Raw genomic sequence first — 144,179 nt, forward strand, 5'->3', positions numbered from 1 at the left:
GACGAGACAAGAATTGAAGGAGGTCAGACGAATGAATGGATGCACATTTGTGAAAGGGTTGGGGTTAATAGTTGGCATAGGCAGTTACATAATATGAACTAGAGCGACAATAGAAACATGTGCTTAATGTTGAAACACATTTTTCTGTGCCAACAACACAAGCCAACTCTGTCCTAATTAGGGTATATGTTGCAAAATGTATAGCTGCTATTTTCCCAGGGTTTCTTTAATTACATGTACTTGTGACTCTTGTCATGTGTTGCGCATTAGTTTTTGGTAAATAACCAATTATGAAACGAGTAGCCTTCTTTGCATAAATCGGAATGAAATATCGTTTGAACTTCATACCTTTTTTTACAATTATCACCTGTTTAATTTAACGTTGCAGTTCAATTGCAATGAGTATTGCAATTCTGTATTGTCCAATGCGGATGCCTAAAATATATGCAAGATTATATTATTTAAAATTATTTTTGCATTAATATTGAGAAAGCAGCTATGTGGCAAGAGCAATAAAGTTTAATTACATAATGTCCTGTGTAGTTTAAAATTATGGAGACTGAGGCCATAGCATATGTTTAAACCACATACTGCATATTCTGTTATTATGCATTTTCTGGTTGAATCGAGGAAGTCGATACAAATTTCACCAAACTGCATTTTTGCCCGGTTTTAAGCGCACGAGGCAATTTTGAAGTTACACACATTTCACTGTGTGCAGTATCAGGTGTGTGAAATGTGATGAAAGCTGGCACCGGAAGGCAAGCCCGGCAGGAGGCTCTTTTCATATTAAATCTCTTTTGGATCTATCCATGCAAAGATGCCATAATATTACAAGCATCTGTGAAGCCTGGCAGATGACGGATACATTATTTACATATTGTTGCACTGCGTTCATGTATATATCTCAACAGACATTTCTAGAGAAGTGTTAACAAAAAATTCCAGGGGCCTTGGCGGTTCCCTAAAATTCGCACCCAAAGCCCCAACCATTTACTTGCGCAGCCACCGAACATTGATATATTCATGACTGAACAAGTCAGTTCACACCGGTTTCGCTCGCAAGACAATCAGATGCTTCTTCAAACGGTGCTCTCCACAGTGCTAACAAACATTTACTGCCCCCCCACTCACCCACTTACCAGCCGGTCACATTCCTATTAAAATAACTGACACTGGCAGCTTCAACTCAATTAAAGCTGCTGTGAAACGTTACGGTGAGCGGTCCTTAATTGCTGGGGCACGCACAGCACGTTAACCGTGCATGATTAATCTCCGAAGCGGGTTTGTCCGTGACCGTGGCTGAGAGGGTGGACAGAGAGGGTGAGAGAGGGGACGTGGGGCTGTACAAGTCGAAGTGTAGTAAGCAACAACAACAAAAAGCCCTGCTACCCACTACCACCACCACCCACCCACCCACGTCTTAACCCGCCTTCGCCCTTCCCCTTGACCTAGCCTCCCTCTCTCAGCATCCTCCCCCCCCCACCACTGGCACGGCAACCCCACGGCTTTCTCCCATCAATCGCTCGGGCAGCAAACTCTCGGTGCCGGCTTGCTTGCAACAACCACAACCACTACCCTCACTCTGGACTCTTTGCGCTCTCCGTCCCATCCATCGTGGGCTCAGTGGGGGGAGGAGGGGGGGGGTCTTGCCTTGTCCACCACAAGCTCTGCTCGTGTTTGTCTCTCCGTGTCAGTGGCAACTTCGGCTGAGCCGTCATCGTTCATCTCCGACTCCGACTCCTCCCGCGTGCAATTAATTTTTACGCAAATACGCGCACGCACGCGCGCGCTTTACATTACTACGAATACGTACTAATTGTGATAATAATAATAATTATAAAAGACAATAACAGCTAGTACGTGTTCGTCGCCTGGCTCGCTGGCTGAGTGGGGTGGAGGGGGGGAGTGGTGCTTGTTAGTTTTGGATGCCAGAGGAGCTGGAGAAGAGGAGAAATCAAGCGCAGCGCACTTAAAAACCTGCCCGGCTCCGCAAACACGCGCGTGTGGGACCTGAGCGCTCCTCCGTGCGTTCCCTCTCGTCCCCGGGAGCAAGACGCCGACTCCAGCACACACACAGACAAACAGGCAGCCCTCCAACCCCTCCGCCCGACCACTCGTCTCCTTCTCGGCCCGTAGCCGCGCTTCTCTGCACCCCTTGAACATTATGTACGCCGGACGTAAGAGGAGAAAGCCCGTCCAACGAAGGTACGGTGGTGGGTTTGGGTTATCATCATCGTCGTCGTCATCATCATCATCCCAGTTCACTTTCGAATGCACAACACTTCGTTATCCTCGCAGCGTTTCACGCAATGGAATGTGACGGCTCGCGTTGCAAACGCGTACACACACACGCACATGTACACACACATGTACACACACATGCACACACACATGCACACACATGCACATGTACACACACATGTACACACACATGCACATGTACACACACATGCACATGTACACACACATGCACATGTACACACACATGCACACACACATGTACACACACGGACATGTACACACACATGCACACACACGCACATGTACACACACATGCACACACACGCACATGCACGTACATGTACACACACACACGCACATGCACACACACATGTACACACATGCACACACACGCACATGTGCACACGCATGTACACACACGCACATGTATACACACGCACATATACACACACACGCACATGTACACACACATGTACACACACACACATGTACACACACATGTACACACACACACGCACATGTACACACACACACATGTACACACACACACGCACATGTGCACACGCATGTACACACACGCACGTGTACACATACGCACATGTACACACACACATGTACACACACACACATGTACACACACACATGTACACACACATGTACACACACACACGCACATGTGCACACGCGTACACACGCACATGTACACACACGCACATGTACACACGGACATGTGCACACACACGCACATGTACACACACGCACATGTACACACACACACATGTACACACGCGCACATGTACACACACATGCACACACACGCACATGTACACACGCACATGTACACACACACATGCACATGTACACACACATGCACACACACGCACATGTACACACACGCACATGTACACACGCGCGCACTTAACATACGTGGTGATTTAACATGCATGCGATGTGCCGTGCCCGTAATAGATTCAGCTGTGCATGTTTTAACATGAGCGGAGCCTCATCCTCCTCCTCCTGCTGCTGTTGTTGTTTACTTTACAGCACTTGCTGCTGTTAGTCTCACGTGCTGTTTGTTGCGGTCTCGAGGTGCCATGCGTGGCAGCAGCAGCACCTTCAGCCGACGCCGCGTGGCCGACGTTTCGGTGACGGTGTCTCGTCGAGGTGGCTCGGTGCACTGTTGATATCGCTGCTGTTGTAGTGCAGTAAGGAGCGTGATATGGTCACGCCCGTGAGAACAGGGCTCTCGTTGTAGGTATTGAATTGCAAAAATACATTGACCGCTCGCTCCTAGGCAGGAAAGCTATTTTCATGCGCCGTTATATTTGTACGCGCAAATAACGTGAACGTATTGTTTGCTCAAATTGTATTGCTCTCTTGTTTTAGGCATAACGTCAAACATTTGAAATGCAGTATGTAAACATGCGAAACACTGATTGCACATGTGCATTTATATTCATACAATGCATACATCATGCACTTGTGCAATGCGGTCAATATGCGAATACAATAATTGTTGAAACAGTACGTGACATGTTTGACTCATTAACAAATGGTTGTTGCACCATCTAAACGATTATACAAGTATTCACATAATCCACAAATGTGTAGAGTTTACATATACTGCTGCTGGTTAGCAATCACGACTTGGTGAACAGTCGAATGAGGGCCACCGCAGCCCTGAAGGTTGGTTTTCTGCAGGTTGACACACCAACGCCATGTGAAACGTTCCCAATCGCGGTCATGCTCAACCACATTCGGCACATTTATCCCTAATTATTGACCACGGTTCCAAGTAGCACAAACATTGTGATGCTGCGTTGGCAGCGGTGTCACAAGCACATCTTAAAAGAGCTCAACATGAGGAAATATAACGTAATCGGCAACGTTTTGGGCAATGACCTGTTATGAAGTGTACATATTTTCACCCAATTTGTATTGTGTCTCTTTGAGGATATATTTATATCTGCTTTTTGTACATTGTAGGCCGCCCATGGGAATGTGGAATTTCCACCTCATTGGCTCAGAGCCATTAGTGGTAATGAACACTGCCCCGTTGGTTTAAGTAAGCAGGGACTTTGATTTGACCTTTGGTATGTTTTTATGTGAGGATTGGGTTAGTTTTTTTTTATGGAGACACCTTTGACAACAATCAATAACATCTGATGGTTTTTTAAAAAGAAGTTTTGCAAAACAACTTTCTCCTGAGGTCATGGAATGGAATATACAAAAGTTAGCAGCTACATAGACTATGTTGTACTGTCAATAACATTAACCTATTATCGGGACCGGCTTATATGTGAGGAGTGGTAGCTCATTTATAACTTCACAATTACCTCGACATTTTATCCTTGGTCAAATGAAATAAAAAAGTTATATATTTTTATTGAAACTCGGTGTTATAAGGGACTTGGGTTATTTAACTAAAATCGTATTGAGTATGTGGGGGATTTAATCAGCATGCCCAGACAAATAAAAACTATCCATACGGATAGGTCAAAATTCTATTTTGTGTGGCCTTCAATAGGCCACATCATATGTCCACTGGCCACAGTGTACATAGTTAATTATTTACATTTGTAGAGATATCAATTCAACGAAGTGTAGAGATATGCTTGCTAGCAATTACACAAATGAAGACATGCTTTAGGGAACAAACACAGGTCAGGTACATCATCTTGACAAATAAGAAAAGTGAATAAGCTTGGGCAGAACGCACCACTAGATGGGATAATGGCCGATGTACGAGCCAAAGGAGAAAACGTGCCCAAGAGGAAGACCGCTGTGGAGATGGAGCTATGAGATCAGTTCATGTGCAAGAAGATGGATGGTAAAATAATTAGATCGTGAGCATTGGCTACAGTGTGGCGAGGCCAGTGGAGAGACAGTGGCTGATGATAATGACGATAACCACTCATTCTCCAACTTGAACGCCACAGTCCTGAAGGGTGGATGTCACTCACGCCGCTGCTTATTCCGCCACAACCTCCTGCTCCTCCAAAGTTAGCGGATTTCACAGGGCATGTGCCACTGTGCTTCAGCATTGCCTCTGCGTGTGCGTTACACGGCCATCGTCCTGAGCCAGCCTTTGCCGGGTTCGTGTGCCCGCAGCACCAAGCTGGTGCCGGTGGAAGGAGCCAAGTCTAACCCATCCAAGCGGCATCGTGAGCGCCTGAATGCAGAGCTGGAACGGCTGGCGGGGTTGCTGCCCTTCCAACAGGACGTCATCTCCCGGCTGGACAAGCTGTCCATCCTCCGCCTCAGTGTCAGCTTCCTTCGTGCCAAGAGCTTCTTCCACGGTAATAACTTTTACACGCGCGTGCGCGCACACGTACATCGTTTTTTGGTGGTAAAGCGTGTTCACGCACGCAGACACAGGCATTCCAAGATGCAGACACGCACTCGCACGTCGTTTCTTCAGGGTAAAGCCCGCACACACTCATGGATCTTCTTGGGCGGAACGTATAGACACATCACGCACGCACACGCGTGGATGTCCACGCACACATGTAAAGTCTTCCAGGCTAAAGCCTGGACACTTGCAGAACGTCTTCCAGGTTTAAAACTGTCTATAGACACATGAAAGCATGGTTGCACCCATACACACTGTGTCCATTCATCCACCCAACCTGATCAGCAACATCCGCAAGCAAGAATACAATGAACAAAAAAACGAATATATCAGTTTCTGTCATAATGTAACGAAAACCTTTAACATCGTAAAGTATTTCACTGACTAAAGCCCACGTTAGTTAACACATTAGTACAGTATTTTTGTCACATCATATGCTAGTGGTGTGAAATGTAGAGTTTTTATAGATACAAAGCAACACCATTCCTTGACAATGTACACATTGTAATTTTATTCGATGTTGCGCTGAAAAAAACAAGGAAAACAACTGTCGGTTTAAAAAATATTTTTCTAAATGAACATTTTCGAATCAAGCACTACAATCACAAACTGCTTTTGCACATTGGCATTTTAAATCATGTCCTCTCTGGTAAGGATTTTATTTTCCATCTGATATTAATAATGATTATCATTTAAATAACATATTAAAATAAAGATATGTTTATCCCTTAGAAATGAATGCTATTTATACAGTAATAACATTTTATTTCTTCATGATGCAACACTGACATCTTTGTATGTGTAATATTACTTCCATTGGCCAGTTGAACAAACTTAAAATATTTCCTTTGGCAGAATTTCAATTCAACAAAAAAAACATTAAGCAGGAAAATACGCTATGTCAATGTTTGTAGGTCAACAGAGGCCTTGCTTTCGTGGGATATTAATCTGTGGCCTAGATTTAAATGACAGTTAAAACCACATTCTAAAAATTGTAAAAGGCCGAAATGGCCACACAGTAACAAAGCGTAAACCAAGTGCTTTAGATATTGATTCAAAGTGCGCATGAACTGAGTGGAAATATTGCGTGACCTCTGTGCTATAACGTGTCTAAGTTAAAGCACCCAAGCTTTCCTGGATAGTGCCTCTGCCTGTCAACCCAGCGTGTGAGAGATGCCAGAGGGATATGTACAGTCTAATGCTGTATTGCACTTTCTAAATCAGACGTATTTGACCTCTTTTTACATAAGGCCGTGCATTGTAGCATCACTTTGCATAATGGTGTTTATCTCAATATTTTTGTTGTTATATTAGGGTCATATGATATCAGGTACACATTTGCTCATGAATTAATGCAATACACATCTGGAACAGTTTGAATTAACACTTTGTTTTGTGGGATTTGTGCCTTTATTTGGGGCGGCGGAGGGGAATAATCATCCAAGATTAAGGAATGTTATATGTGTCGTATGTACAGTCATGTACTGGTAGGATCCTCCTGGTTACACCAGCCCACAGGGGATTATTGTGTCCGTCCGTCGTGCAGAGAGAGGCTGGGTGGGGAGGGTGGGGAGGGGCTGGTCACCCCGTGGTGCCCTTATAAAACTCAACGTTTAACCTACTCACGCCGGCTTGTGCCCGCCCTCACAGTCGGCCATATTTGCGGAATACACCACGCCGCCGTTGACCCTGGCCATTGACCGAGCAACCCAATGTTCCTACCAGCTCCCTCCGCAGGAATGTGTTATAATAGGTGCTACGGGTGTGATGGTTGGCAGAGTGGGTTGGAAACCCCAGAGGTCGCTGGTTCGAATTCGATCTCGTAACGCCACGTTTGAAACAATCAAGTTATTTTTGTTTGTTTGTATCTCTTTGCCTCTGTCCACCCAGCAGTGTAAATGAGCAACAACATCACAGTGGCCCAGACAGTATGAGAATCATTGCTAATATTTTAAGGTTACATTTTTTATATATTTTCTTCATTGTATTTGTTATTTAGTTTTTTTTTTAATGTGCGCTCTTAAATATTTGTAGTTTATGTTATAGCGACAAGACAAGAAATATCGACAGTCTGTACTCTTCAGTTTCCTGGGTGAAATGGGGCTCCGGCCTTGACCAATCCAGACCAGCTCGCTCAAGAAGCTCAGTAAAGAGTTTACCGATCGGCTTAGTTCTAAGACATTTGGCCAGTGTGAAAAAGTAGGCCGAGTATCCACTTGACACTTGTAGAGGTCCTTCTGCCAGCAGTGGCATGTGCAAGATATTGCAGGGCTGAACCTATACTTTTCTAAATATATGACTTGAACCCAAGCATGTCTTCTTTGAAAGTATCCCAGGGTTATAATGCCAGAAAGGGCTTATGTGAACTACTTATTGGACATAGCTTATCTCAAAACCATTAATATCAGCTGTTGAAAGCCTTGCATTTATTGCTGCCTAACGTGAAAACACTATGCAATTAATTAGGTGAAGAGTGCCATAATTACTTATTGATCTTGCGGCATACCGAATTATTATCAGCACTGCGCGGAATCTGCCACACTTGATATGTGTGCATGTTTTTTTTTAATATCAAGTCTTTTTACATACTACAGTACTCTACACTGCCGCTCAGATGACATGTCACAGTGCTTTCACCATTCTCTTAGTTTACATTAATGTAATAGTCCTTGCAATTACCACCAACATAATAACCCTCTCTCCAACATAATAAGCTCTTTCTTTAGCCGTAAGCCTCATTATCACATTAATACATAATCCACAACATTTTTATGAAAGCTACAAAAACATTGTCCAGAAGAAAAATATCGACGGGACAAATTCTTATACTCCAATGCTTTGGTTGAACTTTACCATCTTGTGATGTTTACATCTGCCGCTATACATTATTTACATTTGTGTACAATGCACACTTCAATAGTAGATATTACTTGATATATATTCAGTACAGTATTATATATTTTCACGCGAGCAATTTGACGAGGGCTGAGAATAAATATGTTTTACACATATGCCAATCTCAATTCAACACTGTAGGACACCACGTATATCATCATCATCATCACAGTGCTGCATGCAATGTTACGGTGCGATACTCAACAATGTATTTCCAGATGTTCACTATAATATATACGATGCATTTGTGTATCTTTATGCACCCGTGTGGGTTGCGTGTTTGCCTGTGTGCTTTGTGAGTAAGTGGGAGTTACTTAAATTGTGTTAAGAGGCAGTTTATTTATAAGTCCAACAATTATATGCAAAATAATCAGCGTGATTGTGGAGATTATACAAAACAAATCCAAAAAAGCAGACTATACACGACTCCTTCCCATATATGTCCCCCTGAATAATAACACAAATCTTTTCTACACATCCCATCAACCCCACAACATTTTGGAAGTTATTTTTGTCAGCAGGATTGGTTTAATACAAGCATACTCACATTCAATATCTGGTCAACACACTCACAGCTTGCCTAAACAAATGCTGGTGAACTGCCAGACGATTTTTGGCCAGGACTCTCTATCTTAGATATGCGTCCTAAGTCTATGCAAAAAACTACTGTGTATGTATAATGCATAACACTAAATCATAACTTGCGTCATTGTGAAGAATATATCAGTGACAAAATAAGCAGATAACATTACCTCCGTCACATGCCTGTCCATCCAAAAAAAACAAGTTCAAGTGTGTTTTACATATCCCGTCAGCCATGTGGCCTTCTGGGTAGGAGTGATTGTGTAAAAAGGATGGGATGTTTAAAATATATATATACTTTACGTCTAATTTGTATGCGCAGGGATAAATCTGGAACGGAGGTTTGTATCATTTGCTATTTAAAACAAGCATTATCATTTTTTACGACGTTAATGAAATGAAGATTTGCTTTCAAATGCGGACTTCATTTCGCAATGTTTTCATCGACAACATCTGCGCTGCGTTAAAATAAGATTAACCTTTTGCCGTTAAAATCTCGGCAGCGTTTAAAGAAGAAAAAAAAACACCCCTAAAATTCTCCTAAGATGCATTGTGGCGTTGCGTCTCCCGGAATAAGTTTTGCACGATCGCACCGCTGCTACGCAGCACGCCAGGGTGGAATAAAAAGGGTCAAGAACGATAAAGGGGGCAGAGGGGGGGGGTGCTGAAAATCGCTTAACTGAAAGATTTATTTGGGAGGAACGGCCGGTAGCGTTTGTCTTCGCGAAGAAGGTGTGTCGACGAACCACGTCCAAAGTACTTTGCTCCGAGACGCTTAATGCGAGACGCTTGATTCCAAATAGACCATCACATTACACTGGACTGTATAAGCCTAGTAATTATTGGTGCACGTGTGCACTGTAATGAGGTCATCGCGCTCGGTTGCTTTTTGCAAATACTGTACAGATGGGTGGCAGGAAAACTACACTGTGAGTGTGCGTGGTTTATGTAAACAAAAACACAACGGAGTTCGTTGAATGACTTTTAGGATCATCATTGTTGAGTGATATTTACTCAACAATTTGTCATCCCCATGCGGAACTCGATTAAATTGTTACACATTTCGCAGCGGTTGTAATCAAGTTAGAAACAATTGGATGCATCCTGTATGCCAGGAACGTGTGATATAGAAGCGGTGGGTGTAAATTATGCCAGGAGTCTCGCTATAACCAGTCTGGCAGACACAAATATAAAAATAGAGTTCCATCGTTTACCCCCCCCCCTGTCCACGTAAATGTGTATTCAGATGCTTCTCAGTTCGGGTAATTTTTTGATAAAGGTCGCAGCTTAAATGTTTACAAAAATCAGTAGAGAGTGGTGGTCCAATTGAAAGCATTATGGTTTGCAATGTCACACTGGAGGGGGGGACTGGGTGATGGGGGTGGGGAAGTGTGGGTGACAGCATGGTAGAGAGAGCGAGAGCACGGCATGTGTGCACAAGCAGCGCTGTGGGAAAATGAATTTTTCATTCCTTTTGGAATGAAATGCCTTCTGACAGCTGTCACTAAATAATGCAGCGAGTCTGACTTGTCCGCGGAGAACGGGGCACTTTGTGTGCATCGCGGGGCCCCTGTCTGCTGTGCGTCAACCCGGTGCTAGAAATGTCCTCATTAATACAAGAGATCTCTACAAGCCGGGCCTCATTGTGCGCTGCTTTGTTTTCTCAATAATTAGTGGGGTGTGGTTGGGAATTAGCTTGGCTCCACAGTTGGAGATTTCTTTCTTTCTGGCGCGTAGTATTTTTTTTTCTTTCTCCGTGCTTGCAAATGCCAAAACGTGAAGGCCGCGCGCATTGTCGAAGTCCATTCATGGAACTGTCTACAGCATTCATCATAAAATAAGCACAAGTGTTTTTTTTAGCACATCGCTTTGGTGAGTGGGTTCTTTAAGACCACTATATTTTTTTCTCGCACATGGAGAAGTCCTTGTGAATTTACTAAATCCCCAAAATGTTGAATTCCTTGGTGTAAACAAAGGGTTAATGTTTACATAGGTTGAATGAAATAGCTGGACAAGCCACTGTATAAAACGCTCAAGTTGCAGAGGCTGTGTAATTAAGCCATTAGTGGCACAGGCGTGCTTGAGTAAACCTCCACAGAGTGATGGGGCACAGGTCAAGGGCTCCAGCACCAACATTCCCTTTGGGGTTCCCTGATAATAACATTCCTGAGGGCATTCCCCTGAGAAGAATATCCGAGTGGTTAACTTACAAGACTCAACCTTTTGAGGATCCCCTGAAACGAAGGGCTGAGGGCAAGTGTCTTCCTTGTCTGCGCCTTAATTGATGACTAAATCATGTCACTGATGCAGTTCTAATACTCTTAAGTCTGTGGTTCTTCTTAACCTGGGATGTACGCACCCTCTGGGGATGCGAGATGCCCTTTCTGGGGGTGCGAGACGTGGCCAGATTTTTTTAGAAAGTCAATAATCGAAACACAAATGAAGCACGGGCACCTAAGTACAACTTACTTTGTTTCATCAAACCCTATTTGTTGAATAACATACATGTTTTTAACGATTGAGACCCAGAGGGGTGCAAGGCTGCAGTAAAGGTTAAGAAGCACTGCTCTAAGTGTTACGTGTCAACCGGTCTAACCAGCAAAAATCATCAACAATTTGCACTTCTCATAGCCCAGATGAAATTATAAAAAAAAATCGAAGTAGGAAAAACGTGGATCTGTTGTCTATTAATCTTATATACTTGCCATTTAACATATATGCGGGAGTAAATAACAGAAAATGAAATACTACATAGCATGGCGATTGTCTTAATGAGATACATTGCCATTGTAGTGCTTTTCCACCAATTTGACAGAAGATTGACAATGTTTTATATTTGCAGAGGTATATGCTCATTACGTATATGCTTTGTAAGAGCACTTTATTTTAATGGTTCAAATCGTCTCTTACCGTTACAATTGTCTGTTAACACATGGATGAATTGTTTACCCTGTATGCATCATCTGGGTTACTCAAAAGAATCATACCACCCAAGCCACGGTCAAAAACGTATGGACAGAGGCAAGTGTTTGTATGCAAGAGAGCCAGATAACAAGGGCTGGTCAAATACGCCACGTGAAGTGTGAACGCAATGGGTGAGCCCCTCTACAGAGTTGAATTTCCAAGTTTGTAGTGGCTCTAAAAGCTCCAAATTCTACCTTAAAGGAATCTTAACGATCGAACAAAAGCCTACAAATCTGAGGCGTGGTCTGTGCATTGACACTTTCCTTTACTTTAAAGTGCTTTAGTTTGTCCCTGAGCTGGATGGATTTCCACTAAATCTGAAAAAATTCTAGGAATGTGTTACCACTGCCTGCTTTGTATAATGCAACTGTCTATAGACATGGTAATGGCGAATGGTGCCTCCTAAGAAAATGGTTATTTAGCGGGAGTACATTAAACCTTAAGGTGCAGCATCAACAATTGCTAACAAAGCATAAAAAATAACAGTCCGCATCTTACAAAAGGCAAAGGTGAGCAACGTGTTTCTTGCAAATTGAATGATCCAAATTAATAGGTCTCCTGTTCACGTGGCTTAAAATGCTTCTAAAAACACGTCAAATACAATCTCTGCTTGCATTACCCAGTACTGTAACAATTGATAAATAATATTAAATATTAATACAATTTCTAATTAAAATTTTAGACAGTGCAGCAACCTTTACCTGTCTGCCTTCTCTTCACTGTATGTTCAGAAATGTTAACAATGTTTTCTGGATGTTTTCCAGAAGAATATACTCCATGCCAAATATGGAATGTCTGTTTTAAAGCAGTAGTCAACTGCCAAACTCACGTCTCTGGTGACTTTAAATATTGAGGTCAAGGAAGTTTTTTGGGACTATTAGAGACATCACAAAATTGCAGTGGTTGAGAATAAATTTTATTCATTCTGTCACTTGGCTGGTCCTCCCAAATAAATATTTCAGTCAAGCGATTTGCAGCATCCACCCCTGCCCCCTTTATTGTTCTTGACCCTTTTTACTGCACGGTAGCGTGCACGCAGCGGTGCGATCGTGCAAAACTTATTCCGGGAGACGCAACGCCACAATGTATCTTAGCAGAATTTATTGTGTTTTTCTTTTTTAAATGCTGCCGAGATTCTAACGGCAAAAGTTTATCTCATTTTAACGCAGCGCAGATTTTGTCGATGAAAACATTTGCAAATAGTATTGAGGATTGTGTGGTATTAGTTAGAGCTTGGCAGAGAGAAAAAACAAACTAGCTGTAATTTCACCTGCAGTGCCATAAACAATGGGGAATGTAAGCTTTATATAAAGTTGGATTTGTGTGGCAGGGATTTTAGATTTGCGCTCATTATGAAGGCCATGGATTACTCCAAAGTCAAGGGAAGCTCAGCTGAAATGATTGGCAGGGACTCACATGACCATCGTACCATAGAAAATATGCCACACGCTGTGGAAAAGCCATCTCACCGTGTTTAGTTAAATGCATATGTTGTGATTCATACACTCTATAAATGTAACTTGCCATCATCATGGCCGGCCATGATCAATTCACTTCTGGATGAAGGCCTCACCAAAGCATCGCCATCTCTCATGTTTTTAAGATGTAGCTGCCATAATAGAAACGGAATTTTTATTTTTATTTTATTTGAATATGTTTCCATGCTGTAGTTAATGTGCAAATATGGTCAAATGAAAATAAGTACGTCATCTAAACAAATGTAAATGAACTATTTTAATACATTCTGTATATTTAGTCTTTAAATAATCTTGGTTCTATAGTGCTTACTCAAAATAAGTCAGTTTTGTTTAGACATTTTCAAGAGTATATTTGTGAGTAATTTTCGGCTGTAGAATTGGTGCTGTCGATACTGAAACTGTGTAAATTGTAATGATGTTCATGATAAATCTATCTTCAAATTATGCACCTAATTGTTGATGCAATTGTCTTCGTAAAATGTTTATACACATTCATATTCGGAGATTGTCTCGTTTAAGACACGATCAGTACAATGGTGTTACGTTACTGCGGTTGAGTGAGATGAGTTTGCGCTAAAAGTAAAACAACTGATGTGATGTGCTCTTCCTTTGTGGTGTCACGATTTGTAACAATTACCGCTCCTTTAAGATAGCACCTGTGCATTTTCAGTGCAGGATAGTTTCTTTTTCACAATCAATCTTTATTTAGACTGGAGACATCCGATGAACTATAACGTTTTTTTTCTTTCACAGATGTCCAGGCAGCATTGTCGTACATTCACTTTGGTTCGTGTACATGCTAATACTCGATATAGTTGATGGCAAAGCTCAATACCCTAAACCAGGGGTCGGCAACCAAAATAACAAGAAGAGCCATTTCTTTCCAATTCGGTACAAAATTCAGTATTTCAAGAGCCGCAATGCATCTATGTACATACTGTACATACGTACATATCGTCAAGAAGCAGCCCGTAAAGAGCCGCATGCGGCTCCGGAGCCGTAGGTTGCCGACCCCTGCCCTAAACAAATAAATATAATACTTAATGTGGCTGGAATGCAATTAAATTAACCTTTTTTATGCTGATGTTAATTGAACTCGGGATTCTAATTTACATAATTACAATAAAGTGTTAACATAACCATTGTCAATGGTGTCCGTTTGACATTTTATATACAATCCAACCCTTGCAGCTACTGTCAAGGCTCTGTTAATGCCCCTGTAAAATATTATTCTCAAAATTCATCTGCACGTGCCTCAGAGTGTTTCCTGTGCGCTGTACTCGTAGCTAATTGGCATGTTGTGTTTACGTGACAAACCTTACTAATTGGCTGTGTCGGGTGGTAACGAACATTTTATATTTATGCGATCTAACCCAGAAAAACCCGTATTATGAATGAAGATGAATGATGAAATTAATTGCCTCACCGTTAACCCATGAGAAGATTAGTGGTGATATAGCTGTAAGACAGCCACACTTCCGATTGCATACACGTACGAACGGAATCGGAAGTAAAAGGGCATGCGGGAGTGCGCATGCCACAGTTTGGTGCCAGCTATCATAGAGTGCGGTCGTGTCGCTACAGTTCTCTGCGGTGAGTACAATGTCTTTACAAACAGCGGCGCTACGCCTCTCTAAATAAAATAAAGGCTAACCGCTTTGCGCGTTCCGAGATTCAGCGGTGAACTGGGCCCACCCTACAAATTGCAGACGTTTCGAAACGGGAAAGGGTTAATATTTCCGTTTCAATTGTCAATGGGCTAAAGCTCCCTCTCGTGGAGTTCCTTCTGCCAGCAGGGCTGCTACCGTTACCTTTTCTTCTATGAAACAAATGTGAGACTCTCAAATGATTGTATCTAAGTTCCAAAAAAGTAACAAAAATTTCGTCAAATTCCGTGATCAACGTCACTGAATACAATTAGCTATGATAGTAATTCTAATAAATAGACAGCCAAAAACAAAAACAAAACACTTATCTTGTCTCGGAGAACGAGAAGCAGTCACCACCACACGAGCTGGTAACTGCATCTAATTAGGCCCAGGAGCGATCTGTGTGGCAGCAACAACAAAAAGTGGACGGCCCAACCAACACTTGCCCATTCGTTTTTACCCCGAGATAGGGAGGTGACTGGGAAATGAGGCTGTCGACCTGTCCCTTTCGATCACTGAGTGAAAAACTACATGAATGAACGAACCCTCACGGAAACACCAGTAATGTAGCTAAGTGCACTTTTATAGTGAGTTTCATTTAGACCGGCCAAAATGGCATTACCCGGGCCTCATTACAAATGCTCAAGGCATTCTATGAAAGTGCCATTAATGTCTTCGAAGCCAGCATGCCATTAAATGAGAAAACATTTGTCCTCGAGTTACATTTGTGTGGCATTATCTTTCACACACACACCATTCGATGCAGCTGTGTCTATCTGCAGTTCAGGTCTGGCTTTTTTTCTTCTTCTGTGATTTACTTGACCGTTGGAGGACTTGCCCCTGTAAAAACCTCAGCTTTCAACTGCACTTTACATTATACAGTAGTTGTGTTTGGTTTAAACATAAATCTACTGTCCAAGAGTTAATGTTCTAGTTTTATTTCATGTAAACTTCTACAGCTTCTGAAACTGGAGACGTGTAACGACAAATTAACCTGCCACACTAACACGAAAACTTACTTTTATTCACTGCGCATAGAAATTTTTTAAAGTTGAAAGTGGTACAGCCACTCACGCCCCCATATACGTATGTGGAAATGGTGAATTTAAAAAGCCCTGGCCAGATCTCGGAGCTTATCCTCACATTTGACATCCAGTTCCTACCGCTTGCAGTTAATTAAGCTGAGCTGTCGAAATGACCGGCTAGCCTTGTGGCGTGAGAGCACGTGTTAAGTGATGACGGGTGAGGCATCTAGGGATGTGGTTCTTGGAGCTCATTGGGAAAGCCCATTAACTCCTGATGATGAAAGAATATCTTAATCTTCTTTCATGTGGTGGTGCATTCTGCTCATTTATTATTTACGTCAAGCGTTTGAATGGAACTCTTTACGAGTGGGTGGAGAAGTAGTCTAACAGTTCCATAGCTGCAGCTCCATAAACACATTTTGTGGTCCCGGGTCACAGAAGCCTTCAAAGAAAACCTTGCTGGAGATTCAGGTGTATGCACTATGTGAAAGCAGTGTTGCTATAGCGGCTTTAGCCTAATGTGTTTTAGATATAAATCTCATTTTTTCTTCCCGAGGACAGATGTGACAAATGTTAATCGAGCATTTGGTCTTTATTCAATCTTCCATCCCTTTTCGAGAAGCCAATAAGCAAGCGGTTGTGCTCTAGAATAGGAATGTGGAATATCGGCCCACCATTTCAGGGCTTCAAACAGGAGATGTGTACTTTCTGTTCCCGCATGTGAGCGATAAACCACTGCCCATGTTTATGCTTGTGTCTTTATAACTATTCGTCATGCTGTGTTGGCCTATAATACCTGCTACAATATACAATAGTGATACTTAGACATGATAAAGTTATTTATATTCATTTAGGTAAATGTTCTTGGCATGCATGTCAAATTCAGCTGCATTATGCAGTGAAATATGTTAGATGTGTAAACAAAACCTCATGCATTCTTTCCTTTCTTTGATGATAGCACTGTACTGCAAATATTGTTCATACAATCTATAGATGCTTTAAATTCATAATAAAATCACCAATGATTATAAATACTGTTGCTGTGCTCATCACTTGAACTTCCAAAGGGAATCATGGGATACAATTTCTCGGTGGATAAAAATACCTCAGTGAAATCTATAGTATACTGGTTAAACGGTGGACATGTAGACCATACTGAATTTTATTCAGTTGATTTATTGCAAAAAATTTAGTTACAAAGCAGAATTTTGTGAAGAGCAAATATTATTTATTTTGCAATTAAAACTATGGCACGTAATTAAAATTGCACGTAAAAATCATGCTACGTTGTGATTTTTGGAAACACTGCATTTTATTAAAATAACTTATATCCTTCTTGTTTGATTAACATTAAAAAACTGCTCTTATCCACATCTGAGGTTAAAATCAAAATATGAAACATGTCATTCCCAGAGTCAGCTCAATGTTTATTGACCATAATGACCAAGCAACCAAGTGTAACAGCAATCTTGCACTTGATGGCAGTGCTATTTTTTCACTCGTCTAATTATAGCTTTATTTCCATGCTTGTATGCAACAGCTGAGGGAGGGGGGCGGTTAACAGCTTGTGGAGGAGGATCATGTCTCCCACGATTGCCCCGACATTGGTGGGGGGGGGGGGTCTTGGTCTTATTCACGACAAAACTGCCACAACCAAACCGTGAGAGAATCCGCTGTTGGGGCTTGAAAATTGCCACGCTAAGTTGTTTCGTAGCTGGTTGTGGCGTCTGCCAAAGTTCACTTGCTCAGCCCAATTACTTCCCCACTCACCCACCCGCCCCTCCTGATTGATCCTCCCACAAACAGAAGTCTTACGAGGCGGTCAAGCTGGTGGACTCTGTTGCGTTTGTTTGTTGGCTTGCCCTGTTGTGTGTGTTTTATGTTCATAAGCATCCAACGACATAAAACAAACTTGGCCTACGTTCACATAACCATGAATTAATGTTCTTCTTTGAACTCCCTACGAGTGTTGATCTGGAATCAATCAAGACCCCTTAAGTTTATTTTTGACTTGATTACTTTCAACTATATAGGTTTCATGATTATTTCCATGAATTGTTTGTGAAAGTTTTAATTTGAGATAACACAATATAATCTACATTTTTAATATATGTTGTGTTTTTGCCAAACCTTCATATATATTTAGTGTGCATATTTTTAAATAGGTACACAATGCTATTTGGAATTAGCATTTTCTCATGTTTTCACTGATTTCCATTGAATACTGTGTTGAAGTTTACATAGGGTCAAGCATAAACACATCAATGGGCTCTAAAAATATAGGAGAGGGTGTGAGAATGTGGGAGGTAGCACTGTGTGTCTAATTTTAGCAAATACTTAAACACAAAAATACACCCACTTGAAGTCACTTAAAAGCCATTACTGTTGTATTCATCATCATCATCACGGTCCACGGGCAGATAGCCCGTAGGTATCTACTTGACATTTCATCATTTGTTTCCACTTTCCTCTGTCTTGCGCCAATATGCTCAAGTACTGCCACATATGTCAGGCACCAATTTCTGATCTCGTTGTGAAGCCGTTCTCTGCTAGGTTTTCCTCTCTTTCCAGTTCCCTCCATTTTTCAAAACATCACACTTTTGATGTTCCTGTTCTTGCCCATCATACATGTGTGTTCAAATAGTGACAGTGTCCTTCTCATTACTGCCTGCATCAGTTCACTTGAGCCATTTTCCAGGGTGGCGAGCCAGGAAGGCAGTGATGGTAAAATTGTGAAATACGAGAGGGTTGATCTGCTCTACAGGATTTAGTATGGGAGCCCTCAGCAGTCAGAATCAGAATCTTTATTTAGACTGGAGAAATCCGATTAGCTATGAAGCTCTTTTTCACATCTATCCAGTGGGGGAAAGTCAGAAAGTTACATCAACAAACAATACAAAAAAACATATGACCGTAAGATAGAGTAAGCAAGTCGCTATAAATGTAAATAGAGTTTGGAAGTACAAATTGCACAAGTACACGTACTTGCTGATTCGTCAACACCAATTGATTCGGCCAATATATTCGTCTTCATTGACAAGGTGATAACAACATTTATATACATTATAAGCACTACATTTCTGAAGTTATTTACCACAATTCATGCATTTTGTAAGTTTATTTTATTTATATTTTTTATTCTTTCCCATAATGCAACATTTTATACCAGTAATTTCTCATTTATGAAGTATATTTATTTTTGCAAAAGTGCTCTCACAGAGGCAGGTTGTAAAACAGTATGTTATAAATGTGTTATAAATCACAATATCCAGAAATTCTTTAAACTTTTTTTTGTTATTATCGGTCCTGGCCCACGAATTTTGCTTCGGAGCCAGTATTTGTTTCACACACTGCCAAGTATATATAAGTGGTCACTTATTTGCAGTGAAGTAAGTGTATTTTTTTTAGAAAACCTTGTGAGGACCCAAGAGACCATGATGGTTTCATTAGCAAATTGACGAAAAAAACCCTGATACAATCAAATAAAGTACAAAAACTAAGCAAATATAAATCGGAGCAAAATAAAACATATATATATACTGCACGAACGTTCATCAATGTTAAAATCAAACAAACTTTGTTTGGCTCATGTGTGCTTGGACTAAGCACTATTAAACCCGTTCATCGCACAATTTGGATACAGAAACACGAGCAGATTCAGCGCTTCGTGCGCTAACGTGTAAAAAAGGCAGTACAATGGCAAGTTGCTCTGTATTGTTTTTGTTTATCGTACATAATCTACAGTTTTATCATTAAACCGTGATGCTGGTGAGCTGGGAGCTCGTACGACCGACGCGCGGCGATTAGTATGCGAGGAGGAGGAGGGGCCGCAGCTGTGTGATCACGGACATGCCCTGCGGGCCAGCATAAATTCATGTTGTGAGTTGACAAGTCGACAAGGCACCCTAATAGACCACCCACCACTGGCTCATGGCCTTTATAGGCTTAAGCCTGCTGTGAGGCACAAGCGGCATGCTGCCACTCTTACGCACAATTCCCCAAATGTAAACAAATGTACACAATGCCTGGCGGTGCAGTAATGTCACATGTAGATTCTGTCCTCTGACCCCGGCGTTGTTTTGAATGGCTAATGCGTCATTCCATTCAAGGTCATTGCTGTGCTAAATAGTCTATACTGTGCCTTAATCATGACAAATATTTCAATAATCAGCTGCTTGCAAATGGGTTAACCATGTTTTTTTATACTACAGACAATTGCTTTATGTGATAATGCTGTGACATGTACAGCACCGATACACATTTGTTTAATTTAAACATTTGAAAGAAATCCCAATTTTATTTTAGTGCAACCATGGAAAACTGGTCTAGGAAGGAGACATTTCAATAAATGTAATTTATTCAATCAGGGCGAGAAGACTATGGGATTCGATCATTTTGAGGGGGAAAAGGTGACATTAAGATCACAGTCGTCATGCCTCTGTGATAGACTGTGAAAATGCACGTGATAAAAGCCAGTTTGTTGGTTTAAAATGTTCTTCTCTTGGTGTTCATGAACCAACTGTCCTCGTAAATACAACAAGCAGCAACACTTTGTTTTATAGGGGAATACAAAATAAATCTAAAATTCCATAAGCAATATTCCTGCATGGGTATATATTGCTTGGCGGTGAGTGATGACACAGTGGTTAGTTCTCTGCACGATGAACCTACTCACCTGAGTTCAATTCCCAGCCATGGCTAACATCAGTGAAGCTTGAAATTTGGACCGTTTCACCCCCAAACTCCGTCAAATTGTCCGGACCAGCGTGGTCACAAAACCCCCGTGAATGTCTTGGCATGGGGATGCCTTTACCCAGTGTATATATCCATCATGCATAGTTTTCCTGTCTCTTACGTGCCCACATTGTACAGTATTTTCATGGAGATAGCAATTGAAAATGAGAAACAGGCCTCTATTTTACCATCGCTGTGCATGTGCTTGCATTCACTTGCTTGGATTTTTTTTTATCACACAGTCACAATTATATACTAGCACAGCCGTTACCCCACAGCATTGCTTATGCACATGTGCTCTGCATACTTTTAAACAATACCACAACATGGTCGGGCATTTGTGTCAAATAGTTTTAGCCAAACCAGAAATGTCTTTGCCAGTTGCAAGTGAAATGTTTATTTTGTTGTTGTTGTACCTCGTGATCTTCTGCTGCTGCTGTATCACAGAATCCACTTGCTTTCCAGCATGTAACTGCTATAAATTCTCCACTATCCACAAACAGTGTGGTCATTGTGCTATATCCAGTTAGGTTAGCTCCTATGACTTTACACTTTCATAAATGGGAGTCTTGTGAGCATTGCGACGATTAAGTACATTTCTTAACGAATAAAGTGGCATGTGTTCACTTCCACCATTCACCAGACTGTAGCTCTGAAAGAGCCTTAGCAAAGGGACAATCCCAATGTAGGTGGTGGCTGTAGCTGAATTGACAATGCCTTCACTGTGCATCATGATGGTTGGTCGGCCAAGTCCACATGGATTGCCTTAGGCTGGGCTCATTGTGGCTGCCGATAGTGCAATCTTCTGCGCTGTGCCAGTAATGTCTGGATGCGCCTGTCCAGCGGCGCAACATTTGCTTGGCATTCACTAGTATGCTGGATCTCATACACAATAGGGAGACAAATTACATACCGGTGATTATGTTAACAGTGCATACCACACACAACACTCTGGCCTGTACATCATTTCCTTCCCAATACTGTAATGAAATATTGACTTGTGTGTGTCACACATCATGCTTGTATATCATCGGTGGAGCGGTGGCGCAGTGGTTTGTGCACTGCACTACAAACCCAGCGAACTGAGTTAGATTCCTGGCCACGGCTAAGATCATTGGCGATTATAATCGTCATTGACGATTATTTGAACCTTTCCTAGGCCTCCTCTAGGTCGACTCAGCTTCAAATGAGAAATTGAAACAGTGTGTAAACATCTGCACTGAGGGAACAAAGGCAGATTGGAGTGATGTTGGCTATACCAACCCCTTTGTGTGCCGTGCTGACTTTCATAGGTGCTCGCTAACAGCTTATTCCCCGACAGCCTGTTAAAAGTCCATTCAGGCGGTATTTGTTTTTGTATGATGACTGAGCTCAAAGACACTGCACACTATCCAGCTGCCTGTAACATATTTTTTTCTGAGAACTATAATGACATCTTTATTTCATTTGTTTGTGTACGATTCAAAGTAGGAGATATAAAATATTAACACATATACTTTGGAATTCCTGTTGCTTTTAAGTATTTGTATAAATAGAGAACATTGTTTTAATGTGGTTTATGTACAGAAGTTAAACATTTTATTCTACGATGCTATTACAGAATGTTTTCAAGTTGATTTCTATTCTTCAGATTATTCATTAAAAAATATGAAAACTTTTGATTTGTAATACGATACCCTGGGAAAACATTAAAAAGAGTAGAAATATAATCAATATCCATTCAATACGTCTACATTTTATAACGGTGAAGCTGTTGTGTGAGCACATGTCACCGTCTCTTATATCAGCGAAAATAAGGATGATTCCCAATAAAGGTGGTATAAAATTTGGGAAAAGTTTTTTCAGCCACCTTTCCTGAGTCACCGTCTTGAGTGAAATAGATATGCTGTGGTTAAAAGAGTAAAGGTTTCTGTTGGACTATGTGTGGGGGTTAGTCCCTTCTCTTGCATTGCATCGCTGGTACAGTGTGAGTGGATGGATTATTTAATTCACCTTTCCTGTGTGAGATCGGTTGATAGATGCCCTTCACAAGCAAAGGCCCCTTCCCCATGCAGTGGGGCAGAGCTGACTTCGGCAATCTTTTTTGAATGGGTGAGCCAATTTGTGAACGGCTGGAAAAATTGGCATATTTAAAAAAAAAACGTATCTTTGTTTTGCACGTTGGGATAAACATTCTAAAATAAATGTCAACCACATGTTAAAACAGCGCTGTATAGCAATTAAATCATTAAAAAGACTTGCATATCAAATACAATTTGCTGGGCTTTTATCAGTGATTAAAGGGCATTTGAATAATTTGAAACTGAAGTAGTCATCCAAGCTCACACAAACGGAGGGAAATAAATATATATCGAGATTACCAACACCATTTGCAAGGGTCAACTTCTACATTGGAGTGGTAAAGTACAAGGCGAAAGAGCATCCAGTGTCCTTGTCACCAAGGTTACTTCAAGCAACATTATAAGATATATTCTGAAACATTTGTTTGAAAAAAAAAGAATCCTTAAATATAAACGTGGAAGATTTTAGCCATTGCAGATTATGATGATGACTGTTGTTAATGATGAGGATAATAAAAATAAGTAAAAATACTTACAATGAATTTTTTTAAAGTTGCTATCTCAGTCAACATTTTTTTATGACATCAGCATATTCTTTAAACTTCCAAACAGTGTAAGATGTAGCTGCATTATGGATCCACATTTTCCATTAAAACCTATAAGATTGTACTTTGGAAAGGTTGGTAATTCTTCATCTACAAATCATTGCCACCAAAACTAGAAAAAAATATGTAAAGCATAAACCATACAAATAATGGCGATTTTAATGCGTATTAAATCCACTGTTTCCAAACAATTGTTAACAAGATTGTGCCAATTCGCACGTCGCGTGAAAACATTCATGTTGCCAGTATTATCTTTGCAAGTTTGCCTTGCATGGCTGATCTATGCCAAACGGTGCCAGAGATTGATTATTAATAAAAAAAGATGTGACTAATCATCATGTGCATCATAATTTACGATATTAGGAAGCCACTGGAGCAATGCACTTTCAAATCTCGAACCGCTTTTTGTGTTTAAGCTTCATGTCCTGCACCTACGATGCGCACGGTCGGCTACGTAGGCTGTGAAAGAAGTTCAAGCATACGCCATGCAAGGTATAACTTCAGTACAAGTGGTGTGTCTTTCACCACAGTGCAGGTATTTGTGTTTTTATTCCAGGATGGGGCAGGGTTACAGTGGTCACGGCTGCTTTGTGAGCGGAGCGGGGTGGGTTGGATATCATGCAGCCACCAGCAGTGTTGGAGATTAAACAAAGGGCATCATTGTGCATGTACAGTAATGCTGCAGCCTGCACGGCTGGGGAGGGGGGCTACCCCCACACTGCTGCCATTCATACCCTGGGCACAGTGCCACAGACTTCCGGGAATAAAAGAGTCCCCAATTTATAAATAGCTTCCTCCTCCTGAACTTTAAATGTGTTTTCTCTCTCTCTCCCTCCCTCCCTTCATCTACGTCAGTTACTGTTGTTTACTTATGTGATTTATATACATATGCAGTGTTCGTATGTTAAGGAACACATGCTGGAAACTGAAACAAAAAAAAGGACAACGTTAAAATTGAACAGGCTCACGTCAGCAAAAATGTACACAATGTGAATTTGCCTTCAATTACATTTAAACAAGTGAATGCATAAACATAAAAATGACACAGAAAAAAACTTAATAGACTCCAGCAGTAACATGAATACAATAAAATACTCCTAACCTTTAAAAAAAATACATATTAAGCTAAAATAAGTGGATATTATATTATGGATTATATAAAAACTGGAATTCTTAACGCAAAAATATAAAGATGTAGCCTTGCAATTGCTTGCTAATGTCACTGCTAGAGGTAGGGCCTCCACAAGAGCGTCTTTCACGCTGGCCAGAAGACTTGGCAGAAGCGGGAGTAGACCGAGACTAAACCCCACCACATGCAATCTGTCCACGGTTTAAATGTGTCCGACCCATTTAAATATACTCCGCACCTCGGATTAGCATGGTTGGCTACGTACGGCGCGAAATAAGTTCAACGTGCTGCACATACATGGAGTCGGACAAAATGCAATTCTTCAGGAGACGTTCATGGGTTTTTTGTACAATGCACAAAGGCCGAGTGCTTTTTTGTCCACAGTTTGCGTGTTGTTTGAAACTCGTTGCAGCACGGGCAGCATCCCCCCCCCTATCAACAGCAGCAATCATCGTTTAAACAATAACGCTGCTGTAACTTGACAGAGCCACGTGCCAGCAAAACACATGACTTCACCTGCCTAAGGGGACCTCGCCATTGTTCCCATCGACAAGTAGATCCGTCGGGTCTCGATGCGGAGGAAGCGTGACTGGGGAGCCTTTTTTGATTAATGGCAAGTCCCCTGGCTCTGTGAAGGGTGCACCCAGAGGAGCAAGGTCAATGTGGGCGTGATGGGCGGGCGGAGGATGCATTTCAAGTGGCGTGGGGGGTAGGGAGGCACAGAGGGGCCTTGGGAGGTGAGAAGAGGTCCTGATGTAGCCCAGGCGAGCACTTTGGTGACCTTCACACTGAGCTCTAGCCTGTGATGAATGTGATTTGCCACCATCGGGGGAGCTGTCAGGAAGTGCTGCGAGATGACATGAAAACCCTTTTTGTGTACTTTGAAAATCGCCCCAAAAGCAGAGGCAAAGAGAAAGATCAGAGAGGAAGCACTGCTGGCAAAATACTCCCTGAATTATGGCCCTCTACACCCACCTCTCCAACCAATGCGCCATTCAAACTAACGCTCCATTCGTAGCTTTCATCAGCGTTGGCTTACAAAATGTGTCAACGGTTCATTAATGTAGAGTTTATGAAAATGTAAGTGTAAGGTCAAAAAAGTGTTCTTAGGCTGCACTGCTGCATCGCCAAAGATGAGACGTGAAAATCCAATCCAGATGTTTCTCAACTAACTCTGCAGTACCAAAGATCAGCTTCTTTTGTTCTTTCATCGTGGTGGCTGACAGTGTTTTGTCTTTTTTACTTTTTCCACCAAAAATAAAAAAAATTGAATTCCTTAGCCAAAGATGTATTTTTTTCTACATATGCTTTAACATTCAAACAGTACAGTGTAAAGTATGTTGTCTTGTAGAATGCAACTTATAAAGAAACGTTTTAATTATTTTACATTCAATCGTAACTACAGTTAAATTAAACCTATATATTTTTAGAACATATAAAGCATTCCCTATCATTTTAAAAGATGGCCTGTTCACCCTTGTAGACGATGAGGGTTCGAATACTGTTGAGCACAACATTTAGGCACGTACATTTATTCACGCATAAATAATGTCATACTATATGTGTCCCTCTCCAACCCTTCCCATGAATGTCGAAATAAAAACAAATTCATTCTCAGTTTCGTCAATGTGACGGGATCTCATATTTACCATCCAGTTGTAGCACTATTCGCAAAGTTAAATACATAGTTATAATCCTGTACGAGGCTTGTGCGCATAACCAATTTATATATATATAAAGGTAGAGCTAATCATTGCATTGTGGGAATTGTAATCAATATGATTCATGCACTGGAATTTATTTCTGGGTCAGATTCGGTAAATAAAATGTGTGTGCAAACCCTGGTCCAACCAACACGGCCAATTAATTAAGTTGCCACGTGAACAAGCGTGCCAATTTATAACTGCTTCTGCACACTGGTGTGTTGGAGAGCAATCTCACAATATTTTAATGGGTACGACATTTCTCTGATGGAGTAATTCCAACCAGCATCATCAAGCAGTAGCCAGCATTGTGGAAATTGTGGGCCTTACATATGGGGTGTGACATCATCAATGTGCGTCCACAACCACTATGTTTACATTTGGAATTAATCTACTTTATTTCTAAAACATCCCTTTTGAGTGATGCTAGAGCTAAAGCATAGTAATCTTAGCATTTAAATACAGAGGAAGCATTTCAAATGGCATTTGCAGTGGTGTTAATTTGTTGACTCTTCTCTCTTACTTTGTGCAAATATACACTGTGGATATAAATCAATGTAATACTTACTCATTCCAAGCGGCTTCCATTGATTTCATTGAGCCAAGCAATGGAAAGCACTTTTATCTTCACGTGTATAAATGAAAGGAGTCACAAATGTAGCCACAGATGAACATAATGTTACGGTACAATCTGGGCACATTTTAACTTTGACCTTGACACCAAAATCTCTGGATATTGGTATGAAGATGCGTCTGTCTGACACAACACTTCATACAGTGAGGACCCTAGTGATCCACTCCACATCTGGACACCATATGGGACACCTCTAAGCTTTCCCTTTGGAGCATCAGTGGGCTGAAACACTGCCAACGTGATGATGTCTCACGTTAAATATATCACACTGCGCTATCAATACAATGTTGTCGTGGTTGGTGCAAAATCACCTTCAATGGCACGATCCTGATTTGAATAAATCCACCCACAGTGACATTGTATTTCCCTAACTGTCATTTATGAAATTATAGAGATTAGAAATGTCCAAATGTATATGTTTGTATTAAAGATTACAGGAGACAATATAATGCACACACACCACAAATGCATTTCATTGACACATATATACAGTACGATTTACATGTATACACTACATGTACGGTATTTAATTTTATATCCACAAACACTGATTATAATCTGTGCACCCATCTGTGCAAATATCCAATCGTCATATTGCTGCACAGTGGCTTTGGATGTGGTTGCATTTAAGCACACCTACAGATCCAATTATATTGTAGTGCACACACACACACACGCACTTAATTTCCTATGGATTTGGGGTGCTTAAAATGAATTGAAGGGACCTTACCGGCAAACTGAAATATGATTGCAACAGGAGTAGATTTATCTACAACACTAATTTAGTTGTGAACTCAATAGCGGGACACCCTTCCGCTATTCCGGATGGCGTTCTCAATGTTAGAAGTGTTTAATTTAGTTGTTTTGCATTCATGCTGTAAACGTCTATGTTTGTTCTGCGATGTGCAAAAGCTCTACTTCAGATGTGCATTTGTGCGTGAATTTTGTTTGATGATTTACAAAAGCAGAACGTGTACATGGGCCAAATAAGTCAGGGTAATGCAAGACTTCATATTGGTGAATTGCCAAGAAGATGTAGGTTTGTGCACTTATGCTTTCTCCGTTGCCAAAAATGATGGAAATCTTGGAGATAATTGCGTGCTATCAACATTTTTCATGCCCGGTATGTTATCAGGGCAGTGGTCTAAGGTGGGCATTGAAGGCAGCGGTCCTTCATATAAGGAATGAAGTGTGTGTGTGGTCTCTAACCTGAGCTGGGTGCCGTTCTCTCAATGGGAGCACTTAGACATTATTCCAGGGATCCTAACCACCCAGGACATCACGTGAAAAACAAAACGGACTCATTTTGTTGAAGGGAAATGCTACCCTGATTGTTTTACGATATCGAGATAGGCTGTTCGGGGAGGGTAACGTCACACGGGTGAGCCGACCAGGTTTTTGAGGTGCCTGCTGTAGACCACCCCATGCCAAGTCAGCTCTAGCGACCGGCTAAAGCTTGAAGTCATCGATATGTTGTGGTCATGTTTGTAGATCATTTGAGCTTAACAAAAGATTACGTTTAATTCAGAGAGTCGTTCACCTTATTTAATCCGAAGTGACCCCTTGGATGTCTGATTGTCACGATAATCTGCAGACGTTAGTCTGTGTCTTGAAGTACGTTCCCAAAACGAATCACAATATTAACACACCTTCAGCATAATAAGCGAAGAGTACAACTGTTAAGCTTCAGTTTATTGATATGTTACTCAATCATGATTTTCATATTAAGGATAATAGTGAAGGAGTTTGTGAAAACTGCTACATGTAGTCAATGTGTTCATGATTAGCCAGATGTGGGCAGTTTTGAAATTATGATGGAGACTGCTTGTACTGGCTACTGTCTGTTAGAAATGGGCAATTTATTACGATTCCGAGCCTATAATTTCCCAGATTTGCCATTCTGGAAACCGACAATTCTGAAGGCGAAAATAGCCGATGTTTAGCTCAGTGCCGGATTAAGTTAGTGCGGGGCCTGTAGCATATGTTATAAAGGGGCCCTAAAAAAAAAAAAACACGCATAAATATTAAATCACACATTTTTTACTTGCATAGTAAAGTAATTGTATTTTTTCATTTGCTATACAGCTAAATAATACGACAAATCGCTAACCTTAAACACAAAGTCGTTCATGAAAGTTGAAGGCAGTATAGTACTATAGTAATAGAGCAAGTGCAGAATCACTGAACCGGAATTGATAGCTTGAACGCATTTAGCGCGGGGCCCTTGAAAGTGCGGGGCCTGCAGCATATCCTACTTTTGCTACTAGGATAATCCGGCACTGGCTTAGCAATGCTAGACTCTAATTCATGGGGAGACCTACACAGAGAATCTCCCAGAGAAGAATCGTGATTCCTGCAACAATAATCCAGGGTAGAACTAGAATAATCTAATTCTTCCTGCAGGTCAAACGCTACTGTTTAGTGCAGAAATTAATTTTCCATTCTGACTGTAAACATGTCACAGTGGTTAATGTAGTAGCACAGTGCAATTCTGAAATGTTAACATTGAATAAAGTACATAATTAAATATGACATTTTAGGTATTTTTTTTCCACGTTTGTATAATAAAGACATCGGTGACCTTATCCCCACCATGTTTTTTGTATAAAGAAGATCTGTGGCACTGCTCAGAGAATGGGCCTCGACGTTGCAGGGTCCTTTAAAGGCCCTCTCCTTGGCAGCCGGCTCATAATTCTTGTGGTCATGAAGTAGTAAGGGTTCTACGGTAGCCCTGCTTTCCGAACAGAGTTGCCCTTAATTAAACAGCATGTGCTTCCAGCTCTGCATCTCACTGCTGGGCCTGCCCTGCGTTGGGTAAAGAGGTGGGTTCCCCCACCTCTGAAAAAACGTATGACCCACCTAGAATATTAGACCAAATATATATATCAGCCCAAATACCCTGTGGGTGAAACTCCATCCTTCAGCAGTGGTGTGAGAGAGCAAGCAATTGTAGGGCTGCACCTCTACCTTTTCATCTCTTGTGTTAGAAAAAAATCCCAACTCAAAAGCTGCTGTAACTTTGAGTCAGGGCATTCCTCATTCATTAACATTTCAAATTCCCAGAAAAACACCGCCCGCTGATCGCAGGTCTACTATGTTGACCTATGAGTGTTTCATTCAAGTCCTTGCCAACTCATATTTTATCACACTGCAAACGGAGCATAGGCATGTTATTGACATGTGGTTTCGCTTTTGTTGTTGAATTTGTTTTGAAGAAATGTTCGTCGTATTCGCAATTATATTGTTGGTTACTTGAGTGGTTCCGTGGAAATTGCAAAGTTTCCTGGGTCATGGACAAGGGTCAAAGTAATTTCCAGGCTTGCCTGTCTGACTCCAGCCTGGATTCTTCAGTGTTAATAGGAGGTGTAACTAATTTAGTCATCGTGTGGCATATGTGAGTGGACCCTGTGTTAATTAAAAATGCCAAATTTTATATTTTGAAAAGTCTGGTTCGCACACATGGGCACCATAAAGTGAATGTTAGGTTAAACACTGCTGTGGTTGCAGGTCAAAATCAAATACAAATGTTGGTTCTCAGAATATTTAGACATTTGGTACGGCCAGGCACATGCATCGCACACAAATGTGTGGACAATATTGACAATGGAGATTTGCGCATCGTTCTCAAAGGCGATGGTTACTTCTAACTCTCGTATGTCATAAATATGTATACTCATTCAATACACTTTCCCTCAAGAGGAAAATATAAGACTGTGAGTGTGTTGTAGAGAATAGCAGAGTCAATGTGAAAGTGTTTTACACATTCATAAGTTGTGTACGGTTACACACATGTGCTTCTTAAATGTAAATATTTCGCTCGGGTGACTCATGGTAGTTTGTTGTCCTTCGCTCGCACCTCTGATTAGCATGGTTGGCTACGTACGGTTCAAAAGAAGTTCAACATACACACACACAGGGGATAATTTTAAACGGTAGTGAATCTTACGTAATAAAATAACGTGAAATTGAGAGTGCAAACTATACAATGTAATGCAATGCTTCCTGGTAACACTTATGGTTCTGATGGTAATTCGGATCGTTGGAAAGGTGCAGGTCATGATTCTAAGAGCATGTGAACTGGAACGTACTGAGTGTGGATGCATTCGGAGTCCCTTGTGAGAGTGTGAGCGTGCATATTTGCGTGTGTGTGTGTTTGTGTACAGTGGGGAATGGGATAAGTACTGATTAGCGCACTCGACTACAAACCCAATGTCCTGGGTGTTTATTATGGCCATGGATAAGAGTGTTGACAAGTGATATGAAAACCTGTCACGGGCCTTCCATATTTCAACTCAGCTGAAAATGTATAACTGGTGCCGTTTGTAAACATCGGTGCTGAGGAGACAAAGGCAGCGAGGTATGTTCCTGGCCACATGATTCATTAATGCATGCATCATTCTCGTCTTAATTGGTGCACACTAACAGTGTTTTTCTCAAGTTTGTATTGCTATATGGGGATCTTATATTATTATATTTCCATGTGCTCACTCACAACACTCTATGCTGTATATAGGGTTATATATATGAAGATCGTTGTCTTTGCGTGTACACCTCCGTGCACACGTGGGTTTTTTTCATTCATACCAACATTACCAAAGACTGCAACGTTTAACCACATACGCATCTGTGCTTTGGTGGTCATATATTCATCTTCTTGGTTCTTTCGGTAAAGTAACGTAGAAGGGAAATAATAAAATAATAAAAATTAAAACATAATAAAATCATTCTCACGACGTTTCGGCGTCTGAATGACGCCGTCTTCCCGACAGACCTGTTCTTCACCTGAGGACGGCTGCTTGCGTTGTGGCCGAAACGTCGTGAGAATTGTATTTATTATGTTTTATTTTTATTATTTTTAATTATTTCCCTTCTACGTGACTTTTCCGAAAGAACCGAGAAGATGCAGTCACGAAAGCTTTAAATCGAAATTTGGTCATATATTGTCACGTTAAAGAAGGTCATCTGTAACGTCACCAATTCCCAAACGCTGGGAGAAAAACCTTGTAAAGTTCACCGAGCCGTTACTAAAACTCCATTCACAGTTCACTCGGACCAAAGTTTATGTTTCTAACATCCCAGTCACTACGACCGGGCTGCGATCGATGAAGGTCATCGTGTGCAATAGATGGCACTTTACAGCAGAAGACTCTTAACTCTGTCGTTCAAGTTTATACGGAAAGTATTAAACCGGAATAATCCAATAGGCTTGCAACTCCTATACGGTCAAAGTTTTTCCTTTGCTATGGTAACTCTGAAACTCTTTGATGGAAGTAATAGCAACTCAGATGACGATCAAGCTTTGCTCATATGTGCAATATCAAGAAAGTGCTCAACTTTGTACGTACTATTTATTTGAATGTTAGATTTTAGCACGATTACAAAACAAAGCCTTGGTCCATAATACAGTTTTTTTTTTAGATCGCGTCAATATGAATGCGTCATTAAACCCGCCACCACCCAACACAGCTAATTAGTAAGGTTTGTCAGTAAACAGAACATGCCAATTCGTTACTAGTACAGCACACTGGTGTTTTGGAGAGCAAATCCACAACATTTACAATCTGAGTGCGACGTTTCGCCAATAATTACTACTGGAATTATTTCGTGCAGATATATAGTCTCGGTGTTGACACTTTTCTTAACTCAAACCATAAGCATTCCACACAGTGTAATGTTTTATAGATGAGTTAATGTATGCACACCGATATTCAAATATAAAAAAGGAAAAAAGTTCGGGCTTTTGTAATGCCAAAATAATGTTTTTTTAAAAAACAAATACCATTAATAGCCACGTTGTCTTGTGAGTGAGTGATATTGTGTATGGTTTGGTACTTTGGTGTACAAAATATGATTACTTCAGTATCAATTAGGATTTTATCTTCACAGAATTGTTCGTGTATATGGAGTGTCTGGACACAGGGAGACATCCTGGGGGGAAAATATGCAAACACATGTTGGGTTATACATTCACGCGTACAAACAACACGTGTGCCCAGCGATTAACTAAACTTTGAAACTGAAGTTACAGCTTCAAAATGTGAGGTTATACTGGCCCCAGTGTCTTTCAACACTGGACCACGTATACGTTTCTATATTTTTTTGCAAAATGGTGCAATAAATAAACATCCTATGAGCACAATCAGACTTACAAACACATATCGACATGTACTCAAAAGTCTGTCGTCAATTATTTGTGTTTTAGAGCAAATCAATACAGTAGAACATGGAGCAATGCTGCGCTAAATTGACAAAATATCCACAGATTTTTAAAACGTGCATCAAAAGTTGGTGTGACATTATACTGTCGAGATAAACATTTGACAAAACCTCATCAATGTTTACTCACTGCTTGCATTGAGGTGGCTGTTGCAAAAATCCCAGGCAATGGACCTTCAAGTTATATTGGAGTCATAACAATCAGTGGCACTGAAGTGGACACAAAGACAAATACAAAGATCCTCCACTAAGCCTTTTTAAACTTTTGGAGCAATTGTTGTTTTTAGTGAACACCTAGTAAGGTCAGCACTGCAGATGAGGGAGTGGTGTGGCCAGAACCTTGCTTTATGCCTTTGTTTCTCCAACGCTGATATTTCCGCACACTGCACCAGGTCGTAATGTATGGCTGAGTTAACCTTGGGTTTAGATAATTAGCCACTGATGTTGACTGCGAGTATGAATCTCACAGTGCAGTGACCACTAAGCTACAGCTCCCCCAACACACACACACAAAGACAAAAGATACGGTGGTCACCGCAAGTGCTTATATCCCTTTGCTAGTTTCACTTAGTGGTGAAAACAAATCACACGCCATGGAATCACACAATTGGGATATGTTATGGACTGCTTGAGGGCAGTGTCCCTCCAGTAAGGCAACTTTGACTGACACCTGGGTTGCGTGAGTGGGCCGTGTGAACCCTTGACCATTCCCTTCCCAGTGGGCTGCTTATGAATGCCTTGTGCCGTCTGCTGCCAATGCTTCGCCCCAAGAGACTCCTGCCTTGGATTCTGGGGAGGGCTTGAGAAAGGTTGGGCCTTTGGCATATCACTCACCCGCTACCTCCCAAGGCTGTAGTGCTTTACAATCAGTGCGCTTTGATTACATTTAGTTTTTATGACTTTAATTTATGTTTCCTGGGAACTATGATGACCTGTTGAATCCAAAATGTTAGTGTTGAAATTTTGGTCAGTCTCCAATGTAAATCCAGGATACGTAATATTTTGTAGACTGTTTTTTCTTCTTAAAAGTTCATCCTTTCCAGATATGCATGGGTTTACCAAGTTAAAGATAACAATGTAGATGAACTGCAGGCAATAGTTTGGGTCTTCAATTGTTAGTTGAATCCGTACATGTCTCTCTTACAGATATATTTTCTAGAACTAGAGTATCAACGAAAAACATTTGACCTGTGAAATTGCTGACTTCCTGCTGTTGGTAATGAGCCAAACTGATAATGAAAGTCAAAAATTGGTGTAAACAACCTAGCCTTTGTATTAAAAAAAACATGCAGCCTGATATTAACATTATTTTGTTACATGATTTCTATACTAAAGTATCCGCTTGCAAGGTAATACTATGTTTTCTATTCTGATGTTCTGGATATAATGAGGTATTAAATAATGAGCGGTGGTGTTATGATAGGAACGTTTTCAATGACGTTTAATAAAAATATTTTTATACCATTTTCACAGTATTGATACAAGTTTAAACCACACAAAGGTTTTAACAAAGCATTCTATGAGTTAAAATGGCCACATCTTTACCACGCTTTCATATTTTGGACACTACATGTCGATATTATGACGTTTCGATCGCAACACAAGCAATCGTCATCAGGCGAAAAAATATAGTGGGAGAGCTGCTGAGGCAGGAAAAAATATAGTGGGAGAGTTATTGAGGCAGGATGTTATAAAGGTTTGAGATGGGTGTAGCCCAAGGGTCATAAGCGCAGTGGGCGGGGCTAGAGATGAAATTTGCATGTCAATGTAAGATCAGAGAGCTGGGCTACCTCCACGACGACGAAGCTGTGGAGATGGCCATTGTATTGTCAGAGATTAGCATGTCAATGTCAGAAAAACGAAGAACAAGAAAACCACCGCCACATCGAGGAAAACGAGCAGCGGTGGCAGTGTTAGTGAGACATTTAGCGTGTTAATGTAGAGACATTTAATCTGGTAATGTAACTCAGATAGTCGAAAATAACTGCTAACATCGGCAGGTAGGATGGCAACATCGCAGCCAGTTATGACTTAAACTGGTTAATAACGTCCTTCCGATGATTGCTCAGTGTATACCCATCTTCTCGGTTGAAATTGTGTCTGTGTTTATATATCTGGATGGCTTCATGAACGAATCTTTTGCTGATAGCTAGTGGGTTTGCAGAGTACCTTCGTCTTGGCCGTGGCTGATCATTGTTTTAACGCTGTGGGCACACACGAAGTAGTTTTTTTACAAAACGAAGGTACTCTGAGCTGAATGAATTGCAAATATATTTTTTTACTACTTTAGCTATCAGTGAGTGGGCATATTGTGCACGACAGAACATGTCTATTCACTGAGCGAGCTTGCTTGCCCTTTCACTGCTTTTGGTGAAGCATGCTGAAAACTAGTCTCTTGTGTTCTCGGTCAGGCTCACTGTCCAGTTCAATCCATTGCACAGCTGAATGGAACCTTTGTTGTGTGAGGCTGTTCAATGTCTAGCAAGGTGTACTGCCTTACAAAGATAAAACCACTACAGGCTTTGTCATGATCAAGTTACTGAACGCATCTTATCCACGGTGATATGGGGAACCAATATCAGGGATCCTATCATCCGTGGAGTTATCCGCGATTGTGGTTGTCTTACCCGTGGGGTAGAAATTTGCGGATAACCCATGGACGTGCATTAGGATTAATTTGCTGTGCGACTGCTCTTATCTGCGGGAAATTCAAGAGTATTAGGAAGCTGCTTCACCACGCATTATGGAACAATTTGTGGATAACTGTGGATAATAGGAAGAAATTTGGCCATGGGTGAGAGGAGTTGTCCTGCACATTCTGGAGTAGGTGTGTGACCTAGCAATGGGCAGATTTGTAATAGGTGTCACAAAAAGATATGAATTATTTTATATTCTTTATCATACCCTTCTGTTATGGGGTGTGCACAGTTTTCTCAATTTTTTTTACAAACATAAAAAAATCCAGCGTCAAAATTAAATATTTAACATCATATCCCATGCTTCAGTTCGAAGAGGTTATGTCTGTGGGTTGATTGTAACTGTGCAAAGCTTTGAGTATTTATCCACTTGCACATACCAAATATCCCAATGCAGGACTTGCCTGACACACATTCTAGAGACTCCTGGGTAAATAACCGACATTACCGATAATCCATAAGTTAAGTAACATTTATAATTTCCAACCCATTGTCAATCCAATGCTGGATTAAGGGCTCTCTACACGTTGTTGTTTGGCCATGTTTTCACCGTACTTCATCATGCTTATCAGTCCGGGTTGGTGAAGAAGGGCAGGACCACTCACTGCTCAGACTAAGAATCAGAATATGTATTCATCCTCGAGGAATCCGATTAGCTATGAACCTCTTTTTTTACAAATGGCCAGAAATAAAACTCAGGCCACTTGGGTTCATAGTACAGTATGCTGCCTACTGTGCCACCATATTTTTTTATTGTTATTAATTCATTCAACAGCACATGCTGCATTATAATTGCACCTCAAATTAAAATGATCATCCTATATTTAAAGTTGTAGAGATGGAAGATCTGGTGACAGTATTCCTGAGCGCAAGACAATTATTCCAGTAGTAGGTTTTTACCCTTTTAAACTGGTACAAAACTGACACCTTTATTCAAGGCATCATGTTTGCAATAACCACAACACAAGTAGTCAAAAAAGCAAACAAAAAGAAGCAACTCTGATAATGATAATAATATGCACTGTCCCTGAAGTTGATTGGTCCACACCCGAGATGGCTTTCTTTAGAGCCTAGTCCCCATTGGTGTTGGACCAGATGACACCAGAAGGCGTACAACTCAAACACAGTGCAATATCAGAGTATTGAGAGCTCGGGGTAAGCATTTACACTATGAGATCTCTTTTACCAGTGGCAAAATATAGTAGTAGGTTTTTACCCTTTTAAACTGGTACAAAACTGACACATTTATTCAAGGCATCATGTGCATATTATTATCATTATCAGAGTTGCTTCTTTTTGTTTGCTTTTTTGACTACTTGTGTTGTGGTTATTGCAAACATGATGCCTTGAATAAAGGTGTCAGTTTTGTACCAGTTTAAAAGGGTAAAAACCTACTACTATATTTTGCCACTGGTAAAAGAGATCTCATAGTGTAAACAATTATTCCAGTTCCATTCTAAATTTGTTTCAACAGCGACCAGATTTGTTCAGTCAATTAAAAAGCCCCCGGGCCAATAACGTGTCTACGCAACAAATGGGCGTAGACGTTACCGAATATAAATACCTTCGGTGATGATGAGATGCCAATGCAAGGTACATAGAGTGGACATATTTGTTGGTGCTTTAGAACATGCCCCGTATGTACTGTAAATTGCCTTCAAATCAATTGCACGTTTTACACAGTGCGGCAATTTGCATTCTTTCCATTTACTCGGCCTTCATGTAAGTGGATTTTACTTTCTGCAGAGGTGGTTGGCATCATTGAGCGGTCCTCCAGTGTGTTTTCGGTTTTCTTCAGCAACTGAATTCCACTTCTGAAAAAGTTCACGACACGTGGAGCGAAACGTCAGACGTCGTGCCAAACAACGTGCAGCACAGCCCGAAAACACATCGCAGAGCGGTACAGCACAACCACGACAACCTAAGCAATGGGTGTTATTGAGCAGCGGCATTCCCAACGTTCATTCAGCTCTCCATCGTAGCCATCCAGATCCTATTAGAGCCGTGGCAGTGGTGGGAAGCCACCCACACAGGCACCCCCCACTGTGACAATACAATACTTACAAGTGTTGCACCCCGTGATCCCACTGCTCTGCTAATGCCTGCACATAATGGAGCTCGAGTTCATTCAGAGATGGAACCCCTTGACCCACTTTAACCCCTCACTGCCAACAAAAACTCCCCTCGGGATTAATTGTCACTCATGTTGGGTCTCAGCTGTTGCGACATTCTGAGATAGATAAAAAGGATATATCTCTGAAAACAATACATAAACTTCTTGGTTATTTCGGTAAAGTCACGTAGAAGGGAAATAATAAAATAATAAAAATAAAACAATAAAATAATTCTCACGACGTTTCGGCCACAACGCAAGCAGCCGTCCAGGCTTGGTGGTGCCCATTCAGACGCTGTCTTTCCGACAGACCTGCTCTTCACCTGAGGACGGCTGCTTGTGTTGTGGCCGAAACGTCGTGAGAATTATTTTATTATGTTTTATTTTTATTATTTTATTATTTTCCTTCTACGTGACTTTACCGAAAGAACCAAGAAGATGAATCCCTGCAGTCACGAAAGCTTTAAATCGAAATTTAATACATAACTAACTAAATCTTGCCTTTGGTGCAGTATATCATCATCAGCAGCCTTCATCTGTCCACTGCTGGATGAAAGCCTCCCCAAACTGTCATCTCTCATGCTCCTGTCACACAAACCATCTGGCACCTTTACACGAGCTGATTGATGTAGTACTGAACTGTACGCGACCTCTGTTAATTGCTTTGTTATATTTAATGCAACCCTAACAGCCTCTTAATATTACACGACGTATGTATGAGCCGACACTTTCAATACAAGGCAAACTGATACATATAAGTTTTTGTTTTCCCTAAAGCTTCAACAACAACAAAAAGTTGATTACATTCGAATCATGAGAGACGGTGAACACTTTCAGCAGTGGATTTATAATATCTGATGATGATTACATTAATCTATTACAATACATTTTCTTCTTATTATTTAGACTTCCGTTAAGGGCCAGGAGACCTGATTACTAAGCAGTACATCTTGTAAAGGGTGGCTAAGTATCATAGCTCCATGCAACAGTGGCTGGGTTTATAAATGGCAACAACTTCTCCACAGACAGGCATCAGTTAAATCTCAGGAGTTTCCTGGGACCCTCTGGAAGATTGATGATGATTGCGCCAAAGGTTGACAGATAACAGCGGTGAAGATGACAGGCTGGAACAATAAAAATAGAGACTTAGAAATGCTTTTGAAAATTATAATGCGGCGTTGAACGACACGACAGCTGTGGGAATAGTTGCAGATGGGCACGTGGGTAGGAGCTGCAGATTTAAATGTCGCACAACAGCTGCAGACCCCACTGTCACGTGCCACTGGACTGAAAGTGAAGAGGCCTTGGCGCAGCTGGCTCTAACCTTGATTTCTTTTTGAGAAAACTCACTTTGCAACATTTACATTTGTGTCGTAGTCATCCTCGTAATCATAATAATAATTAGCCGTGGTCAATCCACCACTGGATGAAAGCCTCCCTGCAAGCTGCCTGCACATTCATTGATTTCATCACTCCGTCTCCCCCAGGGGAGGTGCACTGAGAAGATACAGTGTATCTCTATGTACAGTGGTTGTTTTTATGAAAAGTAAGAATGGGTTTTACCCTTTCTGGCAATAAAACGGGTACTTTTGGTGAACATGCAAACAAACATGCACTGATAATAGACGCATTGTTTTTGAAACTGATTGGCCTACACCAGAGACAGCCTTCTTTAGGGCCTAACCTCAAAAGTGTCAGACCAGAGAACGCCAAAAGACGGACAGTACAAAGGCAATGCACTATCAGAGCATTCATAGCTCGGGGTGAGCAGCTGTTTCATGGGACGTATTGGTCACGTGTGGTTCATGCAGCCTTGATGCCTTGCAAAAGGTATCTATTTAGTGTTTGAACATCTTAACACCAGGGTAAAACCTATTGTTATTTTTCGTACTTTGCTACTGGCAAAAAGGTCCCATTATAGTGTTTATTTTCCTACAAATTTGTATTAGAATATTGGTTTCCCAATAATCTCACCACGGGCCCAGGGCTGCTACTAGAGCACCAATGCTCATTTAATTTAGAATATGTTGACTTTGCCATTTTCATTTTGTATTATTACATAAACACTATGTATACAAAAAAATGTAAACTTTATTCATCGTCATCTGAGATCAATCCACTGCTGGATAAAGGCCTCCCCAAGCCATCCCCATATCTCAATATGCTTCGATGTAATAACCACATATAATTTTAATGTAGTACTTAAATAATTAATAATAACGGAACAATATATCCATCAATATTGTCAAAAGCATTCCTCACTGTTATCCAAAGCATCTCCCTTACACCTGTAATCCTTACTAATACCCACCGTTCTCCAGCCTTTCTCTCGCTCAACCCTGCCCCTCTCCTGCCTTAAAGTCCACGCCTGCCCTGTTTAGCCCATCTCCAAGAACAGTGTATGAGTGGCAGCTTTTCTGGGCCCCGCAGACTCAACAATATTCATTTAAACTGCATAAGCTTTCGCAAAGTCAAATGAAAGGAAGAGACATGTAACAAACACGCGTGCACACAAACAAACAGCTATACAAGTTGAATAGGATATATTATATGACATCTTGTATGTCCTTTCCTTAAGTAAAATATATCACTTGTGTGCAAAATAGAGATCCTTTGCAGATACCCATGAACATAATTATTTCCGAAATAAATATGTAAAGACAATGTGCATGTGCTTCTGGATTTAAAAGGCAGTGTGTACGATGCTTACCCTTGGAAAAAATCCTTTTGCGTAAATTTTCACTCAAAGAAGCTGCAGTGCAATAACAGCAGCAGCACGCTTGTTGAATCCTTCAACAATTTAAATTGTAATGAAGGCGCTATCTCAGAGGGAAGCGTTACGCAATGTTCGAGGTGGCCGGCACTGAACGTGGATTTAGTGTGCATGAAAGGCGTAATGTTACGTAATGGGGCCCCGAACATACTGACCGTGCTCTGACCTGGGTCGCTAGATGCTGTAGGCTGGATTGGGGAATTGTAATCAACAATTACCGGAAAAGAAGACGGAACATTACCAAATATTTGGTTTCTGTTATGGAAGTGTTGGTATACATTTTTTTTTCCAATTGTCTCACAGTTGTCTGCGATAGGATCGGCTAAAGTGTTGGATATCGAATGTGGCAGAAATGGTGACCTTTGCATATGCTCATTGACTTATTTTTTGCATTTGATAATAAATCAATGGTTACACCGAAGCAATATTTCTCAGCACACTGGGCAATGAATGGAGCTCATCAAATATGAAGAACGTATGAGGTGCAATCAGCTCGTTTAGAAAATAGGTGCCCAAGTATTTGGGGCACTGCTGGTCACTCTTGAAAATTTTATTATAATGGTCTCTTGAGTTTTGTAATAGAGGTTTTTTGGGTTAGATCGCGTTAATATATGAATGTGTCATTCTTTGGTTCTTTTCGGTTAAGTCACGTCTAAAAATAAAATAATAAATTAAAATAACTTATTTATTATTTTATTTTTAGACGTGACTTAACCGAAAAGAACCAAAGAATAATTCCTGCAGTCACGAAAGCTCCTAAATTAAGATATGAATGTGTCGTTAAAACCCGCCAGCACCCGACACAGCCAACTAGTAAGGGTTGTCACGTAAACGGAACGTGGCCAATTCGTCACTAATACAGCACGCCGGTGTGTTGGAGAGCCAAGAGCTCTGGTTAAACAAAATAAACTTGAATGGATAATCGATAATCATTGGTCACAGAATGTATGCCACATAGATGGTAAAGACCATACTTCCGTACCTTCTGTATTGACATGTGGAAAAAGGGCTTGTAATTGAATAAATTCAGTACCAGTTTAACACAATATTACAAGTTATCACTCTTTTATGTAAAATGAGTCACAGTATACAATCACCAAGTCAACCTCAATTATGGTAATACTGTTTTTAACCATACTTCACTATTTAAAGCTTTCGTGACTGCAGGGATTCATCTTCTTGGTTCTTTCGGTAAAGTCACGTAGAAGGGAAGTAATAAAATAATAAAAATAAAATATAATAAAATTATTCTCACGACGTTTCGGCCACAACGCAAGCAGCCGTCCTCAGGTCGCCTCGACAGATCTGGTTTTCACCTGAGGACGGCTACTTGCGTTGTGGCCGAAACGTCGTGAGAATAATTTTATTATATTGTATTTTTATTATTTTATTACTTCCCTTCTACGTGACTTTACCGAAAGAACCAAGAAGATTCTTCACTATGTTGTTCAGTGCAGGCTGGTGAAGAGGTGGAAGGCAGGATCAGTTCTGATATAACGTGGCCGGGTATTGAACTCGGGTTGTAGGGCTCATCCACTCCTCCACTAATCCACCTTACTGTAATCACCATCAATTCGTATAATTTGACGTAAATTAGATTTGACTCGACAGTACAGTAAGGTATGGAAATGCAGCGTATGTTTTCGCTGTTTTTGACCGCATCTCTGCGCATTGTAATCACAAACTATGTTCTTTGGAAAGGTCTGGCTATTCCATTGGATGTTATTCATTAAAATAAATCTAACGTAATTCCCCAATGATGGCTGGCAGAGAAACTTTCCCCATCTGTGCAATGCATGGGGCCACCACATGCACAAGTTCTGGGGGTAAATATGTAATGCCGAGAGATGTTGATGGGAAGTGTTGTGTGTGAAGGGTCCTGGAAGCTGAATTGGATTCATCCAAAATATACCGAATTCTATTATATGCACTGCATAGTGGTAGGATGGGCGACTACCATGTACAGCAGGTTAGAATGTTTGTTGAACTTTTTTCGCACCCTACGTAGCCAACCGTGTTAATAGGAGGTGCGTGGGAAGGACAACGAACTAAATACAAAAATCGGTTCTAAAGAGATCAGTATTCAATCTAGATTGTGTTGCGATCGAAACGTCGTATTTTTTGTTATTTTCTTTGATGTGAGTAAAATGCACAGACAATACATATATGTCCTGTATATTCAAATGCACCAGGTTTGGTGTTTTCTGCAGTTATTTCAGTTGGACATAACATTCAAAGGCGTCCATGGAAACCTATACACGTGTTTAATCCACAGATAAAGCACTTGAATATGCATCTTGGTTTCAGTCATTTACACAACGCATAGTAGGTGCGGTTTAAAACAAGTAAAAACACATTTTGGATCTCTCTGAGATGTCATTTTTTGACAAGCAAATTTATTTGACGAGACAAATATAAGACGATTGAGATCGTGGCATTTCAGGCTCTGATTGCAAGCAGTTGTAAAATATAAATCCTGGTGTTTGTAGAATGGCAAGAGCTGTGTAAAAGACACAACATAACCTTTGTTATACAATATTCACAGCGAAACGAACTGCATGTAATTGCTGCAGGCAGCCAAGTGAAGTTGTCTCTGTAAGCGAATGTTAAAACTGACTGCAAAGGCCAGAAACCCTATACTATTACAAGCACACCCTGGCTTCTTTTTTGTCAAGGACAAGTCGTTTAAATAACACTCATTCTAAATCGTCTAAACTGCTGAATGTTTGTGCAAGAAACGGCCAGCATACTTAAAGTAACACGGTCCTTCCTGAGTGGGAAGCTTCAATTGGCTAGGCTTGCCATGATTAAGAATGCCAGAAGGAATTTCCTGAAACTTAGACAATATTGTGCCATGCACAATTCTCGCAAGTTTGATCTCATGGGTGCGGTATTAGAATATGCACAGAATCATTGCCAGACCCAGCTAAACATTGGGGAGGGCACACATCTCGGAGGGGATAATAATTGTGGGAAACAATATATGTCATGTGAATTACGGTTTCAATCTTGTCTAGTCTCGTGCCATCTTCTTTCCCAAAGGACTGCTGGTAGTGTGCATCGTATAATCTCTCCGTCTTCCATCAGTCTCATTGCATTGCTGATCTGCATTCCGCATTTTTTTTAAAGTAACATAATAATGCATATTTAAAATTTCACGTTCGTAACGTAACGGCCATATCAATATTTTTGGGGGCGGTGGGGGACGACTGCCCCTTTTTTCTCCCCGTGGTATTTTTTTTTTAACCGTTCGCAAAACGCCCCGTGCTATCAGCGTTGTGTGGGTATGTTATTAAAATGAGATAATACAATTCTAGATTTGAAGCTTTCGTGACTGCAAGGAATCATCTTCTTAGGTTTTTTCGGTAAAGTCACGTAGAAAGTAAAATAAAAACAAAAATCACGACGTTTCGGAGGCAACACAAGTCTCCGTCATCAGGTGGGACCGTCACAGCCAGATTAGCTGCCAGCTATTTTATTTTACTTTCTACGTGACTTTACCGAAAAAACCTAAGAAGATGAGATAATACAGTTATTGATTCTCACAGCACCAAAAAGCAAAGAGGGACGCGGCCTCTGTTGTGGTACACATCCTCTTGCTTCCCGTGTGATAATTGAAATTGACAGCCAAATGTCGAATCCCATGTGCTTCTCCCGTACCATCCCACCCGCGCCTATTGTCTCACTCATCGGGTAGACTCAGCTGTGTGTAGGAAGTGTTTCACTCGAGCTGGACGTGAGATGATGAAGTTTTGCCTGCCGCTGCCGCGACCAGCTGGCTGCATCATGTGGTGCGTTTTGTGCCGACACTTGTAGCGGCAAATAACAGCTGTTTATTAAGTCAAATTTTTTTTCAATAGGTGCATGCACAAAGTGAAATAGCGTGCTCTGCGTCTCATGTATTCATATTAGGTGGCGTGTATTTGCATATTACTGTATATGTGTAACTTCACACAGATGGAATGATTATCCTTTGAATAGGTGTTTCAGTGTTAAGGCTAGGTCAGATATAGGTCATAGCAAATGAGTGAGGCGTCTTAATTTGTATATACAGTATATTTCAGCATCAAGCAGACTGGTCTTTTAAATTGAGTATTTACTGCAACTTTTGGTTGTAGCACATGGAGTTTAAAAAATTTGGGTTTACACATAAATCTGCTGTGGTACGAAGTGGCACCAAAATAAGTCAGGGAATGGATCATGAATAATAACAGGCCCCACGCCTGCAGATTATATTCTGTGTTATGAAATGTGCTTAGTGGAAGATGGGGCGGGGGGGGGTTGTGCGCGTGTGGGATTCAAGTATATATAGCCACGGCTTACACGGTGATTCTCCATGAGAATACATATCTTACTGCAGCCTTGGCTCGTTTGGCAATTGGCTAACGTTCCTTTTGTTAACACTATCCCACGGCGAAGTCTTCTCTTTGAAAAATATAAAACATTCAACACGTTTAAATATTCTTGAAATATATTATTTGTTTTATCGGAGCAGTCTCCAACTGTTAGTCACCCAAATGATCTGGCCTCACTTTAGCTCTCAAAGAACGGCCATTGCCCAATACACCACGTATTGCCGTGTCTTTTTCTTTTAGGGCAGTGCTATTGACATTTGTGTTGAATTTGTGTTATTAACACAGTATCACACGTTTTTTTTCCTTTTTTCAAACATGTATTTAACGGATGAGCAATGGCTGCAATTTAACTAGATTTGGCATCAATATTGTTGCATTGGAATTCTCACGATGGCAATTCAGTCCTTTTGTTGATTTTAATCAACATTATTTTGATTTGGTTGCACAATGTGTTGATCTTAATACAAATATTGTGGTTGTTTTTTTATTACCAGTAATATTCAGTGGGAGAGAGGCAAATAATGCATAAAATCCAAAAGAATTATTCAAAGAGAGAGAGATAATAAAGTTACTCAGCGTGAGTGAAAAAGATTCCTCGATTAAAACATGCGTGGAGCGCTGGCTGTCACGAGGTCTGTTCTGTAAACTAATATTTTGACATGAAAGCTGCAATAAAAGCTACGCGTGTGTGGCTCTGGTTTGTCGATCTTAGTGGGAGTGGAGCTTGGAACACAAAGCAGATGTCTTGTGAGTCGTAGGGGTTGGCCCTCGTGATGAACAGGCTTAGCACCGTGACTTCACCAGGCCTTGTGTCACCCCTATAATCAGCACACCCAGCACAAGAGATACACACATGCCACGCGTCATCCCGACAGGTTAAATATGACAGCACCGCACAAGAAATCTCAGTGAAGTAGATCCATCTTCTAAGTCAAAGTCAAAACGTGCTTGCGTCCCCATGCTGAATCAGGTGTTCTCATAGTAATTGGAAGTCCTCGGCCATTCGTGGGATTTCCACACTTCTATGGCGGGAACCAGTCTCTACAAAACAACCACTGTTAAATGTTCTCCAAAGTGGTACTCGTTATCGCAACCTCTATCACATTATGGCATTACTTTGATTGTGATGCTTAGTAGGGTTACAACATCTGATGTACAAAAAAACCTGAGGCAAATCAAGGGAAAAAGACTATTCCACAGTATTAGAATAGGGGTGAACTACATGACAATGATTTAAAGCTTTCGTGACTGCAGGGATTCATCTTATTGGTTCTTTCGGTAAAGTCACGTAGAATGGAAATAATAAAATAATAAAAATAAAACATAATAAAATAATTCTCACGACGTTTCATAAATATGCTAAATTCCTCTTGATATGCAAATTATTTTGTCAAGGCGCTCTTCGCCCCTCCATCCCAGCTTAAATAGTCGCTCCAAGCCTGGGGTGTGTCATTCAGACTCTGTCTTCTCGACAGACCTGTTCTCCACCTGAGGACGGCTGCTTGCGTTGTGGCCGAAACGTCGTGAGAATTATTTTATTATGTTTTATTTTTATTATTTTATTATTTCCATTCTACGTGACTTTACCGAAAGAACCAAGAAGATACATGACAATGCATTGTCTTGAGTGGGTTATTATTATTATTATCCAACTGACAAGAACAAGGAATTTTAGTGTCCGGTGAAGACCGACAGATTTCCCCAGGGCAGCTACTACCTCAACACGTGGGCGTCCTGGGAAAAAAAAATACAGGACGAGCGGCGAGCCTCGTGCTCAGGCACAGCACTGCAAGGGAAGGCTACATCTGTCCTATAGTGCGGAAATGATCCCAATAACGTAATATGATTTCATTACAAGTTGTGTATCTATAGGGCTGTCTCAGTGAGGGAAGCCAATTCTTCATGGACGTGGTAATGAGCCAACATTTTCTTAAATATCAGTGATGACGCACACATAGCAGTTTGTGTGTGTGTGTGTTTATGTACACTGTAAATAAACATGATTGTATTTCAAATGGTAGGTGGTTAGGTTTTGAGAATCAGTTATATTTGCTGCTTGTGAAGCCCCATGTGCACTTATTCAACTTTTATGCAAAGCGAATACTTTTGTACAATGCGTGTTTTGCTGCCGAGAATAATGCGTATTTACTTATAAGAGCAAGCTTTTGTGCAATGTCAATTTTCTATTCTCAAAACGTTGTATCTATTGCAAGTGTTTCAACAAAAGAAATATATTTATCAGATAATTTCTTTAACATCGCAGAATTTTAATCTGTTGGCATCTGATGGAAAAAGTGGCACCATATTAAATAATGATTTTTCTTATTCATCTTCTTTATAGCGGGCACTTTTGTGTTGTTTTCAGGACAGAAATAAAAAAAAGAGTCGGCCATCAGAAAATGTGGATAACCAGAGGTTTAAATACTGGCCAAGAAGCCGAGTTCTCAGATTGACCCTCTGTCTGTCTCTGACATTTCTTTAATTAATTAATGAGATTTCTGGTAAGAGCATTAGAGCTTTAATAGAATGTCCTCCAGAAGCCTGGGGAATGTCAGTAGTGGCAGAAAGTAATTAGAGCTGTCTGTGCCTCTAATCCAGAGCTCGGTCGAGGTGCACTGTTCACCATATCCCTCGTTACAGAATTGTACAACCATTTCTGGGAAATGCCTGTGGAAACCGCCTTTCTGATTGACGCCCAATCTTTGATGAACTCGGCAACAATTTGGCCATGAGCTCTTTTTGAACGAGCGCGGATGCTACAAAAAAAAAACAATATCTGCTAAAAGCGGAAAAGGGACACGTGGTCGTGGGTGAGAACCGAGGGTAACCCTGTTCTGGGAAAGCAAAAGGAAGCTGAGGACCATCTAAATCCGGAGCGATGCAACTCCCGGGAGAGGCGTGGGACGTTTCCTTTCCCAAAAGAGACGGTGCTGCCGTTGCCTCCATAAAGGTCCCGCCGGCTGCCTCCAACGAGGACGCGGAAGCTCGCTGTTGCTTCATTAGCGGCAGTGCTTGTGCTGGTGGGAGAAACAACGTTGTCAGCTCGAAAACACAACAGCTGGTGCCCATGTGGATTTATACAAACAGGATTTACAGCGCGGAGAGTCTTTAACGGTAATGACCGTTCACCACAGTGGTCGTGTTAGTTGCAGGCACAAAGGCTGTGGTCAGGACGACAGAAGTTTAGCTTTCTTTCGCTATCTATATATTTCTGATGTTTGAAAATGTTATTTAGCTTCTTTATTGTAAGTGTGACTTTTCGTGACAAAACCCAAAACACACCAGATTAATATATGTGGCGAAACAGAGTGAACTTTAACAAATTATGTGTACAAATGTTATGCTATGTTTTTCTTAAAACTCAGTTTCACTTTTAATAAAATAATTTTTGCGAATACTGAAAAGTTTGTTCTTTTAGTTGTATTCTAAATATAGATTTCAGCAAAGCTGCACACAACTGCACTTTCCCTCGAGATTAATACAATGTCGTGACACCTCGAGTCGGTGACATGTGTAACATGCATCAGACAACCCGAGGCTTACACATACCTCTTCCAATATATCTGTCCAGAGTGGAAGAGAACCCAAATACCATCCAGAGGGACTCTCTAGTGCTTCGTCTAGTGGGAATTCTTTCACCATCAGTGATGTAAGTAAGATATTGTTGAGCTGCACCTTTGCCTTCTCCTTAGTCACAAGCCAGATGAGTTTTTCTTCAGTTTCGCTTACATACATGCTACGATATTCGATGTACGATACATTTTCAAAATCGTCAATGCCACATTTCAACCAATGGGCTGCAAGGAAGAATGACAGAGTACCAGTGAATACACATCGACTCTATTGCCATGGGGGCCATGGGAAACCCATGACACATAATTGTGCTTAACCGACTCGTGGCTTAGATCTTTGCCAGTAATGGGGGAGCAAGTATTTTTTTTGCACTCCAGAGTGCTTTAGATTCTGGCATTGTGCAATTGTCACTGACTTTTATATTTTGTTTCAAATCAAGATCTTGAAAAATAAAGAGAGAAAAATGCACACAAATGCGAAATGCATATGAGAGGTTTTTAAATATATAATTTCAAGAGCATTGCAACACTAAGGTTACATCATGTTTCTATTTAATTTACTCAATACTCACTTTTTTAAAGATATTAAAAACTTGGCAGTAATGCCGAATATTTTTATGTGGACAAAGTGATTTCGGAATATTAGCTTTGGCACACTGGACTGCACATTCGACGTTGTGTATAAATTGGCCTAAAAATCTATAGATCTAGGTGCACATATGACACATAATATAACTGCGGAATGGAGACACTGGCTGGAGGGATGGATGAGCAGGGGGGCTCGGCTGGGCAGGCCATGTGGCTTGCATTGCATCCTCATCGCAGCGATTAAAACAAATCCAGATCAGCTGTGGCCACTACACTGACCTTCCGTTTCAACCAATCGGATTTAGATGCACAGCTGACTGGCAGGGAGGGCTGCAAGGAGTTATGCAATGCCATGCACAAAGTAGGCGGCATAAAGTGCACGCCCTATGGTTTTTTTTATATAATGTTCTTATTAATTGAATGGAAAACAAATACAATTGCTCCTCAAACCTCCATGAATAAGTGTTGCAGATTAATTCACATTCAAATGTGAAGGATCGTTCCACCTTATGGAAATATTGGCGTCAATCAACATTAATGTGTTTTAGTTTAGGAAGATATGGATACCGTGGCTATGAAAGACCAGACCATGGGCCGTATGATTTTGCACTCCCCCAAAATATTAATATAATATTTAAAATATATATTAAAAAAAATCTAAATAAAACTAATATTGTTTAAATATATAAAATAGATAATTAGTTAAATATATAATTATGCATAATTTTGGTATAAACAATAAAAATAAGAATATCAATAATATAAAATATATATGAAGAAGGCGGTGTGTCTGCAATTCACCAACTCTCAGACAAAGCATTTGAATGGCTAAACCACTTAGAACGGAATCTATCATAGTTGCTTCTCATTTAAGAACCATCATCAACTTTTTTCTAGTGTTTATGTCCATCGTGCAGTGAGCACAACCCTTCCATTATAGCAAATAGAACTTGCCAATACATCCCCACTTTACTGATACAGCATAAGAGCATTGCAGAAAATACCGTTTGTGTTGGAAAATGTTACGATTCCCACTGAATAGATCTGTAAATGTATGCAACATTTTTTTACTACATTGGAGGGACATTGCAGAGAAAGCTTAATTACATAAGCCAATGTGTAAAATATATCACACACAAACTCTTTTCTCTCAATGTGTTGTCATGTATACTACGGAGAGAAGATATTTTCTTCTTAGTTACACTCACACAGACATCATAACATTACTCTCAGTATTACTTAGATCGTGGTAGGGCATCAAATAAAATAGAAATTTGAAGATGATAATCCTTAATCGGAAACAAATGTTATTCAATTGATACACTGACAAATGCGTTTGGGTTTTTTGTTAATTGCATGGGGGAGTGAGTGCCTCTCACACAAACCAATGCACATGCACAGAGTGGGAGAGTCAGCTTACTCCTCCAAAAAAAACAGAAAAAAAACATCCCAAGACTGGAGCCGTGCACAGAGATGGTGTAACAATCTCACACTAGCCACGCTGCATCAACATATATTCATTTTCTTTGAGAAACAAAAATCTATCCCAATTGTGCTATCGGCTTCATCGTAAGATGAATAATCTCTCCGGATCTCTTGCAAAGGCAGTGCAGTAATTTTTGTTAGAGAACGGCCCACGGAAGCGGATATGACAGAGCAACCCTGGAGATATCTTCAGTCGGAAGCAGAACTTTCCCACCCGTTCTAATTGCTATTTATGTTTTTTACATTAAACGTTACTCCTGTCGATTCCAAAAATTTGATATGGCATGTACACTAAACACGGGGAATGGCTTTAAAAGTTGTATAATCTCCTGTAGATGTAGATGCCACTGGTTTTTCATGTTTTGCAGTTAAACTTAGGCCTCTTGGTCCGAACAGGCAACTGGACATACGGATCGGTATTTTGCATCTCTGAAAGTTCGTAAGTCGAATGTTCGTAAGTAGAAGAGTTCCTGTATTTTTATTTTACCAGATAAAGGCCCGCTGATCTATAGCTCTTTTAAAGAAGTAACCTGGCCACAAATGATAGCTCAACAAAGTTGCTTATCACGTAGAAAATCATAGCAGCCAAATGCTGTAAATGTGGAGGGAAAAACTGGAGGTCCCGGAGAAATATCCACGCGTCCACGAGGAGAACATGCAAACTCCAAATATACAGCAGCAGGCGTCAGGGTCAGGATCAAACCCACGACCTCCTGAATACCAGACGAGGTAGACATCATCTTGCCACCGTGGAGCCCCTTAGCTTAACTTGGTCCAATAATAATAATAGGATGAATAACAAAGAAAAATATATAACAGATTTTTTCAGATTTTTTTGTTAATTCAATACAGTAGTTAGTTACTTTAGTAAGTTTCTGCCCAGTAATTGTACAAATATTAACACAACACAGATTACACGTCTTCAAGGTGGTGCTTTGCAGCTGTGATTTCTGCTGCCTCAGCTATTCTTCGGCCTGTTTTATTAGCTTTTTCTAGTTTACGAGTCGTGGCACTCACACGTGAATGTGTAGACCTGGGATGAGTTAAAAGGCATTTTTTACAGTTAAAGCAAGCTCCCAAAATAAAGAGGCAGTCGCTGATGCTTCTGGCTGGAAAACCTGATGCTGTTCATTTTACTTTGTGAGAGTTTCCTTTTGAATGTCCCATTAGATGAAAGTGTGTGTGGAATTCCATTCTTTGACAGGCTGTGGTTGTATACAGTATGTGAAGGTTGCATACTGGCCAAGTAGGCCCTGCCTTTCAGATGGTGCCGATATGGGCAGACAGACCCTCCTTGGTCCAACTTACATCTATAAAAATGACTCTGTGACTGATGTGTAGGGAGCACGTGCATGTGTGGGTGCACGTGTAGGTGCATGTATGCAAGTACGTGTGGGTGCATGTGTGGGTGCATGTATGGGTGCATGTGTGGGTGCACGTGTGAGTGCATGTATGCAAGTACGTGTGGGTGCATGTGCATGTGTGGGTGCATGTATGGGTGCATGTGTGGGTGCACGTGTGAGTGCATGTATGCAAGTACGTGTGGGTGCATGTGCATGTGTGGGTGCATGTATGGGTGCATGTGTGGGTGCATGTGTAGTGGTGTATTCACACGGACATTTTTAGCTTTTCTCCTGTGTCACTTTATTACCTCGCATCCCTTATGGATGATCCTCACACTAACACAACGGTCCCTTGCTCCGAACTCCCTCTCTCTAGACTCTGCTCGCCTGTCACTCTATACTCCGTTAGCCTGTCACTCAACACTCCGTTAGCCTGTCACTCTTGTCTCACACCTCCACCCTCGTCCTTGCCCCCTGCGGGGGATCAGCCAACACCACTGGGGAGGACGAGGTGTGGAGGACGAGGTCCCAGGCTTCTTCTCCCCGGCTCTTGTCCTATTCGTTCCTTCAGCTCCAACCAACAACCACCCCGTGTTGCTCCGCACACACACCTTATATCCCCCTCCTCATTAAGGGTTCCCAGTTACCCCCCATTCAGCTGGCACCTCAGCGACGCCTGCTGCACGTGCTCTCTCTCTTATCATCTCCATCTTCCGCCTCTCCGGCGTCTACCCCGTGTTCCCACGCTCGCACCTGCCCGTCCCCAAATGCACCCGCTTTATCACTGCTTCTCCCCCTAATTGCTCGCCACTCTCTGGCTGCTACTCCACGTCTTGACGCTTGCACCTGCTCGCCCTCAAATGCACCCGCTGTTTGACAACCCCGTGCGTTACGCCACTACACATGTAAGCACGTGTGGATGCGTGTGTGGGTGTATGTGTGGGTTAATGTGTGGGTGCATGTGTGGGTTCATGTGTGGGTTAATGTGTGGGTGCATGTGTGGGTTCATGGGTTGGTGCCTCTGTGGGTTCATGTGTGGGTCCATGTGTGGGTGCACGTGTGGGTTTATGCGCACAGCTAGTATCTGGGTGGTGCCAAATTGCTTATGCACGTCAGTTGATGGTGGGACACGTGTCGTTTTAGTTGGCGGTGCAGCCACCACCCCCACTTGCAATTTCTGAAATGCATGATATAGTTTGGTGTTTCACGTTATGTTTTGACAAGTCACTGTGCTGTAATCATAACAGTGTAAAAAGAAGTCTGTGTTTAGCAGCACTATTTAGCCACTGCACTTCCATAATTGTGCACGGTTCATTTCGGTTCGAGCTGTGATGTGAATTATAAAGGTGGAAAGGAATCGGTGGCAATGAAAGACAGACGAATTGTGATAAATTCCTATTCCGAGCATTTATTTTGTGGAAGCAGCCGCTTCATAAAAAGAGTTTCACTGGGACAAAGTGACAAAAGCTGTTTGCATTATTCTGTTTAAACCTTTGTATCGTACCTGGGTCTCTCGTCTGTTAGGTCTATGCAGAACATCTGTGTCTCAGATGGCAGAAATTCAATTGACATTGACTTGCACCTGCACTTTTGAAATGGAAGACAGAGGAAACGAGGTCAGTGCCTGTGGTCTGAAATGTGAAATTACTGCACTGTGCGTAAATCTAACAGACTAAATTGTTAAGATCATGTTTTACCATGTGGTCTAAACTGCTGCTCACAACTTCTTCATCCTGTAAAAAAGGATAATGTGTTTTTGGTTTAATTTCAAAACGACTTGTATTCAGTACATAAGCTGCATTTTCACCCTTGTAACATATGCCTCCTTCACATGATGCCTCAGTCACGCTAAGAATCAGTTAAAACACTTTAGCTGTCTGAATTATAACAGTGTTGCCCCACACCAGCTGCAATGAATACCATAATGTCTATAATTCAACCACATGTTAGTTGGCACACACTCTCGTGTATTATGGAACATTTATTCTATCCAGCTAGTGCCACAGTGATGACAAAGCCATTGCACCTTCACATTCGTACGTCATGAGCCTTGTTTGCATATGCATGCTTGTACTATATATGGTACATGTGATGCACCTGACATTTTCTGCAGGGTGAATTCAGACACATTTTAAAGGGATCAGAATTGATATAATGAAGGGTGTATTTTTTTTTACCACAGATCCTATTTTATGTGGTATACATTTTATTGACCTCAGAGGGATGATAGACAAAGTGAAGGAGGTTTGGTGACTTTAGAATGCATTCACTAGTTATATCCAAAAGTTGAGATTTTATGTGCAGATTCTTAAATGTGTCTTTACACAGAGACCACACATCCTGAACAAATAATATATTGGGTAGTAGAAGTGGAAAAATGCTTATTCACTCTTTGACTGATATGCAATACGGGGTTATGACATGATCATGAGCACATACAAACTAGGCTTCAAGGCAAGTTGCACATCAATCACGGCTATGTTGTATGTGTTATACTGTACAATAACTAGCTGAGCTTGCTAGGATGACCAGAGCTGTATTCATATCAGGGAACTCTACATTGAGCATAGAACTGTCCAGGGATAGAACGTTGAGTATATTTGTTACGTCCCATATTAATAAAATAATAAAACCCGATACAACTCGATAACATGCAATTTGGATTTGTATCGCGTTTAAATGTAACTGCACCTCACGAGGTATTTTTTTATTGTGCTTTTTTTCTGTTGCATATGGAATTAATGTTTTAATGGAATAATTGTTAGAAGTCGTTTGTTTAAATTGATACATCTAAAATTCGAGTCATCAAGCTTCAATAAGTAATACTGTAAGATGAGAACAATAATTAATTATTGTAATACTATATTCATAATATACCTTGGTGTCACATGCCTTGGCCTCAAGTAGGAGTGGAAGTGATGATGGCTGTGAAAGTGATTTGACCGCCCATTGTTCATAGTTGACTCTATCGCATTTTTTTGGCCAGTAAGAAGGAGTCACGACTTCCCCATTGAAAGTCACGGTCCGGAAACAACAGAAATGTCCTACTTCGGTCATGTAATGAGAAAGTGAAGGGCAGGAGAGAAAAAGGTCTGTGCTCTGGAATCTGAGAAGGCAGTCACCAGAGGTGGGACAAAGTCATTGTTATGCAAGTCCAAGTCGAGTCGCAAGTCATCAAATTCATGACTCGAGTCTGACTCGAGTCCAAGTCACATGACTCGAGTCCACATCTCATAGGTGGGACAAAGTCATTGTTATGCAAGTCCAAGTCGAGTCGCAAGTCATCAAATTCATGACTCGAGTCTGACTCGAGTCCAAGTCACATGACTCGAGTCCACATCTCATAGGTGGGACAAAGTCATTGTTATGCAAGTCCAAGTCGAGTCGCAAGTCATCAAATTCATGACTCGAGTCTGACTCGAGTCTAAGTCACATGACTCGAGTCCACACCTCTGGCAGTCACAGAAGGGACAGACCGTGGTCGAGGTTGCTGGCGAAGAAGAACGTTACAGGTTCGACTCTTCCCCAACTACCAAGAGGCAGTGAGGGCTAGAAGTAGAAGGGGGTGGAAGGTGCTGGGATCATGGATGGGTGTCCAGTGGGTCGTACTCGACCTGATTATGGTACAAGGTTACCAGGTGAAGCAATCGCTCAGCAGGCCACATTCCTCGTTGGTGAGACTCAGTGAATCTTGACTTGAAGCTTTCGTTACAGTAGAAGTTCATTTTCTTGGGTCTTTCGGTAAAGTCACGTAGATAGGTTCAAGAATTACAGAAAACGGTCGTCTTTTTCCTGAAGACGAGTGCTTGCGTTGCGATCGAAAGTTGTAGTTTTCTGGTTTTTAAAATTATTTTCTTTGAACCTATCTACGCGACTTTACCGAAAGACCCAACAAAATGAGACTCAGTGAAGTTAAATCTGTGATGACCTTGTTTGTAACTGGGCGACGGTCATCAGGAAAGTCCACAGGCTTTTAAAACATAATTTGACATACTCCCTTGTCTACTTATTTGGTGAATTTAAAGGCGCATTAATTCCCATACAGAACAAATATCTATTTATTTTAAATACAATTTTAAAACATATTAACGCGTTAAATATATAGACAATACGTTTATATTTGCAAAATATTCTCAATATATGTGAAATTAATATATCATATTCAGGCCAAAATTTATTGAAAATGCTATCTTTTATCTTTTATTTAAAAAAATATGTTTAAAAACATTAGTAATTCACTTTCTATGAATGGCTGTAAAAATAATCATCATGTATGTTTGTATATTTATGTAACATTTTCTTGAACTGAAATGTAGGCAAAATGTATCATGATATTATTTCAGCAATTTACTTTAAAATATTTTAGTTTCCCATAGGAGACTATCATAGGCTCATGACTTTCTGTTATAAAATGAGCCTTATATATGTAGTCGATGAATTACACTTCAGCGCTGACGTAACTTTTAAATTCATTTTGCCAGTAATTAATATATTTGACTGAAGGTGCAGTGGTCTGGATATAGCTATTTTGATGTTTATACATGTATAGTGGGTTCTACGGAGGCATACACTTGAACTTGGAGGCAACGCGTTTATTAGACTACAACGGGGTAACTACATAACCAGGTCAGTCAGTAACACACTGCCTGACCCCCGATGCCGAGCGTAAAGACCGAAGACTGAGGACCGAGGATCGAAGAGACGTAGCACCGACGGGTTTATTCCAGAAGACAGCCTCCATCGGCACTCGGGACCTCTCTTTTATGCCCCTGAGCGTGGCCTGGCTCCGCCCTCAGCCACGCCCCCTTCTAGATCCTACTAGAAGGTTTTTGGCTATACATCACGTGTCCTTCTCGCCACCTTTTGGCCCCCCTCATTAAACTGTCCTGGTCACATGCCCTCTCGGGTTCACCTAGAATGTCACGTCCTCAACTGCCCTCTCCCTGACTGTCACCAGAACCATGCCCCCTAGGGCCCCCTTCCATGCCATACATACTCTGGTGCCAGAGAGAGGCTCTAACACGCACAGTTGCACTATTCTTTCAGTAGCTGGCGCTAAACGCCATAGTGACCCAATATACGTCACTATACATGTGCACAAAGAGTCCATTTGAAACCACAACATGGAAAGATGCCGCATATTTAAATCATAAAAGAGCCAGCGGTGGGTGCAGTGTAAGTGCGCTAGCAGTGCTAAGCATGCGTGAGCGTCCTATCACAGCGTATATCGGTCATTGTCACGAGGCTAAACCACACATGCATGAAATAATTACTTCTGTTCTTTAGGCAATGCATTATTTGAACTGCATGGCTTTGTATGTATAAATATATGTTGAACTTCTTTCGCACCATATTTAGCCAACCCGTGCTCATGTTATTTGTTAAAATAGTTCGCCTGGAAAATATCTCGAGATGGAACACCGTTGTTTGCAAAGGTGCCCAAGGTGTTAATTGCAACAACAAGGACAAACACCATTTACCAATAAGTGGTGGGCGATCACTACGGCGCTTGTGCCAGGCTAGGTGCACCTTGAGGCCATGTGGAGTGTCGAAGACTCGTTGACAGGAGGTCACAATACAGACCAATGTGTTATTGGTTTTGGCTGCCCGGCCTCTGCTCGTTGTGAGCGTCGCACACATGCCCTCCGCTGTTGTTGGAGGGCGGCTGCCTCCAACTGCCCAGTAGCAGCGTCCTTCACGAGCCTCCTCCACAGAGACCAATCTTGACACCACTTGAACCGGTCATTCGCAAGTCCATTCAGCTTTACATCCTCTTGTACCACATCAGCCCTTTTTTGTTCTCTAGCCCAAGCCGTGTCCATTTAGCCCCTTCTCTCCGGCCAAACAGAAGCTGCTTGGGCATGCAGTTGCTTGGTATGTGGGCTACATGACCCAGCCAATGCAGCATCACTTTCGAGAAGAGCTCACTGATGAGACTGTCTAGATCTTTAAAGGATCCCACAAAATCCAGTCTGGTTAAACTCAAGATGGATCGTTGGCACGTATACAAACATATTAAATGTATAACTTTTACAGTAATTATTTATACAATTTAGCAATGTTTTAGCATTTGTCTGCCTTGTTTTTTGGAAATAGGAGTATTATAATCTAGATTTAATAGGAGTATTATAATGATACATAGGATGCATTCATATAACGGTACACAATGTCTTTGATAACAGTGGACGATTGTGGCTTCAAAGTTATTTTGAAATATATATTTTAATCCCAGACTGCTTTCAATAATATCCCTATGTATACATACTCTGAAGTTGTGTCCATTTGTATACCTCAAGAGTATAACCTCTATGCCAACTTGCATGAATTGGTATCGAATCAGAATTTGTATTTAGACTGGAGGGATCCTATGAGCTATGAAGCTCTTCATCACAGATGCCAAGTGTAGAGAGTTATGTATATATGACCTATGCACTAGTACATTCGGTGCAACGTGCCTTGTAGCATCATTCAAATGTTCGCATTTCACACCCTTGACAATTGGTCTCAGATGCCTAAAGAATAATTTCCAAAAGCCAGATGAACAATTACATTGCCTTTAACAATGTGCAGACATGTACAGGAAAACAATTGCAAACACATGTAGGGTTTATAACATATTTATCTGCTGAATGTTGTATATTATCTCACTTCTCATAGTCTCCAAAGAGACTAAATCATACGTTATCATTTTACGATGGCAAAGCAGTAACCATAACATATATCAACTATTCCTATCTAATTATATTTACTTATTTTAAGATACCTTGATGTGCTGCTTTGTAGACAACTCATGAATGTTTCAGCATTTATTTGCATACTTCGAGAAAATGGAAGGATTGTAATTATACATGGGCTGCATGCATATAACACCTATAAGCATTATGCCCATGAAAACAATTGACCATTTTTGTGAATGGAAAATGTAGGATTTTCATTTCTACTCATGATTTACCTGAGCAACGAGAGCAAGTTATGACAGATGTGTCCAGCAAAAAAACCGAGGTTTTCCTCTAAGTTGGAAACAATTACAACATTTGAGCGTGAGCTGTTTTTTATGTCCAACGTGCCGCAGATTAAATATGATAATCAGATTACCGTCAGAAACGGGTTCTTTATTTGCGCTGAGTAAAAACGATCAGCTCCATGCTGCGCTTGCATAATCAAAGACGCATATGTGTACAGATGGATGGCCATGGATGCATGTAACGCGAGCACGCATGCGCATATGCGTAACCATGATATGGCCGTAAGTGTACGCAACACGTAAGATCATTCCATACCATACCTGTAAACCCATACGGTTTACCTCTATTCTTAGACAGGGAAATTGAGTTTTCAGGTCCATACGGCATACAGCCGTTTCAATACGGGCTGAACATGTTTTTGTCTATTTGTGCGTGTTTCTCCAATGTGATGGTACTTTATAGCATGAACGTTGATATTTATAAGGGCACGGGGTGACCAATTAGGTCTGAATTGGTTTGTAATAAGGTAGGCACTGATGAGGGGTTGACAGGTATGCCATATTCAGATTCAGACTCGATTGTGTTGTCTACAAGAGTACTGTAATGGCTGATTTGTGTCTTCTCGTAACCGCTGGGAATATATAGTTGTACCTAGCTCTGCGATCTTACATTTACTTGCAAATTTCATCTCTAGCCCCGCCCACTTACCCTTGGGTTGTACCCATCTCAAACGTATATAACCTTTGGCTGCAGTAGCTCTCTAGCTATATTTCTTCATGCCTTAGCAGTCCGCCTGCTGTATTTTTTCACCTGAAGACGATTGCTTGTGTTGCGATCGGCGCGCGGTGTAACGACATCGCGGACACCACAATGGTGTGGGTGTAACACCGGACCTAGAGGAGCTCGGTGAGCGCTGATTGATAGCGCTAGACGGCACCACGTTTGGCGTGCAGTGCCAGCCCTACAGGACAGGGTGTGGGAGTGCCGGCCGTAGGAATGAAGTTACTAAAGGCCATGGCACTCTGGTTGACCCGAGAAGACACGTGACCAGTTCAGTCTACAAAAGGGCCCCAAGTGGGGGCTAGGGGTGGTCACGTGGTTAGGGTCCAGATCCTGCTCGAGGATTCTGGAAGGTGGGCGTGGCCAAGGCGGAGCCGGCCACGCCGCAGAGAATATAAGCCGGGTCCCCCAGAGGGACCGGCGGTTATTGTTCACCCTGAAGAAACCTTCGTCTACACTCTACGTTCTCCGATCAACGAGTCTCCAACACATGGATCCAGACCCAAGCTGTTGGTCCCGGTCTGTAGTAGCAGTTACGTTGTAACTAGTGTAGTTAGCCTGGTGGTCACCACCATAGGTTGTTATTCTTTTAGGGGAAGTTACCCCTTTGTGTTGGAGTTAAATAAATGTGTTGCCTCCAAGTATACGTCTGTGACTCAGTTGAACCCACTACACATGCAAAGACATGCATGCTTTTCGCCATGCTCTCCATTTGTCTGAGGCTGCAGCAATTTTATGCGACCTTGTCGAAGTTGATTATTAACCTGGATGAGCCTATCTCTATTGAGCCTTCATGCACAGTTGATATTGACCTGGAATTTATTTCTAGTAATTAGATAAATTTCCACATTGCTTTATTTATTCTAATGATTTATGACAGGTATTCCTCATAATGAAATACTATGGTAAATATAGCCTGAGGGTGTTGGCTGATTGCTTTTTTTATTGAGGGACTGTAAGGGCATTAGTTCACATTGCGGGTAAACAGATGGGACATTGTGACTAACACTGTCCGCTGTTGGCATGCTGGCCCCCAAAAGACGCGGACAGTTCAAAAGCTTTCTGCCAAATATGTGGCATTTCATAACAACCACGACGCTGTGCACAGGGAAGAGCAATAGCTTATAGACAAATCATATTTCTTCAGGTCAAACTAGTGATGGGCGATCACATTAGGTCAGCCTATTAAACTACGACTGAGCTGTGTTGCTCTTTTTCAGAAGTGATCTGGCCACAAAAAATATAGCTCAACGAATTGGCTCATTGTGTGGAAATGTATCGCAGCCAAATACTCTCAACGCACGTTGATTCTAATTGTGGAGGGAAAAACCAGAGGACTCGGAGCAAAATCCACGCGACAATGGGGAGAACATGCAAACTCCAAATATACAGGCGTCAGATTCTGAATAAAACCCACGACCTCCTGCATACCAGGCGAGGGAGATAACATCTTGCCACTGTGGCGAATCAGAGACATCGTGTGCTCTTGACCCCATCACCGCTTGAACCCAATGCATGCACATCGACTGAATTTTTTGGAAGACTTTGCTGTTTTTTCCTGGATGTTTCTGTTGCGCATAGGCACTTTAAGATGTTCTTTGTTCATGTTTGCACCCAAGTCAAGAGCCGCATGGCTCACAGCGCTATACCTAATAAATGAAACTGAAATGTGGTATTTTACCTTGCCATTAGTTTAGTGAGTTCATTGCATTTACGCTCCATTCCCTCTTTATAATCAGCAAATAAATAAATACGTGAACAAATATAAAAAAGCATGTTTCGTAACAAAACATTCTAAAATTTAACGCTGCATCTCTTCTGTGTGATGTCAAAGTGGTTAATTAGTTTAATATTCATAAAAATAGATTTCTAGGATAATTGAAACAGCTTTGTTTGTGGCATTGAAAGGTAAATGCAGAATGTACGATTTAAAAAGAGATGATCTTTCTAATAGTGAGCTCTATTCTGGCTATAAATAACGTCCATAGATGCAGTGTGTATGTAAGATAAGACGACATATTTGCTAAAATAAAGAACAATAAAGTCTCTCGTGCCTTTTCGGGTTGTACTTCCAGCAAGTGGAGGGGAACGTTGCACACCTGGTGCAATAAAAATAAACTCCCAGCGATTAGCCATTCCAGTTCAATATACACTTTTTACTGGTAGGAACCTCCTGGTTACACCAGCCCACAGGGGATTATTGTGTCCGTCCGTCCGTCGTGCAGGGAGGGGCTGGGTGGGGAAGGGGCTGGTCACCCCGTGGTGCCCTTATAAAACTCAACGTTTAACCTACTCACGCCGGCTTGTGCCCGCCCTCACAGTCGGGCATATTTGCGGAATACACCACGCCGCCGTTGACCCTGGCCATTGACCGAGCAACCCAACGTCCCTACCAGCTCCCTCCGCAGGAGTCCTGGTCATATGTTGACATTGAGTTCTTGTCCACTTAAAGGTTGGCTGCTTGCTCTTGTCTGTCTGTCTATGAGACGTTCTGCACGGATTTGTCAATTTACTTGTGAAGGGACATGCTGCTCGTGAACATTTTTCTGGGCAAATTATTTTACGTCCGTTTAAATTATGCATTTTTGTTGTGCTGAATCACTTCTTGTTGTGGCGTTGTTTCTCTCTCTCTCTCTCTTAAATTAGCCCTGAAAAGCAACAGTGGTGACCGGATCAAGGATGCCTCGGGGACAAGCGACATGGTCCTACCCGAGGGTGAACTCCTTTTGCAGGTGGGTACACAGTGGCGAGATAATAACTACTTTGCCTGGTCTACAGGAGGTCGTGGCTTCGATCCCGACCCTGACGCCTGCTGTATATTTGGAGTTTGCATGTTCTGTCTGTGGTCGCGTGGATTTTCCTCCCGGTCCTCCAGTTTTTTCCTCCACATTTAGAATCAACATGCGTTTAGAGTATTAGGCTGCTATAAATTTCCACGTGATAAGCTGCTTCGTTGAGCTATCATTTGAAAAACCGCAATATAGCTCAGTGGGCCTTACCTGGCAAAATAAAAATAGTTAATAGTATAAAATGAATGATGTTGGACATCATCATTATCATCATCATCACAATAATCGTCTTCATCATTATCATCATCACCAACATTGTTTTTAAGTAGCGCTCTAATTCTGTTCCTCAGTTGGGTCTCGCTGCATAGATTTTCACGGTTGTGCAGCGTACCTCTCCGATGTGTTGTCGGGTTGCACCGAGCGTGTTGTTCGGCATGGTGTCCGACGTTTCGCTCCACGTGCTGGAAGCTTTTTCATGAACTCGGTTCCACTTACTCTCTAGGTGATAGATTCAATATATTTTGTATGCATGTCATTACCTGTTCGCTATGTGTCTATCAATTGACAGCCAGGCCACTCTTGTTAGCAAGGTATTCTATCTCAAGGGTTTTTTCAGTCGAAATGAAATGTTAAAAAACTACCGTAAGAAAGTGTACTGGTAGCTTCTGTAAAAGCAAAACATTTGCCAAATAACATGTGGTAAAACCGTAGAATTATTGTTATGCTTGTTTACCCAAGAAACCCTCACTGAGGCTGAAGACTCTTTTTTCAGGAGGGTACTGCTGAGTTTTCACAGCAGGGAGTGATGTTTGCGATGTGTATTGTCATGGCAACTGATTTATTTGCAGGTAAAGATGTTTTGTCAACACCAGTTACATTGTTTTTTGTGTGTTTTTGTTATTTGAAAGTGACGATTATCTGAACTGGGTTTCTCATAGGTTGACTGAGCCTCAAATGAGTACCTTTCACAATGTATAAACATTGCCACTAGGGAGACATAGGCGGTCGGGCGTGTTTTGCTGGTCACCCACTGCCTCGTCTGCCGTGCCGGCCTTCATAGGCGTTACTCGCTAATAGCACTTGATCCGAAAGTCTATTAAGGCTATACTGGGGATCTTTGTTTTTGTGATTTGGACGAGGCCTGAGTGGTTGGCTCTGTCCGTCAATGGGGCAAGATATTGATGTCAGCACCACGACCCTGATTCCCATCGGCACTCCCCCAGCCACTGATTGGCTTTGGGTTTTTAGTGTGGAAAGGGATTCTACTGATTTTTCACAGAAAAGGCATGCCATAAAACTGCTGCAGGAATCAGTCAGAGTCGCTGTTGCGGAATTTTTTGTTAACATTGGTATTCAACCAAAAAACACTTCATGAATTGGGCCTCAAAAGTCTGCGTGTTACTTGCCTAGGTCTCCCAGAGCAAGCAAAATAAATATCCTTTGCTGGCAAATGTGTGTGTCCCTTCATCACGCCTTGCGCACTGTCCATGGAAGGCTGGCCCTTCATTGACGTGATCCACTCTGACAAGTGTTCTGTAATGAACAAATGGGGAAATTCCATTATGCGGCTACAGTATTTACATCGCCCAAGGCCTGAAGCTCTGCTATAACAGCCACGGGACAGCACACCGCTTGCCTATGCGCATGGGGGAAATAACTTCAATGGGTTGTCGGGTTATGGATAAGAACCATCCCTCTCCAAGCCGCTCGCTGTCAAGTTTCTCAACATCGAGTAAGCCACTGTGGACTCTGTTTGAGTGTGTAATGTATGTGTGCTAATGCATATCATACGAGGCTTGTTGTGGGACTCCTTAACAGAGAACGTTTACCATTCCACCGTGCCTTGAAAGTGCACCGGGCTTGGCCATGGTAACATGCCGCGGTAATATCACTTGCCACTGAGTGGCACATGATGGCCGTTGTATTGGAGAATGAGTGGATGCTTTGGGCTTCAGCTCTATAGAGGTTAAGTTCATCATCTGGATAATTTGTTTTGGCGTCATGGAAGCAAATGGATATTGCTTTATTGGAGTATATTTCTGTTATAACTTTCCACATGATAAGCCATTTCATCGGCTATCATTTGTGGCCAGGTGGCTTCTGAAAAAAGTTATATAGCTCAGTGGGCCTTACATGGTAAAATAAAATAAAAATGTTTATAGTTGTTGTATAGCTTACTGTGGTCACTGGCTTTGTTCATTGCAGTGCCACTGATGAGTCAGTTGAGTTTACTCCAAGATAGCTTCTCAAGTTCAGCATTCTGTAATTTTGAGCATTCGTAAATATTATGACTGGTTCCATCTTGTTTCATATAAATACAGCAATGCATGAAACTTGGACTGTGTTTAAATATTGCCAATTTAATAGCTTGGTATACTGAACATCTGTAAGTTCATCAATTGATTATATTATCAGGATGAAAAATTAAGAACTACATTATTGTTGTTCCCGATTAAAAACTTGACATGCACATTTATTTTGTATTTGATGTACAGATTTTACACTATATATAGACCTAGCTATTTAAGAACCTTATCAAATGTGTTATCTGAATTATATATGTAATGACAGTTCCACACAGAGTTTAATGAAAGTAGTAGTAGTGGGAAAGTATGCGCACTCTCACTCAGGTGATCATTCACAGTAACATTCGAAGATGTTTTCTGAAAATTGTATTCGAGAACTCAATGTTCATTAATGGAGAGAACACTTGCCACATCAGAGTTGCTGACAACAGTTATGATTAAAAAAATCTATGAAAATTAACTCAAGGAAATTATTGAATAACTCAGCCGTTGTTCATGGTACCTTGAATGTACGAAAGTTTTGGCTGGTGAGAAGTATTTTTTTTCCATCACAACTTACCCATGCAAATAACGATCAATTAATGCTGCTATACTGCTAGCAAAATGAAAATGTACGCTTTTGAGATGTGGTCCTGATGAATATTGTTGCACATCTCCTGCATGGAGACGTAGATGAACGCTTGCCTAAGAAATATTGGCGAGATGCAGACCCTACTGTAAAAAATCTAAAGGTGCAACTTTGTGTAATTTTTGGTATGTGAAAAATATGGGACGTAACCTCGAGAAAACCTTCCTTGAAGGAAGGGTTGCAAGTCATCGTACGAGTGGAGATGGATAGATGGCACGCATAAGATCATTGGGAGATCGGCTATTGGATTCTCGAATCTAGCAACGGATCAAGAAGTCTTCCAAAAATGTTGCTAAAACGTCACAACATTTCACACTTGAATAAATTGATTCACGTAATAAATATTTATTGAAGACACATGTTCACGTTCATAGACTCACTTGCGTTTTGTTTTAGGAACAGCAAGTCTGTGTTTCTGGATCGTATGTTATTTTACTGATAAACACTCACAATATAGTGATAACCTATACGTATGTAACTTCTTATGTAAGCTTCTAATTGCCCAGTATTGGCCATACATTTTATGACCTTCGCATATTGGCACTGTGTACCGCATGCAAACACTGTCCAAGTACAACTTTAACGGATGGATGCAAAATATGTGAAGGATGATGAACGGTGAAGTCCCTGACAGATGTTTTCTTTTTTATTGGGAACAGTCTAAGGCTGTGCATCAGGCAATTGTTTGTTTAGCCAGCTTACCCTACACCATCTGTCGGCTGAACTACTGGTCAACTGGATGTATGTATCAGGAGCTTTCTGCTTAGTTCTAATCTCATAACCGAATCTCTGATATCGCCGAGCCATCGGCCCCCTGGTGTGAACCACTTACTTGTGTACGTGGACGTTAGGAAGTGTAATTAAAACGCACCGCCATTTTCCACGAGGCACTGTTTGTAGTGGGACGGGACATGCACTATTATTGTAGATGTAATTTATTGGAGTGGTCCGTGACAAAGCAGCATTGTTTGTGGCATAAAAAGGGGAAGGTATGATAGGGTTTGTCATAGCTGGGGTGGTGGGAGGGTAATTGTGAAAGGCGGTGACAGCTTATGGAGACCTTCATCCAGCAGTAGATTGATCATGGCTGGTGATGAATGAGACGGTCTGGCAGATCTCCCTTAAATAACACACATTCATTCATATTATTGGTTCTTTCGGTAAATTCACGTAGAAGGGAAATAATAAAATAATAAAACACATTCATTCGTTTTTGGAGAACAAAGGGGGGGAAAAAACTCAATCATATATCAAATATGTACTACAGTATATGGTGGCATGGATACTATCTATATTTAATGATGATTTTTTTTTTTGTAATACATTGTAGGACAAAATATAATTAGTTCTTCTGAAGAACGCAACACGTTGTGGAATAGTCGCGGAAGCCCTTTGGGATAGACTTATCCTATAACTGGTTACGAGTTGATTAATGCTGAAAAGTATACAAAGGTAAAGGGGCAGCCCTGAAATTGCCTGCTCATGCCACTGCTGGCAAATAGTGGACCCCACTAGAGAGACCCTCTCGAGAGGCACATTTAGACAGTATTTTGTCCAACTCATCTAAAGCGGGCCAGACATCTTGAATGAAGAGGGAGTTCCCACATTTTACCCACATCCCTCGTGACCCGTATGCTCAAGTAACTGTGGTGTATCCATTTATACTGTTAGGTAGATAGAGGTGGAGAGAGTGAAGGAACCTGCCCGATGCGGCAACTACCACGCCGGGAGATTGAACCAGTGACCTCCAGGAATCCATTGTGGTCACCTCTACACAACGGTGCCTGCCCCTAATTGGACAGATATGGCTAGAACATATCTAAATCCTTTTGGCCAGTGAGTTTCTGTTTCGCACTCCATTATGAAGGCGAAGGGCTTGGAGATGCAGTGGACTGAGCTCTCTACAGCACTGACCTTTACCATTCATCATGAGAAGAGAATGTGAAGTGCAGTTTCGGTTGACGACTGATGGAATGCAGTTTTAACTATTTCCCATACTTGCATGCTGCTGTTGGATTTATTTAGTTCAGATCGATACCACACATTTTGTGAATAGAGTGGTATTAATATCTCTGTCGGGACTCTATAGTGCTCCCAATAGCTGAGGCCTTTCCACCAGGAGTGGCATGAGCAAGAAATGGCATGGTTGCACATTTATCTATTATCATTATTTAAATTTCACAGCGGCTTTTGGCTAACCATTGAACAAAAATGGCCATTGCATTGCGCGCTTTCAGATGCGCTTCTGCGACCGTCTGGAACGCTCTTCCTTCCGATATTAGGAAGCCACTGGAGCTATGCACTTTTAAATCTAGATTGAAAACTAATTTCTTTAGAACTGCTTTTTGGTGTTTAGTTTGTTGTCCTTCCCCCGCGCCTCCGATTATATATCACGGTTGACTATATATAGTACGAAGGAAGTTGACATACATACATACATACAATCCGGCACTGTCTGGTAATTGAATTTGCTATGGTAAGTGGGGGGTGGTGGCACATGCTAAATTGTGCATTTATGGCTGTCCTTGCTTAGGGTTATTCCTCATCGTCATGGAACAGCAACGGACATGCTTGGTAAAAAAAAGGACAAACATACATCATTAAATGTTACAGATGTGCATGCAGTGGTACTAGCTGTGGCTCAGGGCAGTATCTCGTGCTGCTGTGGAGCAAAAATAATGTTGTCAACGAAATTTGTAACACATGACCTAAGAGAAAAATTCTCAAATCGCAAAGCAAAACGTTGGCAGCAATTGCAGATTTTAACTTTTAAATCTCTTTTGAGACTTAGCGATAATGCATCATGTTATAATACCGTGCATGTGTGCTACTCTGTGGTTTTTGGAAGTGCGCATTGGTCATTCTCCCATGCGCTTCTTGGTAAAAAAATAATTAAAGAAACAAAATGGGATACATACCAGAAATATGCTAATTTAAAAGAAAAACACAATTATTTAACGATGAATGCTAATGTATTCCTCTGCGGCGTCCGCCACTGTGCTGTTGAGTCCTGTGTTGTGGCCGAGCTGCACCTGAACTAAACCCCCCCACCCACCCACGGCTGTCTGCGTGCGTTCGCGTGACGAGTGCCAGTGTCTACCGTAATGGCCACGTGGCCTGGTACTGTGGAGGTGTCAAAATGGAGGCGGCACACCCCCACGTGCACTCGCGCAAGCGGCCATGAACGACCACGTCACAATCAGAATCTCTAGTTAGACTGCACGAGGAATCCGATGAGCTGTAAAGCTCTTTTTCCACAGATGTCCAGTATAGGTGGGTGAGCAGGTTACATGTGCTTGCGACTTAGCACATGGTTTCTCTATCTTAAAAATATTTTTATTTATTTTCAATGACGTTATTATTTAACATACCCAGAAGTCAAATTTTTGAATGATTTTTGTTTCCCTCTTGTTCATGATCGCCGTCATCATCAGCCATCTGCGATGAAAGAGCTTCATAGCTTATTGGATTTCTCCAGGATAAATAAAGATTCTGATTCTGATCATCAATCCACCGCTGGACGAAGGCCTTTCAAAGCCATCCCCATCTCTCTCACGGTCCTGCTGTATATTAATGTTCGACATTTGTGTTTAATTTTAATACAGAGAACATTTCTGATGTGCGGTTCATAAATAAAACAGCAAAACACATTACAGCGATGTATGTTTGTCATTGGCTACAGTGCATCAAAAAAACAGGATGTTGAATGTCTGAGCCATTCTTGTACGTCTTGTTTTTAAAACAAAATAGAAATGCAGTGACATCATCCTGTTAAACTTATCTCATGAATGTGTTCACATGCACAGGCAACATTGAGTCCGTTGGTTGCACGTGTTAATGAAAAGCCATTAAATTGTTAAATTGAAATTATTTAAAGTACATTCATGCCTAATCGTACAGTTTTTTCAAATAATGACACAATTAAATTGCACATGTTCATACATAACCAATGATCCGATGAATACAACTTGTCAAATGTTCACTATTAACAAGGGAATGGTAAACAAAGTATCAGCTTCATCAGGGTACTGTACATGTAAGTTGCTGAAGGGTTGTTTCCATGGATGAATAGTCATGCGTTTTACATTTCAGACCCCATTGAACACGTAAAATGATAATTATACCATTTCTGATCTCATAATGAAATGAATTTACCATTGTTGTTTTGTAAACAAAACAACGAAAACCCCTCCATTGAATGTTTTTTGTAATAGAAAATGTGTGATTTGTTCAACGTTTTTTTACCTCGGCACATCGGATCCTTGGGTGAGTTCCAAAAAGGTAATTTGTACATTCCAATAGTCTGAAAACATAACGATGCCTGAAACAATGAAATCCTTACTCCATCAGGAATTGCCAAGCATCTATAGCAACTCTAAGCACAGCACATCAAATTCAAATTTTTCAGATGAACTTATGACCTGTGGAACCAAGCTGAAAAGAACCTCTTCTTCTCATGGAATTGAACCCATTTCGGGTGGTTAGCATCGGCCATGACATTTTCACACTTTGGCCTTCGTGGTGTGGACAGCCATGGTACTTTTCATGTCTTCACGCGGGGATTTTATTTAAGTTTGTGCTGCGGTAAAGTGCGGAGACTTTAATCATATTGCAGGTGTAACTGGCTCGCCCTGTACCTCTCCGTCCGTGATTGTAACGAGGGGACAGGCCGGTTAATGAAGACAACAGTAACAGACGATTTCAGAGGCGACGAGTGGATGCTCTGCGCTGTGTTCTGCCCTTCTCTTGAGCGACTCCACCACCGATGGACACCAGAGGGTTGTGGAACTGCAACTCTTTATTTCAAAGTGTTCTGCGGAGCATTCGTGCATCTGTTATTTTGACCAGATGCACACCAATCGACCGTACGTTACACATTCATCTCACTTGCTCACAGTGGCGGCTCCTGCAAAATCTCTCAGGGGGGGCAAATGTCTGGATGATTTATAAGGATAAGGTCCACCCATGCAAAGGATAAATTAACAGCTTAAGCATGTAAAGGCAACTTCACTTCTTTAATATTAATGAAAAATAAAGTGACTCTTACAATACATCTTGTTTGTTTCTATACTCACTATTAATACAATCCACTCAAGTTTCTTTTATTAAAGATTCCACTAGGTGGCGACAAATAATATTGTTGGATGCAACGTGCTTACGTATGATGACGTAAGCACGTTAGTGCGAGCCCTCCCGGAAGCCATAGAGAATGCATTGCAGCGCCCCCCGTTCGAAAAAAAACATCTTTGAATGTAAGTCTATGGGAACACTCGGGGCGATTCTCAGCCGGAGTGAAATCGCCCAAAAAGAGGCGGTACTCCACAGAACGTGGCATGACGCTGATTGGACTATATCCAGAGGCACAGTGACGGCTAGCGTGACTTTGTGGTTGAATGACATTGGTGGTGCGTCGCCCAATCGCCCTAATGAAGAAACCTCCCCTGCTTGCTCAATCTCCGTACTGAATTTGATGCCATGTACCCTCAATTGATTACTCTACTAATGGCCGTGGCCTACAATGCAGTCACGTGAGTCTATGGGTCCAATTCATGGTCATTATTAACTCCATTGATAATTATTATACGTGTCATTACATTAAGCCCATATCGGCTACGCAGGCTCTGGTGACCCTCATACTTGGAAACTAATACTGGTAGGAATCCACTGGTTCCACCAGCCCACAGGAGATTATTGTGTCCGTCCGTCGTGCATCAAAAAATGGGAGGGGTGGGGCTGTGTGGAGAGGGGAGGGTGGGGAGGTGCTGGGTGGGGAGGGTGGGGAGGAGCTGGGTGGGGAGGGGCTGGGTGGGGAGGGTGGGGCTGGGTGGGGGGTGGGAGGGGTGGGGCTGGGTGGGGAGGGGCTGGTCACCCCGTGGTGCCCTTATAAAACTCAACGTTTAACCTACTCACGCCGGCTTGTGCCCACCCTCACAGTCGGGCATATTTGCGGAATACACCACGCCGCCGTTGACTCTGGCCATTGAGCGAGCAACCCAACGTTCCTACCAGCTCCCTCCGCAGGAATGTGTTTTTCATGGGTTAAGAAACTTTACTAATTCTGCATCCGTCATACGAAAGAAGTCTCGAATCTAAAGTGCGTTTGCACTGATGATAATCGATAATGTATCTAGAGGGAGCATAAACAATTCTGGATAAAAGGGTAACAAAACTACGAAAAGGGGAACACGTCGTATTGAACCATGTAAATCTCAAAGTTCATTGAAATGCACCTCCAGAATATTAGGTTTCCGAACAGTTATGAAACCATAAGATATTTTTGCCACTTTCATCGATTACAGTGAGACAGCTACACTGTATCTGTTGTAGTGTCGGTGGCAACATTAACAAAAGCCCACCATGTGCACATATTTATATGAAATAGTTTTTTCATCACAGCATGGTTTATACACAGTGATCTGAAACTAATCTGTTTCACATTTGTAAGTCGATAAAATCAAAAGAGCTGCGTTTTCCAAGCCAAGGGATCTGTAGATAATTTTTCAAGGGTTTTTTGCTGTCTGTTTATTAATGCGAATTTTATGTTTTAAGTCCACAACTGCCCTAAAATCAGCACGTGAAACTCGACCATAATCAACTTAGCTGAGCAGTGCATATTTGGTAGAAGAGTTGTAGCCCCTTTTAACTTTATCATCTGTTTAGATTTAACTTCTGTAGGGAAAGCCTTACTTCAGCAGTTAAGCGAAGCCCAAAATTAATTATGTAAGCTAAAAGAGCAATTGCGTGACTTATCAGGGTCTGGCTTGGTAGAACTGTAAGAAATTTTTTTTTTTGCCGAAGGAGTAATGTTATCAAAACACATAGTGTTTGCCTTTGTGTTGGCCGGATCAGCGTTTGGACAAAAAACCCCCAAAGTTGCCTAATGTTCCCCGCTGCCACTCAACAGCACTCCTGTAAAAATAACCGCTTTCCGTTCCCACTGACTGCAAATCGTGATTTGGCTGCCATACTCCGATGAGATTGTGCCTTTTGTTGGCGGTGTATTGGTACATTGCATCCGGAGCAATTGGCTACAAGGTGTTGCTGTGCATGTATCCTGCGTTGGCTTCCTCAGGCAATGCCAGTGACTGACCAGGCCCAGGAGTGGTGGTGCGCGTACGCTGCTCGTTGCAGATGATTACCGCGTGCCGTCTGGCACACAGTGGACGTCGAAGATCCCCCTGACGTCGGTCGCAAGAGGAGGCCACTGTGTGTGCGGAGTCCAAATTTGATAAATTTCCTGCAAATTGTCCAATTGGGATTTTACATAGCAGTCATCGCCCCCTACTTACAGACTAATGCCCCTGGTCACCCTTGCATATCAGAATCGGAATATTTATTGATACTGGAGAAATCCGATGCGCTTTAAAGATTTTTTTCACAGATGTCTTTTGAGTTCTCACCTGGCTCAACAAAATAAACTTGAATGCCATTGCACATTACTCTGCCCTATATAAATGTAGAGCTGCATGAGGCTACAATTACCAAGTGATGAAAAGAGCATTACAGAAACCATGTGGAGGTGGCTGATTAGTTAAAAAAAAGCTTTATTTTCATGGCCTGAAGTGTAACAGTTTGTAACCTGGCTTGAAGTTATGTTTGCCTTCCTACGAATGTCCTGCAGTCATAAATCACCCAGTAAATCAATTGTGCATATTTAGTACTCCCCTTCAGAGCAAATGGTCCATCTCCGAGCAAATGGTCCGAAACATATTTAGAATAGCGCATTTACGCATGTAAATGCATGTCTAAATAACCAGTGAGCAGCATTCAGATCCAGAGTTCGATTCCTAGCAACTCTAATGTCCGAGGTGAATTATATGTGAATCGGTCCTGGTTTCTCTCCCTTCACCAACCCACACTGGCTAGCATTGTGAAGTCTGGTCAAACAACCTCCATGACCGACAACAGCTTGGGGGGGAAGCCTTTATCAAGCAGTGGATTGACATCGGGCTGTACATTGGTTTTATATAACCATTGGGATGGCAAGGTGATACGTATCAACATTGCAGCTCTTCCTCGAAGTGGTCAGCGATTTTGTTGAGTGTGTTTGTGCAGCAGAACAACGATCATCGCAGGCTCTTGGACACGTCATTTTATTCGCGAATCCCATGAACAATTAGCGGCAAATATCACCAACTTCCTCACTGCAGCTCCGGCCCCAGCCTCTCGGAAAACTCCACGATTAACACCCTCATAGGTCCATGGCAATCTCATAGGAATCTGTTATAACCCTCCACCCCTCTCTTAATTCTCAACCACCCCACATAGGTGCAGTTTAACCTCTATATTTGGGGGGGGGGGGGGTGCAATTAATTAAAGTTTCCAGCTTGAGAGGGGTATTGCCCCCCCGTGTCCCCCCTCTCAAACTCTGCCCATGTCCCCCCCCCCCCCCCAACTTAGATCCCCTCTCCCCAGTCAGTAATTCCCGATTATCCTACACTCCCCATGCGAAATTTAAAATCACATTGATCGACCTTTTTTATTACAATGATTATGTAATCCGGTTGTTAAACAGCCACCGGTGACTGGTGATTATTCGTCTTATTAGACTTACCAGTGCGAAAAGTCAGGAAGTGGTGGAATGTTCGGAGTGAACGCACCAATTGGCACGCGCGAGCGCGCAAACGGCATGGCGCGTGCGACTCTGAGTTACCCAACGGCAGCGGCCTTCTCACACCGATGACCTTCGCCGTGCCTTCGTTTTTAATGAAGGGCGAAGAGGTACGGAGGCGACGGTGCAGCCCCGCTAACGCTTGCTCCACGCTGCTGCTGGCAGAAGGCTGCCCCACCTCGTGTGGCTGATCCAAGTGGTCAAGCCACGATAACCGCGTCCAGGTTGCAGCGGAGCGAAATCGCCGTGATGTCTCCTTCGTATTCGTGGATCGGGCATCGTCCACTAGAGTAAGCTCTAAAGGGAATCTGTTCAACTCTCCGACACTGGCTGGACATATTGGAAGACGTGGGGGTACCCAAACTTTAGTCCACCACATGTGACTTGCCGATTGATTAACTGTGGGGTCATCATTACGCTGCTTGGTGGGCAGGGCATTTAATAAGCTTTCCCTTGTTTCAACGGCTGCGGCGGGAGACCGGATCAAACCACTGCTACAACGTACCTCTGGATTGTGGGATTACCAGTATTGCAAAAAAAAACTACAATTTTAACAACCCTATTTTGTAACCATGAGATGGTGCTGGCTGGATGGGTGCGCAAGTAGACACGTGCACACATGAGTCAAAACACTCAGCGTGAGTGTTGGGCTAGTGGTAGAACTGCTGTATGGCTGTTTGTCACGTATATAAGGAATTAAACAGGTGGACTTCTCCACAAATCTGGCTGTCGCCTGATGAAGCTAGTTGTAATTACTGGCGAAACGTCGTACTCAGATTGTAAATGTTGTGGCTTGGCTCTCCAACACACCGGTTAGTGCTGTACTAGTACACTTTACACTACACTATATACTACACTATATACTACACTACACACTAGTGCTGTACTCGTGACGAATTGGCCACGTTCTGTTTACGTGACAACCCTTACTAGTTGGCTGTGTAGGGTGGTGGCGGGTGTAACGACACATTTATATATTAACACGATCTACCCAAAAAAAACCCTCTATTTTCTGTATGGCTGTCAGGAACGATTGTTTCTGTATGATGTTATGGTGTAGGCTGCTGTTTTTGTGTATTTTGCGAGAAGGGGGAAATGGGGGGGTTGAGAGCTGTATGCTCATGTGGAAAACTGCGTCATTCTATTAATTACGAGCATGCAAGTTCAATTAAGCCATGCCCGTTTAGACAGTATACACACATTTGTTTTTGAGAGGCTTTTGTTCATGGCGTATAGTTGGATGCTCACTTGTTGCAATGCTTGTCAAATAAAGTGACCGATGGCGTGGACTGAACGTTCCAAAGAGCCTCGCCAATACTTCGCAGACCCAGCACCTGCTATTTTGTTTAGGAAGTGGAAAATTATTTCGGTTGAATTAGCAGCTGGTTCTTTTGGTCGTTTCTAAAGTCTATGGGTTTGCAGCCATTTTAAATGCTCTATTTAAGCGCTGTATTTTGGCAAAGAAAAGACAGGAGGCAAGCGGTGGGGAGTTATGTTGGTATCTTCCAGTATTTCATATATATATAAATAAAATCAAGAATTATATTAAAACTTAGTGGATTGGTATTTGTGGTTGTGCTGTGGAGCGATCCAATGTTTTTGGGTTGTACCGTGAGTTTATTGGCACGATGTCACATACTGGGAGCTTCTTCAGGAACTGTATGTATCTTGAACTTCTTTCGCACCGTACGTAGCTAACCGTGCTTATCGGAGGTGCGAAATTCAGCTCCTGGAGCAGATCGCAGCGTGTGGAGCAAAACGTTGGACATCATTCTGAACAACATGGTATACAAACCCGAAAACACATCATCAGACATTACTATATAGAAATGCTCCACACTCAGTAATTCTTTATCTGACCAAAATGTTTCTGAGAGAGATGTAAGTATTACATATTGTCAAATTATAATATCACTTTACTGTGTTCAGCAACGGTACATAATAATAATAATTTACATTTATATGTCAGGCGCCTTCCACTAATGTCTCAAGGCGCTTTGTAAGAATAAGGTTAAGGAAAGGCCAAGAGAGAAGGAGAGCTAAATAGAATAAACGGACTTAGTAAAATGTGTTTTTAGACGCGACTTCAAAGTACCCACATTGTCGGTTAAACAAATTTCCAACGGTAGAGAATTCCACAACCAAGGCGCAGACACAGCGAGCCGCCCGCTCACCCCAGGAACGCAGCCGGGATCGAGGGACGCACAGAAGGGCAGAGTCTGCAGATCTTAACGACCTTGAGGGGGTTTACGGATGGATTATCTCGTGAATATATGGTGGAGGTGTTAGCTTTAATACTAGTTGAAGGCTCTTAAACTCTACTCGGCCAGTGAGCATGATTTACAGCCATGTGTCGATCCACTTGCTGGATAAAGGCCTACCCAAGTCATGTCGGTTGTGGAGAATATTCGAACGTACGGGTTGGTGAATGCAGTGCCAAAGTCCGTGTTCTGGCATCACTCAACCATGTTTAACTGTGGTCAGGAACTGAACTTCAGCCACCTGGTTCGTAGCCCAATGCACTCACCAATGGGGATGGGAGGGGGTGAACATCTGTAAAATGTTGTTCGTACAAAGCGATCCAGGAACAATTGTAAAACTGCCACACTGTGCAGATAATGACATTTTAACGGTTAAAAAGTGCGCAATGACAACAGCATTTAAATATTGTTCTCCATAGAGATCACTTCTAATGTTCTGGCCGAGGGAAACCCGAATTTTGTCTGGATATGACAGCGTTATTTTCTGACATTGACAGAAATGCGCATCGTGATTTTCCAGCAGTCCATAAAGTCCGGCTTGCATTTTCAAGCATGCATGATGCCTGAATGGCTGTCTGAAGCCGAAACATTTTTTGGTAATAGGCTCGGCAATTAATTTTCATGGGAAAAAACACTTAGTTCAGCTCTCATAGCACCATGGCGTCCGTTGAGATTCCCTGATTGTGGTTGTGAGTATTGTATTTCCTTATTCTAGAATCCTTCCTGTGCAATGCACTTTTGATCGGTTATGCTCAAAGACATTATTTTCCTCGCTTTCTTCACAGAAGTGTAAACAGCTGCTACTCTGGTCACAATATGCAGCACTGGCCACACTTACATTGTATCCTGGGGCTTCTCATTCAAAATTGTGCAAACCAAATTGTAAAAGAGGACATGTGACCAGAATGCAACGTAAAAATAAATATTTTTGCCATTTCAGGAGTTTGCTAGATTTTCTGAAATGTGTATTGCAAGAAATATCTGATGCAGTGAAAGAAAATGAGAGACTGTGAATTTGAACTATAATTGTCCTACCAAATGAGTGATTGCAATGTGGTCATTTTAACGCAAGTACATGTGGGTGATCTTAGGAACTTGATTTTTAATCTACACAGTTCGTTGTAATGGAAGGCATTTTAAGAAGTGTATTTGATTTGTGAACGTCTGTCGTGATTGATCTGACCATACTTTTTGGTTTTTTCGGTAAAGTCGCGTAGGTAAAAAATTTAAATAAATTAAATCACGCTCACCTTAGCGGTTGTGCTTTCGCTACGTTGTCCCCACCTGATGAAGGATGCTTGTGTTGCGCCCGAAACGTCGTGATTTAACTTATTATAATTTTTTACCTACGTGACTTTAACGAAAAAACAAAGAGTATGACTCCTTGCAGTCACGAAAACTTCAAATCTAGAATGATCTGACAATGTCTCGGGTCATAGTCTCAACACGAATACCACGGGATCAGTATGATCTGTAACCAACCACGTAATGCCGGTAGCACAAGAGCAAGACACGGGATGCTGGCACATGATGCATTTAAGTGTTCCCTTTCAGCTGCTGTACAAGATTCGATGTGCACACCGCTTGAAAACAGTTAAGTGTTCATCTTCATAAGTAATTAGATATCCTTTTCGATCCTAATCAGAGAGTACTCAATGTTTACAGTATTATGCCTCTAACTAATTGGATTCATGGCTTTGTTAGATCCAGTTAGGCTGTGCTTGCCTGTGACCTGGATGCTTTGGTTGCTTAAGCACCTCAGTGTGTAATCTTGACTTAAAGCTTTCGTGACTGCAGGAATTCATATTCTTTGGGTCTTTCGGTAAAGTCACGTAGATAGGTTCAAAGAAAATAACAAAAAACTACGACGTTTCGATCGCAACACAAGCGATCGTCATCAGGAGGAAAAAGAGGACGACCGCTTGTGTTGTGATCGAAACGTCGTCGTTTTTTGTTTTTTTCTTTGAACCTATCCACGTGACTTTACCGAAAGACCCAAAGAATATGAACATCTCCGTGTATTGAACTGTATTCCCCGAGCAGTCGAAGCCGTCGCTCTAGGGATGGTGGTCGGTGGTGGAGACTCATGATTCAGTGGCAGCCAAAGGAGGGAATATGCCCATGAGGATGTTTACCTACTCTCAGGTTTTTTCGGTAAAGTCACGTAGGGAAAAAATAAATGATAAAAATAAATAATGTGTTATTTATTTTTATTATTTGTTCGCTACGTAGATGGTTATTTACTTTTATTATTTCTTTTTTTTACCTACGTGACTTTACCGAAAAAACCTTAGAGTATGAATTCTTGCAGTCACGAAAGCTTCAAATCTAGAATGTTTGCCATGGAGATGAAGCGAGGAAATTAGCTCATGTATGCTGGAGGAGTTAGAACGATCGTCACATTGCGAGATGGTGAGAGATGGGGGGGGGGCTTGTGGATGCCTTCATCCAGCAGTGGATAGATCTTTCCTGATGATTATTTTTTTGGGATCTTTACGTGAATTCGAGTAGGGTTAGGAATTATTCCAAAGTTGAGTAGACTTATACACACTTAGCAGTGTACAAGTACAGAAAATCAGAATCAACATTACTCGGTTAACTCTAAACATAAATGACAGTGCACTACAAGATTACTGTCCCCACACATGTTACATGAGTGAACATTTGCCACAAAACCTTGTGAGAATACATCAACTGCCTCGGGACATTTTAAATGACAAGCATAAATGCACACGCACATGAGAATGTATGTTTTGGTGTGAGCATGGCTTGCTGAATATTGTTCGTTATGTGTATGGTTATGCACACGCACATGAGAATGTATGTTTTGGTGTGAGCATGGCTTGCTGAATGTTGTTCGTTACGTAGATGGTTATGCGATGCACCGCGATGAAATGTAACCTGGCAGTTGCATGCTTTGCCGTCGTCCCCTTCATACTCACAACACGTGCCATCTGTGTGCCAAGTGTGTTGCCAAGTTCACACTTAACAGGTCGTCAGTCACAATGTGATTTGCTGACATTTCAGCTTGTTATTATTGAGTACGTGGGCACAGGCTCAGCCCCATTGTGTGAGTACCTTCACGGCAATTCAACAGCCAAACAAAATGATTGTATTGCTGGGAAAAAAAACATTATTTATTGACTTCAGGTAAGCGGGGCATGGACATGACTCATTGCTAGAATAATAACAGTGGCTCTAAAGAAATGAAATTCATCCGTGAGGTTGTTTAAGCTAGGAGATGGAGCTGTAAAATCAATTGTACAGGAACTAGGTGGATTATTCCCATTTCAGAATCACGAGAGATGGTGGCGGCGAGGAGAGGACATGAACCAGCAGTGGCTGATGATGATAGACTGATCCATTTATGAACTTGGGTTAAGCAGTGCTCTCTATACAATGTGGGGACAAATTCAGCACAGCCTAAGAGCAACAGCAAAAAGCTACATTATAATGGCGGCAGTCGCCAATGATGGCATTTCTATACTGATGAGGCCTAATCATGGTGGAGCCCGTTGCCTTTTGCTTAAGTTAAAACTTCTGCAATCTCAGATTGTGTTCACCTGGTGGCCATCAGATAGCAGTGCGAAGTATACACACAAGGATGGTGAAGTCATCTTGACATGTAAAGCATTCTAGGAAACATGTTACATGGTTATTGTTGAGGTTACCTTATTGCATTCAAATTATTAATACCTCCACTAAGTTTATGATACACTGAATATGTGACGTTGCTGGAAGATTAATTGCACGGTGTATGAATACCAATCCACATATTAAGGAAAAACAGAGATGATTGATGAATGTCACGTGTGAGTAGCACAGACACAGTTTACCCAGTTTTAGTTTATGGTAGTTAAGGGCGAAATAAATTAGCATATTTCTGCAATTGGAGCGTATTTACTAGAGAAACAATTCAGTTATGGAGATTGCATCAATATCTAACCTTAAATTAAAGTCCTTAAAAAACGTCACTTAGAACGGGCTTGTCACATGTGATACTCGTAAAACTAAAATTAAATTGATTAAATGAGAGGCAGGGTGTCGTAGTGGTAACATCTGTGCCTCGCAGCAAGAAGGGCCTCGGTTCGATTCTCGACTCTGATGCCTTTTCACGTGGAGTTTGTATGTTCTCCGCGTGTTCTGCATGGGTTTCCCCCATGTTCTCTGGTTTCCTCCCATAGCAAAAAAACCATACAAACATCTCAATGCTGAAAAAAAACCCATTAGCAATTACGCACAGCAACTTCGCTTTCGACTACGAAAACTTGGCGGGACCCTCCTGACAAAGAATCACGAGACTCAGCTAAGCTTTCTTGTGTAAAAAATAAATAAAAGCATGATTAAATAAATAAAGGATGTGCCGCTCATAACCAGCCAAGGTCTGTGATGTGGGATTTGGAGCAGATTAGTCACAACAAGCCTGATCTGAAAATGAAATAGAAGATGATCATGAGCTTTGGCAGCGCATGTGCTTGTTGCATCTCTGGCTGGCTAACAGCCATGAAATCTGTGGTTTCCTTTTGTGAGGATGGTAATTAGAAAGGATTTGCCTTGATTCCTGCAGGGCTCATTAGTGAGGTGATGACAAGAGCCTCGGCAGTAAATGCAGTTCCAAACTCGATGGCCTCTGTAGGTTAACAAATAACGACCGCGCTTGCTGATGATGGTAATAATACATACGGAATTTATTGCAACGTGAGTTATCGTCCAACGGAATTAATTCAATTGCCGTCAGTTTTGAGATGTAGTTCTGTCGTGAGATGAGTCAATGCTATAGTGGAGATTTCAGCTGGGTGTGCGGCATAATGGCTCCATCTCACCACTGCACAAGTTTTCGTGAAGGAAGTAAATACATTTTCTGTGGACAACGACCAATCTGGGCAACATTGCGGTACATTCAGATTTCTTTGCAGGAAAGTGGAATTTTCCTCCACCGCTTACTGTTGTCACAGCCAGAATCCAACACGTACAATTCGCCTCAATTAAATATCCGAGGCCATCGGTTCGTGGCCCTCGCATGGTACACTATGAAACCTCCTTTACCAGTGGCAAAATATAGTAATAGGTTTTTACCCTTTCAACTGGTACAAAACTGACACCTTTATACAAGGGATCATGTTTGCAATAACCACAACACAAGCAGTCAAAATGCAAACAAAAAAAACAACTCTGATAATGATAATGATATGCACTGTCCTTGAAGTTGATTGGTCCACACCCGAGACAGCTTTTCTTAGAGCCTAGTCTCCATTGGTGTTGGACCAAATGACGCCAAAAGGCGTACAACTCAAAAACAGTGCACTATCAGAGTATTGAGAGCTCGGGGTAAGCGTTAACACTATGAGACCTCCTTAACCAGTGGCAAAATATAGTAATAGGTTTTTACCCTTTCAACTGGTACAAAACTGACACCTTTATACAAGGGATCATGTTTGCAATAACCACGACACAAGCAGTCAAAATGCAAAGAAAAAGAAACAACTATGATAATGATATGCACTCGCCTGGCAGTTGAAACAATGGGGCTTGTATCCTTGAATCCTCCTTCCCACGTCCACCATTCGGTGTGAATGGGTTACACCACAGTTCGTCGTGTGTGTAGTGGCGTCAACTGTGGGTAAACCCACCTCTTCCAAGACGTCTTAGCCAGTGTGGAAGGGAAAGTCAACAAACCCTACAGAGGGGATTTCTAGAGGTCCCTCTAGTGGAGACCCATCCACCAGCAGTGGCGTGGGCAAGCAATTTGCAGGGCTGCACCTTGTACCCTTTAAAAAAAGTTGTTTATTTTGTACACAAGCTGTATTGGTTGGTAATAATTACCACTGGATCTCAACTTTCGTAGCTGATGAGAATCGACTTAATGTTCTGGCAATGCTCCGTAGAAAGCTATGCCTTTAAGAGCCTCGATGACTCGCACTGACTTTGAATTACAGTCTCCAGTGTGATCCTGTAAACATCTGCAGGCCTCAGCAGCCGGACACAGGTCACCTCTCTATTAGAGGTTCATCGACAGATGCGTGCGATGCTTTGTTTTGCAACCCACAAGCAAATGGAGACGTTCGCTAAACACAGAACCGTGTGCCTTTGTAGTTTTTGCGTAAAGACTTTTGATTGTTCGGCATCGTTAATACCAAGGGCGTTTCGTGTTTGGAATAAATACACGCGTCCTTTTGCCATGGCATTTTAGCCCGGGCTCATGCGTTTTACGAGTCCGATGCGCTCCCAGTCCCTTTCAGAGACAGCCACTGAGGAAGGGGTCGTGCGACTGAGTAAGTGAGCCGCTGTTGGTTTACAGGATGTGTGAAGACCTTTGATGTGCCGCTGCCATTCACTTCGTGTTTGTTCAGCAAAAACCACACTCGCCCTAAGGTGACAATATTGCCCACATTAAACTGATTTATGGCATCCCCGGCACACAACAAGGCCACATCGGTTCACTGAAAGCAAACAGAAACGCGAGGCAAGAGAGAATTGCACATATATCAGCACTTTGGGTTTTACTTCGCTGCATGCACGGAGGGGACAGAGAAACAAATACTCGTTGATAGCATTCACTTGATGTGTTGTTGATTATCAACTTCGCAATGAATTGCTAAATAAAAAAATAAACGTTTTTTTGGCAGTGGAAACTAAACCTTTATGTTTTGATGTTATTTATATATTATGATAATAATACACGGTCTTGTCAGAATGACATAGACCACAGTGCCAAATGCCAGAGGTGTGGACTCGAGTCATGTGACTTGGACTCGAGTCAGACTCGAGTCATGAATTTGATGACTTGCGACTCGACTTGGACTTGCATAACAATGACTTTGTCCCACCTATGAGATGTGGACTCGAGTCATGTGACTTGGACTCGAGTCAGACTCGAGTCATGAATTTGATGACTTGCGACTCGACTTGGACTTGCATAACAATGACTTTGTCCCACCTCTGCCAAATGCAGTGATTTGTAAGTTGATATATCGGGGGAATTATCCATCCTTTGCGCACTGAAGTTTTGGTACCAGACTCATCTAATAGAAAAAAAATTGGAAACGGAAATCCATTTAACTTAACACGTTTTTAAAGCGGTAGTTTAAATTCATATGGCTATGTTAAAATGTACTCTTGTCAGATGTTCCTGTTTCCTAGAAAGTCATTCAGCAGGCATATGATATCTTAAGTGTATGAAAGTGCATTTTCCTTGAAAGTGCTTAAAGTGCAAAGACATCTGATGAAGCCAACGCGATTTTCGAGTATGTATGTGTGTATGTTGAACTTATTTCGAACCGTACGTAGCCAGCCATGCTAACAGGAGGTGCGGGGGATGGACAACAAACTAAACACAAGATGCAGTTAAAAATTTATTATTTTTCGATAAAGACTTCCTCATGAAGCTCAAAGCATTTTGAGGGAAATGTCGTTATATGTTGGTATTTAATTCAGTCGTGAAAATGTTTAAGCCATTGATCAGAATTTGATTAACACAGTGAGCCACGTATAAATAGTATTTTTATAAACCTGACAATCTTGCTGGGTGGTGGAGGGTTTTGGCATGAAAACTGCCAGGTTTCCAAACAAAAAAAAACACGTCTTTAAGTGCATTATTTTTATTATTAATAATATGTTGAGATCTTTAGTTAATTATGTATTCTATGCATTATGGATAAATATATATGCCGGATAGAAACAATAATTACAAGGAATTATTATTTAATCATACAGATCAAGTGTATGAAAGTACCTTATTTAAATTCTTGTCACGATATCAATTTCTAAAGTGTATTGTTAATTATGTAAATAGAGAATGTAGTTTTGCTTAATGTGTGTGTGAGTTACTATGCTTCACAACCATGCGTAATGAATTTGTTGTGTCCATTACTGAATTACCATATAGAGCGTGGAGAATATCCGCACTCAAAAGAACTGAATTGATTTTTTTTTCGTGAATAGAAGCGCGGCACTCAAGCGTGGTGACTTTTTATTTTCCAGGCCCTCAACGGCTTCGTGTTGGTTGTCACATCGGAGGGCCTCGTATTTTACTCATCACACACCATTCAGGACTACCTTGGCTTTCACCAGGTGGGTCCAGCCATGAGCACTGGACTCACGCTCTGCACGTCGGTACATTTCAGTCATTAAGTGTGATATTGTACCGGTAAATCGACTCACGTGTTGGAAGTGTGTCAGCGAAGCAGAGTTTGATCATCGATACAAATGAAATGTATTTTTTTTCCCCCACACGTTGCTTGTCAATAATCGTAGAACCCCTGTTGCCCGGCTGATTTTTATGCCGTTTCCAGTCCGATGTCATCAACCAGAGTGTGTTCGAGCTCATTCACACCGAGGACCGCAGCGAGTTCCAACGCCAACTGCACTGGGCGTTCAACCCACCGGGCGGACAGGAGAGCGCGACGGACACTCACGGTCTTGCAAAACCATCCGTTCACATCGGCCTAGCACGCGCGTAGCACTTGCGCGAGCAGCACATGTACATGCGCGTATCCAGGCACGCACCTGCATACACACAGCGTCATAAGCTCACCGTGCATACAAATACATGCAAGCACGCGTACAGGAATGGGCTTGCTTGCTTGCTTGCATGCATGCACACCTGCACAGATACCTACATGCGCACGTGTGCATACATGAGAAGCTATGCAAACATTTGCACACACACACACACTCTCTCGCTAATGATCAATGATCAAGTGAGCTAAAATTGTTTTCTTTGCAGCAGATGTTCATACCTTGCAAAACCATTCAGAAATTGTGATTTTTATTCAGTGGTTTCTTGAGTAGTTCTTCATCATTAAATTACATTTATAATTTTTGCAATATGATTTGTTACGTAACATTTTATACAAAGTTCCTGATGTGCCAACTGATGTCCATTGCGGCACTTATTCTGAATTGTGAAACGGGTGACTTGCATGTTTGAGCAAAAATATTGGTAATTACTTCATTGCTCATACTTCAACTTTGCAACAACAACAGAAAATTGGGTTATTAATTCCAAGCCAGGTGCCAAGCAGAGTACCTTGAACCTCTTAAGTTCCCTCAAGATTTATATAATCTACTCTAGTGGTTTCAGAACGTTCGTATCTCTTCATTGATGGTCACCCGGTATTCCAATTTCTTCCTTTATATAAACGCTCTCAGAATGTAGTGAGAGCCAAATGAAGAATCTCTGTCTTTGTGTGTGCTTGTGTGAATCTCCGCTACGTTCTCAGCAGAGACTCCGTCCTGCTCGTTCCTGGTGACGTATAACCCCGAGCAGCTGCCACCTGAAAATTCTTCTTTCCTGGAGCGCAACTTTGTAGCGCGATTCCGCTGCCTCTTGGACAACTCCTCTGGATTCATGGTAAATGAGTTTTGTGTCTGCAATGTGGCGCTGATGAGAGGCCTTAGATATTCCTACTCAACACCTGGTTTTCGGTGGAAATTAAATTTGAACGTACTGTACGAGCATGCATAGTGTGCTTTGGCAAAACAGTTTTAAGGAGATTGTGTTCTGCATTGATTTTATTTTCAAAATCATATGAGGCGTTACATGTCCTGGCTTGTGACTTGATTTTTGTGCCAAATCTGAGCTTTTTTTTTTTAACTTTTATTGTTCGAAAGCCAAGGACAGCATTAGGAGGACCTCGAGTTGTGTATAATCAGCTGCACTATTATTTAATTTCAATGTGTGTTGCATGGCCGGTTTGCTGCGAGTGCATTGCAAAACCATACGATTAATTGTTCACAAATGTATCTTAAAATAATTATACAACTTTAAATGAATCTGCAACGCGGATGGGTAACTAGATTGGGTATCCCAGGTTGTCTTAACAAGAGATTCAAGATGAGTTAACGGGATGACAGATGTTACATTCATGGCCGGGAACTTCACTGAGATAATTGCGCTGATCTTGTACGAGGGTGTATGGGTGTGATGTCACAGAGGGTTCAATAGTGTCATAACGACGTATTTAACAGTGACTTCAATTTACGTTTTTATTCGTGAAGCTTTAAGCTTGTGTTACAGCCAAGTACATATCTACAAGAGTCATTTGTTACTTGGGTCGTTTTTTATCTTGTGGAGTACATGAAATCACTCATTGTACATCTTGACAAAAGATTATTCAGATACTGTAATTGCTCATTTTTATTACAAAAATAATACTATGTTTATATATACACACACACACAAGTTAATGAATAATAACCTAAAACCTTAAATACATTTAAGTGGGTTTTAAAGTTTGTAATATTATACGCCACCTCGTGTGATGACTATAAACGTGTATTTGATATTGTATTAAAACACTTTCAATGCATAAACAGCACATATTCATGCACAGCAATGGTGACATGATGGCATTCAGCCCTTCCCACTGACCTTCAGTGCACCAGCAGGAACGAGAAGGTTAGCCATCCATCCCTTAGCAAGGTTACTGCATGCTGGGAAGAGGATTGAAGAGGGGAGGTGGGGGTAGAGTATGCCTTGGCGAAGCTTTGCCTTCCGCTGAGAAGGCTTTGCACGCCGCGTTCAACCGGCGTGACGGATCAAAAGTGACAACCCCCTCTCCTGGTATGGCTCTCTCCGCGATGCATCCGCCATGAAAGTTATTTTTATTTCTGGCACGCCGCATACAGAGGCTTTTGAGAGGCATTTGGCCTGCCCGTGTGCTGCAGAGTGGGGCGACAGGATTATTCCCGGGGGCAGTTAGGTTGTCGCCTTGTGTGGGCTCCACTCGTGCTAGTAGCAGTGGCGAGAGTGCCCGTGCGCATGTTTACCTAGCAAAACGTAGCACCAGAGGCCTGGCATTGCCCAAGAGGGGGGGGGGGAGTGCATAACCCCTGAGATGTGGGCCTCAACTAAGATGCCAGAGGCAATATCTTTGTATGGAGTTGTTGGGGTTGTTGTTTTATTGGCTGTGCAGTGAGATAAGGGGCGAAGCCAGGCGAAAATGATGGAGATAAACGAGTGATGAATTCAACCGTGACACCTTATGAAATCTACGTAATTAAATTACTGATTATATAAATATGTAACGCTTATATTCAACGAAGTACATTTTTGTTAAATGCCTGTTTGCCAAGATATTAAACACATTTTATTTCTGAAAACTGGACAGGCAAAATGCTATTACCATTTTATTCATTTTCTGCATTTGTGTATGCTCATAGGTGGTAAAAATAAAGAAAAAGTTCCAACATCATAAAATACATTGCTTTGTGGACACACATATTTGGCAGTCGGTAGTCATCATCACACCTGATGATTTTCTAAAGTAAAAAAACACGTAATCGATTAATCATTTCATGACTATGTATGTATGTATGTTTACCTTCTTTCACACTGTACGTAGCCATCCGGAGGTGCGGGGAAAGGACTAATATTAAATATATTAACAAAATTAACACAGATGCTGCAAGAGTAGGCCATTGTGTATCCCAGCGTCACGGTTCAAAATTGCCAAATTTTAAATTGTCTCCGATCAGTCATTTTAACTGCAAAAAAACACTTGGCAGATGCCACCTGCAAAAGAGTCATGAGTCATATAAGAGACTTTCCAAGTATAAACAGACGTAACAATAAATAATAATAAGCCTTCATGAGATCAGTGCGGAGTTTGTTACTGGATGCAGCGGACAGCGACACTATTGGACAGTGGTCCTTGATACCGTTCCTCCTTCAAATTGGGTTCCGCACCGGCTGCACCGTGGCTTCCCAGCCGCACCGACGAGCTTCCCTTGCTGCACCGTGTGCGGGCCCACGCAGGCGCTGCACTTCCAGGGCCGCCTCAAGTTCCTGCACGGGCAGAACCGCAAGGCGGCCGACGGTACCCAGGTGCCGTCCCAGCTGGCGCTGTTCGCAGTCGCCACGCCGCTTCAGCCGCCCGCCATCCTGGAGATCCGCACCAAGAACATGATCTTCCGCACCAAGCACAAACTGGACTTCACTCCCCTCGGCTGCGATGCCAAGTATGCCATCGGCCGTCCGGCGATGGTGCTGCGGCGCGCGATGATGCCTCCGGGTGTTAAAAAAAAACTATTGAGCTGTTACAGCTGATTTCTGTGTCCGAGCGTGCATTTCATTAAGTTCATGAATGTTGATGGTTGCGGAAGGTTTCTGGAATAACTCAGCATGGATGGGGCTTAGTGGTTGAGCAGGCTCATACCATTTCATACCGGTGAGCCAGCGTTGCTGAGATCGCAATGGATAACAGTGTGGTCACAGGAAGCAGCCATGAATTAACTGGATTCTCTCAACTGTGGCAAGTTGATCGACAAAAAAACAATCATGGGACATATATCTTTCTCTTCCAGTTTATTCCATCTCTGAGAATGACAAATGTTGATACAATTAACATTAGCAAACCCTGTTTGTAGGACATATAAAAGGTGTCCCTGAGTGCAAATAAAAATGTCCATTGTAGTGACTTTAGAACTAGTCCTGGAACATCCTGTTATGGGGCAATCTTCCAACACAGGACAATGCACTGCTACATTTGAGGGTTTGGAATGGAAGGTTCATCATGAAGATGCTGATAGCACACTTTTTTTTTTTTAGTACATAAAATATCTCAGCAGCGTGACAGCTTTCCAGACACGTTGGCACTAGTTTTGCTCTTGACATCGACTGTGTACAGCGTAAGGTTCCATTCATGAGTGTGAAGGGCAGCAGCTTGAGCAAGGTCAATTATGCAGATGCAGCGAAGCCTTCCTGCAGATCGTCTTGACTGATGCCTCTTCCTTGTCGCTGGTTGTTGGTGATGCTTGCAGGGGCCGTGTGGTGTTGGGCTACACAGAGATCGAGCTGTGCATGCGGGGCACTGGGTACCAGTTCATCCACGCTGCTGACATGCTGCACTGCGCAGAGAATCACGTGCGGAGTAAGGCTAACCGGCTTGTCGGGTCTGGTCCAACTTTCATAGATATCTTTGAAATATTGAATTGTGATGCATTGTTTAAGCGACGGGGGGTTGGTAGATTGCCTTCATAGCGTCATATGTGTGATACGTGCACAATTAGAATTGCAAGATGGGCTGTTGACACACTATACAGCAGTAGGCTTCAGACGATACGTGTGGTAAACATGACTGAAGTGGTTGTGGTGGCTAAAGATGAATCCCTGCAATTTCTTGCTCGTGCCACTGGTAGTGGAAAGGCCTCGACTAGAGGGGTCTCTAGAGAGCCCTTCTCGAGGGAATTTGACCTCTGCTTCCAGACATCTCGGAATAGACGGGAGCACCCACAATTTACCCCACTACACACAACCTGTCTCTCGACTACCAATTTAAAATTCTGGGTTGACAGAGCAAGGGATGATTTAAGAAACTTGTTCATTAGTTCAACTGCTGGACCAGTAGAAGATCGAGTCAAACCAACGGCCTCTGGATTGTAATTCCTGCGTGCTAATCATGCAACATCCGTGGCAGCATCCCACGTGATTGTAGGACATGTGCGAAAGAACTCTGCGCCCCTGTGTTCGTGCAGTGATGAGGACAGGAGAAAGTGGCCTCACGGTGTTCAGACTTCTCACCAAGGACAAAGGCTGGACCTGGGTCCAGGCAAACGCTCGGCTTGTGTACAAGAACGGGAGGCCTGACTACATCATTGCAACTCAGCGGCCACTTTCGTGAGCACATCGCAGTGAACATGTATTTTACACAACAGCTACAGAGGCTACCAGGTGTGGTGCTGACCACCCACCACCCTCGTGTTCCATGCAAGTCTTCGCAGTATGCTCGCTCACAGCGCTTGCCGCAACAGTCTGCCAATGGCTATTGGGGGGATCGTTGCCTTTGTGCGTGCTTCCCCAGGGACGAGGAGGGAGCAGAGCAGCTGCGCAAGCGCTCGTTGCACCTGCCCTTCACGTACGCCACGGGCGAGGCAGTGCTCTACGAGTGCAGCTTCGCGCTGCCCCCATCGCTCGACCCCATGCAGCCGAAGGGGCACGGCGGCGGTGGCCGTGGGAAAAAGGGCTTGGGCTCAAAAGGGGCAGCCGGGGGGTCGGGTGCTCGGGGCTCGCTGGATCCCGATTCTTTGCTGGGCGCGATGCTCCGGCAGGACGAGTCGGTGTACGTGTGTCCGCCCGACCCCGTTCCCAAGTTCTCTTTCTCCAAGAGCTACTTCTCGGAGCTGGGCGGCATGGGAAGCTTGGACATTGCGGACCAGCTGTCGAGGGGCCGTGCGGTCGACAGGGCCACCATCACAGAGGACTCCTCTGTAGGTTGAATGCTGTTGCGGCTGCATATGCAGAGGTTTCTGACGATGTGTGCATGGTGATATCCAGCGTGTCATTTTTTATTGTTATATTTCATTGTTAAGCCAATGGGTCTTCAAAGGCAGTGTTTATCTTCGGCAATCATACAACATTACAGATTCAAACGATTAGCGTGTCCTTGACACGTCCGGTAATCCATATAGCTGCATGAATGTTAAAGAAAATATTTATCTCTCTAATTACGTAACACCCTACAATTAATGATGCAATATTCTGCTTATGGATGTATGTACGTAGAACTTCTTTCGCACTGAACGTAGCCAGCCGCGCTCATCGGAGGTTGCGGGCTCTCACGTAATATCCCCGTACGAAAACACATAAAGTTTTAGGGGCGTGCGACTGTAAGCATCAGAGGTGGGACAAAGTCATTGTTATGCAAGTCCAAGTCGAGTCGCAAGTCATCAAATTCATGACTCGAGTCTGACTCGAGTCCAAGTCACATGACTCGAGTCCACATCTCATAGGTGGGACAAAGTCATTGTTATGCAAGTCCAAGTCGAGTCGCAAGTCATCAAATTCATGACTCGAGTCTGACTCGAGTCCAAGTCACATGACTCGAGTCCACACCTCTGGTAAGCATTGCCGTCGACCAAAGTTGTGTCGTTTTCACAGGCCGACATGAAGCCGGATATTAACACGGCCCTCATGCTCACACACGAGCTGCCTGACTTTGGGCAGCAGAGCTGCTCCACGATGGCCGGCCCCGGCCTCGTCCTCGGCGGCGAGGGCGACAGCGACGACGGGGCCGGTGGCGACCTCCTCAGCGCCCTGCAGTGCTTCGGCATCAGCGTGGACGAGCTGGATGTGTTCGAGCAGGACGAGCGGCTCGTGATGCTGGAGCTCGACTCGCTGTCGGCGCAGCTCAACGAGACCATCTCCAACATGGACATCCTCGACTACGTCGACGACTCGCTGAGCCGCCGCACGGGCCAGTTCTCCCAGGGGGAGCTCCTGGCCAAGCCTGAGAGCTCCCTTTCCTGTCCGACCTCATCACAGAGTCTTGCTTACATGCAGCCGCAAGTGACTAATCAGCAGCAGCCGCAGCAGCAGCAGCAGCCACATCCACAGCCGCAGCAGCAGCAGCAGCAGCCGCCTGCCAAGCAAGCACAGCAGCAAATGTTTTACCAGCCGAAGATAAACAGGAGATACACCAGCTGGGATGAGCAACAGCAACACGCAGCAATGCAGCAGCATCCCCAGACGTCACACCAGCGCCAGCGTCAGAGATTGCAATTAATGCAGCACCAAGCAGGGGCCCCGATCGTCAATGGGCAAATTCAGCAGCACACACAGCAGCAGCAAGCGATGCAGTCTTACCAATTCACTCCTCTGGATGACGGTGGTGAGCAGTATAACGTGGAAGCTGCTACTGCCGCTAGTTACACCCAGAGCTTTCCAGCCTGTCAGCAAATGCAGCTGAACAGCAGGGTTGCGGTCGACAGCAGCAGCTACAGCCGCCTGGGCTTCAGCAGCAGCAGCAACGGGGCGGCCCAGGCAGGAGAAGGGCAGTGCAGGACAGCTGCAGCCGGAAGCTCCATTTGTGGCTATGCCACTCAGCTGCAGCAGTTCGTACCCTCGAAGATGCCGGCTGCTCAAAGCTTCATGCTCAAGCAGAACTTTAACCTGCTGTCCTCTTGCCAGTACCAGAGCCAACAGTGCCCAGCTACTGTCATGAAAGAGCAGCTCACCGGCGAGGTATCTGAGCGGCAGCAGCAGCAGCTGCAGCAACTGCAGCAGCAGCAGCAGGAGGAGGACCTCATGATGTCTTGTTCAGGCATCTCATGCACAGTGGAACAGGAAAGGCAGTACAAGGTGAATATATTTACGTATCTACTATAAACTCATTCATTTAAGTGTTTTGGCCCTAGACTGGTCCGAGGCACTATCTACTCCATGTTTCTCTGACTTCCGCTGCTCTTTTCAACTCTCCGTACGTCCTTGTTAGCATCACCTAGCATCTCCATTATTTCCCTTTCTCTTGATCTTTTGAGAAATAATATTTCATCGATGACCTTCAGCAGTGCGTTCCCTCTCGCGACGTGCCAAATCCAGCACCGTATACATGCATGCATAATATGTGCAGGATGGTGCGATGGTTTGCACGTTTCTCACCGAGCTATTTTAGGACGCTTGATTCTTGTGGACACTCGAAAATGTGGCAGAGCATTATCTGGCCACATGATATGCTTGTAGGTGAAAGGTATTGAAAGGTGTCATGGCATTATTTAATTGTTTTGCAGTGCGATTATTATTGAAAATACCCGCGAAAAAAATTCATAATTTTGCTTGCGAATGCGACAATACGTCTCAAACCTGCACTAACATGGTCAAATAAAATATCGCCGCGATCTTTAAACGATTCTGTTCTTTCCCAGCTCCCCATGGACCGCAACATCGGAAATGGCAACGTGCTCTACGAAGGCGTCAACTGCGAGCAGCTGAGCAGTTTTCCTGACGGGGAAACCCTTCCAGTCCACCCTGGCATGAGCCAGCCCATGCCTGATGCCATGCAGTACTTTCTGGACTCGTGAATAAGGGTGGCAAAGGAAAACCCCATCTGTGCCCTCTTCCAAGCTAGACACTAAAGTGTTACCAGCAAAATGATGCAGTGTTATTGCCATAGAGTAAGTGTGCCACAAAGTTTTGAAAGCTCTTGTTTTGTTTTTAATTTAATATGTATACATGTTTTTGTGATCCTGATATGTGTATTTCACATGCACTAACCTTTTTTTTGTCATCATCATTATTATTGTTGTTAGACACATAATGTTATACATTTTTATTATATGATCTGCAGAGAGTATTAATCTGATGATTTGGCTGGTAAGTTGGTGTGATTCTAAGATTGACCATTAAAGTTCCAAAAACTGTAAGTGTTAAAGGTATATGATATTATGTGTGATGATTATTGTATTTGACACAATATGGAAAAAATTTATGATGCATTATTTTTGGTTTGTTTACAACATGTTGCTGATAAGTCAATGTGGCTATGATAAAATTAACGCACAAAAATCAGGCATGGGGAGATGCCAATTTTATATGAAAGTATAACACAGACACAAGAGATAAAAACAAAAATCTGGCATACATAACCTGATATTTTTTCTTATTATTATGAACATTATTTACTGACTATACTGTAATATATATACCCATGAGTTGTTTTCCTTTCTTTATTTTTTTAAGACTATTTAAACTTATTATAATAACGGCTGCACTCTGCAGAGGAAGGAATGAAACCATGTTGCACTATGAAGTGGACCCTAGCCTCTTTTTTTCTGAACTATCTGAAGGATTTAGCTTATTAACATTGTAAAACAATGCTGAGATATTATGTGCTTCCCATGCCAAGCATTTTTTGAGCACGTGATCGTTCAAGAGACTGGCGGTGGTGAATTGTCGGCTGAGTAATCTGACCTGCACCAAAGCGCAGAGTAAATGGGTATTTGTGTAATGAAGGCTTTTTATTTCTATTGTTGTGTAGGTAGTTGTGGTTGTGGTGTCCACCAACAGGGGCTGGCCTAAGGAGAATGGGGCCCCTGTGCAAACTGCCCTCCCCCCCATCCCAATTGTTTGTCCCAAGGTGGCGTGGTTATAAGCACACACTATCATGAACATAACTACATCTTAACACGGAGGCTTTCGCAACCAATATCACGGTTCATTATTGATTTTAGGGTCAGATCGCGTCAGCTAAATGTGTCGTAAATCCCTCCTCCAATATGCAACAATTGTTAAATGTTGTGAATTTCTCTGCAACCCACCGGTGTGCCGAAGCAGTCATAGATTGACGCGATTGTTCGCGTGACAACCTTATTAATTGGCTGTGTCGGGTGGAGGGAGTTTGCAACACACATTTTACTTAAGCGATCTGACCCAAAAAAAAAATGTGCCAATAACTACACATGCTGACAGCGCCTCCTCAGATCAACGCCCGCCTCCCGGCTCTCCGACAATGTGCGTCCTGGTTGCTCCACGCGTTGTTCGGCATGGGATTCACATCGCTTGCTGTCTGGCATAGGAATCACACCGCATGCTGTTCGGCATGTGAATCACACTGCGTGTTGTTCGGCATGGGAATCACACTGCGTGTTGTTCGGCATGGGAATCACACCGAGTGTTGTTCGGCATGTGAATCACACCACGTGTTGTTCGGCATGTGAATCACACCACGTGTTGTTCGGCATGTGAATCACACTGCGTGTTGTTCGGCATGGGAATCACACCGCGTGTTGTTCGGCGTGATTTCCATGCTGAACAACACAACCCGAAAAGACATCAGAGAGAGAGAGAGAGTGATTATTATTATTATTTTGTTGCTTTCATTTTGAAATATTCCACCACTCAGTATTTTTTTTATATATAGTTTAAGGTTGTATGAACTGGTGGGTGTGGTGCAGATTAAAGGATTGTTTTCTTTTCATTGTTGTTTTGAATATTGCAGTACATAGCCATAAGCAAATGTAATAATTATGAGTTTGTGAGACGATTGTAGAATACATCGAATACATCGCTACACTACCTATTTACAAAAGAACAAATCAACCAGATAAAAAATAACCGTTGTATATATATACATTACGTCTCAAAATAATGTTAATTAACCACTGAAATCTACCAGTATTTAATTGTGCAATTATGAAACGACCAAAACAATGCACAGGACTTCAATAAAGACAACTATGAAGAAATTCACGTGTAATTGTTAAAGTGCCAGAATGTAAAAAAAACATAAAATATGTTAATAATGTACTTATTTTTTAATATTGTCTTACTGCTAAATAAAAGTGGAAGCATTTTGGAATATCTATGTCCAAGTCCGTCACTCAAACTAGATTCATAGATGTGAGTCTGTATGGAGGGTACATCATACCCAAATACAACGGCAAAAGCAACTGGAATCAGATTCAAGTGCAAATCGATTACGCTATTGCATTATGTGTTTAACATCGCAAAGCGACGCCTGTGATTTGCTGGAATACGTGTGGTAAAATAACTGTCCATTTGTTATGAAACAGGATGTCATGGGTTTTGGCCTCCATAGCATCCCTATCAATTTTCCTTCATTGGAATCAACTCAAGACTATTGATCTCATGGGCCCAGTGGGAATGGAGCCCTTTCAATTGGAACTTTTAAATATACATTGAAAACTCATTTCTTGCGAACTGATTTTTATCTTCAGTTTGTTGTGCTTCATCCGCAACCTCTCGTTTAGTTCGGTTGGCTACGTACGGTGCGAAAGAAGGTCAACCATACGTACATTAACAATGTGATGACGTTAATGAGGGAGTAGACATTCGCAGCTAACAGAAAACTTCACGTGAAAAACACGCTGCGATTATTAACTGCGTTTTTTTTAAATAAATAAATGTTTTTAGATCCTGAGGAACGACTGTCTACACGTCGATGAACGAGTCTTCGTCAGGAATAGTTGTAACCGTGTTTTTGATGCACGAGTGGCGAGGCAGCCATTCTAATGTTATTCGGAAGTTATTTAGAAGTTTTACAATAGAATTGTAAAATAGAATTGTAAAAATACATGACAAAAGAATAATGTTTTTTGAATAAGTAATGATAATTAGTATTGCTGATCAAGCATGGAATTTCAATTAAATTAGTATCTACTTTTTTAAAAATGTACTTTATATCAACATTATTCTTAATGGTATCATTGTACAGTACTTCCATTTTTATTTCACAATGATCAATGGTGTACCCTTTAAGCGGTGTAAACCTCACTGATTGTACCAGACCGTATCTACAATCCTCAATTTGGCACATCATCATCATCACCCATGGTCTATCTACTGCTGGATGAAATCCTTCCCCCACCGCCACCATCCCACATGAGCTGTAATGCCAGAATCCATCTCACTCCTGCGCGTGAGTTGTGTTCGCAGTGCCATGCCAAGCATCCATCTCCTCCCTTGCTTGCTTGCGTACTTTTCATCTTTTGTTTAAACGCCTTTGTTATTGTCGATGTTTTTGGTGCACCTCTCCGTGGGAAATGTGCATCGATTGAAAAGTGTCCTTCAAGCAGGCAGAGATGCTCATTTGCATGATCAAATTTGTTTTCCCCAAAGTTGCATTAATCTTGCTCTTGATCGCCTCTTTATTTAATAACGTGTATCCCCATTTACCTTCCATAATTAGCTTCGGGTGTGCATTTTTTTGCTGTGTTTTCCAATTGTGTCCCCTTATTGTTGAGCAAAACTTTGCTAGGCCCACTTTTCACTCGACCATTGCGCTCAGATTTAACGTTGAAGAAGTAGGATACAAAAGTGTACATCAGCATCGCTGGCTTTCACACAAACTGCTTAAGAATACGCACTCGGTTTTAACCGTTCTGCTGTGGAGTTCTCCGAAATGTTTGTAGGTTGTACCGCGTGTTGTTCGGCATGACGTCCGATGTGGTGCGAAACGTCAGGCACCGTGCTTGACAACACATGGCAACAACCTGAAAACTCAAGTCAGAATAGACACTCAGTCATGTGCAGTGCCACATTGTTACGTTACAGAATGTGGACCCTCATGCAAAATATATCTTGCCAGAGTCTATCCACCAACAAGTCCCTCGATCGTAATATTTGATAGAGCAGTACCGACGCTTTGCACTGTATAATAGAATATATAACATAGTATTTAAACTAGATTGACTAATTTAGTGATTACAAACATATATAGTATATTTTGAAAGTAAAACAAGTTTAAATTTAATTATTAGGGCTTAAAGTGTGACAAATTGAGTCTTCTTCTTGGTTCTTTCGGTAAAGTCACGTGACTTTACCGAAAGAACCAAGAAGATGAATCCCTGCAGTCACGAAAGCTTTAAATCGAAATTGAGTCTTTACAAAAAATGCACAATATTTGTTTTATATATAATTCTAACAACAGTCACGCTGGGTGTGGACACTCTCAACCTAAATTTTTATTTTGTTCTTACAAAACAACACGTGTGGCTGAAGTTCACTTTTCGAGCCCTATTACAATCAATCAATCATGTACTGTTCACCAAAATATCAAGGGTACAATTTCAAAATATGTAATTATCTACATATGAATAGAATGCAATAAGTGCAATTGAATCAAGTCATTGTGCATTCTCAACGTGTGCAGTGGAAGTACAAGGTGTATTTCAAATATCATGGGACCTTTTTTCCAGCATCATACTTTGACACTGGAAAAAGGTCCCACGATATAGCTGCTCACCCCGAGCTATCAATGCTCTGATAGCGGCATTGTCTTTGTACTGTTCGCCTTTTGGCGTTCTCTGGTCTGACACTGGTGAGACTGGGCCATAAAGAAGGCTGTCTCTGGTGTAGGCCAATCAGTTTCAAAGACAATGCCATTTATTATTAGAGCGTGTTTGTTTGCATGTTCACCACAAGTACGTGTGGTTAATGCAGACTTGGTTCTTTGCAAAATGTATCTATTTGGTGTTTGGACATCTTAACACCCGTTTTAATTGCCAGAAAGGGTAAAACCTATTCCTATTTATCATAGATCTGAAATGCTGTGCAGGAGGCCCTGGGAGGGGCTTGGTGACAGCCTATGAGCTTGACATTCAACACAGGACTGAGGCTGAAGAATTCAAAAACATTCACGTACAATTTCTTAATGTAGGACAGATCTCTTATGCTTTTCTACGACTTGTATTATTACGGTGTCTAGACACTACAGTGGTAATTTTAAACGATTCAGAAATGTTGAGGCTCATTTACAGTTTAGTTGTGTATTGATGACTCCAGCGGTACTGCTTTTGCAATCAATTACACCGTGAACAGCGTCGTGTTAACGTTGCAAATAACTAACTCCACAGTTTATATTATAATCATGGTTTCACCTACATTATCGTAATATCCGCACGGTTGGCTATGTTGGTATGTATGTTGAACTTCTTTTACACCGTTCGTAGCCAACCGTGCTACTCAGAGGTGCGGGGGAAAGACAACAAACTAATCACAAAAAGGAGTTCCAAAGAAACTAGTTTTCAATTTAGATGATTGAAAAGTGCATAACTCCAGTGGCTTCCTAATATCGGAGGAAGAGTGTTCCAGACGGCCGCTGATACGCATCTGAAAGCCCGCAATGCAGTGACCGTCTTTGTTCGATGGCTACCCAAAAGCCGCCGCTACGAGGATTCCTGGAGTTTGCTTGGTGATGGTTTATGCTCCTTGACAAGATCAGCCAGGTATCGTGGTGCATTTGTGGGAAGTACTTTGTGTGTAATGAGTGTGGCTATGTACAGTGCGAAAGAAGTTCAACATACATGCAGCTGGCATATAACCAAAATTCAGTCGAAATAGGCTTCGGTCAACAAGGGACACATTCATGTTTCTGTTAAAAACCTCGTCCTGTAATATATTTTTCTTACCCAGTGAGAGGCATTGCGATTTATTGGTACTGATTTATGTGTTGGCAGGAATAGATTTTCCACCAGCCTAACAGAAAGAGCACGAATTTGGCCATTCTTTTGTCAAAATATTTGTTGGAGACTACATGCCAACTCTTTTGGAAGGGAGACTCATCGTTGCAAAATCACCCAAGGCAAATACTCCAAACAACTGCCTACTGCTGTTAGAACATCTTTAATGTCCACCGTATTGCAGATTGGCATGCTTTATATATGTTTTCTGAAAAAAGTACCAGATGAGAATGGGAAATTAATGAACGATTCCATCCAAACCGACTCGGTCACAAGCGTGCTCACTGCGATGCTTGGTCACTGGCCGCGTAATGATGCATCAGTAGAATCAAAGTAGATACTGTATGCTAATTTGTATTAAAATGTCCACGAAATTAATACGCTCATGTTACATGAATAACGTGACAAAGAAACAACGAAAAACACGAGACATTAAATAACCTATCTACGTGACTTTACCGAAAGACCCAAGAATATTAAATAATTGATACATTTTTATTCAATATTGATCCTGACTCGTGACAATTCGTTGACTTGTTAAAGGGTCGGGTGTTTGATGACATGTCAACACATAATAGGTGTGGATATGTTTTTAAATCTCTCTCTCTCTCGCTCACTAAAATGTCGAGTGATATTTTTTTGCAAATGTTCCATTGTGCACCTGGTGCTACACGTGGATCACCGTAACCAATTTTTGTTTTGATTTGCACCACGTTCGAATGGGAGAAGGCTGAAGTGTTACAGGACACTGCCATTGAGGGTTGTGCTCCAGTCTGACGAACCAATCTCCAATACTGTAGGCTCTGATTTGCCGTTCATTCTTTTTTATACGACATTAAAACGTCTGCGTTCTAGGTTGAGCCAAGTTAAATAGATCCACATTTGATTATGCTGCCAAAAAAATACACAGCATGTGTAAAAACATGTAATGCTCCTAGATTGAAAGAAGTTCAACATGCATGCATACATTGCACTCAAACAATGCTACACATTTTGCATTTGACAAAAAACAGAAAATTATATTCATGCATCACGCCTACACATTAAATGAGACGTGTTTTACTGGCCCAGTCAGATGGCTGAGGGAAGCAATGCCATGCAATCGTATCACATTCAGAAGACAATCATGCACAAAGACATTATGGTAAATTCGGTGCAGTACATTTTCCACGTAATTGTGTGAGGTGAGTAGTAAGCACAATGTGAACATTTTTAAACACACTGCTTCTATCAGTGACCTTTTAAATGAATGGCTGTTTTAGATAATGGATGGGCAGTTTGATTGAACGTTATATTGTAAAATACCTAGTTTTTAAATGTGCTTTGTGTCATTCAATTATTTTTGGCCAACTTAGTGTGGCACACAGTGTATCATACGTACAGTGTATCATAAAGCTTTAAATCAAGAATATTGCAAACCAGTAGCATTATTATGGTATGTATATTTAAAAACTATAAATACATTTGCTTTACGTTTATTATCATGTTAAAACATGAGTGTACAAATAATGTTGGTTTTACAGTCATGATGATTATGTCACGATACATATGAGCAATAAATTAATAAACAGGACGATTGCATTGACATAATCAAATTCATCAGGGGGGGTGTCATGGTGTTTTAAGCTCGATGTCAGTAGCACTTTGTGTTGTTATTGTGTATCTTTCAGACCACCCTATTCAATGTTTAATCATCTGTACATGTCACATTTTTTCTAAATTGAACATTACGGATTGTCTATTACCCATATAACGGGAAGCATAACAAAAATTCAACTCTGCCTGGAAATGACAAGGCAATCGGATGGATTACACTATGTAACACATTTTTTGTTCCTGGATGGTAAGTGTTATTTCGTAATTGCTTATGCCTAAACAGTATAGAAAATGGCTATTATTTCCCACAAACTTTGCTTTTATGACCAGGGCAGTAATATTTTGAAATTTACCTATTTTCAATTGAGAAAACGGGCAAATTTGTCTATTTTCGTTCACATAAAGTAAATACAAAAAAATACTACAAAGATTTAGAAGTGAGTCGTTTTCGAGATTTACGATTATACTGTAAATCACTTTCACGAATCAGCCCCCAAATGTAGTCTGCCATCGTGTTCTCGTCATACTGTCCTTGGTAGCAGCGTTCAAATTTCTGGTATATGCTGGTGGAAGCGCTTGCCTTGCTCTTCCGAGTATGCTCCCATGTTCTCCTTGAATTTATCAAATTGAGCATCAAGGATATGGACTTTGAGGGACATCTTACAGCCCATTGTGCCGTAGTTCTTCACCAGTCTCAACCAGCTCTTCACATAGTTTTCGACCTTGTGATTGCCCAGGAAGTCACGAACCACTGCGACAAAGTTGTTCCAAGCCGCTTTCTCCTGACTAGTGAGCTTCTTGGGGAATTCATTGCACTCCAGGATCTTCTCTATCTGTGGTCCGATGAAGACACCAGCTTTGACCTTTGCCTCAGACAGCTTAGTGAAGAAGTCTTGAAGGTACTTGAAGGCTGACGACTCCTTATCTACAGCTATGACAAATCGTTTCATAAGGCCCAATTTGATGTGCGGTGGTGGCATCAGCACCTTCTGGGGGTCCACCAGTGGCTCCCACTTGACGTTGTTCCTCCCCACAGAGAAATCGGTCCGCTGTGGCCAGTCCCACCTGTGAAAGTGCGCCTTGGTGTCCCTGATGCCCCAAAGGCAAAGATAGCAGGGAAACTTGGTAAAACAGCCTTGGAGACCCATCAGGAATGCTACCATTTTTCAATCTCCGATGACCTCCCAGCAAGACTGGATTATGGACCGGGCCAGTGGGTCCAGTGCCCCAGGGCCTCGGACTGCCAGCGGGCCTCCAAGCCTCAGGCCGCGCGTGGTGCGTGGCCCAAGACTTCAGCGTTCAACTTCCGAAGGCCCCTCAGTGCGCACAGCGCAAGCTGACCACTAGGCCCCTAGGTGCTTATAGCGTGAGCTCACCACTAGGGCCCCCCAGACCCCTCAGTGCTTACAATGTGAGGGCCCCTAGTCCCCTGGGGCTTAAAGTGTGAGCTGACCACTAGGGCCCCCAGGCCCCGCATCACTTACAATGTGAGCCCCCTGGGTGCTTACAGTGTGAGTTGACCACTAGGGCCCCCAGGCCCCTCGGTGCATATATCGAGCGTAACACCTGGGCCACTTGGTACATAACAGTGCATGTGTAAAGGAGAGCCGACAATATTGCAGGGGGTTCGTCTTTTAATCCTTTCCTCCCATCCACACCTCTCCCCAGCCGTCCCAATCTAGTTCCCGCCAAAAGCCCCTTCTTCCCGCCCGTTCTCCCCGTATATCTCCTCGATTACCCCTCCCACTAACCCTCCTATTGGTGGGAATCCTTCCCCCGACACCCCTACACATGCTTAAAACGAGAGCCTCTCGGATTGTACAGCGCTTCTGTACAACGGAGCCACTGGTTAGCACGCTACAATATGCTGTGACATGATACAATATTCACTAACAAGTCAGTTCATTCTGCATAACAGGACAGTTTGAAGGGCGTCATATTATGGCAAGCTGTTCGTTATTTGACTTACCGTCACTAGCTATCCCTTTATTTTAGCTCGCTGCCCATTTTCACTCGCTAGCTGCACGTAAGATTCAGCTTGATAACAACGTAGTTAGCTAGCTGACAGTTTTGACAGCTAGATGCCCTTACAACCAAATTAGCTGCACTAAAAAGCCAGCTAGTGAGACCGAGGGCTTGTCGTTTGTTGAGAGATTAGCCGTTGACAAATCAATTATTAAAAATACACCACAGTCTTGTGAAACATAAAAAAATATATGCCAAAAGCTATATTTTTTATACACTAATGCATATATAAGATACCCAATCCATACTTAAAGATTAGTTAAACCCTATTCATTTTTTCCATAGACCGTCTGTTTTTAGATCCACGGAAGTAGATAATGCTAACGTTGACATGCAAATTGTCGATAGCTCTTACGAGGTATTTTTTTCCCCTCCCCATCGATGGGGTGTCGCCTTTGTGTATAGTCTCCATCAAGTCACTTCACTGACTTATCAGAAACCTTTGTTGGTTGTTCAGCCAATGAAAAATAAGTTATCTTTTGAATTTCAAGCAACATAGTTCTCTCTGCAGGTATATAAGACATTTCTTGGTAAGAAAAGCCACAGACAGATGCCTGTTTTCTTGCTTGGTATGCCACAGTAATATATTCAGAGACTTTTAAATATTTTTCTAAAACAACCTTTTTAAAGGCTATTTCAACAATGCCTCCTAAGGGCTATTTTCTAACAACCTTTTTAAAGGCTTAGTGCTATTTTATTTTACGTGTTTTCTTTTTTTCTTTTATCTACTCAAAGCTGCCTTTAGGTACAAATAGACTATAAAATACTACCACTTGATTGAATTTTTCAACAACAGTATTTGAAGGGTGTTGTCATTATTAATATATATATTAATTATATTATTTAATAAGTATTGAGATATGCTATAAATATATTCATATAAATAACATACTAGTTCTGAAATATGGACCACAAACGTTGCAATAGTGGTACTTCCAAAAGGAAAGCCAAAAAAGAAAAGGAGGCAAGAGAGGCAGTTTTCCTTCAAAGTGTTCCCCTCATTGCCAAGTTCTTTCGAAATCCCTCTGATAGTAATGATGATGACAGCAGCATTATTGTCAGCTGTGAAGAAGAAACTAGCATTAGTTCAGTTTCCAGTAATGTCACTCCCCCTAAGCCATCGCTTGAAGGCGAACCCTCAACAGCTAATAGAATCAAATCAGCAACCAAGCCATTCCTGGTGCTGTGAGGTCACTGACCCTGCATTATGGCAAAGCACTTTCAGTGACATTGTTAAGTCAGTGCTTAGTGAAATGAGGTGCCTGGAGTTTGTCTTGATCCCCAATAGGCATGCCGAAATATGCCTTGTAGGCCTCACACATCTCAGCAGATGCTTCCATAGAGTACTTTTTCGCTCTTGTGTTGATAAATTGGCCGCAGACATAGCAAAATTCGCATGCCAGATGCTTGCAGCCTCTTGATGCCATCTCATGAAACTGAACTGGTGGGCTTAAGGCCCCTGTATTTATACTATGTATATTACTGGAAAGTTCTAGAATGTTCTAGAAGTTACTCCAAGTTTACTCAGCACTCAATCTATCTGGAATGTTCTGGAAAATAGGTAAATTTCGAAATATCAATGTCCTGGTCACAAAACCAAAGTTTGTGGGGAATAATAGCAATGTTCTGTACTTTTGAAGCATAAGCAATTAGGAAATAACCCTTACTACCCAGGAACAAAAAATAATTCTTACAGAGTGTTATTCCTTCAAATGGTTTCCTTAAAAAAAAAACTGGGAGTACATTTAACATGTTCAGATTCTGCTTGGCCATGAAGGTCAACCACTGGGACAATCACTGACATACAGGTGGGATTCGGCAAACAAGCATTACACCAGTTGACATTCTGATATTCTAATATACAAGTCCACCAGGGCCCTGAAACAGAACTGCTTCTCAGCAGCCATGGGATCCTGTTGCCCTCTGCTTCATTCCTGGTGCTTTTGTTGTAGTCTGTAACTATGTTTGCAAATAAAACATTTCTTATTACGCTGTAAATCTAGTGTAATATTTTCCTGTACATAAAAAAATACTCTATCCTTCACAGACGCAACACTATTTCACATGGGAATTTACAGCAATTTATTTTTTTTACACTGAAAATATTCTTTCTTATTGACATAACAATCGGCATCTCTGGTGTGGACCCATCAGTTTCAAAGACAATGCAGAGTACTTTTTTTGCATTCTGACCACAAGCATTGTGGTGTTTTAACAACTTAACACCTGTTTTGTTGCCAGAAAAAAAGGGGAAAACCTATTCTCATATTTTGGTACTGGCAAAAGAGGTCCCATGATGACGTAACTATCCTTTGCCACTATTGTGATCTAATGAAGCATGAGGTGTGAGCGGTTTATTTGCATTTAACAACATGACGTCTTTGTTACAGGTAATGTAAATGAGTGGATAGAGTAGCAGTGTCACAGCTGCTCGTAAAAGCCGTAGCTGTCTAACAGAATTCCATCGGGTGCACAACGAGACAGAGTACACTAGGGTGACCTTCATGTTAATTCGAGGGTTTAAATTCGTTCTACGCTTACGATTAAATGCTTTGTAATAATTTAGCATCCAATTTACGAGAACACGTCAAAAGGACGCTGGATATGTGTGGCTCTGCGCATGCTAATTTGAACACAATGATTTCATTCCTTGATTTGATTTCCTCAGAATGCATTGCTAAGCTAGCAGAATGACGAAGCAGCATTTTTATGCATCGTGAAAGCGTAACCATAACATCAGCGAGTGTTTGTTTTATGCACATCGTTACACCAGCGGTTGGAGTTGTCGTACAGTGGTTAGCACACTGCGCTGTAAACCTGGCGACGTGATTTGAATCATAGGGCCACGGCTAACATCAGCGGGTCCTCATCACACCCAGACTTTCGCCTGGTCTCACAGGGAGAGACTTTTGAGAAGAGTGTATTGGGTTGTTTTGCATCTCAGAAACTACCACACAGAGCATATATTGTTACAGGCACATAGTGCAAAATGGGGGCTGTAGAGTATTTTCATCGTAATCTATGGCACATCTCTATCAAGACATTATATAATGGACAAGGATCAACATGCACATACCAGAGATATTAGCACGATGCTATCGAGATGGTGATCTGAGTTGATTCCTATCCACAGCTAGCATCATGGTGGTTAATATTTGAAGCAGTCTTGGGACTGCCCAATGAATAAACCCACACTAACCAGTGCGATGAAGAAGTATGGGCAAACAACCCCGATGACTGATACAACACGGGGAGGCCGTCATTCAGTAGTGGATGGAGAAAGGGTAGTAAATTATTATTATTACTGCACCAACATACATCATCCGGAATGTTACATTGGCTTTCCTTCCTTTCCCTATTGTACGCATTTCTCAGGTCATAGCTGGTGACCCTAATTCATCAGAGTCCAGAATTGATGAGTTGGTGTCAGCCGTAAGGGTAAAAAAACGTAGTTTCCCAACACCAATGTGCGCAATTTGTATATTATAGTTACGCCCATTGACTGCTATTGTTCTTTAAGGAAGACACGCAACCCAAAAAATACTAATGTAGTCATATTTAAAAGTATGTTCAATCACAGAAACCTGAGTTTCAGGAGTTGCTACGATGCCCTTTCTATTTATCCCACTCAGTAACGACTGCTATACGCGTATTTACATTAGGAGTGATTTATTTCTATCGATCGTCTTTAAGATAGGTTTCCAGGAGAAAATTAGGAAAACCGTGCTCTCCTCAACGCATTTACCACCTAGCAATGAATCGCGCATTCAGGCATCTGTACAGCCTCAACACTCAGCCTTGGGCACGAACCCACAGCTTCAAAACTAACCGCACAGCCGACACAATAAATCCAGAGCCTCAATGCTACCCACCGCCATAACGTGAATCCAGAGCCTCAACGTTGACTTACAGTCTCAAAACGAAACCCACAGCGCAAGCAGCCGTCCTCAGGTGAAGACCAGGTCTGTCAGACACTATCTCCCCGACATACCTGGTCTTCACCTGAGGACGGCTGCTTGCGTTGTGGCCAAAACGTCGTGAGAATTATTTTATTGTTTTATTTTTATTATTTTATTATTTCCCTTCTACGTGACTTTACCGAAAGAACCAAGAAGATGAATCCCTGCAGTCACGAAAGCTTTAAATCGAAAAATGAAACCCACAGCCTCAACATAAACCCCAACAGCTTCATTAGGAGCCCACAGCCTCAACATTAACCGCAGTTTCCATGTGCACCCACCTAGAAACTCAGAGCCACACCTCACCTCCATTCACGAGTTGCGAACCTCGCACAGCACCTATGGGGCCGTCCATAAATGACGTCACGCACCTATGGGGGGGGGGGGGTCAGACATTTGTGACGATGTGTGACGAGGGGGGGGTTGAGAAATGTGACGTCACGTAAAAATGCGCAACTTTAAATGAATATAGACAACACGTTCAATGTTTTCTCCTACAACATCAGAGTGCAGCGCCACATTAAATACGCACTACAATGACAATAGTTTAAGGCGATTTGAAGCATGTTTTATTTGGCGGGGGGGGGGGCAGAGCTTTGTGACGTCATATTTGAGGGGGGTCTGACTTTTTGTGACGCCGTGTGACGAAGGGGGGGGGGGGTCAAAAATCGTCCAAAATTGCGTGACGTCATTTATGGACGGCCCCGATGGCAATCACCGTGCACTGTGCATGCCGAGAGCCACAAAGCGTTCGCCAATATCTGCATCACGGTTGGGCCACGGGGCTGTGTAGGGGAGGCATGCAAGCACTCAAGGATGCATTGCAAAAAATAAAACCTTAGAATGGGTCCTGAGCCTTTAATGGGGGTGCTCAGCCCCACTGCAGCCCCCCCACCCCCGCCAATGCTACAGGGCTGCAGTTAGCTGGCACCACTATGAACTAGGAAGCTTAGAAAGCACCATGACGACACGAGCGGTTGCAGCCCCCCTGTAGGTAGAATTTGAGAGAATTTGAGAGGTGAGCCGGTCGTGCAGCATTTGTTTACCAGAGCACAATTAAATTGTTTCTCGAGTTGCATCTTCCTTGTACAAGTACAAACATTGCACAGGACATATTAATTCTGATTGAGATTAAAACAAACTTTAGCTTTCCTACTTATAATAGGAAGCACGTGATTAAATTATTGGTAATATAATGAAATCAGAATGTAGGAAGTGGAACAATAAGCTATTTGTAGAATTTCTAAATTGATCAAATTTATACCAGTTATGCATTTCCCACATCTGAATTTATCATAACATGTAAATGTTACGATACATTCTTTTTGTGAACTACTCTAATAATGTTTACATCTGCGAAGGCTTAGTGTGTGTGTGTGGTTCTACTTATAGCTGTTTACATGGATCCAAAAGACGCCAGGCAGCGATGAGAGTACGTTTCACCGGTCACTCCACGTGTTTCAGTGGAGCAGCAGCAGCAGCTCCAGCAATGACCTCTTCACGTCCAGTCTTCATGACCGACTCCACACCTACTCTACTCACCACATCGATTTGTGTGTTATTGTTGTAAAAACAAAAAACGATAACGATGAGACAGCCAAAGAATGAAACGCGTCTTCGAATACATTCACCGAGGAGGTGGAGCGGTGAAATTAGTTCATTACACCGCAGGATCGTGAGAGATTTTTCAGTTTCAGTTTTCAGTTTCATTCATTTGATATAGCCCTCTGAGCCATTCGGCTCTTGAATCGGGTGCAACCGCAACAAACAAAAAACAAAAACATAAACAAGAAAGCATCTTAAAGTAACTATGCACAAACAGAAAAATCCAGGAAAAAACTGCAGTCTTCCAGAAAAAGCACCGTAACACCAACGCTGTGGCAGCGGCGTGGGGAGGCCTTCATCCAGCAGCGAATTGAGTGGCTGATGATGATAACAAATTGTTTGGAGAAGTGGACTTTGAGGTGATAGCCTTGGCAGAACATTTTTGAGCAATGCTGGGCATGGGTAATAAAGTAGGCATGGTATATTGGTTGAAAATTGCTCTCTCAAATGAGGTTTGTGAACTGTTTTAATCCAAGCGGTTGTCTAGATCATTCATTTGAATATTGTGAAACCACAATAATGTGATTGCTAGCTTCACAAGCACCACACAATCTGTCTTTCATAATTATTACAATGACTAGGCCCATATTATGCTCAGAGACATGATGCTAAGTCAGGGTATGGTACCTACTTTACTTTTAGAAAATACTAAAGCAATGGCTTAAGGTTGACGAGGGTGCTAAATGCAATTGCTCTTTGAAAATAATACATTCACCCATAAATTATTCTTCGACAAAACAAGCTGGGAAACCTTTTCATGTCGTTTACACAGTATGTCCCAGCTCAGCGAGTGGAAACTGAACACTGGTACAAGTAATTTAGCGTGTCACCACTTGGCCAAGAATCCCTTAACCTAATACTCCTCCAGTTCTAAACCTACACCCTTCAACAATGTACATGAACAAAAAAAAGTATTGGCAACTGCAGCGGTCTAATTGGTAAAGCGATCGTAGGACGCCATTGCCTTTGTGGAATTGCCCGGTATACCTGGTGCACAGGCCAGACGTGCTGTACTTATTTTACACAATTTCAAAGAAACTGGGAGATCGGACAAAGGCATATTGTCTTCCGTTCAGCAAATGAGCAGATGAAATGTGCAGTATTGTTTCATGCTTTGATGGAAGTGGACTATGAATGCTAAGCTATTATAAATGCAGTCATGTGGAAATAAAAAAAACATTGCTCTATTTTGTGAAATAGATATGGAGTCAAAAAACGGATAGGACAATTTTTTTTTATCTCGTTTTGTTTGATAGGGACTCAGTGACCTTTCTGTTTTTCATGCAGATACCGACTTAAATCTAAATGAATGTTTAAAATAACACACGCATTTTCAATTTAAATGGAAATGGGGGATCTATGGAGGTTATAGAAATAGCATTGTGTTAATCATAGTTTGTTTTTTTGTTTATCACCATGAACATGATATTACAGTCAGCCATATTTGTCCTCACGTGATCAACAAAATGATATTAACAATATCTCACTGACAATTTTGGAAGCAAATTTGGATGTAACACAGGGGAAATGTCATTTATGTTTGCAGTACGTGTTAAAGTAAAATAATTAGTGATTCCGTTATTGATTGACAATTTTGAAGTATCATTGAAGATGTACAATCCTGAAAATGAGGTCTGTTAAATTTGACATCAGAGGTAGTACATGTCAGTCGTGGCATATTACCCGCAAATAATGTCCTTTCATGTAAGTTTGAAAAACAAATCGGGCACGTGGCATTTCCAGGCTTTTAGCACCTGTTATAACCGCCAATGACCTTTTGAACATAATTGGGTGTGACATGTTTGCAGTGATTCATCCGATTTCATGCAGTATTTACACATGTATGCAAACAACATAACATACACCATTGGGTGGGGAATACAGATGGGGTTTCTGTTATATTTGTGTCTTCAAGCCTTTTAAAAATGTAGTCATTATTAATTGGAAATTAATTTTAGTGAATATACTTTTTTTATTAAAACTCTCTCATGTATGTTGTGTGGAAATTCATGCGATGTGCCTTTAGTCCTTGTTGAGTATACTTTAGACACAGCCCACGATCATCCATGCTCTGATGCAGCCAGATGGAAAATGCATCACTCACGGATGAGTGGAATGTCACAGCTGGTCCGTCAGCGGAGGAGGTTCGCCTGTTGTGAATAAATAATGCAACACTTTGAAATAATAAAGCATGTGTCTGTCTGGCCCCTTCAGACACTTGCTGTGCAGGGTATGCGTTCATTCCCTCACTTATGTCTGTTTGCTTTGCTTTGTCCATGCTTGGCATATCTAATTTTTTTGCGACCAGATTCATTGTGATACAAACGCCGCTGTGTTTGGTTGCGCTCCGCAAAAGCCGACAACTATACTCATCTCCCCAGACATTCGTTCTGAAAAATGTACAAATCCCGCTTAATCCAGAATTGATGTGACCCACTTTTTCCACATTTAACTGCTGCATCAGTAGCTGACCACAAATTTTGTTAAATTATTGACGAGCCTCGAATTGTGTGTCCTTTATGGCTTATGCGTCTCAGCATGTTCCTCAATATATGGTAACCAAATCTTGTCTTAAAGCTTTCCTGACTGCAGGAATTCATATCATTTGGGTTTTTCGGTAAAGTCACATAGATAGGTTAAAAAAAAATGACAAAACTACGACGTTTCGATCGCAACACAAGCGATCGTCTTCAGAAAAAAAAGACCGCTTGTGTTGCGATCGAAACGTCGTGGTTTTTGTTTTTTGTTATTTTCTTTGAACCTATCTACGTGACTTTACCGATTGGTAACCATATATACACGAATATATATGGTTACCAATCGTTATCAAAACATGCATGTATAAACACGATTCATTCAACATTCACTCATTGAATGCTTCTCGTAAATATCCATGGTGTTGCTGTACAATCGAGTAGAAAAATCGTCCCACAACTCTAATATGTTCATTTAGAAACGAGAAAATGCTAATGCACAACAGTATTGAGAACCACAAATTTCAACTAACTTATATATATGTAACGAACCAATAAATTTGGAACCATCCGATTGAAAATAACGTGTGCTTTTCTTGGTTTCCAAAAAAATACTTATTAGATTATCGGGTAGACTGCTAGTAATTAGTGGGCATAGGGTGAGCCTCATCAACTGTTTGAGGGGATCAGGGACAACATTTCTACCTCGACGTTGTGCAATTAACATTTCAATGATGTACTCACCATCGATGGCCCCCGACTGTTAAGATTCTATTAGAAATCCGGATGTCCTGCTCTACGTGGGTGTTGAACACTTAACCATGGAGGCTTATGACGTTCAGTCGAACAGTTACAGCCCATCTGCTCAGATGTCAACACGGCTTAGCAGTTTGGCAATGCGGCAAGCTGACGTCTAACGTACATTGGTGCCTCTTGTCGCAAAGCAAAAAAATTCTTAAATTTGTTTTAGATTAAGAGCACAAGTTAACTGTAACTATAATCACAAGTGCCCGTGCCAGTTTTTCATTGTACATTCTGGACATAATTAGTGAGTGGTCATAAATGCTGCCATTTAATGCGTACATATTATTATACCGTGTTAGGGCGATACCATCTGGTGATGTGTTTGCACAGCCTTCTGAAAATACTCATTTGTTTGTCAAAATGACGAAAGTATTTTTTTGAGAATGTGTCCTTTTTGCATGCAACAATTTCTCGTGTGAAATGGCCTTCAGCCAAGCCAGTTAAAACGGACCAACACAAAATGAATCCAAAACACGTGTTGTGTGCATTTGAGAGAAAATGGAAATTCCCATTATGTAAAAGCGTAGGTAATGGACTCTTACTTTAAAGTAAAAATAATAGGAACATGCTTTACATCCTTCAGAGTAACACCTACATAATAACAATAATACAAATAAGCATATAAGTTGTGAATGAGAGACAGTGATTAAATGAAATCAATTAAACTTGATTTTCCATTGTATAACTCAAAAATCCCCCCCTCCCAAATATATCTTCTACATAACGAGCATGTACATGCATTCACTTATTACAAATGAATTATTGACTGTCACTGGCAGAGATCTCCATGTCTTAAAACTCAATCTGCTCTTTTTTCATTTAGATCTTTCTCCAATATGATACATGTAGCCAATTCATTGCGCTCGGCTAAACATACCACTGATGGTCGCAGGCAAACCACAGCTTGAAAACTGTTTTAATAAAGCAATTCGACATTTGCACATGTCAACCAAATGTGTTCCAGACTCCAGCTAGTCCATGGCCCTGCATACATTCGACCCCAGTTAATTACATTGTGCCTATTTAATGCGTATGCGTACAGCAATTCATATATGTCTTATTAATGGACGGTAATGAAATTGTCGGTGTTTAATACCTTAAACAACAAACCTTAGCAAAAATATAGCATGTAGTAGTCGATGCGATTTCTTGCTCAAGTGAGTTTTGAGGCAATGTTCATCTCCTGTTTACATCCCCGAGCCAGGCAATGGAAATTCCACATTCATATGGCAGGACAGAGTATGTCTATAAACAGCCACTGCTGACTTCCCCATGAAGAGGTACTCAATTTACTGGCACTGGATTTAAACTTGCAACCTTCCGATTGCGATCCGCTCGGTCGACCGCCTTCAACCGCACACCTCCCATTAGTGAAAAAGAAGTTGATCATACATACATGAAGGTGTAATTCACGTTCAACGTAATGAATGTGCCGTTAAATGAGAGCGATCTCCCACCCGAAGTGGCTTAGCAAGGATGAGGTGCACATTTTATGTAAGCAACGAGACAATTCTGCAAGTGTAGATTATTGTTTGTAATTTTCGTTTACATGACCCATGATGACATTTCAAGCCCACTTCAATGATGCCAACTTTCCAGTGGAACACAGCGTTGTATGAACGACGTGCACCACGTGTGTCCTTTTATCAATAACAAAGTAGCGAATCGCGGTGCTTTATTGCTTTCAGTTGCTTTTTAAATCGCATTGTTACCATAGTGTCCATCTATATAAATAGTGTTTGCTTTGGGGCTGTCGGCTGTGAAAAATGTTAATTTATACAGTGGCATCAGATAACAAAAACAGAAAACTGGCAATTAATGCAGCTTCGCGACAATGTATTGTATATATTGATACGAGAGTACTAATACACTGAAATGGCACAATCGTCTGGAATTACAGGGTGAACCCGTGCAATGTAGCTCAATACAAACATGCACATATGAATATATAATTAAATCTGGATTTATACTTCATGTACTATATTCCATACTAATACATGGTAAAAAAAAAAACACGAAGCACATTCATCATTAAAAAATAAAAATAATAGGTGACATTTTGGCCAATCGCCCTTCTTCACAGCACATAGGGTAGACTCGAGAGGTATGTGGGATGGAGAAGGGCATGAAACGTCGCCTATGTTATACTTTTTCTTTCCAAGGCATTATTATTGATACATGGGTTGAGTTGTTTTGCTATTTCTGCTTGTGCGCCACTGCCAATGCATTACCACCAAACTAATCTGATACGTGGTTATAACTCCCGTGCTTTTTAGCTTGCACAAAAGTGTGTTGTTTTAAGCGTATGTGCCCGTGCGGTATTCCACTGATCTTTGTGCAGTATACGAGCTGTTGTTTTTGGAAGGTGGTCCTTTGATTTGGCCAATGACATCGACCCTTAAGCTAAAATGTGATCCTTTCTTCCTTGGGAACAAGTGGGAAATGGGTAGTGTGAGGACGTGACTCGCAATGCCAATGCCCGATGTTTTTCTTTTCTGGCCAGTTTAAACAGCTTCCATTCATCAAAAAACACTTCTTGTTAAAACACTGTTTCAAATGCGCTCTGAGGATATGCCTTAATAATACTGGTCGTGCATTATGTTAACCGGCTTTAAAAAAAAACGGGACTGATGTTCAAGCGAATCATTAGTGTTTTAAAATGAATTGATAGCAGAGTAGCTTGAAGACTGAAATTATTTGATCTATAACCAACGTTAACACACTTATTCTGACTTAATATAATTACTAATTAATTAGAGTTACAGTTAACTGGTCCTTGTGCACAGCAGCAGAATGGATTGTGACATCGCTGGGCTGAGGCGAGATGGCGAAGGCGCAGGGGAGACCTTTTTCCAGCATGGGATTGATCATGGCAGATTATTTGATGACAATATTAAGGAATAATTTAGCAGATTGAAATGTGACTCGTGAATGTAATTGCAACTCTGGCAGATGTTTTTTTTTTACATTATAGGAATAAAAAAAGAGAATATTCCAATCAGGCCGTGATCCATTTTTTATTGGGACATATTCCAAAGAAACCTCGGTTGGACTAATTTGCTGAAACTATTGCGATGTTTGTTACGATGATGGTACACGCCTCTATAAATGTATGCAATTCAATAGTGATGTTTTTATAAATTGTTATTACATTTTGTGCCACTGTTTAGTTTCTCCCACAGGTTTTAGTTTTATATTCTTATACAGAATACAAAAATGGCAAAGCCACAAAATTTAGGTGCTAGGCTATGTAGCCAATGTGTATACGACTGCACTGTATATACATATACGTTACAAATTGATATTGTGCAGCGAAAAAAAGACAGAGGGAGAGAGGCAGGGGGTTGTTTTCGACTAATGCACTCGTGTCAACCCTGGTTTGCATCACTGAGCTTCGAGAAGGCCCCTTTAGGACGTTCTGAATGTTAAGGTGCTTTGTATGCCTGTGATCTTTTCTTCAGGTGCTGTTGCTTAATGGACTGATGTAGACACATATTGAACTCTGCAGAAATCGGCACTTAAACGTGAAAGTGCCGCAGAACATTGCGAACCTCCTAAATATGCCACCGCCTCCACTGAGCATTTCAATCCCTGGGATGCACTGCTGATGCTGCTTTGTGGGGTTTTTTTTTCCACATCGTATTTGTGTGCACATCAAAGGCTGTTAAAATGTGATTTATGTAGCTAAAAGGCTTACCCGAGATAGATGCACAATAAAAGCTCAGTAGAAACAAAGTCAACACTGCAGCCTATTGATATAATATAATTGGGATGTGTTTTGTATGCCATACATTTAGCAGGTGTGTCTGTTTACCTTCGTGTGACGAGGGAGGGTAGTTTGTTGCTTTAAGTCAGGCATGCAGAACTTAAGGGGCAGGCTGATTTTTTATTATTATTATTATATTTTTGTGAGCAGGAAATTTGCAGAAATGTGACTGGTTCCAGCAAAAATGGAATTTTGATTGCACCAAATTATGAGAAAAGAAATGCTCAAATTACTTCAAAAACAGGAAAGCATGGGAAGTATTAATTTATTTCCTCACATGCGTGTCAACGGTATCCCTACAGACTACTTTACGTTTCTCTCCAATGTTCAGCTTTGCTTTTACATTAAAGTACAGTAGGGGGTATCATACCTGGCATGACTGGGTGGCCGAGCAAAGAAGCATTTTTTCTCAAGGTTCACAGGTTCGAGCTTCCAACTTGACACCCTTAATACACTGCAGCTGCATTAGCAAAAGGCCTTCCACGGAGGGAATATTGCTACACACGCTGCTGAGTCTGCTTCTTCAAGCCGGTGATGGCTTCCTCAACACGTTTCACCATTGTGTGCTGATGGCCATGGCCTAAAATGCCAGGGCAAAAAAAAACTCAATGTGTAATATTCCTCCATTGATGAGGGACAAATACCTCGCTAATGCAGCTGCAGTGCCACATTTAAATGTTCCGTTAGGGCATAGAGCAGGTTTGTAAATAATATACAGCATTCCCTGAATAATGGCTCTAATATTTGAACAGGATTTAGATTTGTAATTTTCAAGGAAAATATTCTATTTTCTCAGGTAGGAGTCTACGTGTTTATTATATTTCAGTCAGGAAAAAAACAAGAACAGCACTGATTTCAAGGCAGATGCTCAAAGGAGGTAAGTAGGCTTTACTTTAAACAAGATGTTGCAATTCATTTCACAACCGTTAACAATAACACATGCTATCTGAATGGCAATGAAGATAAGCCGCACTTCTGGAAACCTGCATGGGCACAGTAGAATGTTTGAGCTCAACGTTATAGTAACCATAACAAACCTTGTTGATACGATAAAAAAATATCAGTCTCGTATCTCGTAAGCGTATCTGGTAGTTTTCAAGCATAGCCCACATTCTTTTTCGCAAAGCGTACGTTAAACTCAGCAGCATTCCTCATGCGTGTCGCTTACTGGCATTTGTATAATGTTGTCCACATTTTTAGTCGAAACACTGACACTTCAAGTTCAAGTTCAAGTTCAAGTTCATTTATTAGGTATAGCCCTGTGAGCCATTCAGCTCTTGAATCGGGTGCAACCGCAACAAACAAAAAACAAAAACATGAACAAAAAAACATCTTAAAGTGAATATGTGACTAAGTGCAAACAGAAAATCCAAGAAAAGACAGCAAAATATTGCAGAAAAAACACCGTACACCAACGCTGTGTGCAAAAATCCCAGTGGGATGCAAGTCAAACAACAACAACAACAACCACAAGACAGCTTAAATTAAGGCCATCAGTCTAACTCTGTACTACAACAAACAAACATGGCTAAACCAATAAACTTTTCGAAATCACCAAAATAAAGCCATGAAAGCAATGAAAAAGCAATCATAGGAACTGTGACAGAATTTTCACAATAAATGGCATAAACAACATGTACTACCAAAACCCTGCAGCCATAGCTGGCTGCATGAGTCACTCCACCTTTAAGATCAGCACACTAAATCAAAACACAGGTCATACTTTGCAGCGATCATCCGGAGCGAAACATTTTATTTTAGGTCACTGAATAGCACTGGCAGCTAGGGGTGTACAACTCCTCTAGAGCAGTTTTGAGTGAAGATCTCATAGGTAGTGACTCAAGTTTCAATTTATTGGCAACAGCATTCCAGACCCTGGGGGCATCAATAGCAAAGGCCCTTCCTCCAGTATATGTACGGCAATAGGGAATATTAAGCTGGTAAATGAGTGTAGACCTTAGGTCAAATTTGTTCTTTGAAACAGAGATGAGATCCAGCAGGTAATCTGCAGATTCTTTTGCAAGTACATCATGAATAAATAAGATCTGGTGCACAAGCCGTCGAACATTCAGAGATGTTAAGTTTGACCCAATGTAGAGGTCACAGTGGTGAGTCCTATATGGGCAGTTCAATGCAAATCTTAAGGCCGAGTGATACATTGAGTCAAGCTTCTTCAGTACAGTACTTGGGGCTGATTTATAAACAATGTCACAGTAATCAAGTAGAGGCAGTATGGTAGCTTTAATCAATTCCAAACGGAACATAGGGGGGAAGCAGTGCTTGTGTCGATATAGAAAACCAATTTTAATTTTTGTCTTTTTCCCAATATAATCAATGTGATCTTCAAAATTCAGTTTTGAATCCAGGATGATCCCAAGATACTTATAGATCTTAACTTGCTCTATTTGATCATTATTTAAGGAATGTAATTTGGGGAAAATAACTTCCCGCTTTAGTCCTGGTGAGAAGCATAGCACCTTGGTTTTGGCAGGATTTAGGACTAGTTTAAGAGCAACTAGCTGATGTTGTAGTTTGTTGAAATCACTCTGGAGCTTAGCAATCACGTCATCCGGAGAGCGGCCAGCAGTAATTAGTACCGTGTCATCTGCAAAAAGATTTACCCTGGAATAATCCAGTTCAGTGCCCAAGTCATTTACATAAAGAGAGAACAAGAGGGGGCCGAGAATGGAACCCTGTGGAACCCCTTTTGTTATCTTAACACTGTTTGACCTCCAACCATCTGTGAATACAGTTTGGGTGCGAGAAAAGAGGTAATTTTTTAACCATTTTACTGTGTTTTCGGAAAAACCGAGGCAACTTATTTTACTAAGCAGGATGTTGTGGTCTACTGTATCAAAAGCTTTGGACAAGTCAAGAAAAAGACAGGCGCAGTACTGCTTATTATCAAGGCTACTGTAAATGTGATTCATAGAGTCTAATGCAGCAGATGTGGTGCTGTATTTTTTTCGGAACCCAGATTGTTTTAGATGTAATAGATTGTTGGCGGACAGGAAACTGATAATTTGGTAGTTCAATAATTTTTCAAAAATTTTCATCAACGGGGACAAAATTGAGATAGGTCGGTAGTTATTTGGATCATCTTTAGGGCCCCCTTTGTGAAGTGGACGAACATAGGAATGTTTCCATTCTAGAGGAACTGATGCTTCTTTGATGGACAGGTTGAAAATATGGGCTATAGGTTTGTATATTAGGTGACCAACACTTAGTAGAGCAAAGACGGGAATACTATCTGCTCCGGTAGAGGAGGACCCTTTGAGGAAGGACAGTTGTTTCAAAACATTACTTTCGTGGATTGGCTGAAAACTAAATTCGCTTAATGTTTGGATAGGGGTGTAGGAATTTGCATGAGCAGGGGTGACTCCCAATAGATTATCAAATAGGGTACCAGCTTCAGAAAAATGAAGGTTAAAATTGTCAACTATTTTTTGGGGATCTGAAAAATATTCCCCATTTCGGTTAAGCTGAACGGGCAGATGATCTGTTTTGGATGCTTTTTCGATACATTTGATTGTTTTCCAGAAAATCCTGGCATTTCCATGAGATTCAAGGAGAGTAGAAGAGAAGTAGTCATTTTTTGCATGCCGTATTTTTTTGACGCATCTATTCCTTAAAATCCTGTATTCTAGCCAGTCATTAACCAAATTACTTTTCTGAGCACATGCCCAAGCCTTGTCTCTAGTTTTCATGAGTTTTGTAATCAAAGGATCAAACCATGGTGGACGATTGCCTTTAGTTTTAAATTTAACCAACGGAGCATGTTTGTTAAGAATTTGTAGAAACGTGTACCTGAAGGTCTCCCAAGCCGTAGTCAGGTTTGGAATATCACAGACCTTGTCAATATCCGAATGAAGCACATCATTAGTAAATGCCTGTATGCTGAAGTGTCTCATGGAGTGCTTCTCAACCAATTTAGGGGGGGCTTTGTGTCTGGCTGATGATCTCACCCCAAAAATGAAGGAGTGATCACTAAGGTTATTACCTAGAACACCAGTCAGTGCGAAATTGTGAGGGGCATTTGTCAATAGGACGTCAAGCAGAGATGACTGTCCCGGATTTTTTAGGTTGGGTCTTGTGGGGACATTTATTAATTGAAACAGGTTAAATTCATCTGCAAAATTTGTGGCCACGGCCGGCGGGTTTAGCCAATTCCAATTTAGATCACCCACTAAAACTATTTCACCTTTAGGGAGGCCCCCAAGAAGCTCTCTCAGTGCAGATGCAGCTTCAACATCCTTACCACTAGGCGGTCTATAGCAGCACACTACCAATATGTGTTGATTATTAGGGAGAGTTATTCTGAGAGCCAGACCTTCAAAGCAACATTTTTTAAACAAGGAGTGAGCTGGTGAACATGCAATAGTATTACGAACATAGATGGCAATTCCACCTCCTTTAGATCCTCGGTCAAGCCGAAAAAGGTTGTAGTTGTCAATCGTAATCTGCAAGTCATTGACGGCAGGAGTGAGAAATGTTTCTGTTAGGCAAAATATGTCTGGGTCAAGATTTGCTACTTCTAGTTTTAGTTGACTTAATTTAATCAAAAGCCCTCTGATGTTGACATGTAGAACACCAACACCTTTTCTGCCAGAAAAATCTACAGAATTATATGAGTTCTTTACATTTGGGCCAGGATGAAGCTCAATACCACCCAGAAATAAGAAAAGTAGAATTAATAGTTTGCACAGGTATTTTCTGTGAAAGGATGAAGAGCGACGAACCTTGGACGAATAGCAGCAGCTCACAGATGGTGTTATTTTTAAGAGCAGAATGAAGTTTGGAAGGAGTGCTGGTGAAGTAATGGGACAAAGATAGGGTTTAAAAGGATACAATGATGGAGTGTAGAAGTGTCTATAAGTTGTTTCATTAGCAGGTGTAGTGGCAAATTTAGCAATAAGTATTGACGCGAAGTAACGCGGGTAGCCGTTTGTAGAGTTGAGTGTGGCACTAGATATGGCCGGGAGGGACAGTAGTAAGATACACAGCAGGTGAATTGACATCTTTAAAACACTAAATTTAAACACACACACAGCTCACTCACACGCAGCTCACCCTCACCCACTCTCACGCACAGCCCACACCCATGCAGCACAACGCACACACGGCCGCACACGCCGCCGCCATCTTGCTGCTGTTGTTGTTGCAGCTGCTGTTGTTGTTGCAGCTGCTGTTGTTGTTGCAGCTGCTGTTGTTGTTGCAGCTGCTGTTGTTGTTGCAGCTGCTGTTGTTGTTGCAGCTGCTGTTGTTGTTGCAGCTGCTGTTGTTGTTGCAGCTGCTGTTGTTGTTGCAGCTGCTGTTGTTGCAGCTGCTGTTGTTGTTGCTGCTGCTGTTGTTGTTGCAGCTGCTGTTGTTGTTGCAGCTGCTGTTGTTGTTGCAGCTGCTGTTGTTGTTGCAGCTGCTGTTGTTGTTGCAGCTGCTGTTGTTGTTGTTGCAGCTGCTGTTGTTGTTGTTGCAGCTGCTGTTGTTGTTGTTGCAGCTGCTGTTGTTGTTGTTGCAGCTGCCGTTGTTGCTGCTGCAGCTGCCGTTGTTGTTGTTGCAGCTGCTGTTGTTGTTGCTGCAGCTGCTGTTGTTGTTGCTGCAGCTGCTGTTGTTGTTGCTGCAGCTGCTGTTGTTGTTGTAGCTGCTGCTGTTGTTGCAGCTGCTGTTGTTGTTGCAGCTGCTGTTGTTGTTGCAGCTGCTGTTGTTGTTGCAGCTGATGTTGTTGTTGCAGCTGCTGTTGCAGCTGCTGTTGTTGTTGCAGCTGCTGTTGTTGTTGCAGCTGCTATTGTTGTTGCAGCTGCTGTTGTTGTTGCAGCTGCTGTTGTTGTTGTAGCTGCTGTAGCAGCTGCAGCCGACCCAACTGCAGTTGCAGGAGTCATACACGAAGCAGCCGCAGCTGTGTGTACTACAGCAGAGCAGCAGCGGGCGTGCGGCCTGGAGGCGCCGAGGCCGAATAGTTGCGTGATGTGGACGTGGAGAGGCGAGATGTTTGGCCCATCAGCTTCATTGTTCTGCTTCCATTGACGAGCACCCTCCACGTAGGCCTCGACGTAGGCCCCCACGTAGGCCCCCACGTGGGCCCCGACGTAGGCCTCGAAGTAGGCCTCGACGTAGGCCCCGACGTAGGCCTCGAAGTAGGCCTCGACGTAGGCCCCGACGTAGGCTTCTATGTAGGCCCCCACGTGGGCCTCGACGTGGGCCCCGACGTAGGCCTCTATGTAGGCCTCCACGTAGGCCTCTATGTAGGCCTCCACGTGGGCCTCGACGTAGGCCCCGACGTAGGCCTCTATGTAGGCCCCCACGTGGGCCCCGACGTAGGCCTCTATGTAGGCCTCCTTGCTTCTGCAGTGGCAGTAAGGTTGCACATTATTGAGCCATTGAAGTCATTAATGGTCCTCGCCTTTGTACAATAAGGGTGGTGGCACCGCTTGGCCCATCCCTCACTCTCTTCCCTTCGCTTCTCACGCCAGCAGCAGGTATAGGCGATGAAAGGCATCTTGCTTGTGTTGTTAAATGAACAACACAGGCTTACTTGAGAAGTTATAAGGGTGAACGTAACAAAGATTGAGCGTCTTCTTGATCAAGATAGACGAATAACTAGTTCGGATTAAACGCCACGGTGTCATGGGTAAATCATTTTAGCCACCTTTAAATTAGCATTGCCCTAGCGAACAAGGGGCACCGTCTAGCCAATCAGAACACGTTCTTCTTCTTCAGCAACATACATTTAAAACTACATTGCGCGTTGCAGAGGCATGAGCAGCGTCTATTTACTCATTTATATGCCAACGGTGTTAAATGCTGCAAGCCGGAGAGCATTATTTTAAGCAGCATTATTGCACGCACATTTCACCGTTCAACTTCTAATTTGGCGAAACATCAGGGGTTTATGTCAAGAGCAATGCATTTAATGCCTTTCCCCGTTAATTGTGAAGGTTAACAGTGACAAAATAAAAACCACACGAATCAAATTAATGAAGAGGATTTCTTGTAAAAAAAAAAACAGATGTGACCTTGTTGATTAAGCATGTCACATGCATTAAGATGAGTTCTCTCAGTACTTAATAAAAAAAAGACATAAAGTTTATCTCTGTGGACATTATTTGTTTTAAGTAACCGCAGACTGAATGTGCTGGCATTGGCAGTGTTACTACCACGAATGTGCGTCACTTTATTTTATTTTTTCAACAATCCCCCCACCCAAAGTGCGATCGATGATGTTTGACGGAGATGTTTTCTAAGCGCTGAAAGTGTCCAAGCCTCTGTTAACTCCAAATGGAATAGAGTAATTTCGGACAATGGAAACGGGTCTGTAAATAGCGCAGAGAACACAAAATAAATGCAAAATATCTTGAGGTCAGCTCTGCCAAGACGGGTTTTCCTGATGGCTGCACTCTTGTCACAGCAAGGCAACAGGGTTTTAGCCGTCTCCGTGGCAACTCTCCCATTCATTTCCCATCGCTGACGTGCAGAGGGACGCTGAAAGGGCACGCGCATTGTCACGAGTAACTTAACTGGTCGTAAGTAGATTTATATTTGCGGTCGTAATTTACTGCTGCGCCATCACCGGCAATGTTGGCTTTGCAAAATAATTGAGCTGGACATTTTAGGCCATGTTTTCGCTTTCTCGGATAGAGCGCGCTGCTTTATAGAGCAATGTATTAATTTTGTGTTCTCATTTTTTTCTTATTATGGAAGAAAAAAATCACTTAAATAAGTTTGCTTTTTCTTAGCCTCAATTATTTTTCGTAATACAGTCAAATTTACAGTTGTAATATGAAAGTTACAATACTTTTGTTACATTTAATTACGTTTTTTTAATATTACTAGCTTTGCTACACGGCCTACGCGGAGGGTGGGGGGGATGCGTGATGTCAGAAGGCACACTGCTGCCGCATGCGGGTGACATCACAGATGTGACGTCACCGCTCACTTGCCGTGCAAATTATATCCAAAATATAAGTCTATTTTCATATTTTGATTTAAAGCTTTCGTGACTGCAGGGATTCATATTCTTGGTTCTTTCGGTAAAGTCACGTAGAAGGGAAATAATAAAATAATATGAATATTAAACAATCTATTTTTAATACTTTTTGCACTGTATACAGTCTGGAAAGTACCCACATGCCAAATTTCAAGTTTATTGCATGTCGGGAAGTATGATAAACATTTCGAACAAATACACATATTCACAAATTTCCCTTATATATGTAATGTAGTAACTTGGCGGGAGACGACCTTACGGGTAGCACACTCTTTTATTTACACCAACTTATATTACACGGGTGGCTAACTCCAGCCTTAACCCACGGGGTTCCCCTGGCTACACCCACACGGGCTCTTACGCCCCGTAGCTTCCCAGAACCCACCCAGCCGCGGTGTCCGTCTCGACTCTGGGTCCCACAGTCTCGCCCCACATGGACGTCAGACCACAGGTCCCACAGTCTCGCCTCCGAGCCACACAGGGCCCCGGCCCTCACCTACCTCTTGAACTCCGTCTTCAGTCTTCGACTGGTTAACAACTCCCCGAGTGCTCCCGCGCATCCCCCTTTATAGTCCTTCATGCGGACGTCGCTGAGAGCACCCACCCCAGTTGACCAATCACTGCGCGCTGCCCACGATCCTATTTCCCCCCCTTGTGTCAGCGCGCACAACCACGCACCCCGCGCCGCCCCGTGATCCCTCACTGTCGGCGCGCGTCAACACCACCACTACATATATATAGATGCAAAGCTTGTTATACCACTGCTGCACATGTTCCAAGCAGCACTACTTAAAGCAACTCAGAGATCCATGACAAAACAAATAGTGGGATCGCATTGTTTAAATTCTAAGCTATAATATTCTAAAGTACATAAATAGATAGTTTACTCACCAGACGTCAGCAAAAATTAATTGTAAATGGTAAGCAATAAACACAATGACTGTTATTACTTCTGAAGCCAGGTCAGGCTGGCTGAGATCCATGCTTTGTACAAGCCCATGTTGCATGAGTGCGGTTTACAAAAAATAAATCCGATTTGGGTTCCAAGATAAACTTATCCAGTTCAAAGCTAAACAGAATTAAGGTGAGCTGAAGAATTGTGAACAAAACTGCAAAGAAACGACCTAAACATGTTACGTAACGTCCTCACATACACAATAAATAAGGTGAATGGATGGATTTAGGGGTTAGTGTTACTGTAATCCCAGGCTCCTAAGATTATGGGTTTTCGAGCCCATGGATGTGTTTTCACATTGTACCTGTGTTTGTTGGTCACGATGTCCGGAGTTTCCGCACCACGTGCCGAAATTTGAGCGGTCAAACACGACTTCATTTTGTGATTCACACTCACTGAGCTCAACAATGATGATGATGAATATCAAACTGAAAGGATTTTATCTGGAAAACAAGAATAGTCACTTGTCACCTGAAACAGGGAATCAAAACCACGTCCTGTACTGTCACGTGGTTGTGTGCAGAGTGAGGTCGACAAGTGTCAAATCCCCTTGGCCACGTGGTGTCGGTGTTGGTGGAGATTTTATTATTGCAAAGATAATTCCTCAGTAAAATGTATTGAAAGTACTGGCACAACCAAATAAAAGTAATTATCCGTACTTTTCTGTTATTATCGAAGTCAAATCGCATTGGATGGTATGTTATTACTTGTATACTTTTTGGAATAGTTACAATATGATCCTAATCTGGTGATCAAATTGGATTTTTCTTCCTAGAAATCCGATTAAATGACAACAATATGTGGAATCAAGGTCTGATCAGACCTGATATGATCAGGTCCGATCATTTTGAAATTGTAGGTAATCTCCTAGTATGTACTGTTTCCTCCTAAATCGCATACCGTATTTATCAAAGTATGGGATAATTTGTATTTAAATTAATGGCTCAACATAGCAATAATGTTCAGGCAAGCAACAATAGACAAGAAACACTTGCAGAAGTAATGTGGTATTTCAATTATTCTTTTTTATTCTTGTCTGAGAGATGCAATCTCCTCCAAGGCTTGCTTTGTAAGTGTTCTAAAAAAGTCAAGAAAGTTATGAAAATGACATACCTTTTATCACATGTATATACATTTTAAGAACACTTTGTTGACATGTTGAATAGCAAACAGGAGGTTTCCAACCTTATTTTAATTGAACCTGTTTATTTAAATTTCCAATCTTCAGCAAGTAAAGAATGTTTATTAATCATGCTTGTGAGAAAAATAATATATATGCCTCAATAGAGGTTCTGTTTAAGCTCTCTTTCTAGCAATGACGGATGCCGTTGCAATTCACCTCAGGCCAAATATAATACATATTTAAGATGACTTTTCGTACCATAATGCCGGCATTATTAGCTTTTAAAGGCTACACTTTACAGCCGTTCGAATGTAAAGACTCGATGTTAGTTGAATCATTGGGATCTTGTGAACTTAAAACAAAAAGTAGCTGTGGTGACTGGATAGCTCAGAGTACTCAGAATACTGAGGCAACACTACAAATCTGGACATCAAACCCATGATTATAATACATTTGATTGAGTTGAGGCTGCTGCCATACGACTGAAAGCCAATGACCACATAAACACAAGATATTAATAGGTAAAACATTAAAATTAATGAAAGTAAAATAAAATAAAAATCACGACGTTTCGGAGGCAACACGTCGTGATTTTTATTTTATTTTACTTTCATTAATTTTAATGTTTTACCTACGTGACTTTACCGAAAAAACCTAAGAATATGAATCCTTGCAGTCACGAAAGCTTCAAATCTAGAACAAGATATTAAATTACATGTATTTTATGTTTTTACTTGGTCAGGTTTACTCCAGCTCTGAGATTTATACCTGTTTGTTTTGACACATGATTGTTGCATAGTATATTTAAATATATGCCCCTCTTGTGTATAAAGTAGTAGTTATGAAATGTCATCTTCTGGGGGGGTCATTGTCTTACAATCGTTTGCTATGAGAGTTCCAAATAGAAATGTCTTCATTTTGTGATGTGATAACAATAGCGCGATTGGATTTTCATTGGGAAAAATAATCCCCAACATTTTCCAGTTATATTTTGGATACATAAAATTATGACACAAAATGTTCTCATAATATACATCCGCAGAATTACACATCATGCGTATAAGTGGCATTTTACTGGGATTTCAGAATTGAATCATCATTGAAGGTGATGCCATTTCTTTACATTTTCATGCAATGATGCAATGCTTCATTTTACACAGCACCTGGGCCCAAGTTTTCTCGTGTTTTTTCTTTCTTTTCCTTCTTCTTCATTTGTATTCTTCCTATCTTCAAAAAAGAGGATTAACATCTTATTTTAAAAGCCAAATATCCTACATTTAAAGGAAATCACCCACATCCATGCAACTCTACAACAGGATACAGATATCATCTTGCAGATGTGAACATACAGTATAGCGTCACGAAGCGTAATTTTACTCTAACCTTTTGTTTCCTGCTGCCCTCTGGTATTACCGGCCATTTATCCACACAAATGCAGAGTTTATTGGCCAGACGTAAGTGCTTTCATATGCCACCTGTGAAAACCGGAATTTTGTGCTATTTTCAGGCCTTTATACAGCAACATAGGCCCCAGTCTCCAGTGACCCGTGGAATAAAGATTAATTTGTTGACACTTTGGTTACTACCCTTCCTGTGGTGGGAACTCTCTGAAGGGATTAAGTGTGTTCCAGCATGCTGCTAAATGTTTATACTCTGCAATGTAAAATAAGCGGGCTATACATTCAGGGCATTCTAAGTTACATTTCAAATCAGAACAGCACGACCACGTATTTTTTTTCGTGCAATTGAGTCAAAATGTCAATACAGTACTGTATTTGTACAAATTGTACGATATACAAATGATCGTAATATAGCAATGAGCAGTTGTTTTCTCGTGGGGCAGTGTGTATCCACCCGTCTCGTCCGACACATAGACCTGTCAAGTGCTGTAGAGTGGGCGAGAGAGAGAATCCTTCACATTGCAATCAATCACTATCAGAATATGTCAACTTAATTTGGAGCTTTCGTGACTGCAGGCATTACTCTTTGGTTCTTTCGGTAAAGTCCCGTATAAAGATAAAATAATAAATTAAATACTAGCATACGACGTTTCGATTGCAACACAAGCAATCATCATCAGGTATAAATGAAATAAAAACACAAATCTAGTATACTTAGAAATGTAATGTAATACAACAGAGAGTCGGATAACATAACAGTCAACACTCTACCTGGTTGATTACGTTCTTCCTGAGAATGCTAAATTTGAGAGAGAGATAAAACACGGAAACAGAGACATATAGACAGACATATAAGCAGACAGATATCACAGAGATACATAGAGAGAGACAAAACATATACTGGAGAAATCCGATGAGCTATAGCGCTTATTTTTTTTACAGATGTCCAGTAGAGGCGGGTCAGAACGTTACAACAACAGACAATACAAAAACACGATGGGCGTGCAAAGTGTAGGAAAGGTAAGACAATCACTAAAAAAATACAAGAGGACTAAACAATTGTTTTTATTTTACCAGGTAAACCTCACTGAGCTATTAGCGTCTCTTTCAGAAGCAACCTGACCACAAACGATAGCTCAACGAAGTGGCTTAGCACGTGAAAATGTAAAGCAGCCGAATAATCTAAATCAAAGAAACAAGGCTTTGCTTTTTCTGCAAATTACTCAATTGGAATTTACATATCAATCATTGGCCCCCTACTGTGAATATTTTTCAGAAACCTCCGAAAAGAGAGTCACATACTATTCGAGGCTTTCCTGTGTGAACAAGTGTAATCAAAATAATGATACCAGGTCCTCAAGTGTAGCTACTTAATGATCAACCTGGTCACCAATGACCGCACAAAATCCTACTTCATTAAACTGAATTTTTTACTTCGTTTGATTGTAATTATCACCTATGAAAAATGAAACACAATGTATTGTTTGTCGGTGTGACTGCAATAACCCTTTCTACGTCGAAGGATGTGTCAGAAAGCCCATTTCGTTGGTAAAAAAAGACTTGTGCTGATAAGCACAGATTTCTTTTTCATTCTTGGCAAAGTCTTATCATGTTTTAGAGAACCAGGGCCATATTCTCATACACGGGGTATGTGTGCCATTCCTCTGCGATAGTTCCGGACAAATATTTGTGGTCTCATGACACGATGCCGATAGCACCATTAGAATAACAGTCCACGTGATGCCTTTGAGAAAGTTTAAGCTTGATTTATTTTAGCCCAATAGAAATGCATTACCCAATGCAAGTGGAGAGTCCCGCTGCTGTGGGGAGCGCTGCCAACAGCCACTCCCGGCGAGGAGGGAGCTCCCAAATGGCTTTCTCAATGGGTGCACACTCTGTTGAGAATTGTACAAAAATCTGTCATGGACAGCAGGAAGCATTATCGAGGAGCTTTCTTCACCAATTCTCAACAAAGCCTGGCCAGGGGGGGGGGGGGGGGGGCGATGTCACGCAGAGGTGGCTTCTGTTGGGACACTCTCTAAGCAGCAACGCGTGTTGCACAAAATGTTGACCCTTTGAACAATGCGGGAGCAAACTGGTGACTTCAAAATATTGATGCGTGAAAAATGTGCGAGCGTGTTAAAAAAATAGCAAAATGCATCTCTCTGAGCCACCTCAGGCCAGTCTTAATTGAAGCTGTATTAATTATACCGGTGGACAACGATGGAACGTTTACTACTGTAGTTAGTAAGTAATCATTCACTCGTTACTGATTACACTGGAGCTTATATAATTTCTAGCTTATATACCCGGCTTTGCCCGGGCCAATTTTTTTTTTCAAAACTACTCTTTAAAATCTACGGGCAGTGCGTACTGACTGTGGTGGTACCTTCTATGATTACAGCAGTGCTTACCGACTGTGGTGGTACCTGCTATCACTAAAGTAGTACATGCTGACTCTATAGCAGTATTTATCGACTCTATAGCACAAAGTACTCACCTGACAGAGTGGCGTGGTGAGGCCTAGTCCCATGCAGAGCCTCCGGCCTCGCCTAGATTGTCCAGCCGGTCGAGGTGGTACCTTGGCAGGCTGGGGCTTGGCTGCTACCCCTGACCCCCCCCCCAAATCACGATCTCCCCGGCCGCTCTGCAGTAACATCTACGGCCTATAGTGGTAGCATCTAGCGACTGTATAGTAGTAACTTCACGCATCGGGGTGGGGGGGGACATCACACAGTGAAGATTTAAGCTCAGCATTGTTATAGCATTTTTAACGTGAAAGAAAATGTCCCCCTCACTCCCACCGAAGGCGTGCGACTTGGCATGGGCCGTCCCCCCCACCAAAGGTGCGTGAGTTGGTATGGTCGTGCACACGTCATAAATAAATAGAACAAAAATCGCACTAACTCGCTAATTAAACTAATTTCAAGTTGACGGATGTGAAAAAGGAATAGCGCTTGCTCACGGCGGGGCTTACGGTGTGGTACCTGTCTATTTTTATTTAACGAAATCCCCATTCGTTGGAGAGCCAAATCCTTCACAAGCGCGCGAACATACACAAAGCCACACACAAACCCACAAACAGACAATTTTTTACTTTTATATATATAAAAGAAGATGTAATGGTTTAGACTACGCTTGGGACTGCAACTTGAGTAGTGTTCTCTGATTAATTCATGCGCAATATTGCATGTGTAATGACGTATATTGGGTCCTGCAGTGTTTAGCGCCAGCTCCTGAGAGAAGAGTGCAACTGTGCGTGTTAGAGCCTCTCTCCGGCACCAGAGGATGTATGGCATGGAAGAGGGCCCTAGGGGGCATGGTTCTGATGACAGTCAGGGAGAGGGCAGTTGAGGACATGACAGTCTAGGTGAACCCGAGAGGGCACGTGACCAGGATAAGATAATGAGGGGGGTCAAAAGGTGGCGAGAGGGACACGTGATGGATAGTCCAGAACCTTCTAGTAGGTTCTAGAAAGGGGGCGTGTCCGAGGGCGTAGCCAGGCCTCGCTAAGGGGCATAAAAGAGAGGTCCCGAGAGCCGATTGAGGCTGTCTTGTGAAATGGAACCTGTCGTGCTACGGCTCTTCGATCTTCGTTCTTTGGTCGTCACGTTTGGCATCGTTGGTTGGGCAGTGTGTTACTGACCTGACCCATATATGTAGTTACCCCGTTGTGGCATGGTTAATCGTGGTAGAAGGGAAATAATAAAATAAGAAAAATAAAACATAATAAAATACAATTCTCACAACGTTTCGGCCACAACTTAAGCAGCCATCCTCAGGTGAAGAACAGGTTTGTCGGAAAGACAGCGTCTGAATGGAAAGAACCAAGAAGATGAATCCCTGCAGTCACGAAAGCTTTAAATCGAGATGTAATCGTGGTAGTTACCACCTATATCGTTATCCCGTGTACGTTTATATAGTTACCCCGTTGTGGTATTAGAATCAACGTGTTGCCTCCAGAGTCAAGTGTGTGTCTCCGTGGAACCCACTACACATGTATATATTATGTTGCCTCTATGAAATATGGCGTGTATAAATGTATTACTCTACTCGCATATACACACACCACATCTTTGTGCGCATTTTAGTTGACGGGTCAATGTTTCCATGGGAAAACTAATGTCATGTTTATATGTTTTATATTTCATGCAATAAATTGCATAAAAACACTGTAACACGGATGTGTCAGGGGAAATGTGCGTCTGACATTGCTAACAAGGCCCCTTGATCTACATCTGAAATATTTGCCTTCAACAAAGCAATGCAGGCCAGCCCCAGGCCATTAAATCTTGTCTAACATGACCTTTGATAACACAAACTTTACAATAATGATGGGTATGGACCCAGGCCATTATTTACATCAGAATACCCTTTTTTATACAAGGAATATCAAAGAATGTGGTTGTAAAGGTTACTTCACAATGGTACTCAATAGCTCAGACATTTCTTGCAACTTAAAAAAAACAACACTTTATCTGTACATATTTCTTTCACTCATCTATTTCTATCTTGCCATAGTGTAATGGTTAGCACACTGGACTTGGAATGAAAAGGTCGCAAGTTCGATCTCCTATCCTGTCCACACGACAGTGTAAATAGATGCACCACCTTTAGTCGATTGGCAGATCGCATGTGGTGAGGTTAAGTGTGGGTACTGCCACCTATTTAAAGATATCTGGCCATCGTGGAAGAGTAGACCAAATACTCTCTGGATGTGCTCTCCAAAGCTTCTCTCGAGTGGAAGCCCTTCTGTCAGCAGTGGCATGAGTGAGAGATTGCAGGGCTGTGCCTTTATCTTCTTTGTCTCCTTGTATTTCATTGTTCCTGCAGTTGCTTTCCAACTTTCCCTTGATCCATGATAAGTAAAACAAATATTTGAAATAGTATCGGTTGTAATGATATATATATTGAACTTTTGGGGATATCCTATGATTTATTCTGATGGAGGTTTTTTTTAAATATTTATAACATTTAAAAATGATGATGTAAAAGTAGGCATTTATATAACTATTCCCAAACTTCCAAATATCCATTGCACAGAGATGATCAGATACACATGGGCCTTGTAGAAAAATTATGTTACTTTAAAATAGTTTTAATTCCAATTTCTACTGCGTGTGTGGTCTTCTAATTATTACAGTACAAATATCATGCAAGCATGAATTTAAACTTCTTGGTTAACATGGTTTACGATTCAGTATAAAAGCTGGTAAAATGCATAATCATATTTTGTTTAAGTCTGAGATATTTATTAGAATATTTTTGGCTGATGAATGGTATGGTACAAAGACAAGAGTTCAAAAATAAACTTTACAACACTGTATATGCAATACTTTTCTTTTTGACAGTTGAATAAATTGCCTTTGAGCCGCACGTTGATTCTCCGTGGGTGGTTTGTATGAATTGAAATTGGATAGGTGGAAATGAGGAAGTTTTAGGTAGTCCTCTATTATAATTGAATTATTTGAATGTGAATTGAATCCAGCTGTGCATCAGGGGGATGAGGATAACTCTATATTTTAATACCAATCAAAATGTAACGTCATTTCAAATGGCAATCTATAATAAAAATGTACTATTCCTTTAAAGGACATGTACAGCTGTTTTTTGGGGGAACTGACTTCTACCGTAAACAGTTTATAGTAAAGGACTGAGCAGCAACGCCTCGAAGTAAACGCAGCAGAGGCCTCCAGGGTCCTGTGAGAATTACGATTGGTCATTTATACAGAGGCTTTAGCGCTGTTGTTTATGGACTTATAAAGATATCCCTGAACAAAAAGGGCAATACACTTTACACTCGTATGACAGACTTTGAATCGTCTTAGACATGTTTGGTTAGCAGCCAGTGAAGTCACTTGTTATGTACAACACAGTTGCGTGACATATGACATATGAAACAAATGAATACCCCCCCCCCCCCAGCTGTGTATTTTCACGTGGCTCACAAAATGCTTTGTAATAAGCGTTAATGCACGAAGATGAGATGCTGCCAAAATAAGTTTAAAATACGTACATGCCATAATGATTTCGTACACTGGACTTGCGATATAGAGGTCCTTATTTGATTAACGTTTACCTGGCACGGCAGTTGATACCTGGGGAAAGTTTTTTTTAAATCGCCCTGACCTTTCTCTAACCAGCAGGTAAAATTGGTGCACCGCATTTAGAGAGGCCATCATGAAAGAGTAAGCCAAAATGCCATCAAAGAGGGGCTTTCGGGAGTTCTCTCTTGTGGAGGGTTTTCCTTAAACAGCGGCGTAAATAATCTATTACAGGGCTGCACCTTTATCCGTTACGTTTTAATGCATATATTATAATAAATAAACCAAGGCCGTAATTATTATATATATTGGGGGACACACATACCCCCCAATATTCAAATATGCTCAAAATGTCCCCCCCAATATATTGCTATAAAACTATTTTTAAAAATAATAATTACGATGCTATGTAAATAAAAACAATTTGCTAAACATTGTCCACAATATCTGGACTTGTCTTCATGTAACAATGCATAGATTTATGTTTATATGATTGTGGTTATGGTTGTACTTTATGAATCCCTAAGGTAAATAAATAAATAAAAGCTATGTAATACAATACACTATTAGACATTGTAAAAAATAAATAAAAAGTCCATCCCATGTGTTAGTGATTGTTTTTTATATTTTAGGCAGGAAATGGCAGGAAATGAGTTTTCAAATTGAGATTTGGTCCCCCCCAATGTAGACTCCATGGTTACGATCTTGAAATAAACCATCTACAAAATTAAATCCTTAACAGGTTGCAGCATTTTTCAGAAGAAGCATTTTCATAATGTGAGTAAGGGAATATAAAAGTCGGTGATATAAGTTGAATATGCACAGGATGTATACCATTAAGCTACACGATGCCTGAAATGTCACCACATACACCAATCACTTGGAACCAAACTGGACTCAGGCTTTGCCACAACCAGACTTGGGTGGTTGCTGTACCCATGATCTTACAGTGCTGATAGTGTGCTGGGATCCTCTTCACCGACAGCCGGGCCAAATGCAACGTTTATTTGAGCTATAAACTGTGGTTTAATAGGGAGCTATACAATTTAACGGCGAATATTGCATCTACCTGCTTTATTGCAGTGGGAGCCTGCGGGTCCCTGTATGCATCATGCAGTGAGCCAAACTGAAATGTAACTATTTGAGCACCAGGCATGGAAAACTGTCTTGACCCCCATTAATTGTTCAGGTCATATTTCAGGACATATAGCAGGCAATGATTTGTCAGTGGGAAAACTTTATTCGGTTAGTCCTTAACCAATGTGCCTCATTTAAAATTTCTGCAACAACACTGCTCGAAGCCAAACAAACATTTTACGAAGTAAACACCACACATGCACAGCCAAATATCTTTTTAAAGCTCCAGGGTAATGTTAAGTAAATACTGTAATGCAATCGTGTCAAAATATTAGCTGCGCTACGAATAATACATGTGGACATGAAAATGACCCTTTTCCCACCTAATGCTTGATGAATGTGATGAGTAGCATCACATGATTAGTGAACTATCTCGAAGCAGTTTTCATAGATGTCACGCTGTCACAACGAATCACTGTAATTGTTTTAATACCACGGAGTGAATTAAGCACGTCACAATTCCCCCTCCAGCGATGCGATCCTTTGTCAGTCTCCTTTTCACTTCCTTATTTCTATTGTTTCTCATTTGAACCTCATGGCGGGACCCCGGGGTCCCGAATAAACAGAAGTCAAAATCGTAATTAACTAATTTATTTTTAGCGACTCTGTCCCACCGCGCACATAAACGCGCGGATCATTCTGTTGCCGTGTCGTCCAACGTTGCGGCGAGGACGAATGCGCAGGATAAACAAAACTTTGACTAGCGCATTGTGTATAGCTCGTCGAGAGGAATAGATTGCGTGTCGTTCGCCTTCAACTGGCATAAAATGACGTCGCAACGCAGTTTATGCGAGAGCCGGGGGCTGATGGCACCCCGGGGTCCCGCCGTAAGCTTCATATGTTCTGTCTGGTTTTGCTTCATTGTCCAGATTTGTTTCACGATGAGTGTCGGGATCTGCAAAGCCTTCCACATTATCTATCGATGGCGATTCTCTCCACTGATAAGGAAAAAAACGATAACATGTCTTTTTATCAAAGGGAAACGTATGCTCTCAAACATTTGAATACAGTTTACAAAAGTAATTTAAATATTGCATGCAGGATTTGAGTAAAAGTATTAATATGAATAAACGAGTTAATTATAAAATTACGAGAATAAATCATGTCAAGTGGAATATACGGATTATACCAGCCTGGTAGCTCATAGGTCGAGTGAGTGGCTCACAATACAAAGTGTTTCCAGGATCGTTAACACGAGTACCACTTAATGGGGAAGTCAACAGCAGATGTCGTATGGATAGACACGCTCCCATCATCGGAATAGAGTTCCCACAACTGACTGAGGACCGTAAACGGGACATGAACATCGCCTCAATGCTCAGTTTAGCAGGAAATCACCTCGCCTTTTCCTTTGACAGGAGTATCTTGCCTGATTGTACTTTACACTCCGATCATGGTTTTTTTACTGTTTGTTGTTGTAACGTTCTTACCCGCCCCTACTGGACACCTATGAAAAAGAGCTTTATAGTTCATCGGATTCGTCCAGTATATATGTTCTGATTCTGAGTGGCCTCTATTTTGAAGGCACTTGCAAATAAGGCTAATGTGGTGATTTTAAATCGATCAGTAAAGGGTAATTTCCCTTGCCCTTTAGGAGGTAAACACAGTAATGAGATGATAGTTGATTGGTCCACACCCGAGACAGCTTTCCTTAGAGCCTAGTCTCACATGGGTTGGACCAGATGACGCCAAAAGGCGCACAACTCAAGGTCAATGCACCATCAGAGAATGAGAGCTCGGTGCAAGCATCTACACTATGGGAACCTCATTTGCCATTAGACCGCAATACCTGCAGTCATAATACAAATACTTCAAGGACAGTGCACATTATAAGAGTTATGTCTTTTGTTTGTATTATGACTGCAGGTATTGCGGTCTATACAAACATGATTCCTTGTAAAAAGGTGTCAGTTTTGTTGCCAGATAGAAGGGTAAAAAACCAATTATCATATTTTTACTGGCAAATGAGGTTCCCATACAGTAATGAGATGTGATGTCTCAGCGTGTATCTCGGATTGCTCTTCGTAACAGTTCTGGATCTGAGTCCAGCACTCTCCGAAATCTTCCCACCAGAAGTAAACCAACAAAACATAAAAATAACTCTGAAACTCATAATTACTTCTAATGTACTGCTATTATTGTTTGTGCATTGAATGTTACATCAAGGGTTATGAAGATTGTTAATTTTAAATGAGGTTTTCTGGTGGTACCGCAATTATATTGCTAATTGCTGTGTGTGGTCAGGGGAATTGCATTGGCGTTGTAAAAGCAGACAGGGCTGTGAGAGATGCGATCAAGTTTACCGGACTACAAAAGAGCCTCCATGAAGTGGATTTTCCCACAGCATTTGGTTACTCCTGGGTATGCATTGTGATTACTGGTTGAGCACTAACGGTGTTGAAAAACGGTGGCATGGAATTTCGCTGTTTATATTGGTGACTTATTGGTGTGGTTCCTTAACCAGTTAAATTCTATTTAGCGGTACTAAGTTGAAATTACAAAATAAGAATAGGGTTTACCCCTTCTGGCAATAAAACAGGTGTTAAGATCATGGGACCTCCTTTGCCAGGACCAAAATATGATAATAGGGTTTTCTCCTTTTTCTGGCAACAAAATGGGTGTTAAAACACCAAACTGATACCTTTTACAAGGAATCATGTCTGCATTAACCACGCTTTTCGGTGTCCTCTGGTCTAACACCGTTTGAGACGAGGCTCAAAAGAAAGCTGTCTATGGTGTGGACCAATCACTTTCAAAGACAATGCATATATTATCAGAGTATGTATTTTTTTTATTTTATACCTACGTGACTTTACCGAAAGAACCAAAGAGTATGGATTCCTGCAGTCACGAAAGCTTCAAATCAAGATAGTATGTTTTTTGTTTGGATTCCGACCACAAATATTGTGGTTAATGCAGACATGATTCCTTGTGAAAGGTTTCAGTTTGGTGTTTTAAAATCTTAACACCCGTTTTGTTGCCAGAAAGGGTAACACCTATTCTTATATTTTGATACCAGTCCCATGAAGTTAATATTACATTTACTTATAGCATAACAAAATAGAAACTCACTTATGTGGAAAAAAAAACTATACAGTATTTAATCCTAGTGCAATACATTTTAGAATTCAACTTTGAAAAAATATACAGTTTTCTTGCCATTATTTCGTTTTGTTTACTTTACATAGTAAACATGTTAAGTACACTATTATGTTAAGAACACTATTATAAATACAATTTTACACTGGCATCGAATTATGTCTGGGGATATATTTTATATGTTTTGTAGGGATTGTTTAAATACAAATGTATTTGTGTTTGTAGAACAGTAGTAAAAAAAAACCGCACTTTTCCATTGTAAACTTTTAAATGCAAGCGCTTAAGGGCACACAAAGGCGAATTTTTTTAAACAGCCATTAGCCACTGTGAGCGCCCATGTGGAAAAACCAATCCAGACCCAATGTAGTCCCAACAGCACCAGGAAAAGTGGGGGTTGTGTTTTACACGAATACAAATGAAGTTGTTTTTTTCATTTGTTTTTAAATAGTATAAATACATGTCACTTTTGATTCATATGTTGTTTTTTTCTGACTTGATGTGACCGAAAAGACACAAATTCGCCCGTTTTCTCATTGAAAATAGGTAAATTTCTAAATATCACTGTCCTGATCACAAAAGCAAAGTTTGTGGGGAATAAGTCATTTGCTGTTCTTTTGAGGATTAAGCAATTCGGAAATAACACTACCCAGGAACAAAACATTAATTTTTAAAAATGTTCCACAGTGTAATATGTAAAGTCAACAAGAATGTTGAATCAGGATGTAGAGGAATACCGTATTGACCCCTGGTCAAAAGTGCAAATTAATAGTGTTAGAATGTTCTCGTGTTGGAAGGATTAATTTTTCAAAGCATGTTTCCTTCTTTGCATAAGACACATTCCCCTACAGTGATGCTGCAATGCACAAGGCTGACACTAAGCAACACAAGCGGATGTTCTGACTGCACTCATTTGCAATATCTGATACTAATAAGAAAATGTATCATTAAACAACGGATTATCCTCAATAACAAACTAACAAAAGATATTCGTGAACGAATGGAAGGCAATTGATATACCATAATAAGAGCGATCAGCAGTACAAATTACAGTGCGCTATTTCAATAATTGCTGTAGATTTCTTTATATCAATGTACAATTAGAAACATTCGTCCTCATCGCCATTCAACGTGTGACATTTCAGTGTCTTTAGCAGTTGGCTGAGTCTACCAAGACCAAGTCTACTCAGTCCATAAATGGGATTTTGTTGAACGGCTAACACTGCCTCGCCAACTGACGACACACGCGCTACAAAGAGTGTCTCTGTGCGGGTCGGCCCTGAGAGGGGTGATGGGGAGGCCACTGTCATAATGGTGTCTTGGAGCCTGGCTTTTTCATGGTCCCTAAGGGAGTGAGGGCTCAAGGGTGCACGAGGTGGGAGTGCTTCAGAGTACCCGACTGCCATGCCCAAATGCCGGCTCCGTGAGCTCGATGGTTTTGTTAAATTCTGTAAAATAATGTATTGTTAGTTTTCTTACAATACATGTTGCTATATTTATTTAAACGCTCTAGAGCTTGCGAAGAAATTCCCTGCCGGAATTTTGCTGTGTACAACGCAAAAGCAGTTTGAATTACTTCTTGCAAGTGAAGAATCGGAAATGACGGCAGGAAACTTCTTGACGGGTAACACACCTTTTATTAAATCTTGACTTGTCACAATACAACGTGTGGTCTCTATTCTTCCGACGACACACTTTACTTAACTCGTGTAGACTCTCTGCCTCTGGCTACACTCTTTACTTAACTCGTGTAGACTCAAGGCCTCTGGCTACACACATCACTCGTCTCGTGTAGACCCTATGCCTCTGGCTACACACTCCACTCGTCTCGTGTAGTCTCTAGCTCTCTGGCTACACACTCCGCATGCTGACACTGCATGCTCACCCTACACTCCGCCTCTGGGTTACACAGAGTCCGGGTCCTCACAGGACAGCGGGACTGGGTACCGCAGGGCCCTGTCTCTTCCTCTCCGTCTTCAGTCTTCGCTGGTTACACTCTCCCCGTGCGCCTCTGCGCATCACCTTATATAGTCCCTCCTCCCGGGAGACGGAGCGGATGCGGACCTCGATGTGAGCATCGCTCCTTAGTGAACCAATCACGACGCGCTATCTCTACGATCCGCTTTCCCCCAGCGCGTGTTTCCACTCATCACCCAATCACGTCGCGCTGCCACCCGATCACTCCCACACCAGCGCGTCACCGGCACCCAGCCAATCAGCACCACACAACACACGATCCCGCGCTGACCCCTGATCCCTCACCATCAGCGCGCGTCACCACACACACATCCAATCCCGACGCGCTGGCACCTGATCGCTACCCCAGCGCGTATCGCCACTACATCACCCCCCCCCCACATAGCTCGCAGCCGTCCCGGCTGCTAACCAACAACCTCACACACCGTTAACACAACAAAACCCCCACTCCCCCAGTGTGCCCCGTAACACAACAACAACACAACAGCAACCTATGTACAATTTGACAATTAACACAAGAAAAGTCAACAATAACACACAACACCTTATAAAAAGCTATATAAAGCCCGACGAACAACATAATAAAAGTGATTTCCAGAAAATGAACGCGCCCGGCGTCCCCGTGACTACCGCAGCGACGAGGCGCTCCAACTTCCTCGACTCCTCACATGGTAGGTCATGAAAAGTAGCGCGACTTGGCGCGAGTCCGTCTGGCCGGTCCGTCATATGGGACGGGACGCTGACGACCGTCCGGTGGTTCTGGTTGCTCTAGACGGCGCGGGTCGGGCCTGAAAGGACCGGCCCCGCCGCGAAGATCCGGCCGCCGGTGGTCGGCAGCTGTCAGTTCCGAGAGACCTGGGAGGAGATCAGGCGGAAGCATGTGAGGATCAGGCAAGGACATTTTCCCCTTTGGGTCGTCGGTCACGTCACATGCTCGGCCCTCACGACACAAGGGGAGGCCATATGGAGGCGAGAACGGTTTCAGTCGGGAGGGGTGGACGTACCACCGTCGCTTTCCCCATTTTATCTGAACGCACTGGGGGCGTGCAACACGCACCTCCACGGGTCCCCGCCATGGCTTCAACAACTTAGGCGACGTAGCCAAAGGCGCCTGAGGGCAATGCAGCCAGGCCCTGTCACCCGGTCTCCAGTCGTGCACGGACACCTTTCGTGCACGCAACCGCTCGTTAGCAATTTGGCGAGCCCGCGAATTAAGCCGTGCGGCCTCCCTCGCCTCTGTCAGCTTATGAATATTAAATTTAATATGTTCTGCCAATTTAGAATTAGGTCGTGGTGCGGACAGGCCAAGCTGCGTTTCCATTGGCGGGTCGGCTTCCCGACCGTACATCAGATAGAATGGGGAAAACCCCGTGGCTGCATGGGGGGCCATTCTATACGCGGCGAGGACCCCCGGGACCTGCAGGTCCCAATCAACATGTGCCTCACACACCCGCTGGCACAGCATAGAAGTCAAGGTCTTGTGGAGTCTCTCCACCATCCCGTCCGTCTGCGGGTGGTACGGGGAAGTACGCACCTTCTTAGTGCCCAACAGATCGCACACCTCTTGCAGCAATTTACTTGAAAAATTTTTCCCTTGGTCGGTCAGCAGGCGTTCGGGAGCCCCCTTGTCCAGGACGTAGCCCTGGACAAAGGCGTCCGTCACAGCCGCCGCCGACTGGTTGGCGAGTGGCCACGCCATAGGCCACCGGGTAAAATATTCGACCCCCACCAACAGGTACTTATTACCCCTAGGCGTGACTGGAAAGGGCCCCAGAATATCGAGCGCAACAAGCTCGTTAGTGCGCGAGACTTGAATGGATTGCAGCGGTGGATTAGCTGCCACGGGCGGTGGTTTCTGCCTGGCGCACTCAACGCATCCCTTCAGAATATTTACCACGTCGTCCCCCATTCCCGGCCAATAATAATCACGCTGAAGCAGGGCAAGCGTTTTGTTTACCCCCAAATGCAAGAGGCGTTCGTGTGCGGCCAAAACAACTTTCCCCCTCACAGCAGAAGGCACCACCAGCGCGTGCCGCCGGGACAAACTGTCCCATCTCATCAACATGCCCTGTTTAAGTACATAGGAGCCAGTTCGCTCCTGGTCCTCGTTAGGACCTCCCACCCTGCGGTGCAACGCTAGCAGGGAGCTGTCCGCCATTTGGAGGCGGCCCCACTCACTCAGCAACAGTGAGAGCAGCGAGTCCCGATCCTGAGAGGTAGCGGGAACATCCCCGATTGGTGTGTCCGCGGTCGCAACCAATGCCCCCCTATCTTCCCCAACCGGCGGTTTACAGCGCGCCGATCCCGATAGACATGCACATTTCTGACAAGGCAACAATCGCGACAGGGCATCGGTATTTGTGTGTCGCAACCCCTTACGGTACGTGGTCGTGAACTGATAGTCTTGGAGGACTTCCAACCACCGTGACAATTGGCCCGAGGGCTGGGCGACCCTCAACGAATACTGTAGCGCCGCGTGATCCGTCCGGACCGTAAAGTGACGACCATAGAGATACGGTCTGAACTGTTGTACGAAAAATACAATGGCGAGCAGTTCACGATGGGTGACGCAGTAGCGCTGCTCCGCCGGAGACAACACCCTGCTACCATAAGCGACCACCCTCTCGACTCCCCCAACGACCTGGGACAGTACCCCCCCAATGCCCGTGTTGCTAGAATCCGTATCTAGCACGAAGGGACTCGCAAAATCCGGATAACGCAAGGGTGGGGCACCCACCAAGGCGTCCCGGAGGGAGCAGAACGCGGCCTCCTCCTCCGGTCCCCATCGGAACTTCACACCTTTCACCGTTAGAGCGTGCAAGGGTTTTGCAATAGTGGCGAAGTGCTCAACGAATCGGCGGTAATACGAAGCAAAACCGATGAAACTGCGCACATCTGCAACTGACGTGGGTGTCGGCCATGAACTGACACAGTCCGTCTTCGCGGGATCGGTAGAGATCCCCGAAGAGTCGACAATGTGACCCAAGTATCTAACGGACTTACGAAAAAGGTGGCATTTGGCCGGTTTAAATTTCAATTTAGCCGATCGCATTCGCAAGAACACCCCTCTCAATTGCTGGAGGTGTTCCTCAAATGTTCTACTGAAAACAATGACATCGTCAAGGTAAATCAAGCACGTCTCCCATTGCAAGCCCGACAAAACCAACTCCATAAGACGCTGAAACGTCGCTGGAGAAAAGTGAAGTCCCATGGGTAACCGGTTAAACTGGAACAAGCCCCCTGGAGTCCGAAATGCTGTCTTAGGTTTAGACTCTTCGTCGAGTGGCAACTGCCAGAATCCCGATAATAAATCAAGAGTCGAAAAATATCGCGCACCAGACAATGCATCGAGGGACTCGTCCATCCTGGGGAGCGGATACGCGTCAGCCACAGAGATCTTATTCAGGCGACGGAAATCTACGCAAAATCGCAAGGACCCGTCTTGCTTCTTAACCAGCACAATAGGTGCTCCCCAAGGACTGGAGGAAGGCGAAATAATGTCGGCTTCAAGCATATCGTTAACGGCCGACTGAACATGTACCTTCTCAGCAGGACTCAGTCGGAAGGGATTTAGCCTGACCGGCACCGCATCGCCCGTGTCAATGTGGTGGCGCAACAAATCCGTACACCCAATGTCATATTTATGTTTACTGAACACATCAGAGAATTCCATGAGTAACTCGCGCAGCGCACCCAACTGCACACCTGACAAATCGTCCGAGCCCGCGCACAGCGAATGGACCCATTCAAGGTCCTCCCTTGGTTCAATGTTTTGCGTGGGGCTCGGATCAACGTGCGCAACCAGCCGCTCCTCCACAGGAACCCGCGCCGCGTGAGCCAGCACGGTACCCTGCTGAATGACGGCTGGCCGCGACCCAGCGTTTAAAACCATTACAAACGGATCCTTGTCCGCCCGAACCAAAGTGTGAGCCACCGACAAATCGACCCCCCCGACAGCCCTGTTAGAAGGACCCAAAAGCATGCCTTGTTCCAAAGTCCCCTCCACCCATGGTTTCCGCAACCGGAGGGGAATTAGCATCTGTGAACCCGGGGGCACGTGCACGGTCTGCGTCGCCAACGCTTGTATCGTGGCGCACGCCGTCCGAATCTCAGTAGGGTTCATCAAAAATGAAATACGGCGACCCGATGGTAGTTCAATGCAACGCTGATCGATTAGAATTTTAATGGGCATCTTAGCCAAAAAATCAGTGCCCAATAGACAAGGAACCGCCAAAGAAGACGAAACGAAAACGGGTCCCAACAATTTGATATCTCCAATGCAAATGGACGCCCTAATCTGACCGATAATGCCCAACGATCCCCCATTTGCGGCGAAAAATGGCACATCCACTGGGAGCAGCGGACGGCATTGTACGGGGAGAATGTTATAAATGAGGTCCGATATAATAGTCGCCGATGCCCCCGTGTCCACCAATACCCTGACCTCGACCCCATCAATAGAACCCGCGACGACGGATGAACCCGCTGAAGCAGCCACAATTCTGTGCCCCAACTCCGACCATTTAATGTCTCCCCGGTCCCGGCCGAAACCCCCTCGCCGAACCGAATCCCCGAACCCTAACCGGCCCTCCTCCGTCGCCCCGCGACGGCCCATGCGTGTCGAGTGTGTGGGCCGAGCGTGTGAGGTGCCGCGACTTGCCGGGGTTTGTAGAGATGCCTTGGGGCCTTGGTCGTCGTCCAGCCGAGATCCCATGGCGCGCTGACGGGGAGCGCGGCAACCGGACGCCACGTGGCCCCGGAGGCCGCAGTTATAGCACGTGATGAGGGTCGTCGGTGATCTCGGTTGCTCCAGCTTGCGGGCCGATCGCAGAGGCGACCGACCCCCCGACCTCCAGTCCCCTGGTCGTTCCGCGGCGAACGCCTCCTCTCGCGGACCGACGACTTGGGGTTCGGTGATCACCGAACCCGGAGCTGAGGCCACGGCAGCGTTGCAGACGATCCCCTGTTTGCGTTGAAGGACCTCGTGCGCTTGTATACTCGTAGCGA

General features: G+C 42.2%; 1 protein-coding gene across 2 annotated transcripts; it reads left to right on the top strand.

Annotated features, from left to right (window-relative positions):
- Positions 1-1,520: 1,520 nt before the first annotated feature.
- Positions 1,521-95,695, top strand: LOC144725015 (aryl hydrocarbon receptor-like). 2 transcript variants are annotated; one of them, XM_078604449.1, is made up of 12 exons: positions 1,521-2,208; positions 5,356-5,543; positions 62,587-62,672; positions 84,516-84,605; positions 84,827-84,950; positions 85,757-85,887; positions 88,294-88,496; positions 89,298-89,407; positions 90,012-90,153; positions 90,338-90,743; positions 91,414-92,613; positions 93,177-95,695. In XM_078604449.1, exons 1-12 carry the CDS (start codon positions 2,168-2,170, stop codon positions 93,330-93,332), a joined length of 2,877 nt encoding a protein of 958 aa, XP_078460575.1. In that variant the 5' UTR covers positions 1,521-2,167; the 3' UTR covers positions 93,333-95,695. The 2 variants fall into 2 exon arrangements, with proteins under 2 accessions (XP_078460575.1, XP_078460582.1); XM_078604456.1 differs by having other exon boundaries at positions 85,760-85,887.
- The last annotated feature ends 48,484 nt before the right edge of the window (positions 95,696-144,179 follow it).

The sequence above is a fragment of the Lampetra planeri genome, chromosome 2, assembly GCF_965212315.1.
Source record: "Lampetra planeri chromosome 2, kcLamPlan1.2.h2, whole genome shotgun sequence".
NCBI lineage: Eukaryota > Metazoa > Chordata > Hyperoartia > Petromyzontiformes > Petromyzontidae > Lampetra > Lampetra planeri.

Coding starts and splice junctions, on each gene's coding strand:
- LOC144725015 (XM_078604449.1), top strand. CDS start 2,168: ATGTACGCCGGACGTAAGAGGAGAAAGCCCGTCCAACGAAG. Junction 84,606..84,826: donor ACTACCTTGGCTTTCACCAG/GTGGGTCCAGCC, acceptor TGCCGTTTCCAG/TCCGATGTCATCAACCAGAG. Junction 88,497..89,297: donor CCCCTCGGCTGCGATGCCAA/GTATGCCATCGG, acceptor TGATGCTTGCAG/GGGCCGTGTGGTGTTGGGCT.